The sequence below is a fragment of the Scyliorhinus torazame genome, chromosome 6, assembly GCF_047496885.1.
Source record: "Scyliorhinus torazame isolate Kashiwa2021f chromosome 6, sScyTor2.1, whole genome shotgun sequence".
NCBI lineage: Eukaryota > Metazoa > Chordata > Chondrichthyes > Carcharhiniformes > Scyliorhinidae > Scyliorhinus > Scyliorhinus torazame.
This window is the reverse complement of record NC_092712.1, coordinates 177,696,898-177,841,076: the sequence shown is the minus strand read 5'-3', so window position 1 is coordinate 177,841,076 and position 144,179 is coordinate 177,696,898. Positions and strand designations below refer to the sequence as shown.

General features: G+C 48.7%; 1 protein-coding gene and 1 long non-coding RNA gene across 5 annotated transcripts; one reads left to right on the top strand and one right to left on the bottom strand.

Moving 5' to 3' along the window:
* Positions 1-51,016: 51,016 nt before the first annotated feature.
* Positions 51,017-116,231, bottom strand: c6h7orf78 (chromosome 6 C7orf78 homolog). 4 transcript variants are annotated; one of them, XM_072509132.1, is made up of 7 exons: positions 115,853-115,966; positions 114,041-114,162; positions 78,590-79,101; positions 60,514-60,598; positions 58,857-58,999; positions 52,773-52,850; positions 51,017-51,311 (listed from the first exon to the last, which is right to left on the bottom strand). In XM_072509132.1, exons 3-7 carry the CDS (start codon positions 79,007-79,009, stop codon positions 51,243-51,245), a joined length of 795 nt encoding a protein of 264 aa, XP_072365233.1. In that variant the 5' UTR covers positions 79,010-79,101; positions 114,041-114,162; positions 115,853-115,966; the 3' UTR covers positions 51,017-51,242. The 4 variants fall into 4 exon arrangements, with proteins under 4 accessions (XP_072365233.1, XP_072365234.1, XP_072365235.1 ...); XM_072509133.1 differs by lacking the exons at positions 114,041-114,162; positions 115,853-115,966 and adding an exon at positions 116,145-116,231; XM_072509134.1 differs by lacking the exon at positions 78,590-79,101.
* LOC140425162 (uncharacterized) lies at positions 116,167-141,383 on the top strand. Its single transcript, XR_011947773.1, has 2 exons — positions 116,167-116,377; positions 141,172-141,383. It is a non-coding gene; the product is annotated as an uncharacterized lncRNA (long non-coding RNA).
* Positions 141,384-144,179: the final 2,796 nt, after the last annotated feature.

Sequence of the window (144,179 nt, the reverse complement as noted above, 5' to 3'; positions counted from 1 at the left end):
CATGATCCAAATTGCGCCAGGCGCAGCGAGTCGAGTGTCTCATGACCGGCCTGACACCTGGCCAAAACCCGATTTAGGGCTCTCCTGGGAATTACCCATCGCGCCCGGCTCCGCGTTAGGCTCAAGACAGTGGCTGTAGCGCACCCCTTATCAACATATTGTTGTCTTTCTTTCTCCCTCCTGGGGTTATCTAGCTTCCCCTTAAACAGAAAAACAGAAAATGCCAGAAAAACACAGCTGGCCTGGCAGCATTTGCGGAGTGAGAAACAGAAATGGATGGAATTTTAACATTTTTTCAAAGTCTCAGGTTCCAGACTGAAAATCAGTGAGTAGCTCTCCAGCTGCACAGACCAGTTTTCACTCCAGATCCCGGCCTCACTGAAAAAAAAAACAGTGGGTGTAATTTACACTTTCACACTGGCAGGATGTGGCCTGCTGGAGCGAGCACCCAGTGTAGCCACGTAAAATGGCTGCGTTCCGATTAATCTGGCCAAAACCCAGTTTAAAATGGCTAACCCGAAAGACTGCTGGGAAAAGCAGCTAAGAAGACACAAGCAGACAGCTGCAGACAGTATTGCATATTCGGCTCTGGGAAGTTAGCCCAGATCGATACTCAGGGCTATCAACAGCCCATCAACCCAGGTATTTGCAGTTGCATTCAGGACTGTTTGCAGCCCATCTATTCAGACATCCACAGTTAAATTGGCTATCCCCGGGAACAATTGCAACATATTAGCAATTGAATACCGGGCCAGACCTGTCGGCGCCTGCAGTGGCCGAAACAAAGACAGGTGAGCGACCACCCCCCGATCGAGGAATCGCCTCACCATTGGACACATCGACCCCAGAGATTGGGGACAGATCCAATCACTTGGGACTCAGGGTCAAGGGCCGCCCCGGGAGGCGGGAAGCTCCTGGGCCCTATAAAAGTGAGGGTCCAAGTTCAGATCTCTCTCTCTCTCCTCTTCGCCTGCTCGAAACCTTCGCAAGAACAGCAACCGGCAACTGTAAGTTTGAATCCAGCGATCGCTATCCGGTAGAGACCCCTAGCCACCGACCTGTAGCAGCCTTTTGAATCCCGCGGGCCAGATCTGATTGGACAAGCCATTTGTTTCCCTGACCTGGTGGGCTCTTCCTAAGTTAAGTATTGACCAGTAGTGATAGGTTTATTATATAGAAAGTAGTATTAGGGTATTAATATTGCTTGTTGTATATAATAAATGACCGTTGTTTTAATCCTTACTAAGCGATGTGCTGTATTATCAATCATAACCTGAACTTGAACCACGTGGCGGTATCATAAAGATACCTGGCGACTCATGAGCAAAGGTGACGTAATCAGAGCCAATAGACTAAGGCTAAAAAGAGCAACACCAGCTCCACAGAGATTGGGCGCCATCTTAAAAGAGCACCCAATCATCACTGAAATGGAACTCTCTCCCCCCCATCGAGAAAGTATCAGGATGCTCTGATGGGGTGAATCATCATGGTCTCGCCCTCACTCTGCCTCCCACCACTGGAAGTACCACCAGCGTTCTGCCCCTCAGTGCCCGCTCTCCCCCATGACTGCAAGTTCCCCCCTCTGTGCCTGCGCCACCCCATCACACATAATGGAATCTCCCCCATAGGGCTCCCACGAGGGTCTGTTGTTGACACTGCCCTTTGGCGCAGGTTGGCACTGACAGGTTGGCAGTGTCAACCTGACAGTGTCATTTTGGCAGTGCTGACCTGTGTCAGATGGAAGTGCCGGGACACTGCCCAGTCATGTCTCTCTCCCCTGGGAGCTATATGTTGCATCCCCCGAGGGTCCCCTTGACTGAATCTCGTCTTTTCAAACCTGTTGTAAACCTCACCAACGTGACATTCCGCCGGACCCTGTTTTATTTTTCACATATCCACTCATTCATTCACTCGTTCACTCAGCTGGGTGATGAAAAATCATGCAGCTCTCCACTTTATTGGGCCTCCGACCCAACATTTCAATACGATAATGTATTATCTATGTTAACGTCTATGTTAGGATATATGACAACACCAGTTATTCAAGCTGCGCCTTACATTTGCCAGTTTAATGTTGCCTTGGAGCAGACTCGATGGGCCAAATTGTCTAATTCTTCTCCTTTCTCTTATGAATTTCACACTCATATATCGTTCCCTTAATTAACGCTCATTCATTAGCTCATTCATTCACATTTTTGTACTTACTCAATCACTTGCTCACTCATTTACTCATTCATTCAGCCATACACTCACTCACAATATAGGTGTCAGCATGGCCATGCTCTTACATTGCAATATTTTTGCATTTGCTAATTAAATTGTTACATCAAATAAATTTGTTCCACATGATAGGATTTGGGATTGAGCACACAGCTCACAACTGCCACCATGTGGACTCAATTTCCATTTTTCAGTGACTTTGGTTGCAGTCATACTGCATGCATTCGGAGACAGGTCAACATTGCTGAAGAAGATGAAGCAGATTCAACAATGGGGTGATGAAAAATCATGCAGCTATCCATTTTATTGGGCCTCCGACTAGGCATTTTAATATGATAATGTATTGTAATAACATCTACGTTAGGATGTATGACACCACCAGTTAGTTATTCAAGCAGCACCTTAAATTTGCCAGTTTAATGTTGCCTTGGAGCAGCCAATTTTGGCCTGACAGGAACACAATATTTGCAGCGGAACCCAGTAGGAATTTTACCATATTTAGTCAAAGTGTCAGGCCCAGATTCTTCGGCACCGGAGATGGGCCGAAGTCCCACTGCTGAAATGCCGGTCCCGCTGGCGTGAATTAAACCACCTCCCTTACATGCGGGACCAGGCGACGCGAGCGGGCTCCGGGGTCCTGGGGGGATGCGCTGGGCGAGCTGGCCCCGGGGGGTGCCCCCACAGTGGCCTGGCCCGCGATCGGGGCCCACCGATCCACGGGCGGGCCTGTGCGGTGGGGGCACTCTTTCCGCTCCGCGTCGGCCATAGCCTAAACTGGCGCCAAAGGCCTTTCACGCCAGCCGGAGGGACGGCAACCACTCCAGCGTGGGCCTAGCCCCTAAAGGTGAGGGCTTGGCCCCTAAAGGTGCGGTCTCCGCATCATTGGAGCGGCCCAACGCCGGAGTGGTTCCCGCCACTCCATCCCGCCAGGACCCCCGCCCCGCTGGGTAGGGGAGAATCCCGCCCCAGATATCGAGCTGCTTTAAAGAAATAAAATGAGTGGGCTTGGTTTACGCTATCAAACTGGTGGGCGGGGACTGATAGAGCCGGCACCCGCTCGACAGAGATCAGTATGCTGTCTTTAAAGGGTGTCCTGATCAAAACTGAATGGCCCCTGATCCCCAGCACTCCCCCCCCCCACCCCCCCACCACCAATACCACCAACACCGTGGAAGTATCACTGGCATTCTCCCCCCTCAGTGCCTGCTCAGGGGCATGTCCCTCTTCCCCAGGGGCTATACCTACCTTTGTGTCCCCAGAGGGATCCCTCAGCTGAATCTCAGTTTGCCAAACCTGTTGTCCTCGCTGACGTGATTATTCAGTGAGGGGGTGGGGGGGGGGGGGGGGGGGGGGGTGGGATCATGTGGTGGGGGGGGGAATCATGTGGCGGGGGGACATTAATAATATTCAATTCAAAGGCATTACAAAGAGGTTCTCGCCCTTTGGGGGCCGGAAGCTCGTTACGTCATCAGCAAGTCATAGATTATCATAGATTATCATAGAGTGGAAAATCAGGAAAGGTGCTTGTTATAACCTGCCTACTGACGATTGGCTGGGGACTAATGACTATCCCACAATCCTATGGGAGTATGAACTTCCCCAATGAGGGGGGCGGAGAAACTCCTACTATAAATAAGCTGGCCAGTCCAGGAACCAGGAGGAAGGAGAAGGTAGCAAGGGAAGTTACTGCTACTGTTATGTATATATTGTTATAGTAAATAAACGTTATTATTTTGTATCCTTAAAACTCGTGCTGGATTCTTCGGGGCCCTTACAAAAGTGCTCTAGCCGGCGAGAATCTTGTTTACCGATTCGTTCAGGATTTTGAGCCTGCATCGTTGTTTTTGCTGCCGGTGAACACAGGCTGAAAATTATCCCCGAATGGCCGATGACACAATTCACTAAAGTTCCCAACATTCAAAACTGGTTCTACAGCTTTTGTTCCAAAGGACATGCATTTATCTCTGGCAACTTGCCTTATTATTACTTTGCTTATGCCTGGGGGTAGGCGTCCACCTTCTCCACCTGCGACCAGTTTCTCTCCCTCCCAGTTGCCACTTATCCTTACCACTAATTTTTGATTGTCTCCAATTTCCAGGGACGATATTCAACCATCCCCTAACATTCGCTGCCATCATGTCAATTTGGCCAGCTACTGGGTGGGAAATGAAGTAATAAATTGGTAAGGAGGCCATGCAATTTCCTTCCGTGCAAAGTTCAGTCTTCTGCTCCTCCCCCACCTCCCCATAAATTTCAGGCTCTACACATTCACTGACCTCCAGTTCTACCATACCACCACATCCTTGGCCCCACCATACCACCACATCCTTGGCCCTTCTGCTGCCAATTCTGGGTTCTCTCTGTTCATGGTCTCAAGCTGAGTCATTTCATCTTGAGCTTCAGCATTCAAACTTCCTGCTGCTCCCTCATTTCCACAATTGTCGTGTTCAGCCAAGTATGACTCTGGCTGATGGTGGGCTGAATACCCAACAGGGGCCCAAACATTTGCATGGCTAACATACTTTTAAAAATTCTTTCATGAGATTAAATCATCACTGACTAGGTCAACATTTGTTGCTCATCCCTAATTGCCCTTCCAGAATTTTGACCCAGCGACAGTAAAGGTACAGCAATATAATTCCAACTCAGGCTGTTTTTCAGCTAGCCTGCACTTCCTAAAAGCTGCTTGGAGACAAGAGTTATCCCTTCTACAAATGGCTCAGGTGCCTCCCACCCCTGCCACAGAACTACGCAAGGACAGCAGTCACACAATGAAAGGCATGCTGCCACCAAGAATAGCGGGGTAGGGAATGGCGTAGTGGTATTATCGCTGGACATGTAATCCACAGGCGGAGGGACTCCAGGGACCCGGGTTCAAATTCCACCATGGGATGGTGAAATTAGAATTCAATAAAAATCTGGAATTAAAATCCAATGATGACCATGAAACCATTGGAAGGAAATCTGTTGTCCTACCTGGTCTGGTCCATATGTGACTCCAGATCCACAGCAATGTGGTTGACTCTTAAATGCCCTCAGGGATGGGCAATAAATGCTGGCCCAGCCAGCAATGCCCACATCCCATGAATGGATTTTTAAAAATTGTGGAGTAGAGGATTGGCATTCTCGAGCACTGACTGGATCGCTCAGGTGAGGCCAAAACGTCTTATTTGTTTTTTTTCAATTTAGAGTATCCAACTATTTTTTTTTCAATTAAGGGGCAATTTAGTGTGGCCAGTCCACCTAACCAGCACATCTTTCGGTTGTGGGGGTGAAACCCACGCAGACACGGAGAATGTGCACACTCCACACAGCCAGTGACCCGGGGCCGGGATCAAACCTGGGTCCTCAGCGCAACACTGTGGGCGTGATTCTCCTAAATGCAGACTAAGTGTTTGCGCCGTCGTGAACGCCGTCGCGTTTCACGACGGCGCAAAACAGGCGCGGGGGCAACCAATTCCGGTTGCCCCCGGCACTGGAGTGGTTCACGCCGCTCCAGCCTCCCTTCCTGGCGCCAAATGGGCACCACCACAACCCGCACATGCGCAGTTGGGTCGCGCCAACCTGCGCATGTGCGGGGGACTTCTTCAGCATGCCGGCCCCAACGCTACATGGCGTGGGGGTTTAGGGGCCGGCTGCGCAACAAAGTAGGCAGCGGGTAGAGAGAAGCCGGCCCGCCGATCAGTGGGCCCCGATCGTGGGCCAGACCCCATCGGAGGCCACCCCCCAGGACAGAGCCACCCTCTCCCCCCCTCCCCACTGCGCCCCCCCCCCCCACCCCGACGCTTCGTGCAGAGTTCCTGCCGGCAGCGCCAAGGGGTGAACGGCCACGGCGGGACTCTGCTGTTTCCGGGCGGCCGCTCGGCCCATCCAGGCCGGAGAATCAGTGGCCCGGCTGCAGACAACGGCCCGCAACGGGCGCCGCGCCAAACGCGCTGGCGCAAATGGTGCCGATTCTCCGCACCTCGGAGAATCGCGCACCGGCGTCGGGGTGGCGTGGCGCAGTTGCGGTGAATCTCCGGCCCGGCGCGGGGCTCTGAGAATCGCGCCCTCCATATTTGAATGTGTAGCCATCTGGGATGGCCACGTCCCGATTACAAAATGGACACCCGCAAAGAATGCAGGGAAAATTGGACAATGCTAAGAAACAAGCAGGTGCAAGCTCTGTCTGTTGATTAGAACCTTAAACTCTCAGACAGGACAGAAACTACCAAACGATTTACATACTAATGAGCCATCTCCGGGGACAAAAGGGACACAATTAGGACAGACTCCCCGGTGCCAGAAGAAGCTAAGACAAAGCTGACTGACAGTCACCAGGACACGCCCAGCGATCAGGGAACCACCCCTCTATTGGAGGAAAATCGATACCGATGATTGGGAAAGACCCAATTAGTTGAGGCCAAGTTCAAGGCCCGCCCAAAAGAGTGCAAAGCCCTTTGCAGTATAAGAGGTATCCTCCAAGGGAGAATCTTCCTCCTTTGGCTTTGGCTCTCAGCGAAGAGAGAGACCAGCCTAGCAGCTACAGCAGACCAAGTAAGTTCCAAGCCAATGCATGCTACGAGATAGACGCTGCTAGTTGCTACCCTGCAAACAGCTCAACCCAGCAGCATCAGAACCGGTCAACGGCCACTGTTCCTCTGACTGAGTGGGTGCCCGAAGCTAAGTATAGGCTTTAGTAATAGTGGTAGTTTAGTTCGTAGAGTTTATGCATGAGTAGATTTGACTGTGAGTAAATAAATGTGCATTGCTTTTGAACTTACTAACTGGTGTATCGAGTCATTGATCAGTATTGGGTTTTGAACCTTGTGGCGGTGTCGAAAGATACCTGGCGACTCTTGAGCAAACGTGATTAAATAGAGCCAAATTAAGAACCAACCAAAAGTTAGCAAGAAATGTATGTCAGAATGTGTGGTAATCTGCTGCATTTTCCACAATTTTGTTATGCTGAGGGCAGAACAATTGCAAGCAGACATACATACTAAAGTAAACACCAAATCGTATTTTTCTGATAGGCGTCAATATTAGTTAACTTATTGAATAATAATAATTCATGCTTTTTGCTTGTTTCTGGAAAATGCGTTTTGTATCCCAATACATAATTCTTTGCAAATTTGAAAGTCCAACACAGAGTGTAGCATTGAATTTAGCCAAAACATAGCTTCACATGTCGTTTTACCAGAAATCGTTTTAAATATTAATTAGCTGGAGCATAATAAATCACATTGTTTGCAAAAGCCAATTGGTGCATTAGTATAAAACACATTATGATATGTCAATTATTCTTTGATCAGTTATTTTAATTTTTTTCTTATGGGAAAGCATAAAGTGGGGTAGTAATGATTTGACTTGGAATGACACACTGGTGCGTCACTCCAGGCAGATTCTAATTCTGTGTAAGTGAATAAGGTTTCAATGTTTTTTTTAATTTAGAGTACTTCATTCTTTTTTTCCAATTAAGGGGAAATTAGCATGGCCAATTTACCTACCCTGCACTTCTTTGGATTTGTGGGGTGAGACTCATGCAGACTCCACACGGACTTTGACCCGTGGACGGGATCGAACCCACGTCCTCAGCGCCATAAGGCAGCAGTACTAACCGCTGGCCACCATACCCCCAGGTTTTGAATGTATTAAAGTCAGGTCCAGCTGATCAACTCTGCACCCTGCTTAATTTATGGATTTTAGGCAAAGGATCATTGCAATATTCATGTCTTGTCAGCTGAATCACAAAAGACAAATAGTAGGCAGTGACTCGGTCACAGTTGGATACTTGTTATTGTCGGCTGACTAATTGTTATAGTACATTATAACAACAAGGCATTTGAATATGGTTTACCTCAATGTGCAACAGAAAATAAACTACAAAGGCTGGAATGTGGAATAAAAACAGAAGCTGTTGCAATCCACCAGCATCTGGAATGAGTAAAAACAGGTTGAGCAAAATAAGGGAATGATGGAAAACGAAAGAAGAAGCAAATGCTGGGGGTGCTTAGCAGGTCAGATAAATGTTGGCACAGTTTTGCAGGTGGCCCTTCTTTGTCTATTTTATTACAGAGTGCAAAATACTCACACTCCTTAGGACACAGCTATGTGATTACAAGTTTCAGCAGCTTTAATTTTTGCTTACAGATGACAAAAGAATTCTATCGACAATGAGAAAAGTGTTCGGTCCAACCGTGTTTGATAAAATTTGAATGCTTTAGTCAAAATAATTATTCCCAACAGCAATCAAGATTTCAAAATTAGCACAGCAAAGCTTCAAGGCTAAAGTGTTCATAATCTGATTTGCGACCCAATTACTTTCTTCCAGAGTGTTAGGCATTGTTAACCTTAGCTGGCGTTAGCAATCTGTAAATAAAACTGATCTTGCATTCAACCCAAACAATGGTTGTCCTGGCAGGATAAAAAGGTAGATCAGATGTCTTGACGATTCCTCACAAAACATTCAGCAAAAATATTGGAAAACAATGCTTCTTGGTGGTGCCACTGCTAATAGCAACCGAGTGCCAACATTGGTTTGATTTTCAGGTGCTGCTGTTATAAAGCTGGGGCGGCGATGTTTGCTTTAGCTCACTTTTAATATTCAGTGTTCGTTGTACAACCTGCGCAGGTTAAAACTCTCATCTGACTGGCAAGAGTTTGAAGTGACATTGTGAAGAACGGCTGTGCATGCCTTTGACATGAAGGGTTCTCCTTTGATGCTGATGGTGCCCAGGGGAGCAGTACTTTTGACAAGACGTATCTTTAAACTTGTCATGGAGTTGCTCTCTTGAGTGTCATCTATTGCAGATCTCTTTATTCCTCAAGGAGACCGACGGGTAATTCTCCAGTGTAAATATGGATTAATGTTGCTGACAACATTGCATTTTTTTTTTGCGACGAATCATTTTCCTGGCAAGAAGAGTCTCTTTGATTTATGCATTCAACGCTGAAAATCATATTCTGAAGGTTTAATATTTATTTACAATTAAAAAGATTACCAAATTGGTGTTAAAATGTTTACTAAAGTGTTAAAGATTTCAAATGAACTACAAAGCTATTAATTTGCTGCAACTAATTAACAGTTGCAATAGTGGAATGTCTGAAGAATCTGTGACCAATAATGCAGAGATTTATTGGAATACTTCTAGACACATAATTTTGAGTTTAATTTCTGTGTATTTGTTATGGCTAAGCTGAAAGTTAATCATATATGATCACTTTTTTCTGTAAATAGTCATTTCCCGTATGTAGTCAATGTGATGTAAGGTTTGATTTTATTCTCTTGTTTTTCTGTTATATTAACCATTACATTCAATTTTAAATCAGTAGCTGTTGATTAATGGTTTCAGGGAGGAATGACCTTAGAGAATGCCAGTAAAGTATCCGCTCCTTCTAACTTTTTAAAGACTTTATCAGGCTACTCTTCTGTCCCAAGCATAATAATCCAAATGTAAATTCTTGTTTTCAGCAAATGAAAAGCAGACAGCATTTTTCACGCAAACGCTCGAGTACTTTACTTTTTTCAGAGTTTCAACTCAAGAGTTGTAAAGAGAGATTTCAGTCTCCCTGTCTAAATGCTTGAATTCTCTTTGCCGCCACAGCTGGAATTTTGTCGCGATGTTAGGGCACAATGCAGGAGGGCAGCATGACCAAAGCGGCAATCCACCCAGTGGTAGACAATTAAGAGGCTGCTGGACGATCGGCTGCCTATCTGAGATGCCGGACCAATGAGAGAGTCAGCAGCTCTTGTGCTTCAGCAGTGCCACCGATTGACATCGCTGTCGCTGAGGCTGTAACAGGGTTAGGAAAGATAGGATGCTTCCATATTGAGATACCATCACAGAGAAATTGAAAGATGCATTTCTGCAGGCAGGTCCTAGCAATCAGTTAGCTAACCTTTCCAGAGACAACGTCAGGGTGAAGGGAGAGGCCCTTGTGCTGGGGACCTTCGGTGCATAGAGTTTCTGGAAATGAAGGCCTCTCCATGGAGGAAACTGGGACGCTGCCTTCAAGGAGCTGGTGGCTTCCCCATGTTTTGGAAGGGAGTGGGGGTGCTATGTTGTCACTGTGAAGCCAAACCGCTGTCATCCTGCCGTTGGGAGCCCTTCTGATAATCCACACCACTTTCCCACTCCTTCAGGCCAAAATCCCAAACCATTTTCCTCGTTGAAATGCTCCAACATTTCAACACTCAGAAACAGGAGAGGTGAAAAGGGCATTGATTTTATTTGTACCTCTTGCTGCCACAAAGTGCACTTTGGTACTGACACAATGATGTTGTTCCAAATTTTGGTCTGCCATGAAAACATTCAAGGGTTGGATTGTATCAGTCGCTTTTATAAGTTAGTTATGTACTTTTGTTGGAGTTGATTCATGAAGCTTATTACTTACCTTTATGAGAGGGTAACTGAGAATCCTAATAATCGTATCCCTTTACGATCTGACCTGGATACTTATGTCTTTCATATCTGCTTCAACTTATTTGATCATAGCTAGGTGGAGCAAACCAGTGAGCCAACACTGATTTGAATCGATAAGCTGTTTTAGTACTGTACAACTTAATTCATGGGATGATACAAAATAATTAACATACCATGCTCCCACACAAGGGTGGGTGGTCTTGACTTGAACAACAAGAGTCATGGAGTGCAATTTTCACTTTGGACTCGAGCACAAAACCAATAGTTACAAATTGGCTGTCTTTTGAATACTATTCAACTGACCAACCCATTGTAAATTGGTTATTATATACTGTAAACTGGGAGGTTCATCTGCCTGCACCCATGCTGAAAGTGAAAATTACCCTTTTAACTCACATGCAAAAATTGTATTCTAACTATTTACGCAAAATAGTGTTCCCCAAGAGAAAGCAGAATGAGGAAGTTGAAGGCAGATGGGAAGGCAAAGAAAACTGAATTAATTATTGTATTTATTATTATTCTCTGTACGGTTGAAAACATAATCTCCTGTTGTAGCCCATAATTACTGTCACAGGATCATAGAACTTCACAACACGTAAGAAGGTAATTTAAGTTAGCCCACTGTGTTCATGCCAGCTCTTTGGAAGATCTACACACTGAGTTCCACTTTACTCTCTTTTTCCCTTATTAGTACTGAAGACTTGTGTTCCAGAACTTGTCATGTCCCTCCCAAGCTGTTCCAGTAGAGCTAAAACACTGGCATTTACACGGCAATGTGAAAAATTGTCCACATATACCCTGTACACAAAAAGCAGGACAAATCCAACCTGGCCAATTACTGCTCCATCAGTCTACTCTCAATCATCAGTAAAATGATGGAAGGGGTCATTAACAGTACTATCAAGCAGCACTTGCTCAACAATAACCGTGGGCAGCACGGTAGCATTGTGGATAGCACAATTGCTTCACAGCTCCAGGGTCCCAGGTTCGATTCCAGCTTGGGTCACTGTCTGTGCGGAGTCTGCACATCCTCCCCGTGTGTGTGTGTGGGTTTCCTCTGGGTGCTCCGGTTTCCTCCCACAGTCCAAAGATGTGCAGGTTAGGTGGATTGGCCATGATAAATTGCCCTTAGTGTCCAAAATTGCCCTTAGTGTTGGGTGGGGTTACTGGGTTATGGGGATAGGGTGGAGGTGTTGACCTTGGGTAGGGTGTTCTTTCCAAGAGCCAGTGCAGACTCGATGGGCCGAATGGCCTCCTTCTGCACTGTCAATTCTGTGATACTCTATGATAACCTGCTCACTGATGCTTAGTTTGTGTTCTACCAGGGTCACTCAGCTCCTAACCTCATTACAGCCTTGGTTCAAACAAGGACAAAAGTAGTAAGAGTGACTGCACAAAGGAAGATAGTTGTGGTTGTTGGAGGTCAATCATCTCAGTTACAGAGCATCATTGCAGGAGATCCTCAGGGGAGAGTCCTAGGCCCAAACATCTTCAACGACTTCATCAATGACCTTCCTTTCAATATAAGATCAGAAGTGGGAATGTTCGCTCATGATTGCATAATATTCAGCACTGTTCACCACTCCTCAGATCCTGAAGCAGTCCACGTCAAAATGCAGCAAGACCTGGACAATATCCAGGCCTGGGCTGGCAAATCACAAGTAACATTTGCACCACGTAAGTGCCAGGCTATGACCATCCCCAAACAGAGGGAATCTAACCATCACCCCTTGACGTGCAAAGATATTACCATCACTGAACCCTCCACTATCAACAGTCTAGGGGGTTAGCATTGACTGGAAACTGAACTGGACTAGACATATAAGTACTGCAGCTACAAGTGCAGGTCAGAGACTTGGAATCCTTCAGTGGATAAGGCAAGGTAAAGTCACCATGATCCCAGATAACCATAGGTTGCTTTCCCTTTGAGGGAATAACTCACCCTCTGACTCCTCAAATCCTGTCCACCATCTGCAAAGCACACATCAGGAGTTTGATAGAGTATTCTCTACTTTCATGGAAGAGTTCAACTCCATCAGCATTCCAGAAGTTGACACTATCCAGGACAAAGCAGCTTGCAGTATTAGTATATCATCCATGAACATTCATTCCATCCACACCGAAGCACAGTGGCAGCCGTGTGTACCATCTACAAGTTGCACTGTAGGAATTCAGCAAAGCTCCATTGATAGCACCTTACAGACCCACAACTGCTACCATATAGAAGCACAATGGCAGAAACCACATGGGAACACCACCATCTGGAGGTTTCCCTCCAAGCCACTCATCACCCTGACTTGGAAATATGTCGCTGTTCCTTCACTGTCACTGGAATGTACCTACACCACAGAGACTGCAGAGATCCAAGAAGGCAGCTCACCTCCACCCTCCCAAGGACAATTACGAATACACAATAAATACTGGCCTAGCCAGTGATGCCCACATCCCACAAACAAATAAAAAAATTAAAATATTTCTTCTTCAAATATTTATCTACTTCCCTTTTAAATGCTCGATGTATTCTGTAGTGGTGCCACCGTTGTTTCTGGTGGGATATTCCACATCCTAACAAGCCTTTGCACAAGACTATTCTCCTAACCTCCCCCTGTAAGTTATGTCCTCTAATTACCTCCTCACCAACCAAGAAAAATAACTTTGAGGACTATCTTATCAAACATTTCATAATTTTGCATGTGCCAACAGCAGCTTGGGGCCCCGGGTCCAATTTCCCATCAGCTTAGGGTCGTCTTCGTTTTTTGGTCCCAGCAGTAGGACCTCTTTTATCCATGCCAATATGTTACCCAGTTCCACCATATACTTATTTTCCACAATAGTCTTTGATATGGCACCTTATCAAATGCCTTCTGGAAATCTAAGTACAGCAGATCCATCGATTCCCCTTTATCCATAACACATGTTACTTCTTCAGACTCCAACAAATTGGTTGAACATGATTTCCCAGGGCAACAGGGTGGTGCAGTGGTTAGCACTGCGGCCTCACGGCGCCGAGATCCAGGTTCGATCCCGGCTCTGGGTTACTGTCCATGTGGAAAACACAAAAGATGTGCAGGGTAGGTCGATTGGCCACGCTAAATTGCCCCTTAATTGGAAAAAATAAATTGTGTATTCTAAATTTATTTTATAAAAAGAACATGATTTCCCTCTTGGTAGTGCGTGGGCTAGTGCGTGGGCTAGTGCGTGGTCAATTGACCAGAGTCCCAACACATGTGAATTAACCAATAACCCGCATGAAGTTTCTGAGATCTTTGACCCTTGACTGCTCCCATAACTTACAGACACCAGATTTCTCAGTAAAACACATCAACTGGGCTTATGTAGGGTGCTCTTTCCAAGGGCCGGTGCAGACTCGATGGGCCAAATGGCCTCCTTCTGCACTGTAAGTTCTATGATCTGTGAACTGTTTATTTATAAGAAAAATAGAAATAAGCCATGCAATAATTATACAATTATACTAGAATAACGGCCAGCTAATCTACTTCCTCACCCCCCCACTTTTACTGTTCCACTCTCTACCTAAACACATAGAAGACATACACATGCGGGGTGGGGGGGGGGGTGAATAAAGGACGATTCAGGTGCCCTGGCTTCAGACCTTGAAGTTGTTTTTTCAGCTGGCTGTCCTTTCAGGATTCAGAGTGTTTGAGAGCCTCCAGTTGGATGGATAACAAGGATCTTATGGCTGGAACATTCAATTCAAATCCACAGACTGTGGGATTCCCTCTGGGGAGTCACTTCCACTTTTATTAACCTGGGCCTTCACTCAGGAGGTCCACCTGATGCGTGCATAATTTTTATTTGTTTCTAACTCCACAAAACTGTCCCCTAGCGTTACTGAGAAAAAAACAGAGATCCCCTTATGAGATTTTAAAGAGCGTTCTTTAAACAATTGCCTCTGCCTGCATCTGCTGCTGGACGGAGATGCCTTGCAGTTTAATCTGACTCTAGAGAGAGAAAGGGCTTTACTTTGAACCTGTATTCGGAGCCCATCAGGTAAGAGAGAGATCAGGGCTTGGACCCTCCAGCTTCTTGTACAAACCAAAACACTCAGAAGCTGGATAAAGAGGAAACGCTGGCTGCCCCGTTTACCTGGTGTGAGCCCCAGCTGAGGTGTTTGAAAGAGTTCCAGCCTGTTTAGGGAGAGAGAAAACTCCAAAGAGCTTCAAACTCTGAGTTGAAAGTAAAACTAACTTGAAAAACAGTCTCAGAGAAAAAGAACATTCCAGAACAGTCACGACCAATCAGCATAGATGATCAGCTGAGAGCAGGGCAAAGTAAGCAGCTCATTGACTGACATCCATGTACATCACGATGAGTTATCACTGAAGTCAGCACATCTGGCTGGATTCCTTTTATTTAAAATGAAAGGTGAAGTTCATCTTAAAGGCGTATGTGTATTTTTGTCCAGGTACATAAATTATAAAAGCCAAAATAACGGAAAATAAAGGGACTACATGGGAAAACAAGGTTTAAACAGGAGGATCCTCACACTCTCACAAAAACCTTATTGACACTGCTTGATTTCTTTGAATTTATCTAAGTGCCCTGCAATAACATCTTTAATATTTTCCCGATGATAGGTATTAAGCTAACAGACTTGTAGTTTTCTGTACTGTAAATTCTGTTCTATGATAAATTCCTGATTTCTGTCTCCTGCCTTTTTAAATAAAGTAGTTGCATTGGCTATTTTTCAACCTAATGGAATCTTTCCCAAATCTCGGGAATTTTGGAAAATTACAGCCAACACATCAACTATCTCATGTGCCTTTAAGTTTGAGGCCTGTGAATGAAATCCATCAAGACACGAGGACTTGTCAACCTGCAGCTCCAACGATTTGCTCAGTATCACTTCATGGCGATTGTACTTTCTTTTGAGGTTCTTCCTCCTTTTCTTTTCCTAGTTTACAACTATTTATTTTTATTTATTCATGCGCCCACATCCGCAGGCTGGGCCAGCATTTCTTGCTCATCCCTAATGCCCTTGAGGGAGCAGTTATGAGTCAACCACATTGCTGTGTGTCTGGAGTAACATGTAGGCCAGACCAAGTAAGTACAGTAGATTTCCTTCCCCTAAAGGACATTAGTGAACCAGATGGGCTTTTGCGACAATGATTTCATGGTCATTAGACTTTTAATTCCAGATTTTTTATTGAATTCAAATTTCAACATCTGCAGTGGAGGAATTTGAACTTGGGTTCCCAGAGCATTACTCTGGGTCCCTGGTTTACTAGTCCAGTGACAATATCACTATGCCACTACCTCCCAAATATTACTTGTATTCTCCAGAGTAATATATCTGTTCAATTCGTATGGCATCTCCTTATTTTCCATTATTAATTCCCCAGACGCACTTTCAATTGGACCAACACTCAGTTTGTCAGCTCTTCTTTTTAAATATCTATCAAAACCCTCACTATCTATTTATATATTCCTAGCTAGCTTTCTCTTGTATTCTAATTTTTCCCTCCTTATTCATCCTTTTTTGCTATTTTTTATATTCTGTCCAATCTTTTGACCTGCCACTCATTGTGTGCAATTATATATTCTTCTGTACATTTGATACTATCTTTAAGGATTTTAGTTAACTACAGATGGTAACTCCACCTTTTGAAATTTTTCTTTCTCATTAGAACATAGAACATAGAATATAGAATAACAGCAAAAGGGATTATTATTTAAATGATAAAATATTAAAACATGCTGCTGTGCAGAGAGACCTGGGTGTGCTAGTGCATGAGTCGCAAAAAGTTGGTTTTCAGGTGCAACAGGTGATTAAGAAGGCAAATGGAATTTTGTCCTTCATTGCTAGAGGGATGGAGTTTAAGACTAGGGAGGTTCTGCTGCAATTGTATAAGGTGTTAGTGAGGCCACACCTGGAGTATTGTGTTCAGTTTTGGTCTCCTTACTTGAGAAAGGACGTACTGGCACTGGAGGGTGTGCAGAGGAGATTCACTAGGTTAATCCCAGAGCTGAAGGGGCTGGATTACGAGGAGAGGTTGAGTAGACTGGGACTGTACTCGTTGTAATTTAGAAGGATGAGGGGGGATCTTATAGAAACATATAAGATTATGAATGGAATAGATAGGATAGATGCGAGCAGGTTGTTTCCACTGGCGGGTGAAAGTAGAACTAGGGGGCATAGCCTCAAAATAAGGGGAAGTAGATTTAGGACTGAGTTTAGGAGGAACTTCTTCACCAAAAGGGTTGTGAATCTATGGAATTCCTTGCCCAGTGAAGCAGTAGAGGCTCCTTCATTAAATGTTTTTAAGATAAAGATAGATAGTTTTTTGAAGAATAAAGGGATTAAGGGTTATGGTGTTCGGGCCGGAAAGTGGAGCTGAGTCCACAAAAGATCAGCCATGATCTCATTGAATGGTGGAGCAGGCTCAAGGGGCCAGATGACCTACTCCTGTTCCTAGTTCTTATGTTCTTATTACAGCGCAGTACAGGCCCTTCGGCCCTCGATGTTGCGCTGACCTGTGAAACCACTCTGAAGCCCATTTACACTATTCCCTTATCGTCCATATGTCTATCCAATGACCATTTGAATACCCTTCGTGTTGACGAGTCCACTACTGTTGCAGACAGGGCATTCCACACCCTTAGTACTCTCTGAGTAAAGAACCTACCTCTGACGTCTGTCTTATATCTATCTCCCCTCAATTTAAAGCTATGTTCCCTCGTGTTAGACATCACCATCCGAGGAAAAAGGCTCTCACTGTCCACCCTATCCAATCCTCTGATCAGCTTGTATGCCTCAATTAACTTCTTGCGACTATCCATTGGAATGTATCTATTCTGTGCACTCTGAAATATCCCTTCAACTGTCTGCCAGTGCATTTCTATTGAACTATCCCTTAAACTAATTTGCCAATTGGCTTTAGCTGGCACTGCTTTCATGCCTTCATAATTGCCCTTACTTAAATTTAAAATACAAGCCTTGGATCCACTCTTCTCTCCCTCAAACTGAAGGTATAATTCAATCATATGATGATCACTGCTACTTAGAGGCACCTTCATTATGAGGTAATTAATTTATCCTAATTACACAATACTAGGCCAAGCAGAACCTGCTCTTTGACTGGCTCAAGAATGTGCTTTTCTGGAAACTATCCTGTGCAAACTTTCTATGAACTCCTTATCTGGGCTATATTTTCCCATCTGATTTTTCCAATCTATATGTAGGTTAAAACCTCCCCTGATTATTTCCATACCTTTCTGACAACTCCCATTATATCTTCCTTTTTACTGTACTCCGTCCTACCATGAGGGTACCATTAGGAGACCTGAACACGACTGCCTGAAGTAACTTCTTGCGACTATAATTTCTCGTTTCTACCCAAACTGCTTCTACATTCTGATTTTCTAACTCAGGTCATCTCTTTCCAAACCTTCCACGTGAAGTTCCTTACCCACAAGTATCTAAACTCACTTCCCCTCGGGTGCTCTGCCCTCTCCTTTAGTTCCTCTATACTGGCAAACATCTCTTCCAGGTACAGATCCCTTACCTTGACCAGCCCCACTTCTATCCACTTCCTATACATGCAGTCTGTCCCTCTTCTCAAATCCATGGTTTTCGCACAGCGGTGTCAATACCGACATTCCCTCTATCCTGAAGTGCCTCCTCAGCTGTTTCCAGACCTTCACTGTGGACTGTACCACTGTGCTCTCCGTGTATTCCCTTGGCGCAATGACAATGCCACTATCACATAGCCCTCAGGCTGGATCCCCTACAGGATTCTTCCTCCATCCTAATCCATTCTGCCTCCTCTCCTTCCCTCCACCGCCTCACCTTCTCCATGTTGCCGCCCAATAATAAAGCAGCAGATTCGATAACGCCAACCCCCCTTCTGCCTCTGTCTCTGTAACAGGATCCTCTTAACCTTTGGTACCTTCCCTGCCCACACAAAATCGGAGATAATTGTATCCAGGTTACGGTAAAAGGCATTTGGTGCAAAAATTGGAAGCGTCTGGTATACGAATAGAAACCTCGGCAAAACTTTCAACTTCACAACTTGGACTCTCCCTGCCAGAGTCAGATGCAAAGTGTCCCCCTCTTCGGATTCTCCCTGACCTCCTCCTCCAGCTTTGTTAGATTCCACTTATGCAGCATCGCCCACTCTCTCGCTACCTGAATCCTCAGATATTTAACCTGTCTCTGGCTACCTTGAATGGTTAAACCCCCCTAGGTTTGCTCGCTGACCCAACTCATTCACTGGAACACTTTACTTTTCCCTACGTTTAATTTATATCCCGAGAACACCCCAAATTTCCCTAACAGGCCCATGATCCTCCCCATGCTCTCCAGCGGGTCCGACACGTAACAGGTTGTCCGCATATAACGACACCTGATACTCCCTACTCCCCCTCGTAATTCCTTGCCACTCTGCTGACCCCCTAAGGGCCATTGCCAGATGCTCTATAGCTAGCGCAAACAGCAGCAGCGACAGCGGAAAATCCTGCCTTGTTCCCCAGTGTAGCTCAAAGTTTCATGAACTCATATCGCTGGTCCGTACATGCGCCACCGGTGCCACATATAACAGGCATGCCAACTGCCATGTCACATCTCCCTGCCTCCCCCACCCACTCCACCACTCCCCCCACCACCCCTTCCCCCGTCAGCCATCTCTCACAGCCAGCTCCCCACCTCACATCCGGTCACCAGCATTACCTGCCAGCGTAGCAACTCCTGGACGAAGGCTCCACCTGACGGAACTCTTCCCTAATGAAGGCCATGAACTGTTTCATCTGGGGCCTTCCAACTTGCCATCCCCCTCCTCCATCTTTCCAACAGCCGCTGCACCACAGGTCTCTTCCCACTCCTTGGCTAGGTCTTTCATCTTCTTCTGCTGGGTTTGATAACCAGCAGACATGCCACACCAAAATGAGCTCTTTTCTATGCCTTCAAGCAGGAACTGCCCTATGTGCGACCACTCACTCCATGGCTGCCACCGGAAGGCGTCTTTGACTGACATTCTAATAAATGTCATCTCACCACCTTACAATCAATTTCTGTTGACATTTCATGTTCCCTCAAGCCAATGATATGATCAAGATCGACATAATGCGTGTGCTTATCTGACTCCTTACCCTATCTCAAATGTAATCTGCCATCTTGGACTTGAAAGGAGCAGTGTGATTGGCCCCACACTATTGTGCATTTCATGCAAAAGAATGGACAATAAATGGAGATAAAATATGAAACAGAAATTGAAGACAATTTTCATCCCTCTGATCCCCCAACTGCACTCACATCTCCCACGGCAACACAACCAAGTTGTTGGGTGGAAACAGAATGGTAGAGTGATGAAGATGATACCACAACAATTAACAACCTATTCCCATGGATATCCAGGGTCAGAGTGTGCTTAATGTTTCCTCACAAGCAGTCTGGTAGCTGAAGAGGGGCACTTTAAGAGAACGATTGCGTGGCTGAGGCTAGTTGCCAAAATCAAGGAGAATACGGGAATGTGTTTGTCTTGCACAAAAGTGCGAAACCTGTCACCATTAGCCCGTTGCCCCTGTGGGAATGGCCAGAAGAGGCCTGACAATGGGCATATGTTGATTACTCATACCATTTGAAGGGGGCATGTTTCTCATTCTAGTTGCTGCTCAGTTAAAATGACCTGAAGTTGCCACCATGAAGTCAATGTTTTTGGAATAAACAATTGAGACATTGGGTGAAATCTTCAGCAGATTCGGTTACCCTGAACAACTGGTGAATGATAATGAACTGCAGTTCATATCTCAAGAATTCATAAACTACTTGAAGGAGAACGGTATTCAACACATCCAGTCCCCTCCTCATCTCCCTGGCAGAAATGGACTGGCAGAACGTGTTGTACAAACAATGAAACATTTATCAAAGGTAACCAGACAACAAAGTTTATTGTCTAAATGAAGAAGTCATGAGGATTAACTTTCGGAGACAAGAACCAATCCGCCAGAGGCAGAACCAACAAAGAGTCTAAATCCAGTTCTGCCGAGAGATGGCCTGGACCTTTCTGATTACCTGTGGAAAACAGGACCTCAATCGATAATCAAACACCGCATCAACCTCAGAACACTACATCGACTCCAGTTAAGATAGCCACTGACAACATTCACTCCAAGCCAAAGACCGCAGAGGTTGCAGCAAGTAATAAAAAGAAGACAGCTGAAGTTCACCAACAACCACACAAATAATGATGACCTCGGAACGTCTGATGTAGACTTGTTGATTGATTCTTAATGTTGCTAATTGATTGTTAATGTTATGCTGTTTATCATGTCAGGGACCTTTGATTTAAAAGGAGGATTTGTTACATATTCATCGTGTTTTAATGTTTTCTCACAAGCAGCCTTGTAGCTGGTAGCGTGATGTCTGACGTCTGACATCACTAGCTGTTTGGGCGGGAAAACGGGCAGTCGAACATCGTAGCCTGTAATGCTTACATCTTCTAAATAAAGCTCTACATTTTGGTTGAACCTCCAAAGCCTCCAGACTCAAATTTTGAATCCACTACAATCACCATTCTGTCATGATATTCAAACACACATCACAACACACACATCATGATAGACAGACCAATTAGCACACATAACACGACAGCCAATCACAGACAAGAGCAGACACAGTATGAGACAAGAAACACAACACCTGCTGGCCAGTCCATCTGGAGACAGGACAAGGCCAGGACCTCATTAACAAGGCACTCATACAGTCACCACGTGCTGAGTACCAAGTCAGATGTGTAAATAACTAGTTGGAATAAAACTGCGTTGTACCAATCGCAACCGTGTTGGTTCGTCTGTACCTCAGAGCACCCAACACCACATGGTACCAGTGAGTGAATCGATACTTACCGGCAAATCTGCCATCCTGAGCCATGGTCACCCACAACAAACCGCAGCCGTTGCAAGTCGCTGGGAACCTGGGCACCAATTGGAAGCTCTTCAAGCAGCGATTCGAACTGTTCATGCGAGCCAACGAAAAACAGGGCGCCTCGGACGAAACAAAGATTGCCATGCTCCTCTCTACCGCAGGTCAGCACGCCATCGAAGTATACAACTCCTTGGTGTTCGCGGAAGGCGAAAACAAATCTAAATATGACACGGTCCTCCTCAAGCTCGACCAGCACTTCAACGTTGAGGTCAATGAAAGCTTTGAGAGGTATATCTTTCAGCAGCGCCTACAAGGTAAGGATGAGCTCTTTCAGTCCTGCCTGAAGCACCTCCGCATACTCGCGCAGACCTGCGGTTACGGCACCACCTCAGAGTCCATGATCCGGGACCAGATCGTTTTTGGCGTTGCCTCCAGTGGCCTACGCCAGCAGCTTCTGAAAATTAAATGCCTGACCTTAGCATCTGCAGTTGAAGCCTGTGTCCTGCATGAAAATGCGACCAGCCACTATGCCCAATTTCAGGTGACCGAATTGGCACGGAGGGGGTCCTAAGCGATCGAATCGGCAAGCCAGGCCGCCCACGAGGCCGAACGCATCCAGGCAATCGAGTTTCTCCCAGCCCGCGGCCCGGACGAGGGTGGCCGTTTCGCGCGCTTTTTGAGGCCTCCAACGTTTGTGCGCGCCAAAACCTACGGCAACACTGAGGGACGTGCTGCGCAGGCGCACCCGACGCAAGACCGAACTGCGCATGCGCAGTGGCGTAACGAACGCCATGACGTCATGACGTGCGGCAACTGTGGAGCTGCACATTTAAAAGGGCAATATCCTGCAAAAACCCGACAATGCCTACGCTGTGGCAAGATGGGCCACTACGCTGCCTACTGTCGAGCGGCTCAACCTGTGGATCTTCCACATCTCCGACAACCTCGCAGCCACGTGTGGACCATCCAGCCTCCACATCACGACATCCAAACCGACGACACAGATGACCAAGACGCCTTCCGGGTTGCGGTCATTGATGTGAACCGGGTCAACACCATCAAACCGGCAGATGAATGGAGTGCTACCCTGACGGTCAAGCGATCGCCGATCACTTTCCGCCTGGACATTGGCGCCTCTGCCAACCTCATAGCGTGGTCAGCATTCTATGCCATGAAGGTCAGACCACCAATCCAGCCATCCCGGTGCAAGATGGTCAACTACAACGGGAACGTTATCCCGGCCATGGGATCCTGCCAGCTCCAGGTGACACACAAAACACACACGGCCACACTCTCGTTCGAGATAGTTGGCTCATCGAAGGACTCTCTGCTGGGCGCACAGGTATGTAAGGCTCTCTACCTTGTGCAACGAATTCTCTCTCTCTCTCCAGACGGCACGTCTGACTTCCCGGATGCAGAGTTCAACGCACAGCTCCACTCGCTCCTCGCCCACAACCAGGAGGCATTCGAAGGCATGGGAACACTGCCATACACCTACCAAATTCGCCTCAAACCGGACGCCATCCCGGTCGTTCACGCACCTCGCAGGGTTCCTGCGCCACTTAAAGACCGCCTCAAGCTGCAGCTGCAGGATCTCTAGGACCAAGGGGTCCTATCCAGGGTCACGGAGCCCACGCCATGGGTCAGCTCCATGGTGTGTGTCAAGAAGCCCTCTGGCGAGCTCCGCATCTGTATAGACCCCAAAGACCTCAATAATAACATTATGCGGGAACATTATCCCATACTCAAACGGGAGGAAATCACCAGTGAAATGGCCCAAGCAAAGATATTCACGAAACTGGATGCTTCTAAAGGATTTTGGCACATCCAACTGGACCCGTCCAGCCGAAAGCTATGTACCTTCAACACCCCTTTCGGCAGATTCTGCTACAACCGGATGCCATTTGGCATCATCTCGGCATCCGAGGTCTTCCACAGAATCATGGAGCAGATGATGGAAGGCATCAAAGGGGTGCGCGTATATGTGGACGATGTCATCATCTGGTCCACCACACCGCAGGAGCACATACATCGTCTCCAACGCGTTTTTGCCCGCATACGGGAAAACGTCCTGCGCCTCAACCGAGCCAAGTGCGCCTTTGGCAAGACCGAATTGAAGTTCCTGGGGGACCATATCTCCCGGTCAGGGGTCCGTCCTGATGCAGACAAGGTGAGCGCCATCACAGACATGCCGCAGCCGGCCGACAAGAAGGCTGTCCTACGCTTCCTTGGCATGGTCAACTTCCGAGGGAAATTCATTCCCAACCTTGTCTCCCACACGACGACTCTGCGCCACCTCGTCAAAAAATCTACAGAGTTCCAGTGGCAACACACACACCAGCTGGAATGGGAGGAGCTCAAACGCAAACTCACCACGGCACCAGTGTTGGCGTTCTTCGACACGTCTCGTCCCACCAAAATCTCAACTGATGCCAGCCTATCCGGCATTGGAGCAGTGCTCCTGCAGAGGGATGAAACATCGTCATGGGCCCCGGTTGCCTATGCATCGCGGGCCATGACCCCCACAGAGGAGCGCTACGCGCAAATCGAAAAAGAATGCCTGGGCTTGCTAACCGGTTTAGACAAGTTCCACGATTACGTCTATGGTCTTCCATGGTTCACGGTTGAAACTGCCCACCGCCCCCTGGTCAGCATAATAAACAAGGACCTGAACGAGATGACCCCTCGCCTCCAGCGTATCCTACTTAAACTCAGGAGGTATGACTTCCAACTGGTCTACACTCCAGGGAAGGACATCATCGTGGCGGATGCCCTATCCAGAGCAGTGAGCACGCCGCCAGATGCGGAGGGGTTCATATGTCAGGTCGAGGCACAGGTGGCCTTGACAGTGGCAAATCTGCCGGCTGACGACTCCAGTCTGGCCCGCATCCGCCGAGAGACAGCGGCCGACCCCCTTTTACAGCGAATGATGCGCCACATGACGGGAGGATGGCTCAAAGGGCAGTGCCCGCAGTTCTATAATGTACGAGACGACCTAGCCATCATTGATGGGATCCTTCTGAAGCTGGACCGGATTGTGATTCCACACAGTATGCGCCAGCTGGTTCTCGATCAAATACACGAAGGCCACATGGGGGTCGAGAAGTGCAGACGGAGGGCCCGAGAGGCGGTATACTGGCCGGGCATCAGTGACGATATTGCCAACATGGTGATCAACTGTACAACCTGCCAAAGGTTTCAGCCGGCGCAACCTCCTGAGACGCTTCTGCCCCATGAGCTGGTGATGTACCCCTGGGCGAAGGTGGGTGTCGACCTATTTCACGCGCTGGGCATGGACTATGTTATCATAGTGGACTACTTCTCCAATTACCCAGAAGTCATACACCTGCACGATCTAACATCGTCTGCTGTCATCAGGGCCTGCAAAGACACCTTTGCTCGCCACGGCATTCCGATGACTGTCATTTCCGACAATGGGCCCTGTTTTGCCAGCCATGAATGGTCGTCCTTTGCGGCCTCGTATGGCTTCACACACGTGACGTCCAGCCCTCTGTATCCCCAGTCCAATGGAAAGGCGGAGAAGAGCGTTCACATTGCCAAGCGGCTCCTCTGCAAGGCTGCTGCTGCCGGATCGGACTTCTACCTCGCCCTGCTGGCCTATCGCTCGGCTCCACTAGCCACGGGTCTCTCGCCAGCACAGCTGCTGATGGGTCGTGCCCTCAGAACCACTGTGCCTTCCATCCTGGCACCAACAATAGACCATGCTCCGGTACTGCATAGGATGCAACTGCAGCGCGATCGCCAGAAGAGATCGTACGACACAAGGGCAACTGATCTTCCCTCCCTGGCCCCTGGAGACAACATCCGCATTCACCTACCAGACGGTGGCTGGTCAGCACCTGCCAAAGTTCTCCGACGCGTGGCTCCCTGCTCATTCCTGGTACGCATGCCAGATGGATCCGTGCGTAGGCGCAATCGCAGAGCCCTTCGCCTACTTCCACGCTCGCAACAGTACCATACACAGACGCTGTGTCCTCCACTGGTTCCTGATAGCGACTTCGTGGAGCTGCCATATACCATTCCCCTTCTGTCGTCGCCTGTGGCCAGGCTCGCACCTCAGCCGGTGGTTCTCGACCCACCCTTGAGGCGGTCAACCCAAATTCGTCGCCCACCTACGAGACTGGACTTATGAGACTGTTCACACATCAAATTTTAGCAACTACTGTATTGTAACATGTCACTGTTTTATCGTTCCAGGCCTCGTTTGATCGGTCCAAATTTCAACGTTCTTCTTCTTTTGTTGTGGTGCAACCTCGTTAGCATGTCACACCTGACATCGCCCCTTGTATATAGTTACGCCACATGTACATGCTGTAAATATCACGCACACACATCTTTAGCTGCACTCAGGACACATTTATATTTATAACCACGTAGGCACATAATCTTGTGAAAAAGGGGGGATGTCATGATATTCAAACACACATCACAACACACACATCATGATAGACAGACCAACAGACCAATTAGCACACATAACACGACAGCCAATCACAGACAAGAGCAGACACAGTATAAGACAAGAAACACGACACCTGCTGGCCAGTCCATCTGGAGACAGGACAAGGCCAGGATCTCATTAACAAGACACTCACATGGTCACCACGTGCTGAGTACCAAGTCAGATGTGTAAATAACTAGTTGGAATAAAACTGCGTTGTACCAATCACAACCATGTTGGTTCGTCTGTACCTCAGAGCACCCAACACCACACATTCCAGAAGCGACTTTGAAATTGGCAGTCCAGCATTTTGTCGAAACAGGTGAGAAACTTGTGCAAACAGTGATCCTATGGCATCAGTAGGAATCCAATCCAATGTATTAATGTACCTCTGATATACCATCCGTTGGTCCTTGTCGTGGAGCTGCCAACCCAGAAGAGCTTAAAGAGCCTGCTGCAGGCTTCAAAATTTAAAGTAGTAAAAATTCTTTCAATGCTTTTTATGAGGCCTGACGTTTCAGTCTCCTCCGCTGATTAGCAATGATCCCAAGTGAAAGGTAGCTGTCAGACACATACAAATTAAATCCAACCATAAAAATGGCTCAGCCTTGCCCTTCTTCTAATGGGTGCAATGTCGAAGCAGTAGAAGAAATTACTCTGAAATGGATCCTGTTATGTCGCGATAATGTTGGTTATTCTCCTTTGTGACCCTATCTGAAATTGGATGGGATTGCATGACGAACGTTGGAAAATTGGCAAGATGAAATACCTCAGGTTGCAGACTGACAGCTTTTTCTCCTCTCACTGATGTCAGGACTATCCTGAAAATGACAGTGTCTGTGCAAAGTCAGAGTCCCCTTTTTACCTAGTGACTGGATTTTTTATGAAGAACTGGTAAATGGCCAGTATGTTGTTACCTCTTTAAGGTATCTTGTTACCTTGTCCAGTAATGCAGTAGTGTCCTTGCTATGGCACCAGAGGGAATACCTGGCTTTGCACTGACAAGCTTACTTTGACAACAGGAATCTCCCTGAAGGCCATTTGCACAAGAAATGACCTATGAAAATGTGTCAGACTGGGGGAAACAGGCAGCGACATGAAGAAGTTCAATCCCTTGGAACTCTACCTAGAAACAGATTGTCTTCCCTAGATGCTCTGTACTTAAAGTAAGATCTCAATGTACTTATGCCAAATGATCAATTTAACAGAAAACAGAATCCATGGCCATTAGTTAACTTTAGTGATGTATTTCCAAAATCTTCCAATATGACAAGAATGTTGAAAAATAATCTTTCTGGTAATTTATGAAATATATGTTGGTTAATGATTGCCTTGTTTTGATTTAATTTCCACCACAATGCATTGTTACAAAACATACTCAATTACGCTACCACAGCTAAATGGGAGCAACTGAACATCTGGAACATTTAAACTCAAGACGCAGGCTCCAGGGATAAAACCACAAAAACGTTCGCAACAACACACAGCGCATACTGCAGCCAACAAAGCACTGACAGAATCAGTGGGCCTGTTACATTCAGTTTACTACATGACTGATTGGATATATAAGTTAAACACTTCCACTTGTGTACTGCAATATGGCAGAGTCCTAGAGGGGCCTGATGTGGAGGAACATAGGCGCCCCCCCAGAATGGGCCCGCCCACCGATCGGTTGCCCAGGATCGCGGGCCTGGCCACCATGGAGACCCCCCCAGAGTCAGCTCCCCCCCGCCCCCCCCACGAGGAAGGCCCCCACAGCCAGAATGGCGAGGCCCCGCCGGGTAGGACCATACACAAACGACAGCGGCGGGAATCGGCGGGCACTTGGCTCGTCGAGCGCGGAGAATCGCCTGGGGGGGGGGTACTTTCAACAGCCCCTGACTGGCACCACGGCGACCGCGCCGGCGTGATTGCTGCCGATTCTCTGATCGCCAGAGAATCGGCTGCCCGGCGTCGGAGCGGCGTGGCGGGATTCGCGCGTCCCCCTGGCGATTCTCCGACCCGGCGCGGGATCGGAAAATCACGGCCATGATCTTTCATAGTAAATATGGCCACATCAATTGTGATATATGTCATAATATACACCAGTATATCATGGTGCAGACACACACTGATGGACACACAGTGGGACCAATCAACACACACAACACCGCAGCCAATCACCAGTGAGAGCACACGCACTATAAAGACAGGGGGCATCAGAGTTCCCGCTCATTCGAGTAGCAGCTAGCTTGGAACACAGAGCTCACAGCCTGCAACACAGACATTCACCATGTGCTGAGTGCATCGACTGGTCAGGGCAAGGTAAAGGTCTTTAATTAAAGCTAGTATCGTATTAACCAACAGTCTAAATATGTTTAAACAGTTAATGGTTCAATAAAATAATGTTGCACTATTTCAAGTGTTGGTGAGCTGTATGTGATCCAGAACACCCAACACATGAATATAAATAATCATTTATAATCAATAAATATTTGACAGTTAAATGTATAATTAGAATTTTTAAATCAAACTGTTGCACTCACCCAACTGGTAGAATGAGAGCTTGCTCTGTTTTCACGTTGTAAGAGCCAATTTACATCAATCCAGGCTCATGCGTCCGCAACACAAAATTATCTCTAATTCATTGATAAATGGGACTAAACTGGTAGTCTTAATCAGAGATAGGGGGCGTCGTGATTCTCCGTTTTGCCGGCGCCCGGGGGTTTCCCGACGGCCTGGGGCTGCCCCACAATGGGAAACCCCATTGACTGGCCGCGTAACGGAGAATCCCGCTGGCGGGTCGAGGCTAAAAAGTGGCGTGGCGGGGCAAAGAATCCAGCTCAGGATGGTTGGTGCAGGAAATGGAGCAATGTCACATTGATGGAGTCGATTCAAAGTATCGCACATTGGTAAGCACAATAAGGGGAGCTTAATAACACACCTTCAATTACTAAACTTTGGCCGTGATTTATTGGAAAAACGAGAGTCCTGTTTTGGGTGCATTTAGAGGGTCTGTTTCCCGGTCCTTGCAGTACCGAGAATGACCCCGCTATTAAACTCTGCTTCTTTTTGAGCCTCGACGAGGAACAACCCACTGAGACCGCACTTAGACTCATTTCCTGTACTAACGAACTCAAATCGCCAGTGCAGGCAAAGGTCGGGGCACCATTTTTCTTGGCCCTCCCCCATGGCCCCACCCCCAATGCTCTAACTTACGAGTCTTCTAGTCCCCCACCTCATAAGGGCAGGGCATCCCTGGGCCTGATCCCTGGCATGGGCAAAAAGCCACCTGGGCACCAGGGGACTGTCAGCCTGGCATCCTGGCTTTGCGCATGCCAGCCTGGAAGTGCCACTTGGGCAACCTGTCTTTCCAGAGTGGCACCCAGGATGTGACTGCCAGGCTGGCAGGCTGGCAATGCCATGGAGCCAAGGTCAAATCGGGAGTGCCAGAGCCCAACCATTCTTGCCCAGAGCCCAACCATTCGGGGGCTCCCGATCGCCTCGGAGATCTCTCCCAAGTGCCATTACGTCTGATCCACATTTGTCGCGTCCCGTGCTAAATTGTGCCACGACAGGGTGTCCGAGGCGAGGCCGTTTGATCCTGGGCCTTGGGTAACACCGATGTAGAAATAGTCAAGTGAGACAAACTACTCAGTTTGTCTGCCTCAGGAAGGCAGACAGCATTGTCAAAGACCATTCAAACCCTTCCATCAGGCAGAAGATACAGCAGTCTGAAGACCCGCACATCCAGACATAGGAATAGCTTCTTCCCCACAGCTAGTAGACTCCTCAACGACTCTCCCTCGGACTGATCTGTTACCTGTAAGAACACTATTCATGACGCCCTATGCTGCTCTTGCTCATGCATTGCTTATTTGGCCCTTGTACTGCACTGTAACAGATCACTATTTGTTGATGTACCATTTGTCAATGTACTCTGTCGATTATTCATTTGTCTACTATGTACGTTCCCTCGACTGCAGAAAAATACTTTTCACTGTACTTTGGTACATGTGACAATAAATATCAATCAATCAATCAATCAATCTGTCATTCTACCGGATATAATCACATCAAACACCAATTTCTCTCTCCACAGAAAAGAGTCTCCTCAGAAACTTTCTTTCCAAGTATGCTTTTGCATATCCGTCCCAATTCTTGTATTATTGCTCAGCATCCAATTCTTCTCTTTTAGGAACCTTTGAATACTCATTACATTGAAGCCTTAACCTAGATACATGTCGCTGTCAAACAACACACAAATATTCAACTTTACACTATTGAAAGCTGATTTTGCATGTATGTAAAAGGAAAGAAAAAGATGGATGTGTATTTATTAAACACCTCTGAAGCTCATGACAGCCAATGAAGTGTAGTTGCAGTTATAATGTAGGAAACTCAGCAGCCAAAATGGACACATCTGGGCTCCACAAACTGCAAAGTGATAATGCGCAGATGATTTATTTTAATGATGTAGCCTGAGGGATAAATATTAGTCATGATATCAAGGAGAACCCCTCTGCATTTCTTCAAAAACACTACGGGATCTTTTATGTCCACCTAACGGGCAGGCAGAACTCTGGCATTCCCAATCACTCTCGTATTCCTCAGTACTACACTGAAATGTTAACTGAGATTACAGGCTCATGTTTCTGCCCGAGAATGTGAACGCACAACTTCTGATTTAGGGTCAAGGGTGCTACCACCAATTGATGGCTGACACTTTCAAAGAAAGTCTGGGTTCTCAAATTGCAATCATTGTGTGGAACATATATTCCATTTGATAATCTCACCTTGGCAATGAGCACAAGCTCAATTATTGGGCGAGATTCTCCCAATGGTGGTCTAAGTGCAGATGCCGGAGTAAAAACCGGAGTGTTTTACTCCGGCGTCGGCGCCCATTCCCAGACCCCTATTCTCCCACCTCCGTGGGGCTAGCAGGGGTGTCGCGCGATTTACGTAAAAGACGCGGCACCTTGGGTCCCGCGCTTGCGCAGTTGGGCCGGCGCCAATTAGCGCATGCACGGTGGCCGTCCTACCCCAGGCCGCCCTGCACAAACATGGCGGATGGATCCAGGCTCGCCGGCAGAAGAAAGGAGGCCCGCCGACAGAGAGGCCGGCCCGCCGATCGGTTGGTCCTGATCGCGTACCAGGCCACTCCGGAGGCCCCACCCCGGGAACGACGCCCCCCTCCCTCCCCCACAGGCTGCCCCCCAGCCTTCACGATGAGTATCCGCCGACAGCGACCAGGTGTGGACGGCGGCGGCTGGACTAGGCCGTTTACACGCGCCCGCTCGGTCCATCCGGGCCGGAGAATCGCCGCTCGCCGTATGCGCGGCGCCGGTTTCAGGGGGTGGGAGAATTGCATGCGGGGGTCGGGGCAGCGTGGCGCGATTCGCGCGGCGCCCCGGTGATTTTCCCACCCGGCGGGGGGGGGGGAATACCACCCATTGTTTTTTTAAAACCTTTCTTTCTTTTTATAAATTTAAAATATCCAATTCTTTTTTTCCAATTAAGGGGCAATTTTAGCTTGGCCAATCCACCTACCCTGCACATTTTTGGGTTGTAGGGATGAGACCCACGCAGACACGGGGCGAATGTGCAAACTCCACACGGACAGTGACCCGGGGCTGGGATCGAACCTGGGACATCGGCGCGGGGAAGCTCAATTAGTGTTAATTGTAAATTTCACTCCTGAAAGATGCATGATGTGAGCTATGAAGTACCAAAATGTTTGTTAATGTTTTCACTTCGGACATAATTATCTTCAGACAACTGTGATCAGCCTAAATATTTTCTGGCACACAAAACTTATCACGAGAGATGCTCATAAAAAAGTATCAATCACCAACCTTCACTGCCATCTGGTGGTTTATCTTTGAATTTTCTCAATTGTTGACAGGACCTGGTGCCATCAGCTTGTTTTGCTGTTCGGCTAATCAAACAAAGATTTTTGCTAACTATAGCAAAGGAAATTGACTTATAGTATAAATAAATTGCTAATAATTTTCTATAATTTAAATAATTGTTCAGCAGCTGTACCTGTCGATAATTGAGGAATGTGAGTACGCCGTTCAGTAATATTTTGTGACAGGGATTCCATTGTTACAATGAATTGCTCAATATCAATTATTCTATCAATCCAATTATAACTGATCCACCTAAATGTCTGAAGAAGGTGTAGCCTAGTGCACTGTTTCCATCGCAATAACTCCACTAAATAATTTGAGAAGTTTGCGGGGTGTGGTTGCTAAGCTGTGCTATTTGTTTTTCTTTGTCACCATAGATATGAGCAGAGCTGAGGAGGCTATCGACAACATTTCTGAAAGTAGCTTGCACAGTTTCACCTCTGCAACTGGTTCAAAGGTGATAGTGTGCTTTTATTAAAGGAACATTATCTTCATTGGTTTGCAAACATACAACACAATAATGCAAAATGCTTGAAAATATATGACTGTGGCTTGTACCTGATGTGGTGAAATATTCACTTCTCTGACTTGCACATCGGATTGTAATTAAAATTGGTGCTTTGGGTCTGACAAAATATTTGGTTATTACAGACCTGTGGCAGGGGGCGTCGTTTGCACAGAGGGGTCAAAGGTTATTTGTGCTGTGTGATGTGTTGGGTGCTCTGGATCCGTGGATCACATACAGGTCCAACACTTAAAATAGTACAACACTATTTTATTCAGTTAGAAACTGTTGAACATACTTTCACTGTGGGTTAACACGATGTTAGATTAAACTAAAGACCTATGCCTGTCCTAAACAGTCTATGCACTCAGCACATGGTGAAGATCTGTGCTGTAAGCTGTAAGCTCTGTCCTTCTGAGAGGCTGCATCCCGAATGAGCGGGAACTCCGATACCCTCTTTGTATATCGTGAGTGTGCTCTAACTGGTGATTGGCTGCGGTGTTGTGTGTGTTGATTGGTCTTGCTGTGTGTCCATCAGTGTGTGTGTATCTGCACCATGATATACTGGTGTATATTATGACATCCCCCCTTTTATAAAAAAATGTATGTGTGTGGCAATAAAGAATGCGTGGTGAGAATGTTCCTAACTACGTGTGGGGTGCGAAGACATATTTACAGGACTACGTACATGAGAACTAAGCTATTTACATGGAAAGGTGCCTGGTGCAGAGAAGCAGTATGCAACAAGAATAACGAGATCAATACTATATACAAACCAGGGAAACAATCAAACAAAGCAACAAAACAATTCAGAGAGTCCATAAATTCGAAAAGTTCATAAATTTAGTCTCTGAGGTGGGCGACGAATTCTGGTTGACCGCCTCAAGGGTGGGTCGAAAACCGCCGGTTCAGGAGCGGGCTGGACTGCATCAAAGTCAGTGGGACGCAGAGTGACAGGGAGCTCTGAATAGACCATGGCAGGGTCAGCAGGAGACCGAGGCGACACCGGAGGATCACGTGGCAAGCGTGGAACAAGACGATGGGCGTGTCGAATGCGGCGCAGAATAGAGCCATCCGTTAGACGAACCAGGAACGAGCGGGGGGCCACCTGCCGAAGGACAACAGAGGTTGCAGACCAGCCACCGTCCGGAAGATGGACGCGGACATTGTCATCTGGAGCCAGAGCAGGGAGATCAGCTGCACGGGAGTCATGAGCCGCCTTGTGCTGTGCACGAGACAGCTGCATCCGGCGAAGTACCGGAACGTGGTCGAGGTCTGGGACATGGATGGACGGCACCTTCGTCCTCAGGGTGCGACTCATGAGTAACTGGGCTGGCGACAGGCCAGTGGACAGTGGGGTGGAGCGATAGGCCAACAAGGCAAGGTGGAAATCAGACCCAGCATCGGCAGCCTTGCATAGGAGCCGTTTGACGATATGTACTCCCTTCTCTGCTTTGCCGTTGGATTGGGGGTACAGGGGACTGGACGCCACATGGGCAAAATTGTACCGCCTGGAAAAGTTGGACCATTCTTGGCTGGCGAAGCAAGGGCCATTGTCCGACATAACCGTGAGTGGGATGCCGTGTTGAGCAAAGGTTTCTTTACATGCACGAATGACTGCAGACGAGGTGAGGTCATGCAACCGTATCACCTCCGGGTAATTCGAAAAGTAGTCCACGATCAGGACATAGTCTCTACCCAGCGCGTGGAACAGGTCGATGCCCACCTTGGTCAATGGTGACGTGACCAACTCATGGGGCTGCGGGGTCTCACGTGGTTGGGCCAGCTGGAAGCGCTGACAAGCAGGGCAGTTGAGCACTGTGTTGGATATGTCCTCATTAATGCCGGGCCAGTAAACTGCCTCTCGGGCCCGTCGGCGGCACTTTTCCACGCCAAGGTGGCCCTCGTGTAGTTGTTCCAGGACAAGCTGGCGCATGCTATGCGGGATGACAATGCGGTCCAGTTTTAGAAGAACCCCGTCTACTACCACCAGATCATCTCTGACATTACAGAATTGAGGGCATTGGCCCTTGAGCCACCCATACGTTAGGTGGCGCATGACACGCTGTAGCAACGGGTCAGCCGCCACCTCATGGCGAATCTGGTCGAGGCGTTCATCCGAGGCAGGTAGATTGGAGGCCGCGAATGCCACATGGGCGTTAACCTGGCAGACCCTGCTGGGTCACAATGAGTGTTGACTGCCCTGGAGAGAGCGTGAGCAATGATGAGGTCCTTGCCTGGGGTGTATACTAGCTGGAAGTTGTATCGCCAGAGCTTGAGAAGAAGACGCTGGAGGCGAGGCGTCATGTAGTTCAAGTCTTTCTGTATTATATTGACCAGTGGGTGATGGTCGGTCTCGACGATGAATTGAGGAAGTCCGTAGATACAATCGTGAAACTTAACAACACCGGTCAGAAGGCCCAGGCACTCCTTTTCTATCTGCGCGCAGCACTGCTCCGTGGGGGTCATCACACGTGACGCATATGCAACGGGGGCCCATGATGAGGCCTCATCACGTTGAAGGAGCACTGCCCCAATGCCGGATTGACTGGCATCGGTCGAAATTTTGGTCTCCTTTGCTGGATCAAAGAAAGCTAAGACCGGGGCCATGGTCACTTTTGCTTTGAGTTCTCTCCATTCGCGCTCGTGGGCAGGGAGCCATTGGAAGGCAGTCGTCTTCCTGACCAGGTTCCTGAGAGCCATGGTATGAGAGGCGAGGTTAGGGATGAATTTCCCTAAAAAATTGACCATGCCCAGAAATCGGAGGACTGCCTTCTTGTCCTCTGGTGCTTTCAAAACTGTAATAGCAGCTACATTGTCCGCATCCAACTGCACCCAATTGGGAGATGTGGTCCCCGAGGAACTTAAGTTCTGTCTGACCAAAATTGCATTTGGCCCTGTTGAGGCGGAGGCCATGCTCATGTATACGTCTGAATACGCACTGGAGGCGACTAACATGCTCCTGTGGGGTGGTGGACCAAATGATTATGTCATCGACATAGATGCGAACACCTTCAATGCCTTCCATCATTTGTTCCATAACCCTATGGAACACTTCTGATGCAGAGATGATCCCAAACGGCATTCTGTTGTAACAATATCTTCCAAAGTGGGTGTTAAATGTGCAGAGTTTCCTGCTGGATTTATCGAGCTGGATTTGCCAGAATCCTTTTGAGGCGTCGAGTTTGGTACAGAGCTTGGCGCGAGCCATCTCACATGTGAGCACTTCCCGCTTGGGAATTGGATAGTGCTTTCTCATAATATTGCGATTTAGATCCTTGGGATCAATGCAAATTCTCAATTCACTGGAAGGCTTTTTTTACACATACCATGGAACTGACCCAGTCGGTCGGTTCCGTCACTTTGGAAATCACTCCTTGGTTCTGGAGGTCCTGCAGCTGCTGCTTGAGGCGGTCCTTAAGGGGTGCTGGGACCCTGCGAGGTGCGTGCACCACAGACGTGGCATTTCTTTTTTTTTAAATCTTGTAGGTGTACGGGAGCGTGCCCATGCCCTCGAAGACGTCGTGGTACTGGTTGATAATGGCGTCGAGCTGCGCCCTGAAGTCAGTGTCCTGAAAGGCAGACACGTCAGCAGGAGAGAGAGAGTGAATTCTCTGAACTAGGTTCAACAGCTTGCATGCCTGCGCGCCAAGCAGGGAGGCTTTTGAGGTGCCCACGATTTCAAAGGGAAGGATGGCTTTACGTGACCTGTGCGTCACTTCAAGTTGGCATGAGCCGCTGGCAGCAATGGCATTGCATTATAATCTATGATGGCTGGTTTGACACGAAGCCTTTCGAGATTAGCGGAGGCACCAGTGTCCAGGCAGAAGCGTATTTGGGACCGGTAGACCATCAGGGTGGCACATCACTCATCGTCCGGATCGATGCTGTATACCGGTAGAGGCTGGATTCTTTGCTTCGGGACACCCTGTTTTTTGTAACGATACCGACTCGAAAAGGCGCCTTCGGGTCCTCGGTGTCAATATCGGGTAGCAGGTCCGAATCGGGCTCGGTGACCTTGGGTTGAATGGCCCGGACATTCCTGCGGGGCTGGCTGGAGCGACGAGAGTTGGCAGGCTGAGCTGATCTGCATGAAGCAGCATAGTGGCCAAGTTTGCCACATCGCAGGCATCATCGGGATTTGGCAGGACATTGCCGCTTTAAGTGGGCGGAGCCACAGTTGCCGCACGTTGTAGCATCAGTACGTTCGCTGCGCCACCACGCATGCGCGGTACGGTCATACGTGGTGCGCGCCTGCGCAGTACGTTCGTTGACATCGCCGTCCCCTCGTTCGGTGCGCACAAGCGCAGGAGTCCGCGAAAAGCGCGCGAAATGGCCGCCCTCATCCAGGCTGAGGCCCTGGAGTTGCTCGATTGCTTGGACCCGTTCTGCCTCGTTGGGACTTTGCCGTTTCAGCCGCTTGGATGTGGGAATACCGACTCGTGGCGTTTTCGTGTAAGACACAGGTCTCAATGGCGGTCACAAGGGTGAGCAGCTTTACTTTGAGGAGCTGCTGGCATAGGGGGTCTGACTGAACACCGAAAACGATCTGGTCGCATATCATGGAGTCGGAGGTGGGCCCATAATTAAAGGCTGCGCAAGGATGCCGAGGTGGGTGAGAAAGGACTGGAAAGGTTCATCCTTACCCTGCAAACGCTTTGGAATACATAGCGCTCAAAACTTTCATTCACCTCGATGCCACAGTGACTGTCAAACTTGAGGAGGACCATCTTGAATTTTGATTTATCATCATCATCAGCAAAGGTGAGAGAATTGAAAATGTGGATGGCATGTTCCCCGGCCGTGGATAGGAAGAGGGCAATGTTCCTGGTGTCTGAGGCAGCTTCCCGGTCTGTAGGTTCAAGGTAGAGCTGGAAGCGTTGTTTGAATATCTTTCAGTTAGCCCCTAGGTTACCGGTGATGCGGAGCGGCGGCGGCGGGCAGACGCTGTCCATTTTGCAGGATGGCTGTATGCTGGTGGAAGGCAGAACACTTGCAGGTAGGTCTAAGAAGTTCTAACATCCCTCAACTACTGGTACCATGATGTGTTGGGTGCTCTGGATCCGTGGAACACATACAGGCCACCAACACTTAAAATAGTACAACACTATTTTATTAAGTTAGAAACTGTTGAACATACTTTCACTGTGGGTTAACACGATGTTAGATTAAACTAAAGACCTATTATTTTCACTGTGGGTTAACACGATATTAGATTAAACTAAAGACCTATTACTTTCACTGTGGGTTAACACGATGTTAGATTAAACTAAAGACCTATGCCTGTCCTAACCAGTTTATGCACTCAGCACATGGTGAAGATCTGTGCTGTAAGCTGTAAGCGCTGTCCTTCTGGGAGGCTGCATCCCGAATGAGCGGGAACTCTGATGTCCTCTGTCTATATAGTGAGTGTTCTCTTACTGGTGATTGGCTGCGCTGTTGTGTGTGTTGATTGGTCCCACTGTGCGTCCATCAGTGTGTGTCTGCACCATAATATACTGGTGTACATTATGACACTGTGCATCTAGGAACGTCCTGAAAAATAGAGAGAGGTGAGAAATCATACATGTTGGGAGATTGAAGAGGTAGCATGGGGGGATATAAATGTTCTCTTTTTCAGCAGTCCCTCAAAGTGAGGAGGATGCTTGCCGTAGTGCATGTGGACTCTTTTAATTTTGTTTGCTGTTCGCTGTAGCTACCATATACTTCTGGTTGGTCAGGCAATTCTCCCACTCTTACTCCCTGCTATAGGAATATCAGACGATTTACAGGTTGACCAGCCACCCTGCTTCACCATGCTGTGAACACAGCTTCCATGACCATCAAATCCTAGGGTGGCACTTGAACCGGAGCTTCTAGCTCAGGGCTAGTGATGCAGCGGCACCCACACAAGGCATCTGATGGAATATAAATTAATGTTCTGGTGACGGTGAGAAGTGTAAGAGCTTCACAAATGGAGTAAAAGTAATATGAGGTTGTCATAAGGAGCCCAGCTGGAGTGCATCAAAGAACGGCTAAGGTATCAAAATGACTGCTGGTAACACCAATCGACATTAATGCAAATTATAGTTAGTTATGACAATCAGAAGCATGTAGGTAATTTGTGTAACAATCACATTTGAGCAATGACATTCTGCAGAATCAAGACCTGGGGCGCGATTCTCCGACCCCCCCCCACCAGGTCGGAGAATCGCCGGGGGCCGGCGTGAATCCCGCCCCCGCCGTGTCGCAAATTCTCCGCCACCGGATATTCGGCGGGGGCGGGAATCGCGCTGTGCCAGTCGGCGGGCCCCTCCCGGCGATTCTCCGGTCCGTGATGGGCCGAAGACCCGCCGCTGTCAACCCACGCCAGCCGGCGTGGATTGAACCACCTTTGGGACAGCGGGACACTGCGGCGCGGGCGAACTCTGGGGTCCTGGGGGGTGTGCAGGGCGATCTGGCCCTGGGGGGTGCCCCCACGGTGGCCTGGCCCGCGATCGGGGCCCATGATCCGCGGGCGGGCCTGTGCCGTGGGGGCACACTTTTCCTTCCGCCTTCGCCATGGTCTCCACTATGGCGGAGGCGGAAGAGACCCCCTCCACTGCGCATGCGCGGGGATGCCGTGAGCGGCCGCTGATGTTGAATCCCAAATTTCTTTCTCCGTCAGTCTGGCCTCAATAAAAGTCGAGATGGATTTGCACGTAAAAAGAAGTTATTTTATTCAGCTTGCAAGCTACCTAGTCCACAGTGATACAGACAACATGTTGCTGTCTGCAGTCCCGGGAACTAAGTGAAGGTCCCAGACAAAGAGATCAGTACTCATACATTCAAATGGCATCAAGTTTCACATACTCGACACCCATAGGTCATCCTATGTCCCTCCTGACTTGTTTGATCTATTCTGATTGGCTCACTTCCAATCCCTTTCTCCGGCCCCTATCAATGCAGTATCACTCTCATAGACACACCTCTTCCTGCTTTTTCCATGCGGTCTCAAATCCCTTGTCTCTACCTGCCAGAATCAAAGTGGCTTATTTCTACATTACATTAACTAATATCTCTAAAGTAACTATTTTATATCACATTCGTCATTCCCTCCTTTTATTATTCCATGATAACCGAACTATCCAATCCATAGCTACGGTTCCTCATCTAAAAAGATCCGTCGCTGCATTTCCAATTCCTGTCTTAGCCCCCCTTCATCTGCCTCACCCTCATGGATTTTAACAGTTAAATTTTTGGGGGCGGTGATTGGGGCGGTGATCTGATCCAGTGCACCCCGCATTCTACCCATCACACATTTAAGGATGGCCAGGCCCACAAAGATGCAGCCGATAGCTACCACTAGATACATGGCCATATTTATCAACCAGTCCTTCCATCCTCCAAATCCCCAGTTACCCCAAGAGCCAGGATCCTGCATCCCGTCCAAGTGATCCCGTATGCGATCCATAAATTTAGTGATGTTAGCGGTCAAGTCCTGAACTCCCATGATACACTTGCCCTGTACTATGGCGCATACCCCACCCTCACGGGCCAGAAGATAGTCAAGAGCATACCGGTTCTGCATTGCAAACAACCGTAGCTGAGACAACTTCTTGGTTATTGCCCCGAGGGCTCCCAAGGTTTCATTTCCCAAGATGGTAAGGCCGCAAATAAAATAATTCCGATCACTGACAGCCAAGGAACCCCCCACACCTCCCAGTGTCAATACGCTCAGAATGCCCCACCCGGCTGAGTGGCCCCGGTTGGGTGCAAGAACCTGAGGTTTTTTCCAGTTCTCGCAAAATTCAGCAGAGACTGCCCGGCGTGCTAACTGATTATGCAGGTTCCACGCCGAAGGGCAGGGGACTGTGGTAGGGACTAGAGTCCCTATAGCAATTCGGCAGGGAAATGGGGGTGACAAAACGTTGGTCGCTGTACCATTGAATAAAAAGTAGTATCCTTGTTCCGTGTGCAGGCTAGCATCACAATCAGTATATCGGTTGCGTAAGGACCCCCCAGTAGCCCAGTTTATCCAACTTTGAAATGCCCATTCGGGCCGCCCAGCATTGCGGAAAGCCCTAGTCCCAACAGTGATATGAGAGACATTCGCCCAGTCACAGAGGAGCTGGAGGCCGGCGTTCAATGGAACGCAAGTGGTGTTGTAACAAACGCATTTGCCAGACGCCTGGGTGATATGGCACCTCCTGTCCGTACAGGTGGGAAACAGACATGTTATATTTGTGTCCACCTCTACCAGCAAACAGCCATATCCTTCACTGCTGAAGCAATTCTCGTACGACCGGGAATCCCTATTGGGAGTGAAGTGGCTAGGTATGTACGCCCTCCACCGTCGCAGCCTATCGTACTGTGAATGGGAATTATCCCGAGGAAGGGGAAGGCAAATAGCCGGTGGTGCTAAATCCGGATCGTAAGGAAGAGTGACCTGATCGGGCAGTGATTCGGAATGCTGACAATGAACCACCGATTACTGATACTTTGGGCCAATCCCTGCATTTTAGGGTGCCACCAAGTGTCCAGCAACAAATCACTAGTCCCTCGAGCCCCACAATGAGTTGCAAAGTGTACACATTCAATGACCCATAAAGCCAGCACATCAGACATACAAGTCTGATGTGCAGGCGTGGTCCATAAAGAGGAAACAGAATCATATGTACAACCTAACCGTTTCCACATTTGTTTATCACTCTCAGGAGCGTCCTCCTGTAACCTTATGACGTCTTGGATGGTTGGCATTGACTTGTCAGAAGCAGACATATTTATAGTAGATCGTTTTGTCTGACTTAACATCTTAGGCACCATCACTTGCTGAATTTGCGCGGCTGTTCGCGCTGCACGATCTGCTCGTTCATTACTAACGTCAACTGGGGTTGTACCATTCGTGTGGGCAGCGCATTTAATAACGGAAATCTGCGCTGGCATAAGGAGGGCCTGCAGTAGGTCATTAACTAAACTCCGGTTGGATATTTCTGTGCCTGCCGAGGTAAGGAATCCTCTATTCTTCCAGAGTTGTCCGAAGTCATGAACTACCCCGAAAGCATATCGGGAGTCAGTGTAGATATTTACCCGGCGATCTCCCCCAAGTATACATGCACGGGTGAGGGCAAAAAGTTTGGCTTGTTGTGCTGAGTAAGGGGTCTGGAAAGCTGCCGCTTCTAAAATCAGACCATCCTGATCTATGATTGCATAACCGGACAGTCTCCGGCCAGTGGGGCTTACTAATGCACTGCCATCAACATACATAATCATGTCAGGTTGTTCTAACGGAATATCACTCAGATCGTCCCTTATTGTTGTAGTTTCCTGAATCAAGGCTAAACAGTCGTGACCAGGCGCGTCCTCATGGACAGGGGGACCGCTAAGAAAACAGGCTGGATTGATAGTGGTACAGTATTTAAATGTCAGACGTGGATTGTTCAAAAGGTGTATCTCATACCTATTCTGACGAGCTGCGGTAAGATGCTGAGTCTGCAGTTGCCCCAATAGTGCGATTACCGAGTGGGAGCTATACACCGTAATATCCTGTTGGAGAGTGATGTTGGCAGCAGCCTGCAAACTATTGTATATCGCTGCCAAGATCTGGGTGCAAACAGGGTGGCCCAACGCCACTGGGTCGAATTTGGAAGAGTAATATGCTACGGGCCGGTGCTTGTCCCCATGTTGCTGGGTGAGTACCGCTGTTGAACATCCTTCCAGAACAGTACAGTATATCTGGAATGGTCGGTCGTATAGGGGCCTACCGAGGGCTGGTGCTTGTAGCAAGGCCTGCTTCAGGCAACGGAAGGCCTCGAGTGCCTCGGTGGTGAGAATAAAGTTTCCCTCTTTACTCGTGTAAGGCGTCAGCAGCTTTGTATAGACAGCGATGTTTGGTATTCACTGCCGACAATAATTCACCATACCCAGCCAATGATGAACCTCCTTGGCTATTGTAGGGGCGGGGAATTGGCATATTGGTTCAATCCTACTGGGTTCAAGACTTCTTTCTGTGGCTGTAAGTAAAACTCCCAAGAACTTAACTTTTCTCTGAGCCACCAAGACCTTTGCTTGTGAAACAACATAACCCAACGAGGATAGGTGGTTCAATAATTGGATCACATCATCCCTATTACTGGGCTCGTCAGGACTTGCCACCAATATGTCATCTACATACTGCACCAGAGTGGAACCATGCTCCAATGTCAAGGCCTGGAATTGGGTCTGCAGACATCTGGAGAAGAGTGTAGGTGAATTGACGAACCCCTGTGGCAGTCGGGTCCAGGTATACTGCTGTCCATTGTAAGTGAAGGCAAACAAATATTGACTTTCAGTCGCAAGTGGGAGGGCAAAGAAGACGTGCTGAAGGTCAGTTACGGCGAAGACCCGAGCTTGAGCTGGAATTTGAGCCAGTATGTGGGCAGGGTTAGGGACGAGAGCATGTAACGGCTGTGCGATGGCATTAATTGAACGTAAATCCTGTACTAATCGGTACTGGTCTGGTTTGGCTGGTTTAGGCACAGCAAGTATGGGGGTGTTACATTCTGATTGGCAAGGGACCAAAATACCCTGTTTCAACAGTTCTTGAATTAATTTATCTATTGATGGAGCAGCTTGAGATTTCAGGGGGTATTGCCGAATGGAAGGTAGCCTTACATGATCCTTAATCATCACCTTGATAGGTGTAACATTTGTCTTTCCCACTTGTGATGGGTATTCCGCCCAGACCTGTGGATTGACATATTCCAACACATCATGTCCCCTGTGATGCTGCAGTCGAGTGTTAATCGTTTCAGGGACCTCAAAATATGTTATGGTAGTGCCGTCCGGCATGACTTGAAGTACGTAGTTGGATCTGAATGATCCACTGCCCTCCTGACCATTCGCCCCATATCCCTGGCATGGTACTGGTCATGGACCTGACGTGTAATATGAGGGCTTACCGAAGCTGACTGTGGCCATAAATGTGGTGATATTGTAACAAAATCGGCTGTACCTTCTTTTCCCGTGACTGTGGCTGCAACCTTGACTGGCCATTCGGTCTCAAGTAATGGCCGGTATTTGGCCTCCAACTCCCTGTTTCGTTCAGTTCTGTCATAGGCCAGGGTAACGTGATGCAGTGACTGTTCAACGTCTAACATCCACCACTGGGGGGGTGATAGAAATATAGCACTGTTGTCTCATCCTCCATGATGTAACCATTACCCCCTCATCTCCGCATTCTAGCTGTAGCTGGAAGATACACAGTAAATCTCGGGCCAACAAGTTACAGTCCAATCCAGTAGTCACTACAAACTGATGCTCTGCAGACTTATTCTCGTAAGTGACTGTCACAGGTTCAGAAATAGGATACTCACACACCTGTCCTTGGAACCCTGACAATTGCTGCGTGTGGTCGGATAATGGTAATTTAAGTGCTGATTGCACAGAAGACATAGCTGCCCCGGTGTCGATTACAAATGAGTGATGTTGATCTCCTATCTGCAGAGAGATAATAGGTTCCCTGTCCGATTGGAGAGTCCTTATGGCTAAATTAGCTAGTCAATCCTGTGTTGGGAAAGGGTTTTCCTGGGAGAAGTCAGTGTATCTCATCTGTCCTCCCCTTGGTGGGTACCCTCTCCTTTGGGTCGGATAATCTCCTTCTACTGCCTGTCTTTTAAAGGGGCATTCCTGTTGCCAGTGATCTACACGGCCGCAATTAAAACATGCATTGCTCCCTCTATTTCTGCCCCGTCCTCTTCTTCCAGCAGACCAATGGCCCCTCAGAGGGGTTGTAGAGCTGTTGATTCGTTCGGTGGGCCATAAAAATGGGGTGAGGGTCCCTTTGGGTGGGTTTGGTATCCTCCTCTTCGCTGATCCACCCACCCAAAGTCGCTATATTGGGGCTCCTGCTGGTAAACTACCATTTCTGCCGCTTGTTGGGGTCGCAGATCATCCTTTTTCATTACATACTCAGTCGTAACCTTTGTAACTGAGCCTCCTTCTTGGCCTACACCCTCCTTCCAGTAAAATCTGACTGTCCTTGCCATCTGGGAAGGATCGTTCTCTGTCCAATTCATGTTATTACATTTCACAGCAGTAACCACAGAAGGTGGTAGGCAATGCATTAACATAGCACAGTATTGAGGGGAATTCTGACCATTTTGATACAGCAAATCGCCTGACTTCCCCCGGTAGATTTCATTAAAACGCTCCAGAAATTCCTCTGGCTCTTCAGTCTTCTTAGGTTTTAGGTCTAAGATAACAGAAAGATTTATGGGCCTTTGAAATGTGCTATTCAACGCATTCAAGATCTGTGTCCTTCTATCGTCGTCTAACGCATAGGCCTGCTGGAGTGCGGCATGACTAGCATAATTCAGGTGGTTAAGATAATTGCGGTACTCTGCTGGGGTTAAAATCTGCTGGACTAGGGCCCAGAGGTCCCTTGAATCAGCTTGATAAATTGAGATGGTAGTTCTCAAGGAATCCACGAAGGCAGCAGGAGATTTTTTTCTATCTGGGATTGTAGCCATAATAGCCATCATCTCACTGGGTGTCCATGGGAAGTAAACGTCTATCGTGGGGTTCACTTCCGCAGTCACTGGGTCGGGGTTTCGCATCTTCCTAATCGGTAACTGTCTCCGAATGTCACCAGGGGGCACTCTAGCTATTTCCCCTGGTTGTTCCAAGACTTCAACGTCTCTCCCTGTCACTAGGGGGAGTTCTTTCTCTTCAAAAGAAGTTGTTTCAGCTTCCTTTGTTCCCGAATCTTGAGGTTTCTCCTTAGTTTGGGGAGACTTAGGTGATATGCTTAATTGTTTCTGATGAGCGTCAAGCCCCTCTCTCGCTGTCCGAGATCTTGTCCTAGAGCTAACTGGGCTTGTGGGACAGAGTTCCTTTTGCTCTTCCGGTTGTGAAGTTGGTAAATCAGGACCCACACTATCACCCAAAAGGGCTTGAGTTTCTGGCATATTTGAAATCTGGGGAGCAATGGCTGGGTATATATTATTGTACTCTGGTGGTTCTGGAATGAGCGCAGACCATGCTATGGGTGCAGACGGAACTTTTACTGACTTTTCCAAATTATTGAATTTTTCTTCTTCTGTCAATTCAAAGCCAGCCATTGAACTACGTAGCTCGTCTCTTGTGTGACCCGGGTCCTTCCTGTCTCTATTTGCTCTTTTTTTAAATGCACATTCCTTTTTCAAGATCTGTAATGTTTTTAGGTTACCCTGTTCACTAATTGGAATCCCCATTTTAAGGGCATTATCCTGCCAGCTGGACAACATAATCTTATCTTTTTCCTCTTGACAATATTGCCTCCATAATCCAATTAATTCTTTAGCTTTCATACCTTGATTTTTTTCTCCAAATTTGTCCCTGGATTTTCTTAACCATTTCTAGGTATTTGGTTCCCCCTAGTGGCCATTCGTCTCCCATTTTAGTTCTTAACTGTGCTGACAATTTTCTAAAATCCTTCGCTTTCTCCGGATACTTATCACATAATATTTGCAGTAGCATGCCTGGATCATTTGTGCTATCCAAGGAATTCCCCATAATCTCAACTAGTCCTCGGAACTGCGTTTTTTCGCCACTACAGTCCAAAGAGAAAATTTTAGCTTAATCAACTATATTTTTAACACACACACACATATAGAGGTGAACCATTTTCAATTTCAAATGTTACATCGACCTCTCATAACGTAACCAACCGAATTAACTCACAAATAAAGTTGAACCATTTATATTTTAAATGTCACATCAACAATACAGCCTACCCCAGCCGAATTAACTCACAAATGAAGTTGAACCATTTATATTTTAAATCTCACATCAACAATACAGCCTACCCCAGCCGAATTAACTCTATGAAATCCCATCAATTAAAATGCTAATCCCCAGACTGACCTGTGATTTCGTCGAGGCGGTCTTTCTGTGCCAACCGGGAGTGACCAGACTAATCAGACGATAAGAAGAGGGGAACAATCAATGCGCGGTCGTTTTCCAGTTCTACATTGAGGGCCCTTTGTTCCCCATCCTCCTGTTCATAATCAGTCTAATTCTGATTTCGCAGTTGGATCAGGATCGCCCTGAGAAATCCCGGCTTTCGGCACCAAATGTTGAATCCCAAATTTCTTTCTCCGTCAGTCTGGCCTCAATAAAAGTCGAGATGGATTTGCACGTAAAAAGAAGTTATTTTATTCAGCTTGCAAGCTACCGAGTCCACAGTGATACAGACAACATGTTGCTGTCTGCAGTCCCTGGAACTAAGTGAAGGTCCCAGACAACGAGATCAGTACTCATACATTCAAATGGCATCAAGTTTCACATACTCGACACCCATAGGTCATTCTATGTCCCTCCTGACTTGTTTGATCTATTCTGATTGGCTCACTTCCAATCCCTTTCTCCGGCCCCTATCAATGCAGCATCACTCTCATAGACACACCTCTTCCTGCTTTTTCCATGCGGTCTCAAATCCCTTTGTCTCTACCTGCCAGAATCAAAGTGGCTTATTTCTACATTACATTAACTAATATCTCTAAAGTAACTATTTTATATCACATTCGTCACTGATGCTCCCGCGCATGCGCCGCCCGGCAAAGTAATTTCCGCGCCAGCTGGCGGGGCACCAAAGCCCTTTCCCGCCAGCTGGCGGGGTGGAAATTAGTCCGGCGTGGGCCTAGCCCCTCAAGGTAAGGGCTCGGCCCCTCAAGATGTGGAGAATTCCGCACCTTTGGGGCGGCGCGATGCCGGACTGATTCGTGCCGTTTTTGGCGCCGTTCGGCGGACATCGCGCCGATTATGGAGAATCCCGCCCTTTGTTGCATTAATTTTCTTACACTATTATTCTACTTTTATTTTAAAGGAATGGTATTTTTGTTGCAAAACACTGAAGAGGATACTTTATTATATTTAGGTTAAAAACAATGAATCCTTCATTGTATCATCACTGATATCAGATACAGTCAATTTATGAATTTATGATTGTGCCCTGAATTTTCACTCCCTGGTCAGGAGAATCCCTGTTCCATGAACCAAACTCCTGGAAACTTGCCTCAGAAGACCTGGATTTTGTTCCGGGGGATAGGTGGGGGGTGGGGGGGGGAAGGTGGAATGGGAGTCCGGCCCGCCACCCCTGTAAACAATCTGGATGCAGCACAGGGACTGCCAGCTGCAGAGGCAGCTGGGCAAAAGGCCATGCTCAGTGATCCAGCACGTTATCCCAGCTGCAAACAAACCCAATAAAACCCAAATTAGCCCTTACACCACCCCCTCCCCCTTCATACACACTCCCCATGCCCCATCCATGGCAACCAATGCTACAGCATGTAAATCTACCCACCCCATGACCCCTTATGCCCTCCAGGCCCTTCTACCTATCCAGAAGTCCATGAGACCATAAGACATAGGAGCAGAATTAGGCCACTCGGCCCATCGAGCCTGCTCCGCCATTCAATCATGGCTGATATTTTCCTCATCCCCATTCTCCTGCCTTCTCCCCATAACTCCTGATCCCCTTATTGATCAAGAACCTATCTATCCCTGTCTTAAAGACACTCTGTGATTTGGCCTCCACAGCCTTCTGTGGCAAAGAGTTCCACAGATTCACCACTCTCTGGCTGAAGAAATTCCTCCTCATCTCTGTTTTAAAGGATTGTCCCTTTAGTCTGAGATTGTGTCCTCTGCTTCTAGTTTTTCCTACAAGTGGAAACATCCTCTTCACGTCCACTCTATCCAGGCCTCGCAGTATCCTGTAAGTTTCAATAACTCCCCCCTCATCTTTCTGAACTCCAACAAATACAGACCCAGAGTCCTCAACCGTTCCTCATACAAGAAGCTCTTCATTCCAGGGATCATTCCTGTGAACCTTCTCTGGACCCTTTCCAAGCCCAGCGCATCCTTCTTTGGATGTGGGGTCCAAAACTGCTCACAATACTCCAAATGGGGTCTGACCAGTGCCTTGTACAGCCTCAGAAGTATATCCCTGGTCTTGTATTCAAGCCCTCTCGACATGAAAGCTAACATTGCATTTGCCTTCCTAACTGCCGACTGAACCTGCACATTAACCTTAAGAGAATCGTGAACAAAGACTCCAAAGTCCCTTTGTGCTTCTGATTTCCTAAACATTTCCCCATTTCAAAAATAGTCGATGCCTCCATTCCTCCTTCCAAAGTGCATAACCTCACATTTTTATGGCCTTTAATAGCCCCATGCCAATTTAATACCAACTCAAGCCAACCACAGAGTATCCACCATAAACAAACTTCAGGATCCAGACTGTGGTATGATTTGAACGGAGTCCCCAGAACATTACTCTGGATCTTTGGATTACTATTCCACAACAAAGCCATTGCTTCCCCAAAGTCTTATTAGCATAGCATCCATTTACTGCCTGCTTTCACCTAATGCCAAAATGATTCTACCCCCCACCCCCCTGGGGCATGGTGGCACAGTGTTTCGCACTGCTGCCTAAAAGCACCAGGGACGTAGGTTCAATTAAGACCTTGGGTGTCTGTCTGTGTGGAGTTTGCACGTTCTCTCTGTGTCTGTGTTGGTTTCCTCTCGGTGCTCTGGTTTCTAAGATGTGCACGTTAGATGGACTGGCCATGATAAATTGCCTCTTACTGTCCAAAAAGGTTAGGTGGAGTAACGGGAATATGGTGGTGACGTGGGCCTGGGTAGGGTGCTCTTATGGAGGATCGGTGCAGACTTGATGGGCTGAATGACATCCTTCTGCACTGAACATGGAACATAGAACATACACTGCAGAAGGAGGCCATTCGGCCCATCAAGTCTGCACCAACCCACTTAAGCCCTCACTTCCACCCTATCCCCGTAACCCAATAACCCCTCCTAACCTTTTTGGTTACAAAGGGCAATTTTATCATGGCCAATCCACCTAACCTGCATGGCTTTGGACTGTGGGAGGAAACCGGAGCACTCGGAGGAAACCCACGCACACACGGGGAGAACGTGCAGACTCCGCACAGACAGTGACCCAATGGGGAATCGAACCTGGGACCCTGGCGCTGTGAAGCCACAGTGCTCTCCACTTGTGCTACCATGCTGCCCATTGTAGGATTTTTATGATTCCCACACACCCTGCCTCTCAAGAGCATGCATACTAACAGAGTTAATTTTCTTGTTTCACCATGATTAAAGTTGGAGGGAAATATTGGGGGTTAGCTACAACCCTAGTTCGCCGTCAGAGAAAATGGCGATGTGGGCAGAAAATCCAGAGAGAATTAGAAAACATGATTCTCTCCAGAGAGATCGCGTTTCCCGATTTTCCACGCCCCTCATCCTTGGCGTCATGAGGTTCAGGCCCACAAAGAGTGAGAACATCATTTTAATGGATTTAAATAAATTTGAATATGATAAGCCAGCCTCTGCTACATGATCCCCCTCTCACTGCGCATTCAAATCTCACACACATGATGCCATGTCAATAAGGTTTACAACAGCTTTATAAAAATAAGATTCAGTTGAGAAGATTCTTCCGCGGTCACAAAGGTAAGTATAGTCCCTGTGGAGAAGAACATGCCCAGGCAGTGCCATGGCATTATCCCGGCACAGATTGTCACTGCCAGTTTGGCACTGTGCCAACATTGCAGTGCTTACCTGTGCCGGGGATAATGCCAGGGGCAGGCCCTCTGGGGAGCCATTCGGAGGAATTTCACGTCATGTGTGATTGGGAGTGGGGAGGTGAAGAGTGCTGAGGCCATTGAGGAAGGAACCTACAGGCACTGAGAAGGGGGTGGGAGCAGGTAATGAATCAGTAATGGAATACTTCCGCGGTAGGGAAAGGGAGGCAGACGAGAGGTGGAGATAGAGTCCGATGATTGTGGGGATGGTGCGAGAGATCCCCATGATTGTTGCGGGGGTGGGGGAGGGGGCAGCACGGTGGCGCAGTGGGTTAGCCCTGCTGCCTCACGGCACCGAGGTCCCAGGTTCGATGTCGGTTCTGGGTCACTGTCCGTGTGGAGTTTGCACATTCTCCCCGTGTCTGCGTGGGTTTCGCCCCCACAACCCAAAGATGTGCAGGCTAGGTGGATTGGCTACACTAAACTGCCCCCTTAATTGGAAAAAATGAATTGGGAACTCTAAATTTATTTTTTAAAACGATTGTTGCGGGGTTGGAGGAGGAAGTTGATGTTTAGTTCCGATCGGGGCATCCTTTAAAGATGACACCCTGATCTCTCTGGAGCGGCTCTATCAGGACCCGCCAACTCATTCTTTTTCTTCATAGAGGCTCAAGAGTTGGAGTGAAAACTGATGGTGCAGCTGCAGAACTACATGCCAGTTTTCAGTCTGAGCCTGACAATTATAAATACACAGGTTCTGCCCGTGTAAACTGTTCAAGGAACATTTTATTGCATGCTTGTAAATGCGTAATGCTGTAACTTCATCCAGAAATTTGCATCTTATCTACTCAAGACACCTATTTAACAACAACTTGCATTTTCAAATCTCAACATCTGTGTTAGCATTGAAGTATATTTGGAGGTATTTCTCTTAAAAAAGTGCCAGGAAAACATTTGCTTGCCTCGCGAGGAAAACACGTTGAAGACACCTCTATTTTTGTAACAGAGGTCAATTGGTGAAATGATATGATCAGCATTGCTCCGTGAAGAGACTCCGCTTTTCACAACACAATCAGGTTTATTTTATCTATGTGTGGTGGTGTAAAATGGGTGGCAGTGAATCGGAAACTTCTCTTACTTATTCCAATTTTTATTTCCACATAGTTGAAGAAAAAAAGCTAGGCAGACAAGAAAAATCTTTGACTGTGTAATTAGCCGAATAAGGAACATACCCACGTGACACATTATTAAGGTTAACACAAAAGTACTGTCCTAATATATATTTAGATTGGTGTGATTTATTTTACAATTTCCATAATACATTGCTTAGCATTAACACAGATTGTGTCGCAGTGCTACTGTGCTATTTTAATTCTTGCTGAATCATTGGTATCCATTGGTTGTCTATGATGCAGCTGTTGCTCCTGAAAAAGATGAGAATAGGTTAACTTGTACAATAGGCCTGTGAGAACTGCAGTATAGCAACACATAAAATCAGGGGTGTCCTTGGCTTTAGAGACTTGCGATCTACTTTTTGGACAGTCATCCTTGCACAATCTACCAGCACGGTTTCTCACTCACCCCCACAGGCACATTCAAACATGTTGCACAATATAGGTCTTATACTGCCTTTCTGTGGCTAAAAAGAAGAAAAATGCACCAAGAATACTCCTGCACTTTATACTGCAAAGATTTCCTCCCTTACAGGCAGTTGGGTTTGTACTTTTGTGGTCATCGGTTCCAACCTTCTTTTCTCCAACATCAACAAGGAAAACCACAGCCAATTTGCACATCGCAAGCTCCCACAAAGAGATTTTGTGATAATAACCAGATAATCTTTTTTTGCTTTTTGAGGGGTAAACAAATGACCAGAAAATTAGAGATACCTCCTCCCCTGCTCTTCTTTGAATGGTAACATGGGATTTTTTCTGTTCACTGGACATGGCAGATGGCCTGGGTTTAACATCTCACCCGAGTCCTCTCCCAGAACTGCACTGTAGTGTCAGCCTAGATTTTTGTGTTCAATTCTTGAACCAGGAATGGAGCCCACAACCTTCGGACAAATTAACTGCTGAATTTCCGACAGTAAATTACATCCGTGACCACACTTCAGAAATACATAGGGGCTCATTGGACAGATTATCAATTGGGCGAAGAAGCACAAAGAAATTATGGGATTGATTGGGGGTAAATAACTCCAGATTTGGTTTATGCCCCATGTAACCAGGAAAAGAAGATAATACCCCAATTCAACCAGACAGATAAATGTAAGGCCACTGTTCCTTATGCTGCCTCTGTAGCCACAGTTCATGGCATTACTCAGCACTTTGGGGTACAATATCTGGTTTCCTGCGTAATTTTTGTGGAAAACGGGCAGGAGCATGGAGCATAAGCGGTTTCTGTGGAACTCTCACCTGTCCTTGCCTCCCATCACTTGGATGGAATGGTCTGTACAAAATGACATGGGCTTAATTGTACCTTTGTGTGATAGGATAAAATGTGCAATAGCAAATCGGCAGCCATTTTACATCTCTTCAATTTTTTATTACACTGAAGTCAATCGAAATAAAACTGAGAGATATATAAAACCGCCTACTAACTCACCATTACCTGGTACATAAAGAAACAATCAACCCCCAATGCATAAATTGCAAAATGTGCAATGGAATAAGTAATAAATGTTCACACTCCGAGGCCTTCAAAATTAATTCTTCAACAGAAGATCAAATGTCAAACCACTTTAAATATTGTCTGAGAATGCCTATGTTGTGGAAGTAAATCTGTTATGCTTGAAAATGTTGTGGCTTTGAATAATTATCCTAAAATAATGCACTGTGAAAGAATACAGCATGAATATATGTTGAGTACTCCAGCTGTTCACCTACATTTTGCCAAAGCTCTGTAACTTTTTCTTCCACTCGGTCCATGAAGGCGCTGTGTGCACCTCGATTTCTTCTGTGTCTCTGGAAAGGAATTAAGGTGATACAGTCATGCTTCATGCCAAACAGATACAACTGCAAAATTGTGCTCAGACTACATTTGAAAGAGAGGTGAAAAGTTTTCACACTGTGGTAGTACCAGGTATTGCGGTACCTGAGAGGCTGATGACCATTGGTTAGACCGAGGAGTCTACCATTGGCTGTATTACGTAGCTCTGCGCTGAAGGCGGAGTATAAGAGATGGTGCCATCCCAGCAGCCTTCACTTTCTGTATCGAAGCTGATGGGGAACAGGTTCTAGTAGATTAAAGCCTTTAGTTATGAAATCACTTCGTCTTGAGTGTAATTGATTGCGCATCAATTTAATCTACTCGACTTAAGCTGGAAGGATGGATCTCCAAATCAAACCGGAGTGCCTTCATCTCAGCCCCCACTCGGAGAACTCGGCTGCAATATTTAAACACTGGCTGGTGTGCTTTAAAGGCTACCTCGAGACGGCCGGAGGCACCCCCACAGAAGGACAGAAAATGCATCTCCTGCGCTCAAGGGTCAGCCCTGGGATCTACCCCCTTATCGAGGAGGCGGAGAACTATGATGCCGCGATCGAACTGCTAGAAGGACATTATATCCACCCTGTAAATCAGGTCTACGCTCGTCACCTGCTTGCGACTAGACGGCAAAGCCCCGGGGGATCATTGGAGGATTTCTACCGGGCGCTACTGGTGCTGGGCCAAAACTGTGGCTGCTCGCAAGTTTCGGGGAGCGAGCACACGGAACATTTAATCAGGGATGCCTTCGTAGCAGGTATGAGCTCCCCAGATATCCGCCGAAGACTCCTAGAAAGGGACACTTTTGGACTTAGAGAGGCACGGGCCCTGGCAAGGTCCATGGACGTTGCCTACAGAAACGCGCAGTCCTATGCGCCCGACCATGTGGCGGCCCCCTGGGCTGCGTGGGACCCCACAGCGGCAGCCCCACAGACCTTCCACCGACCCTGCAAGCCTGCGCTGCGAGACGGCCCGCTAACGCCACCGGGCCCTGCTGTTTCTTCTGCGGGCAGGCGAATCATCCCCGCCCGCGCTGCCACACCCGCACCGCCACCTGCAAAGGGTGCGGCAAGAAGGGCCACTTTGTGGGGGTCAGCCAGGCCCGCGCCGTGGCCGCGGTCTCCAGCGACTATGGACCGCCGCGGCAACCCCCCCTTCAGGCCCCGACCGGCCAGCGCTCACCGCCACCCCCTTATCCTAGGGCCACGTGCGACCCATGGGCGCAGCCATCTTGCCCCCTGGACACCACGCTGGACAGGTGGGCGCCGCCATTTTGTCCATCGCCGACGCTATCTTGTTCATCCCCGGACACCATGTGCGACCCATGGGTGACGCCATCTTGGATGGGGCCCCAGGCCCCCAGCACGGCCGACTACATGCTGCCCGATCACAACTCGCAATTGCTTCATCTGGCCTCGGTGACACTGGACCAAAGTCGACCCCGGACACTCGCAACAGCTACAACGACGGTCTTCATCAACGGCCACGAGACGTCTTGCCTCAATGACTCTGGGAGCACGGAAAGCTTTGTTCACCCTGACACGGTAAGGCGCTGTTCACTTGTAACCCACCCTGTAAATCAAAGGATCTCCCTGGCCTCCGGGTCACAGGCGGTGGAGATAAAGGGGTTCTGCCTAGCGAACCTCACTGTCCAAGGCAGGAAATTCGACAATTTCTGCCTGTATGTCCTGCCGCACCTCTGTGCGGCTACCCTCCTGGGGCTGGACTTCCAATGTCATTTAGGGGTTGGTTTAGCACACTGGGCTAAATCGCTGGCTTTTAAAGCAGACCAAGCAGGCCAGCAGCACGGTTCAATTCCCGTACCAGTCTCCCCGAACAGACGCCGGAATGTGGCGACTTGGGTCTTTTCACAGTAACTTCATTGACGCCTACTTGTGACAATAAGCGATTTTCATTTCATTTTTCATTTCAAAGCCTGACCTTTAAATTCGGCGGCCATATACCTCCCCTTACTGTCTGCGGCCTCGAGACCCTTAAGGTCGACCCGCCTCCCTGTTTGCGAACCTCACCCCGGATTGCAAATCCGTCGCCACCAGGACCAGGCGGTACAGTGCCCAGGACCGGACCTTCATCAGGTCAGAGGTCCAAAGGCTGCTGAGGGAAGGGGTCATCGAAGCGAGCAACAGTCCCTGGAGAGCACAAGTAGTGGTGGTAAAGACCGGGGAGAAACATAGGATGGTCATTGACTATAGTCAGACCATCAAGAGGTTTACGCAGCTGGATGCGTACCCTCTCCCCCGTATAGCCGACCTGGTAAACAGGATCGCGCAATACAAGGTCTTCTCCACGGTGGATCTCAAGTCCGCCTACCACCAGCTACCCCTCCGTAATAGTGACCGCAAGTACACTGCCTTCGAAGCAGATGGGCGGCTCCATCAATTTTTAAGAGTTCCCTTTGATGTCACTAATGGGGTCTCGGTCTTCCAGCGAGAGATGGACCGAATGGTTGACCGGTACGGCTTACGTTCAACATATCTGTATCTGGATAACGTCACCATCTGCGGCCATGACCAGCAGGACCGCGACACCAACCTCCACAAATTTCTCCAGACCGTGAAAATCCTTAATCTGACATACAATAAGGATAGCACTGACTGTCTAGCCATTCTAGGCTACGTAGTGCGAAGTGGAGTTATAGGCCCCGACCCTGAGCGCATGCGCCCCCTTATGGAGTTCCCCCTCCCTCACTGCCCCAAGGCCCTGAAACGCTGCCTCGGGTTCTTCAGATATTATGCACAGTGGGTCCCCAACTACGCAGACAAAGTCCGACCCCTAATCCAATCCACAACCTTCCCCATGTCGACGGAGGCCCGCGAGGCCTTCAGCCGCATCAAAGCAGACATTGCAAAGGCCACGATGCGCGCCATCGACGAGTCCCTCCCCTTCCAGGTCGAGAGCGATGCGTCCGACGTAGCTCTGGTGGCCACCCTCAACCAAGCGGGCAGGCCCGTGGCTTTCTTCTCCCATACCCTCCATGCTTCCGAAATTCGCCATTCCTCGGTCGAAAAAGAGGCACAAGCCATAGTGGAAGCTGTTAGATATTGGAGGCATTACCTGGCCTGCAGGAGATTCACTCTCCTCATGGACCAACGGTCGGTTGCCTTCATGTTCGATAATGCACAGCGGGGCAAGATTAAAAACGACAAGATCTTGCGGTGGAGGATAGAACTCTCCACCTTCAATTACGAGATCTTGTACCGTCCGGGGAAGCTAAACGAGCCTCCTGATGCCCTGTCCCATGGCACTTGTGCCACTGCACAAGTGGACCGCCTCCGATCCCTCCACGAGGACCTCTGCCACCCGGGGGTCACTCGCTTTTTCCATTTTGTCAAGTCCCGCAACCTGCCCTACTCCATCGAGGAGGTCAGGTCAGTCACCAGGGACTGCCAAATCTGCGCGGAGTGCAAACCGCACTTCTATCGGCCAGAGAGGGCGCACCTGATAAAGGCTTCCCTTCCTTTTGAACGCCACAGCATGGATTTGAAAGGCCCCTCCCCTCCACCGACTGCAACACCTATTTCCTGAACGTGATTGATGAGTACTCTCTTTCACCATCCCCTCCCCAGACATGACCACTACCACCGTCATCAAGGCCCTCCTGGGTATCTTTACACTGTTCGGTTTCCCCGCGTACATACACAGTGATAGGGGGTCCTCCTTTATGAGCGACGAACTGCGTCAATTCCTGCTCAGCAAGGGCATCGCCTCGAGCAGGATGACCAGTTACAACCCCCGGGGAAACGGGCAGGTAGAGAGGGAGAACGGAACGGTCTGGAAGACCATCCTACTGGCCCTACGGTCCAGGGACCTCCCAGTCTCCCGCTGGTAAGAAGTCCTCCCGATGGCCCTCCACTCCATCCGGTCACTGCTCTGTACAACCAGAAATCAGACACCTCATGAACGTCTCCTTGTCTTTCCCAGGAAATCCTCCTCCGGGACCTCGCTCCCAACCTGGCTAGCGACACCCGGACCCATCCTACTTTGGAAGCACGTGTGGGCGCACAAGTCGGACCCGTTGGTCGAGAAGGTCCACCTGCTGCACGCTAACCCCCAGTACGCCTACGTGGCCGGCAAGATACAGTCTCCCTTCGGGACCTGGCGCCCGCCGGAACCCCACGCGCTCCCGAACCATTGCCCCCCCCCCCCACAGCACCTCACTGGAGTGTCAGTACTCCCACCGCTCCTGCCTAGGCCCGCCCACCCACCGATGTCCCCTACAGGCACCCCCACCCCCCGTCAACCTTTTGTCCCAACAGCGCCGCCTAGGGGTGACGAAGCTACCAGGGAGGACGAAACCACGCTCCCAGAGTCGCAACCACATGGACCCCCACCAGAATCACCACTGAAGCCCAGACACTCCAGAAGGACGACCAAGCCACCCGATCGACTGATTGCTTCGCTGTGACTCTAACTGTGAACTTTGTAAATATCCTCGACAGCACGGTACCTCCATACCTGGTCATACCATGTTAAAGGCGACTGTTACCACTGACCACCACCCCCGCCGGACTCTTTTTTAACAGGGGGTGAATGTGGTAGTACCAGGTATTGCGGTACCTGAGAGGGTGATGACCATTGGTTAGACCCAGGAGTCTACCATTGGCTGTATTACGTAGCTCCGCCCTGAAGGCGGAGTATAAGAGATGGTGCCGTCCCAGCAGCCTTCACTTTCTGTATTGAAGCTGATGGGGAACAGGTTCTAGTAGATTAAAGCCGTCAGTTATGAAATCACTTCGTCTTGAGTGTAAGTGATTGCGCATCACACACATACTCCAAGGATTGAGGCTCCTTCTTTAAACGTTTTTAAGAAAAAGATAGATACCTTTCTAAAGAATAAAGGGATTCGGGGATATGGTGTACGGGCCAGAGAGTGGAGCTGAGTTCACAAAGATCAGCCATGATCTCATTAAATGGCGGAGCAGGCTCGAGGGGCCAGATGGCCTACTCCTGTTCCTAGTTCTTATGTTCTTATGATTGAATTTTTAAATAGCCACAGAGGTGGGAGTGTAGGAAGATGGGCCCTCAATTTCCTAATACTGGCTGTGTGCTGGTCTGCTGCCATATTCCCACCTCTGGGAACAGATAAATGGGCATCATTAAGGGTCTATTGAACCCACTCTAATGATACTGACTTGAATTTACCAGTTTAACATACGGGCCCTTCACTAAGCCTGAAACACAGCCCAGAGATGGACTGCAGGAGTCACTGTTGCATCCACTGTTTTTGAGGTGGCCTGTGAAGTGGTTCCCTGTCCACCATAGTAATTTGGTAGCTGTTTTAATTTCACCTTTCCAAAGAAATCCATTCATCCTCCATCTTGGGACACCTTCCTTTCCTAAATCTTCATCTGATGGTGGGGCCGTCGAGCTCGCAGGACTGGACAGCCTCCTTTTGGTCCTGCAACCTCAGTGTATGTTATTCTCTAAGTCTGAATGAAGGCTGAAGACTTACAGTAAACACAAGCTCTTTATTCAAAGGGTCCGTTCTGCTTCCAGAGCTCAACTAGACGTAAAACAGTCAAGAGGTATGACCAGTGAAACTAAGGTAAACTGCCGATGCTGAGCTCTCTGTGTGTGCTGCTGCTCCCTAGCTCTGTGCTTCTCAAAGAGGCGGTTCCTACCTTGGGCTCGACCCTTTATACCCATCTCTGATGCTGCTCTCTAGTGGTGCTGTGACTGTTACATCTGTGCTGCAGTCCCTGGTGTATGTGCAGATGTATGTACAGATGAATAGGTTACTACGCAGTGGTCCTCCCGTCATCCTTAACTGGACAGTAAGCATGCTGCTCCCTGGACGCTAATTGACCAGCTCGTCATAAATCTCCTCGAGTGTCAGGCACCAATGTGATGCAGGGCTGTGAATCAACAACATGCCCACCTTCAGGGTCAGGACTTCAGAACTAAAATTCAGCCCCAAATGTCAGAAATGTGTTGAATGACTGCTTGAAAAATGAAATGCTGACCGTATAGGAAGCTGATTTTTGTGGCCATGTTTCTTTCCTCAGGCTAAGTTGAGAGTCCCATTTCAGTTCCTCAGCTTTGTGAGTCTCAAAACTTTGAGAATGTGCACCCTTTAGCTGCTTGGCATCTGGGAGAAGCTCATGAGCTAGTAAAAGAAATAAAACATCATTTAGTTCATGTATGATTCATCAGTAGTCAGTCCAATAGATTTTCCACAGCATTGCTCAGGTGTGTTATTGGCGCCGTCTTTCAAATGAGATTTAAACCAAGGCCCGGACTGCCCTTACAGGTAGATCTAAAAACCCAGCAGCCCTATTTCAATATATCATAAACATGCCATGTTTACTGGCAGCCAGTCAGGCTGGGCCGGCAGCAGCACCTTTGTAGTGGCTCGAGACATATACTGGAGGCTTCCAGTGGTAAACAGAAAGGGTTATTGATAAAAGGCATTGGCAGATAGATAACAGGCACAGAACTCTATACAGATCTTTACTCTTCAGCTCCCTTGTCGACACTGCCCCGGGGCCGTGCTCCTAGGGCCCGTGCAATCTCTGAATTGCCTGGGGTTCGCGCACTCCCACACATTTGGTCCTGAGCCCATCGCATGGTCAGTGAACTTGCTCCCTTAAAGGGCCCACCTTACCTCATCCCTTCCCCCTTAAGTCCCTTAATTACACTTCCCCATAACTATGTACAAAAGTCACAATTGTTAACAGGGCCAGCCGGGGAAAGAGTGTCCATCAAAAAGCCATTTGGTCCGGTGCCCTACAGGTCCTCCTGGACCTCTGAAGTCCAGCTATAGACTCGGCATTCCTATGGGCTGTCATAATATGCACCAGTATATCATGGTGCAGACACACACACTGATGGAAACACAGCAAGACCAATCAACACATACAACACCGCAGCCAATCACCAGTTACAGCACACTGACTATAAAGACAGAGGGCATCAGTTTTCCCGCTCATTCGGGATGCAGCCTCTCAGAAGGACAGAGCTTACAGCTTACAGCACAGATCTTCACCATGTGCTGAGTGCATAGACTGGTTAGGATAGGCATAGGTCTTTAGTTTGATCTAACATCGTGTTAACCCACAGTGAAAGTATGTTCAACAGTTTCTAGCTCAATAAAATAGTGTTGTTTTATTTTAAGTGTTGGTGGCCTGTATGTGTTCCACAGATCCAGAGCACCCAACACATCATGGGCGATTGGGAAGGAGGGGCCCCCTAGCCTGAGGCAGAATGACCATCCATGATCCCAGAGAAACATGCTGCCTTCCCATGTCAACTCGCTTTAGCGAGTGAATTATGGCCTCAGCAGTTCAGACTTCCCGTATAGCCAGCCAGATTGTGCTCCGGTTTCCTCCCACAGTCCAAAGATGCGCAGGTTAGGTGAATTGGCCATGCTAAATTGCCCCTTAGTGTCCAGGGATGTGTAGGTTAGGTGGGGTTATTGGGATAGAGTGGGGGAGAGGTCTTAGGGAGGGTGCTCTTTCAGTGGGTCAGTGCAGACACAATGGGCTGAATGGCCTCCTTCTACACTGTAGGAATTGAAGGTAATTTCTCAACTATAAGCACAGGCACAATTAAAAATGTTTACTCCAATCAATTGTTACATTGGGTTCATGTTGATTTCCCAATGTATTGTTATTTGTATACCTCTGTTTAAATTCTTTGATTTGAGCTTCAGATTGAATGGGTCCCTGTCAAAACTGGTCACAAAGCCTGGGATATTGGTGTCATACTAACAATAGAAGGAAAAGACAGGTATTATAATCATTGCATGTAGTTTGAAGAAATAAACATACTTTATAATCATGGCAACCTTTGTACATGACCACAATGCGAAACATAAGATAGGCATAAAAATTTGTGCCAAAGAATACAGCGAAATGGCAGGATTCCGGTACTGCAATTTACCACATGTTTAAAGGTATGGTTTTACAGCTGGATTACACCCCCCCCCCGCCCCCCATGGTGAGATCCTGAAACAGAAAAGGATAAAGTATTATTGGGAGAGAACAGGGCATTGAGTATAGTTTTAGACAGCAAAGAGCTTGCATAGCCAAATGTGATGGGCTATGGTGTGTTCTGTGCTGTAAGTTTCTAGAAGCAGCATTTCCCCTTTGTTCCACACATTTCTTGAATGGAAATCTAAGGTTGGAGAGGTGAATTCCGGGTCACGAGTTCTTACGTCCGAACTGACCTGGAAACACCATGACAGTCAGAAAAGCAGCATCAGTGACTCCAGGGTGCCCACTTGAAACAGCTGATAGTCACCTTCAAAATGCAAATCAAGGCCCCAGTGTCAATTTTAGTACTCTAATACAACATTGCTAATCATGTGCTGAGCGTGTGCCGAGTTTACTCAGTGCTGAACATATTTGTGGTGAATGTATTACTGCTACCATTCACCATTGTATTACATTACATTACATTGTATTATGTTGGTGCCCTTGTGGGCTCCGCCTCTGGCTCTGCCCCCTCGGGGGAGGTGATCGACAGCCTGTAGGCGGCACTCAGTACAGAGCAGTCGCAGGCAGGCACAGTTCTAGCTGATTAAAACCACTGTTCACTTCAACTCTCCGTCTCATGTGAATTGATGGTCGCATCAATTTAATCAGCTACAATATCGCTATGGAAGCAGCCCTCAAACCTGATCGACTGGAACTCGACCCTCAGGCAGCAGAAGCCAAAGGAATTATTCGCACTGGCTCCATCCTCGCCGGCTCCATCCTCGCCGCCTCCTCCTCGCCCACCATCACCAAGGAACAGAAACTGACTCTCCTCCACTCCCCGGTGGGCCACAGAATCTCCGTGCAAATCGAGGAAGCGACCACGTACGCAGACGCGGTCGCGATCCTGAAAAGGCAGTACGTGAGGCCGGTGAACGATGTGTTCGCGCGGCATCTCCTCACCACTCGTCGTCAATGCCCCGGGGAATCGCTGGAGGTATACCTACGCGACCTGAAGGTACTCGCTCGAAACTGCAATTATAATGGCGTCACGGCGTCGCAGCATATTGAACTCGCCATCCGGGACGCCTATGTGGCTGGAGTCTGGTCCAACTACGTCAGACAGCGCTTGCTCAAAAAAGGCACCCTCGACCTAAAAGAGACGGTAAAACTATCCACCTCCTTAGGAGTAGTGTTTCGGAGCCTCAATGCGTTCCCCTCTGACCACGTGATCTCCTCGTAGACACCCGACCAGAGGGTGCCCCAGGCCTGTGCCTCGCGGCTGCCCGCCCAACCCGGGGGGCTGCCCTGCTATTTCTGTGGCCAGAACCAGCACCTCAGGCAGCATTGCCCGGCTCGGAACGTGACCTGTAGCGACTGCGGAAAGAAAGGACACTTTGCCAAAGTCTGCCTGGCCAGATCCAAATCTTCTAAATCACAGGCCCGGCTTTCAGACTCACAGGCCCGCAGACCCCGCAGCGTGGCTGCGTGCCTGCCGGTACCTCCCCCTTCGGACGCGTCATCAGCCTCGTGCTGTCCGTGGGGCAGCCATTTTTAACGCTACCCAACACGTGCGACTCATGGGGGCCGCCATCTTCAACGCCGCCCGACACGTGCGAACGACGGGGGCCGCCATCTTGGGACCACCCCACCACCTCCGACCACGCCGGCTACCCACAACTCGACACTGTCACCCTCGACCAGTCACGGCTCAAGCACCTCAGGAACTCGATGATGACCGTCTGGGTCAATGGGCACGAAACGCCCTGCCTGTTTGACTCTGGGACCACGGAGAGCTTTGTACATCCAGACACGGTAAGGCGCTGTTCTCTCCAAATTTCTCCCGCATTCCAAACAATCTCCCTCGCTTCCGTATCACATTCGGTGCCGATCCAGGGGTACTGTGTCGCGAACCTCGCGATACAGCGCGCCGAGTACGCCAATTTCAAACTATATGTCCTCCCCGACCTCTGCGCTCCTCTCCGGTTGGGACTGGACTTCCAGGGCAACCTCAGGAACCTGACCCTGAAGTTCGGCAGGCCCCTATCCGCACTCACCGTATGTAGCCTCGCGATTCTTAAGGTCGCTCCTCCCCCGCTCTTCGCGAACCTCACCGCCGACTATAAACCCATCGTCACCAGGAGCAGGCGGTACAGTGCCCAGGACAGGCCTTTTATCAAGTCAGAGGTCCAGCGGCGCTTGAGGGAGGGGGTCATCAAGGCCAGTAGTAGCCCCTGGAGAGCTCAAGTGGTGGTCGTCAGTGTGAAGTAATGGGTTAAGAGACATTGCAATTAGTTGTCTCATTTATGTTAAGTATCCATTAATTGACACTGGTATGTAGAGGGGCTTCAGGTGGCCTCTGACAGGTGATGTATAGTGAGAGCTTTGTGCAAAGGCTGTTGGAAATAAATAAATGTGTGTTTGTGAAAAAGGAACAGAACTTTAGACTCTTCATATCACAGCAACTAAAATGTCTAACAATGGTAGCAGAGGATGATTGCTGTGTAAATGTGAAGGGTTGAAAGATACAACTTTCCAAACTAAGGAGTGAGCGAGAAAAGAAAAAAAAAAGGGATATATGGCTGAACCGAGGATAGAGATGGCTGGATATGACTATCCTCCCTTATTTTCTGAAAGAGAATCGTACGACCAATGGAGAAGTGTAGTAGTTATGTGGACTAAGGTAACTGCTTTGGGAAAGAGAAAACAAGGTATGGCATTGGCCCTTTCTCTACCATATGGCAGTAAAATCCGAAACAAAATGCTTTCTGAGCTGGAATTGGAAGAGTTAGACTCAGAAGAAGGTGTGGAGACTTTATTACATTATATGGATAAGATTTATAAGAAAGATGACTTGTTAAGTGCGTATGAAGCATGGTCGGATTTTGATAAGTTCCGGAAAATGGAGGATATCTCCATGGAAGACTATATAATGGAATTTGGCAGACTATATAAAAGGCTGCAGAAACACAACCTGGAATTTCCAAAGTCTGTGTTGGCCTTTAAATTACTTGACTGTGCTAGAGTGAGCAACATGGATAGGCTTCTGGTTTTGACAGGAGTTCAGTTTACTGATAAGGATACCTTATTCGAACAGATGACAAAAGCTTTACAAAAGTTTCTGGGGAAACATTCGATTCCGATGGCTCTGATGACCCAAATAGGTCAGCCTGCAATAAGGCAGAATATGGAAGAGACACTACCATCAGGATGGCGAAATCGTATGGCTACGAACAGGGCTCAAGACTATAGAAGGAGACCGAGACAAGGAAATTATGAAGACAGAACCCCAGTTAGAACCTACAATAGGAAGATGAACCCCAGAAATGCACAGGGCATGATAAATCGATGTTTTCGATGTGACTCTCAATACCATTATGCTTTCAACTGTCCAACTCGTTATGATAGAGTGTTTGAAGCGACACATGACACGGAAGAGTCAGAAGGAAAAAGATAGTGACCAGAAAGAAGGCATTGGCCTATTGACAAGCAGTTTTACGCCGGTAATTAGGGTGTTGGTTGCAGAATCCTTCAACTGTGCTGTATTGGACAGTGGCTGCACATCTACTGTGTGTGGAATTGACTGGTTAAAATGTTACCTGGACTCTTTGAATGCTGAAAATTGTAACAAGGTTAAGGAATTTGAAAGTTCCACAAGTTTCAGGTTTGGGGATGATAATACTCTGAAGTCGCTGAAAAGAGTGGTGATCCCTTACAATATTGTCGGAGCGAATAATTTCATTAGCACGGATGTTGTATCAAGTGAGATACCTTTGCTTCTGCGCAGACCGTCGATGAAGAAAGCACACATGAAACTGGATATGGAACAGGATAAGGCAACAGTTTTTGGAAAGACGGTGGACTTATAATTTACACAGTCGGGACACTATTGTATTCCATTACTGACAAATAATATTTTAAGTAGAGTGGCTAAGGATGTGTTAATGGCAGTTGAAAATGGGACTTCAGCTGATAAAAAGCTTGTGGTATTAAAACTGCATAGGCAATTTGCACACCCGTCTCCTCGGAGGCTGAAAAATTTATTAAAGGATGCAGGAGTAAGGGATAACGACTATACTAAACTGATAGAACAGGTTAGTGACCGCTGTGAAGTTTGTAGGAAGTACAGAAGGACACCAGCACGACCGATAGTAACCCTACCTTTGGCCAGGGATTTTAACCACATTGTGGCCATGGACCTTCAGATCTGGGATAAAGTAAATAATATATTTATTTTGCATTTTGTAGATTTAGCGACCAGGTTTAGTCAATCAACGATTGTACGAAGTAAAGAAAAGAGAGTAATTCTGGATCAAATCGTGGAAAAATGGATTGGGACAGGAATGGGTACACCGGCAAAATTCCGTACGGACAATGGGGGAGAATTTGCTAATGATGAGTTTCGGGATATGTGTGAAAACATGAATATCAGAGTAATGAATATGGCTGCAGAAAGCCCATTTAGTAATGGTGTCTGTGAAAGAAATCATGCTGTCATCGATGACATGCTTCGGAAATTTTTGGCAGATCGACCAAATTGCAGGCTAAATTCAGCTTTAGCATGGGCAGTACATGCAAAGAATTCATTGCAGATGGTTGGGGGCTATAGTCCTTATCAATTAGTGTTTGGTAGAAATCCTAAAATTCCGTCATTTTTGGATGACCAGCCTCCAGCTTGGGAGGGGATTACAATTAGCTCTGGTTTTGCTGAACATTTAAATGCATTACATCGCAGTAGAAAAGCTTTTTTGGAAGCAGAAGTCTCTGAAAGTATTCGCAGAGCTTTAAGACATAACGTACGGCCATCAGATGCTGTTTTTCAGCAAGGAGGCATGGTATACTGTGAGAGAGACAATTCTAATGAATGGAAAGGCCCAGGGAAGATCATAGGCATAGCTGGCAAACAATTATTTTGCAACATGGTAATCAAACTGTTCGGGTACATTCATCAAGGATAATGGGTACAGATTACAAATTTTCAAACTTAGACAGAGCAGACAGACATGACGAGGAACCAGAGTCATCTGGTACGAATGTGTTACAGAACTATGAGGACCAATTTACTGATATAGACAGGGTTTCTGTAGAGGAACACAACATTTCTGATGAATTAGAACAGGCCATTTTTCCGAAAGGGCAACTGCCAAAAGTTGGTACAAAAGTGACTTACTTGCCTGAAGGGTCTAGTCAATGGAAGGATGCAACTGTTAATAGTAGAGAAGGATGAGCCACTGGAAAGAATAAATATTGGTTGAATGATCAGCATTCAGGGGAAGGAGTCAAGACAATGGATTGGGAAAACGAAGTTCAAAAATGGAGGGCACAGAAACGCAGTGCCAGTTCAGATAGTACATCGGATAGTGAACAGGTCTGCAGGAAAAGGTCGAGAACTATTGAAAGGACATCCTACAGCAGAAGGGAAAGATCAAGCAGTAGCAGTACAGAACGAGATACTAGGTGGGAGAGGGGACGTAGTTTATTAAGATCTCTGAACATGAGTAAGACTACGAATACTAATAGGAGTAGAAGCCCACATGCACATGAGATTTTGGTGGCTTCAAATAAATTAGATGAAAAAGTTATCAAAGAAGCTAAACAGCAAGAATTGCATAGTTGGAGTGAATTTGGGGTATACACTGAAGTACCGGATAGGGGACAAAGAGCTCTATCCCACAGATGGATTTGCATGGAAAAGGTTCTTCCGGATGGAACTTATAAGGCAAAGGCCAGGCTTGTGGCAAGGGGATTTGAAGGAAACTTAGAAGATCAGGATTTAAGGGTAGATTCACCTATAGCAAGAAAGGTTATTTTAAAGATCTTCTTGGCTCTATTAGCCACAAAGGCATGGGAATGCAAATCTATAGATATAAAAGCTGCCTTCTTGCAGGGGCATCAGCTCCAGAGAGACATTTTTCTCCGTCCTCCTAAAGAAGCAGCTAACACAGAAGGGGTACTCTGGGCGTTGAACAAATGTGTATGTGGATTAAATGATGCATCTAGAGCCTGGTATTTTTCGATAAGGTCAGTTTTGTTAAAGTTAGGCTGTTGCCAGTTGAAAGCAGATCCTGCAATGTTTTACTGGCACTAAAAAGGAAATCTTTCTGGCATTTTTATGATGCATGTCGATGATTTTTTGTGCGGTGGGACTAGTGATTTTGAAGCTATTGTAGTCTCTGGTTTGAGGAAAGAATTCAGGGTTGGAAGTCAGGCTTCCAGTGCATTTAAATATATTGGACTGGAAATTGGACAGACTAAGTTAGGGGCAACATTACGTCAGCAATCTTATTTGGAAAGCATCAGCCCAATAGCAATTAGTCGTGGCCGAGTTTCACAAAAAGACACAATGGTTTCAAAGATAGAAAATGTGCAACTGCGAAGTTTAATTGGGCAACTGAACTGGTTAGGTAGACAGACTAGACCGGACGTGAGTTTTGATGTCTTAGCGTTGAGTACAAAAATGAATGATCCCAAAGTGGAAGACATAATAAGAGCAAATAAAGCGTTGGCCAAACTAAAAATGCAGGAGTGTGTTTTGAAGTTCCCGGTTTTAGGTGACCTGAGGCACTTGAAACTCATAGTTTATAGTGATGCGTCCTATGCACATTTATGTGATGGGGTTTCAAGCGCAGGAGGTTTTATAATTTTCCTTTTGGAGAACAATGGTAAATGTTGCCCACTTGTGTGGGAAACAAAGAAAATAAGGAGAGTGGTAAAAAGCACTTTGGCTGCTGAGACGTTAAGCCTTGTAGAGGCGGTGGATATGGCCTTTTATATAAGTATGATATTGACAGAAATTTTGGGATTAGGGGATTTGGGTAATACACCTATTGACTGTCACATTGACAATAAATCCCTGTGGGAAAATGTGCACTCTACAAAATGTGTCAATGAAAAGAGGTTACGGATAGACATCGCAAGTTTGAAGCAGATGTTGGACGAGGGGAAATAACAAAAATTAAATGGGTCGACAGGAGCTATCAACTGTCAGACTGTTTTACGAAGAGGGGCGAGTTTACAGAAACTTTTGGATATTGTTAATGAAGGGCGCTTGTTTCTGTGACTGTTTTCTTTTTTCTTTCTCGTCCAAAACAAAGGGGGGAAATCATGTTTGTGTCTTTGAGTTTCTTGAAATTTGGTTTTCACCTAATTTCTTTTTTCTCCAAGGAAGGGGAGACTGCTAAGTAATAATAAGAGACATTACAATTAGTTGTCTCATTTATGTTAAGTATCCATTAATTGACACTGATATGTAAAGGGGCTTCAGGTGGCCTCTGTCAGGTGATGTATAGTGAGAGTTTTGTGCAAAGGCTGTTGGAAATAAATAAATGTGTGCTTGTGAAAAAGGAACAGAACTTTAGACTCTTCATATCACAGCAACTAAAACATCTAACAGTCAGGACCGGGGAAAAGAACCGGATGGTTGTAGACTACAGCCAAACCGTAAACCGGTACATGCAACTCGATGTGTACCCCCTTCCCCGGATAGCGGACATGGTGGATCAGATTGCATACTACCGGGTGTTCGCCATGGTAGATCTAAAGTCCACATACCAATCCGCCCAAATGATCGCCACTACACGCCTTTGAGGTAGACGGCCGCCTCTTCCACTTCCTCCGGGTCCCCTTCGGCGTCACCAACGGAGTCTCGGTCTTCCAAAGAACGATGGACCGAATGGTGGACCACTACGGGCTGCGGGCCACATTTTCGTACTTGGACAATGTCACCATCTGCGGCCATGATCAGCAAGACCACGACGCCAACCTTCAGAAGTTTCTCCAAACCGCCCAAGCCCTCAACCTCATCTGTAACAAGGAGAAATGCGTTTCCCGCACAACCCGACTGGCCATCCTCGGCTATGTCGTGGAAAACGGAGTCCTAGGGCCCGACCACGACCGCATGCCTCCCCTCCTGTAACTTCCCCTCCCTCACTGCCCCAAAGGCCCTGAAAAGATGCCTCGGGTTCTTTTCGTATTATGCCCAGTGGGTCCCCAACTATGCGGACAAAGCCCGCTCACTGATCAAAGCCACCATCTTCCCCCTGACGGCTGAGGCCCGCCAGGCCTTCAGCCGCATCAAGGCAGATATTACCAAAGCTGTGATGTGCATGGTGGATGAGTCCATCCCCTTCCAGGTGGAGAGTGACGCGTCAGAGGTTGCCCTCGCCGCTACCCTTAACCAGGCAGGCATGTAGCCTTTTTTTCCCGTACCCTCAACACCTCCGAGAATCAACACTCCTTAGTCGAAAAAGAAGCTCAAACCATTGTAGAAGCTGTGTGGCATTGGAGGCACTACCTCCCTGGTAGGCGGGTCACCCTCGTCACCGACCAACGGTCGGTAGCCTTCATGTTCAACAACACACAGCGGGGCAAGATCAAGAATGATAAAATCTTGAGGTGGAGGATCGAACTCTCCACCTATAACTGTGATATTGTATATCGTCCAGGGAAGCTCAACAAGCCCCCAGATGCCCTGTCCTGCGGCACATGCGCCAGCGTGCAAGATGACTGACTCTGGGCCATCCACAAGGACCTCTGTCACCCGGGGGTCACCCTGCTTCTCCACTTCATCAAGGCCCGCAACCTGCCCTACTCCACCGAGGAGGTCAGGGCCATGACCAGGGACTTCCAAATCTGCGCGGAGTGTAAGCCACACTTCTATCGACCAGATAAGGCCCACCTGGTGAAGGCATCCCGGCCCTTTGAGCGCCTCAGCATCTATTTCAAAGGGCCCCTCCTATCCACTGACTGCAACGCGTATTTTCTTAACGTCATTGACGAGTACTCCCGTTTCCCCTTTGCAATCCCTTGCCCCAACATGACCGGGCCACTGTCATTAAGGCCCTGCATAGTATCTTCACCCTGTACGATTTCCCCACTTGCGTCCACAGTGACCGGGCCTCCTCGTTTATGAGCAATGAACTGCGTCAGTACCTGCTCGGTAAGGGCATCGCCTCGAGCAGGGCTACCAGTTACAACCCCTGGGGAAACGGACAGGTGGAGAGGGAGAACGTGACGGTATGGAAGGCCGTCCTTCTGGCCCTACGGTCAAGGAGTCTCCCAGTTTCCCACTGGCAGGAGGTCCTCCCCGACGCGCTCCACTCCATTAGGTCCCTCCTTTGCAATGCTACGAACGAGACCCCTCATGACAGCCTATTTGTTTTCCCCCGGAAATCCACCTCCTGGCTGATGACACCAGGGCCTGTCCTCCTCCGAAAGCACGTGAGGACCCATAAGTCCGACTCCCTGGCGAGAGGGTCCAGCTCCTTCACGCCAACACCCAGTATGCCTACGTGACTCACCACGGCGGCCGACAAGATACGGTCTCCCTCCGGGACCTGGCACCCGCTGTTCCCCTGCAACCATCACCTACCCCCCCCCAACTTACACCGAACACCACCCCTGCCCCTACATGGCCTATACCGCACCTCTACCCATTGCCGACCTACAGGGATGAAGCTTCCAGAAGACACGCTCCTGGAGTCAACACCCGTGCCCGCAGCGACGAGTTCAACACCCGTGCCCGCAGCGAAACCAGAGCTCAGGCGATTGCAGCGAACGATGAAGGCGCCAGACAGACTCAATCTGTGAGCCAACTTCACCCCCACTGGACTTTAATTTTTAACAGGGGGTGAATGTGGTGAATGTATTACTGCTACCATTCACCATTGTATTACATTACATTACATTGTATTATGTTGATGCCCTTGTGGGCTCCGCCTATGGCCCACCATTCTATTACATTACATTGTATTATGTTGGTGCCCTCGTGGGCTCCGCCCCCTCGGGGGAGGTATATAGATCTGCAGCCTGTAGGTGGCACTCAGTACAGAGCAGTCACAGGCAGGCATAGTTCTAGCTGATTAAAACCACTGTTCACTTCAACTCCCCATCTTGTGTGAATTCATGGTCGCATCAATACTACACGCAGTTGTTTGGGGTTTTCAGCTGTCTACCAAGAAACTGGACCATTGGATGACACTCACTGAAATGTAAGAGGCCATTTTAGTTTCAATGGAACCAGGTTCTTCCCAGTTCGGTCACAATCTGCTTCAGCTGCTAACACATAGGTTATCTACGACTGACTTAATTTGAAGATGACTGAAAGTCCTGCTCAGTGAGCAGCAAATTGGCATCAGCAACTCACCAGTTCCACTCAGATGAGACATGAGAATTCTGAATGGACTTTGGGCAGCCATTTTTAGTTGCCCGTATCATGCCGGACTCGAGGTGAGCTGAATTTTTCCCCACTCTTGTTTGAACATAGAAAAATGCCTCATAGGTGTATAACAGACACAAGCAGTCTGCCGGTGCTGGATGGAACTAAAGCTGCTGATGAAATGTGATTTGTTATGTTCTAGGTGTAACATAAGCGGCTTCCTTGTGGTGCACTTGACAAAGGAAGGTTCAGATGTGGAGATAACTTCAACACGTTTATTAAACTATTTACACTTCTATTACTCGGGTTCGACACTACTGCTAATCCTACTATAGCTACCCAGACTGACTAACCAGTTGCTGCAATCTACGTGGTGGAGTGATATTGAATCAACCCTGTGTCTCTACTCACTGACTGTCTCCACTGGAAAGAGGCAGATCATGTGTGTGGTGTCCTTTATATATGGGTTGGTGTAATGCCCTCCTGTGGTTGTGTCACCTCTGTGTGTATCTTGAATGTCTATTGGTTGTGTCCTATCTAACTGATCTATTGGTTGAGTGTGTGTGTGTGATATCTCTGGTGCTCCCTCTAGTGTCTAGCTAGCCTGCATGTATTTACACTGATGCACATCACCACATCCCCCCTTTTTTTATATGTTACATATTTTCTGTACAGTTTAAGAAAATTGAACAAAGAACAGGTAGATAAGGTAAGGTATATACAAGTCATGGGAACAGTGATTAAACAATAAGTCCAAATCATTCGGGTGAGTCCAAAAACCATCAATCATCATGGTCAAATGTCTCTCTTGGTTATGAACACCATCAACGTCCCTGTGCCACAGGAACCAAGAAGTGGTCAAATCACTTCGCTGTCTGATTTGGAGTCCCTTTCTTTTTCAATGTTTGTGATGGTGCTGTCGGATGGCATCTTGTAGCTGATAATGTGTTGACGTTGAAGAGGTACCATCAACAGTATCATTCGAGGTCATGGATGTGCCATTTGTTGAAGTTGGATAAGACTGTACATACTGGTTCTGGCCACATGCTGTGCTGGAAGGGTGATCCTGCTGAGAACTGTTGAAGCTTGCCGAGTTGGAAACAGAATTGCTGCTCGCATAAATACCTGGTGATGGTGTGAAACTAGAACCTTGCATCTGATAGGAATATGCCGTCTGGCCAGGCTGGGGTGCAGCAAATCCTGGGCTGTAACTAAGGCATCCAGTCTGTAGTGCAGATTGCGCTTGCGGTAGTCCTCCTTCGGTCTTGATTCCATTAGTGGGCAATCCATAGTGCTGGCCTGTTTGAGAATATGCTGCATAGACTGCTGGCTGCTGCATCCCTGAATACTGGGTTTGTCCAGCATGAGCTGTCATGGATATGTGTGGATATAGCTGTGGTGAATATGAGCTGAAATGTGTGGATATAGCTGTGGTGAATATTGGTGTATTCCTCTTGGACTGTAACCGCTGCTTGTTATTACTGACCCAGTGTAATTGTTAAGTGAACCATCTCCTGTCGTTGTGGCATCTGCTGTCACCCTGAATGTGCCATCACTGAGGTTGCGGCCCTCCCTGTCTGGAGTAAAGTCAGGCTTACCTGAATCAGAGTCAGCGTTTGGTTGCTCCCCATCTGGAGTCTGGTCTGTTTTAGCTGAGTCGGTGTTGGTTTGCTCCCCGTCCGGAGTCTTGGCAGGTTCACTGGAGTCAGCTGAGATTTCTTGAAGCTGCACATCTGGAGTCGGAACATGCAGGAATGCATTGACTTGTGGAGAGGTTCGAGCGAATGAGGGTGGGAGTATCGGGGTGTCACCGGAGTCACCAGTGGTCTCACAGTGATCATCGAGTGCCTCTGTACACACTAGCTGAGGTATGTCACTTTGCACATCTTGCATGGGAAGTGTGATGCTGTCGTCACTCATCTCACATACCGTGGGTATATCCTCAGTAGCTGCTTATTGTTCACTTGGGTTGGGTAAATTGTCAGAGTCCTCATCTGGTGGCGCAAGCAATGTGGGTGGACTGTCATTGTCTTGCTGTTGTCCTTCATTTGGGCTTGGACTGTCATCGTCACTTTGTTCTTCACTGTAGCATGATAGACTGTCATGGTCGTCCTGCTGTGCACTGGAGTGTGGTAGACTGTCATAGTCTTCTTGCTGTTTACTTGAGCATGACAGATTTGCATCGTCTGCCGTTAGTTGGTCAGAGGAGGTAGCTAGACCCTCATGGTCTTGTTCCTGCAAGGACTGCGCGTCGGAGTCTTGCGTTGCTTCTATCGTGGAGGCTGTCCACGAGCTCGCTGTGGAGGCTTGTGACACTGGAGTCACTTCTTGTTTGTGCAAGGACTGTGCTCTGGAGTCTTGCATTTCTGCAATTGCGGAGTCTGTCCACGAGCTCGATGTGGAGACTTGTGAAACTGGAGTCACTTCTTGTTCATGCAAGGACTGCGGTGTTGAGTTTTGCGTGTCTTCGTTCGTAGAGTCGGGAACCCTGAGCGGTGCGTGGACCACGCTCTGTGTGGCAGCAGGCCGCTTTCTTTGGGCTTGTACCACTCTCTGTCTCTTGGTGTCAGGCCGCAGCATAATCCTGCACTCACAAGTCGGGATGTCATATCTGCTGGGCTGAAGATCCTCAAATCCGAAGAACGAATCCGCGTCTGCGTCGGATTCAACACAGGGGTCGCCAATGTGGAACACGTCTAGTTGCGGTTCGGATTTGGTCCTGGGGTAGCCTCCCAAGGTGAAAGGTTTGTCCGAGTCGTAGCCTTCTAGGACCATATCATCACTGTTTGCGTCGAAGCTGGCATTGGGCTCGCGAGGTCCAGAGAAAATGTAAAGGTCGGTTTCGAAGTATTCCAGGTCGGAATCATCGGTTTGGGCATAGGTAACTGCTTGTTGCAGGGTTCTTCGGAGGTTAATTTCATTTCCTGGTTCAATTTGAGGCAGTGTGCTGTCATTCCAGGTGAAAGAAGGTTGTTTTACGGCTTTAAAAGATTTTTTCTTTGATTTGGGATGTTTCCCCTTTAAATGGGCGTGGTCCGGGGCCTCTGACGCCATGACACATGTGACATCATACGCAGAAAGTGTTTGCACATGCGCAAATCGCTGTTCCTGTACCAGGGGCCGTTTTCAGGATTGCGCATGTGCGGCGTCTCGCGCATGCGCAAACGGACGTTCCTGTTCTGTGCGTTTCTCGCGCAACTGCGCAAGTGCAGTTTAGAAAGATGGCTGCCGATCAAAATTGTTCTCTGCTCCGGGAACTCGGACTCGTGGTGAGTACTGGCGCTTCTCTTACCTTTTCTTGCTGGTTGGAGTGTGTTTTCCTCACAGTATTTGCCGAATTTGTCCAGGACTGCCTGGAAGTCGCTCCTGTTTTGTCCTTTGGAGAACTTGAATTATTTAAAGATTTCTTCTGCTCTGGCAGCGGCGATGGTGAGCAGAAGCTCTGTCTTTTCAGCATCGGTCACGTCTTGTAGGTCGGCTGCTATCAGGAATATTTCAAACATTTGCCGGAATACCCGTCAGTTTTCGCGGAGATCGCCGTGGCACTGGAACTGCTGCGGAACCCGGATCTCGAACATCTTGCCTGGGTATCGTTGCTGGTTGTCACTGTATGCTGAGGTATGGCTACATGGATTGAAACAGTTCACTGCTGGTACCATGATTTGTTATGTTCCTTGTGGTGCACTTGACCAAGGAAGGTTCAGACGTGGCGATAACTTCAACACGTTTATTAAACTATTTACACTTCTATTACTCGGGTTCGACACTACTGCTAATCCTACTATAGCTACACAGGCTGACTAACCAGTTGCTGCAATCCACATGGTGGGAGTGATATTGAATCAACCCAGTGTCTGTACTCACTGACTGTCTCCACTGGAAAGAGGCAGATCATGTGTGTGGTGTCCTTTATAAATGGGTTGGTTTAATGCCCTCCTGTGGTTGTGTCACCATTGTGTGTATCGTGAATGTCCATTTGTCGTGTCCTATCTAACTGGTCTACTGGTTGTGCATGTAAGTGATGTCTCTGGTGCTCCCTCTAGTGTATAGCTAGCCTGCATGTATTTATATTGATGCACATCACCACAAAATGTACTGAAATAAAAGCAAAATACTGCAGATGCCAGAAATCTTGTGCGGGATTCTCCGACCCCCCGGTGGGTCGGAGAATCGCCGCGGGGCGGCATAAACCCCGCCTGGCCGCCCCACAATATTCTCCGGCCCCCCAAAAATCCCGTCGACGGGAATCGCGCCGCGCGCCTTCGGAGAATATCGTGGACCGTCGCGACGCAATTGGCCCCGGGGCCGCCCCAATTCTCCAGGCCGGATGGGCTGAAGTTCCGCTGAGGTGACCATGGGTCACGCCGGCGTAAATCAAACCACCCATTTAACGGCATCAAATAGTCGTGCTGGTTGACGCCGGCCAGCGCGGAGGTAGGGGTCGGCGTGGAGCGGCCGCCGGAGAAGTGACGGCATGGCCGCAGGTGGAGGGAGGTAGCAGGAGCCGTTGGAGTGTGCGTGCCGGGGGGGGGGCTGGGGGTAGGGGGGAGGGGCTGTGGGGGTGAGGCTTGGGAGGAGAGGGGAAGGTTGGGGATGGTGCGTGATGGAGAGGGTGTGTGTGGGGGAGAAGGGGGGGGCGGGGAGGGCGAGTGATGGAGCGGGTGCGTGCCGGGGAGGAGTGAGGCGGTTTGGGGAGGAGAGGTGGAGGGTTTGTGGAGGGTGCGTGCCGGGGAGGAGGGGGGGTGGGGGTGGGTACCGGGGAGGGCTAGTGATGGAGAGGGTGCGTGACGGGGAGGAGGGGGTAGGGGGGAGGAGGGTGCATGCCGGGGAGGAGAGGGGGGGGGAGTTGGGGAGGGTGCGTGCCGGTGAGTAGAGGGGGGGATGGGGAGGGTGCATGCCGGGGAGGAGGGGGTAGGGGGTGGGGAGGGTGCATGCCGGGGAGGAGAGGGGGGGAGGGGAGGGTGCGTGCTGGGGAGGAGAGGGGGGGAGGGGAGGGTGCGTGCAGGGGAGGAGGGGGTAGGGGGTGGGGAGGGTGCATGCCTGGGAGGAGAGGTGGGGGGTTGGGGAGGGTGCGTGCCGGGGAGGAGGGGGTAGGGAGTGGGGAGGGAGCATGCCGGGGAGGAGAGGGGGGGGAAGTTGGGGAGGGTGCGTGCCGGGGAGGAGAGGGGGGGGATGGGGAGGGTGCGTGCCGGGGAGGAGGGGGTAGGGTTTGGGAAGGGTGAATGCCGGGGAGGAGAGGGGATGAAGGGGAGGGTGCGTGCCGGGGAGGAGAGGGGGGAATGGGGAGGGTGCGTGCCGGAGAGGAGGGGGGGGGAGTTGGGGAAGGTGCGTGCCGGGGAGGAGGGGGAGGGGAGTTGGGGAGGGGAGTTGGGGAGGGTGCGTGCCGGGGAGGAGAGGTGGGGGGGTTGGGGAGGTTGCATGCCGGGGAGGAGGGGGTAGGGGGTGGGGAGGGTGCATGCCGGGGAGGAGAGGGGGGGGGGGAGTTGGGGAGGGTGCGTGCCGGGGTGGAGAGGGGGGGGTGGGGAGGGTGCGTGCCGGGGAGTAAGGGGTAGGGGGTGGGGAGAGTGCATGCCGGGGAGGAGGGGGGGGGGGGGGAGTTGGGGAGGGTGCGTGCCGGGGAGGAGAGGGGGATGGGTTTGGGGAGGGTGCGTGCCAGGGAGGAGGGGGTAGGGGGTGGAGAGGGTGCATGCCGGGGAGGAGAGGGGGGTGGGGTGGGGAGGGTGCGTGCCGGGGAGGAGGGGGTAGGTGGTGGGGAGGGTGCGGGCCGGGGAGGAGGGGGGGGGAGTTGGGGGGGTGCGTGCCGGGAAGGAGAGGGTAGGGGGTGGGGAGGGTGCGTGCCGGGGAGGAGAGGGGGGGTGGGAGGGTGCGTGCCGGGGAGGAGAGGGGGGGGAGTTGGGGTGGGTGCGTGCCGGGGAGGAGAGGGGGGGGGGGGAGGGTGCGTGCCGGGAAGGAGGGGTGGGGGTGGGGAGGGTGCACGCCGGGGAGGAGAGGGGGTGGTGGGGAGGGTGCGTGCCGGGAAGGAGAGGGGGGGGGGGGAGGGTGCGTGCCGGGGAGGAGGGGGGCGCAAGCCGGCTGTCACCCCCTTCTGTCCCTGGCTCGTGGCCGCCCTGGAACGTCCTGGGGGCGTCGTATGCCTGATGGACCGGGTCTGTCCCCCCTTCCCCCATATCACCCTTCCCACATATCCCCCTTCCCCCATATCCCCCTTCTCCCATTCCCCCTTACCCCATATCCCCCATATGAGGGAAGGGGTACACGGGGAAGAGGGATATAGGGGAAGAGGGGATATGGGAGGACATAGGGGAAGGGGGGATATGGGGGAAGGGGGTATATGGGGGAAGGGGGATATGGGGGAACGGGGATATGGGGGAACGGGGATATGGGGAAGGGGGGATATGGGGGCCGGGGGGGATATGGGGAAGGGGATATGGGGGAAGGGGGACGGGGTCTATGGGGAAGGGGGGATATAGGGGAAGGGGGATATGGGGGAAGGGGGATATGGGAGAAGTGGGGATGAGGGAAGGGGGAAAGGGGGGCAGGCAGTGGGGGGTCTCACTTGGTCTCCGGGGCGTCTCTTGTGCAGTGACGCCACGCGGCATCAATGATGCGTGCGCGTCCTTGACGGGTGCTGCCGTTGCGAATGGCGTCACGCCGCTCCTAGCCGATTCCCGGCCGGAGAATTCATGACGTTTCGGGGAGCACGACGCCGGAGTGATTCGCGCCGAGTTCGGGCCATCGCGCCGATTCACGGAGAATCCCGCCCCTGAACTTAAAAACAGAAAATGCTGGAAAAATTCAACATTTGAGGAGGGAGAAACGCAATTAACATTTCAGGTCTAAATATGTCTCTGTAGGGGCTCTGAAATGGAGTCATACAGACTTGAAACATTGGATGGAATTTCCCGAGTATTGGAAAAGGCCCGTAGTGGGCAGGAAAAGCAGCAGTGAAGAGGCCTAATAATTAATGCTAATGTATGGAAATTATGTTCCCGAAACTGAAGGTTAGTAATCCTGTTATGTCAATGGTGGGGGGAGGGGACAATTGCAACATGTTTTGGATGAGAATCCAGCCGAGGGAGACAAAGTTTCAGTATAGGGATGAAGTGCTGTTGGAAATGGGTAATACTCTTGGTGTTGGTAATAAGTAATTATGGGAATAGATTATATGCGAGGATTGAAGTTCAGCTCATGTCAAACTGGAGACAAAGAGCAGTGCATTATTAGATTGAGCTTGATTGCTATCCAAGGTTTCGGTAAATCAGGGTGTGGCGTAGCATGTTTCTTGCAAAGGGTGTACAGCATCACTTCAGTCTTAGCAATGTTGAGTGACAAAAATGCTGCCTCACCGACAACTTGGTGAACAGAAAGGCATTTGACAGGAGATGAGGGTGTAATGAAGGTGTCTTGGAGATGAGGGTATAATGAGGAGGTGAATGGAAGACCTCAGACAACCTCTGGACACCAAAGATGACAACACTTTCAGGAGTGGATACTTAAGCTGGATTTCGGCATATTCTCATGCTTTTAAGTCCCATGTGCATATTTACAACTGTAATACATCTCTCCGATTGGAGGGTGGCGGTCTCCCTATTTCACAATTAGAATAATACTAAGTGGTAAATACCTGTCTGAAATCATGTGGTTTTAAATCTTTAAAAGCACCAGCCGTATACTTTCCATTCTTCACAAACATAATCTTAGCTTCAAATGGATCCAGGATTTTAAACCTGCAGACAAAGTTTGAAGTATGTTTCTTCAGAACGACTTCTGGAAATAAAACCTTTCCACTTGTTTCAACCTTCTTAAAATCTTTTGACGTGTTTCCTTTTTTCCGAGTCATTTTCTCATTGAATATTGCTGAGGACGTGTAGAATTGTGGACTGAAGTCTGGAGGTTTCCTGTTCCAGATATCGTGCAGTGGTTCTGGTTTTGGATGAACATAGCTTTTGCTTCTGGTCACAGCCAGGCTCTGCCTTGCAGTAAATTTGATTTTTTGCAAAAATCCAAAGGAGGGTTCACTAAACAAAGCGATCTTTGGATCCATTTCTCTCTTTGTTTGGCACTCATTTCATTGACATCCCACAGATAAACATTGGCTTTGGGGTATCGAGTTGCTCGAGTAATAATGAAATTCTTCTGCAAGAGGAGAAGAAAATGTTAGGAATATTTTATGAGATCTGGCACCTATCGGGTTAATGGGGGACTGAGTACAGTGGCGCCTGCACAGTGATGTAAGAGAGCACATGACTGCACCCAGAGTCATTTGATTATTGGACAGAGCCCTGTGTCCCAGCCAGTACGGAAACTGCTCTCAACCTGTGCCTTTCACTGTATATTTGTAAATAGCTCTAAGAGTCAATAAAGACATGCAGTTAATCTACATGTGACTGTGATGAAGACTTCTTCAGACCTACCAAATTGTATCAAACCCTACAACATGATGGCAGCTTGTGGGAAAAAACAAAACCTCAAGAAAATACAGAGAAAAAGTTAAATGCTGGAAGACCGAGGGAAAAAAAATCAGCAAAGCAGCCTGTCTCGAAAAGAAGCTCCAGAAGTAGTGGCGTAGAGGTCAAATCACCAGGACAAAGTTCCAAAGAAAGGCATGGAAGCTGAAGGAAGAGATTTATAATTCCTTTCTGCAGTATAAGACTCCACAGAATTTCTTGGAAATTCAGCTTCAATTCCCGTACCAGCGGCCCCGAACAGGTGCTGGAATGTGGCGACTAGGGGCTTTTCACTGTAACTTCATTTGAAGCCTACTTGTGACAATAAGCGATTTTCATTCATCTCATTTCAGCAGACCTAGCAGAATTGAGCGAAAGCTTTTAAATTCCAGGATAAATCAAGTCCTGAGAAATGTTTATATAGTTCAGTGGCCAGGAATTGCCGCTTTAAAATGCTGCCAGAAAAGCCAGATCTCTGAGTTGTTGCCGGAACATGTGGCATGTTCCAAAAAGAGATGAAAGGTTCCGACAGAAGTACTACTTCTAAACTCAGCGCGAGCAACCAAAAGCCAGGATTTGTCGAATTTGTGGCTTTAAAATAAAATGCTAAGCAAGATAAATTTCTGCGCAGCCAATCCAGGCAGTCATTGCTGAAAATATTTTTTCAAGCTGAGTGCAATTGCCATAGAACTAGTATCCCAGAAACCCAAGGTTATTCTCTGGGGGCCTGGGTTCGACTCCCACCACAGAAGACGGTGAAATTTGAATTCAATAAGAAAAATCTGGATTTAAAAGTCTGACCATAAAACCACAGTCGATTGACTTTTAAACTCATCTGGTTCATCGATGTCTTGAGGGAAGGAAAGCTGCCTTCTTTTCTTGGTCTGGCCTATATGTGACTCCAGACCCACAGCAATGTGGTTAACTCTTAAATTCCCTCTAAACAAGGTGAATTAGGGCGGGGGGAGGGGAGTAGAATGAGTGCAGGCCTAGCCAGCAATGCTCACGCAATGCTTTACATTGGTAAACTGTACAAGTCAAAAGCTTTGAAATGTAGAGAAGGCCCAAAGATTATCCTTGAGGTGGAGACTGCACAGGCATGCTTCTTGGATGAGGTCAAAGATCTTGGTTTCTTATTTTGGAATGTATATATTTCAGTCAAAGGCAATTTAGCAAATTTTAAATTAAACACAGGAGCCAGCATAATAATCCTGTTGGACAAAGAACTGTGGTTAAAATATCACGGGCTTCAAACAACAGACATACCACTTTATGGGCCCAGAGGCATCTGACTTCCAATCAGAGAATGCTGGAACCACTAAGTATGGCGACAAACAAACCTTCGAGCTGATGTTTGTCATCCACAAGCAGCCTTTCGCTGTTGTTATGAAATCCATTTCCGATTCTCTGTGTGTGAAGTTAGCAGATTATGGAGATTGTAACACTTAAGATCCAGGATGGTTCACTGTTTATTACATTTGAACTTGCCTAGTAACCTGGGAGAGGCCCTTGTGAAGTGTTGTGATAGGTCACCAGATCTGTTCAAGGGTCAGTTCTTAGGGATTCATTTTTTAATCAGTCAGTCAGTTTTAATCCAGGAGAGATCTCAAAAGGAAATCCCAGGTACCGGACAAAAATAGGGGACTGTGAATTTGAGAAAACAGGCCACTGTGAATTTGAGAAAACAGAAATGAGCAGATAAATAGGCTCAAAGTTAAAGAAAGGATTAGAGGGACATACCTTAAGTGAAGTGGACTTAGGAGAAGCCCTGATAATCAAACAGAGCTCAGAAGAAGTCCTAAAGATCTCTGGCCCCAAGTTATCCCATTGACTGGTGGTGTTCTGCTTGGTATAATAATCTTTATTGGTGTCACAAGTCACCTTACATTACAATGCAATGAAGTTACTGTGAAAATCCCCTAGTCGCCATACTCCGGCGCCTGTTCCGGTACACTGAGGGAGAATTCACAATGTCCAAATCACCTAACAAGCATGTCTTTCGGGACTTGTGGGAGGAAACTGGAGCACTCGGAGAAACCCACGCAGACACGGGGGGAATGTGCAGACTCCGCACAGACAGTACCCCAAGCCAGGATTCAAACCCGGGTCCCTGGCACTGTGAAGCAACAGTGTTAACCTCTGTGCTACCGTGCCGCTATCATGTGACCAAAGATCTGAAATTGTGCTTGAAAGTTGATGCTTGAGAGTATTGAGAAATCCAGGGGAACAGAATCTCTGTGTCCAAGATTGAAACTCTTCCAAGTTGGAGTGACTTTTGGAGAGAATTCCAAGGCAAGACCTTTAAATATGATGATTAGAAACCCTTGCAAGAAAGACAAAGTTTCAGTGAAATTAGTTGGCTTACAATTCGGGCAGCATGGTAGCATTGTGGATAGCACAATTGCTTCACAGCTCCAGTGTCCCAGGTTCGATTCCGGCTTGGGTCACTGTCTGTGCGGAGTCTGCACATCCTCCCCGTGTGTGCGTGGGTTTCCTCCGGGTGCTCCGGTTTCCTCCCACAGTCCAAAGATGTGCAGGTTAGGTGGATTGGCTATGATAAATTGCCCTTAGTGTCCAAAATTGCCCTTAGTGTTGGGTGGGGTTACTGGGTTATGGGGATAGGGTTGAGGTGTTAACCTTGGGTAGCGCGCTCTTTCCAAGAGCCGGTGCAGACTCGATGGGCCAAATGGCCTCCTTCTGCAATGTAAATTCTATGATAAAATTCTATGATGATGACAATGTAACTGACATCGGGGTGGATAGTGGACAGTCTCTTGAGCAGAGATGCTTTTGTAGTCCGGGACCTCCACAAAGTGGCAGAAAATGTCAAGCCAACCACAGAACTGAAAGTTCCCGAATGCTCAAACAAAAAAGGGATATCCTTACTGGGACTTCAGTTATGTGCTTTCTTCCCTCTTCATGGAGCAGGTTTGTCCCTTTTCCTTGAAGGAGACGGAAAACCTTAAATGGTCAGACCAGCCAACTACCCAAGAGGTCATCATGACACCATTAGTGGAGAAGAGTGACCAGCAGTCCGACGAGCCTCAACTACCAGCTTCAACGATGGTACAACACTGCGACCACTGAACATATGCTGCAACTGCCAGCCAGCATCTCAAAACCACAGAAGATGTTGGAACCTGATAGCAGCTGTCCATTGCTGACAGCGAAATGCAGAGGTGAGCTTGCCACTAAATCTCAATCTAATCACAGGAATGCTCATCCTCCATCACGGAGGGCATCACCATGATTCATAGCATGATGATGGAAGAAGTGACAGAAATGCCAAGGAGATGAACACAATGTTTGTCCACCCTGGAAGAAATGAGTTAGGGTAACACGTACCAACCAGCACAACAGCCAAACTGACCAAGTGCAGTTCCAAGAATGGAACAAAAGGATGAAATCATACTCAGATGCCAGAACAACCTCCAAACCTTCAGAGAGACCCACCAATGACAGCCTATCACTCCTCCGACTGGTGGGGTGGTTAGTGGAAATGTAGTAACGAGAAATATCTGATAGTTATAATGATGTAAGGCACAAGGTAAATTTAACTCACTTAAAATACACTGGATAAATACGTGTAGTATAAGGGTCTGGTGCATACAGGATTAATGCGGGACTGAGCACAATACCACCCGCATAGTGATATACAAGAGCACATGACCCACACATGAGGTCAGCCGAGTGTTGGACAGAGCCATGCGTACCTGCAAGCATGGACACAGTTCCTAGCTTATACCCTTTATTCTATATTTGTAAATAGCTCAAAGAATCAATGAAGACTGACAGTTAACCACCACATGACCGTGAAAACTTCTTCAGGCCAATCAAACTATAACCCACAGCCTACAACATGGAGCAAATAAGAAAACACAAAAGATTGTTGGTGTCCTATGCGATTCTACCAATTATTTGCTGCAACTTTGGTTTCTGTAGATGTTCAAGGAGAACGCTCTCTAGAAATACACGCCTAACATCCTTGCTAATTCAGCAGTATCGTTTGAGAACTAGCCCCATGATGCGGCTATGAGGACAAACTGTAGTGTTATATGATTAACACTTGTGGATACTATGGCCAGGGAGAGAGCACATGGCTTTCTACAGGTTGAGTTTCTGAGGCCATGACCTGGTTGAGACAGAGCTTGAAGCGAGCTCTTGGAAAGTACTCATGGATCTATAGATGATGTTGATCCTGGATGGGTAGTGCTGGAGTGGTTTGTCTCTCCCCTGGTGCTGCCTGGTTAATCTGGATCCTTGTACTCCTGCTGCTGATCATCCAGTCTATTTAAAGGGGAATTCCCAATGGGAAGGCCACTGTGCATCGCTGCAATCCTGGATCTTTTGATATGAAATGCTTTCCACAGGCAGCGGAGAAAGTAAAGGGACATTTCTTGATTTTAAACAGTGTTGCAATGCAGGAATTGAGTCCCAAGACATGACCAACATTAAAACATACATAGAACATAGAAAATACAGCACAGAACAGGCCCTTCGGCCCACGATGTTGTGCCGAACCTTTGTCCTAGATTAATCATAGATTATCATTGAATTTACAGTGCAGAAGGAGGCCATTCGGCCCTTTGAGTCTGCACCGGCTCTTGGAAAGAGCACCATACCCAAACTCAACACCTCCACCCAACACCAAGGGCAATTTGGACATTAAGGGCAATTTATCATTGGCCAATTCACCTAACCCGCACATCTTTGGACTGTGGGAGGAAACCGGAGCACCCGGAGGAAACCCACACAGACACGGGGAGGACGTGCAGACTCCGCACAGACAATGACCCAAGCCGGAATCGAACCTGGGACCATGGAGCTGTGAAGCAATTGCGCTATCCACAATGCTACCGTGCTGCCCTTAAGAACAAATAAATCTACACTATATCATTTTACCGTCATCCATGTACCTATCCAATAGCTGCTTGGATATTGGATAGGTACATCCAATATCCATTCTGCACAATTTCAGCTGAGCAGTGGCACTTTACAATGTCCCCTTTTCTGATGAATGCCGCTTGGTAAACAATGCCACACACAGACTGTAATACATATTGTTAAGAACCTGTGGTGAGTCAGAAGACTGCATTTATAAGGTGAAGACAGCCTGTTCTTACTCTCTGTTTTGGACATGTCACCAGAGTGAGTGGAAGCACTTTTCCAACCACCCCGAGTCAGAACTTTTGCCAGAGCGCTTCATCAGTTGAACCCTGGAGAAAGTGGCACCAATAGAAATTCCTGGCCCTGCAAATTCCGTAGTTTACACTCTCCTCCCCAATAACTGCCTCCCCCAATGGCACCAATCAACTAATTTCAGTATCAGTACTTCACTGTTCTTTCTATGGCAGCTAATCATGCAGTAGAAGGCTTCTGCCAGCAGAGGGGGACATTTAACAATGTACAATAATTACACAGTGTACAATAGCACCACCTGCTGTGATCCTACTATTCCTCTGCTCTGAAGGGGAAGTAAGAATGTTCAAGCTCCTACAGATTCTACAAATAAATAAAAAGAAAAGAAGCAGCAGTTGATATTTTTCTTATCTCTCAATTGGAAATGGACAAGCAGGGGGTGATTAAAAAGAATTTAAAGGTTGCAAGCAGGTCAGAAAAAATTGGCTGTCATGAAAAAATTCATGCCCAGAAAATCATTATGATGTGAACATTCCTCCTGTTAACCCAGGACAGTTTTCTTTGTTGTGGAGCCCAGCTTTCTTTCTTAACTTTAATGATAGCGTGGAGTATATCCTCCAATTGGCAACTTTCAGGTACAAGAACTAAGCTGACTTGATAAATAAACCTACACTCAATAACTAGAAAGAAATAAAGCTTGAAAATAAATGGATAATATGGGGGAAATATGTTCCAGTCAACCTGTTGTCGCAAGGGAATAACAATTAGTTTGCGGATGTGGCTAGTATGTCTGGATGAAGGAAATAAAAAGGTTCTAAGGTGCTTTCTTGCACCTACCCTGTCGAGCCCTGTAAGAATTTTATATCTTGTAATGAAGTCGCCTCTCATTCTTCTAAACTCTAGCAAATACAGGCCCAGTCTCCTCAATCTCTTCTCATAGGACATTCTTGCCATCCCAGAGGGCAGAATGGTGGGAAAGTGGTTAACACTGTTGCCTCATGGCGCCGAGGTCCCAGGTTCAATCCCAGCCCTGGGTCACTGTCCAGGTGGAGTTTGCACATTCTCCCCGTGTTTGCGAGAGTTTCGCCCCCGCAACCCAAAAGATGTGCAGGGTTGATGGATTGGTCACGCTAAATTGCCCTTAATTGGAAAAAATGTACTGGGCACTCTAAATTTACAAAAAAATATTTAAAAATAAAAAAAATTGTGCCATCCCAGGAATCAGCCTTGTGAACCTTCGCTGCCCTCCCTCAATGACAAATGTAACCTTCCTGAGATAAGGATGCTAAAGGTGTCATTTCACAAAGGCTCTATTCAATTGTAGCAAGACATCTTGACCCCTGCACTCAAATCTTCTTGTAATAAGGGCCAACGTACCATTTTACTTCCCAACTGTTTGCCGCGCTTGCATGTTAATTTTCAGTAGCTCATAAACAATGACATCCAGGTCCATTTGGACATCAACACTTCCCAACCTTTCAGCATTTAAGAAACACACTTGCATTTCTGTGTTTCCTTCCAAAGTGGATAACTTCATATTTTTCCACACTAGAACCCATCTGCCAAGTTCTTTTACCTACTCACCAAGCCTGTCTAAATCCTTTAAAAGCCTCCTTGTATCCATCTCACAACTCACATTCCCACTAGTTTTCTTTCATCAACAAACTTGGAAATATTACAATTGATCCACACATCCAGATCATTGATATAGATTGTGACTAGCTGGGGCCCAAGCATTGATCCTTGTAGTACCGTACTAATTACATCCTGCCAATCGGAGAATGGCAAGTTTATGCCTACTCTGTTTTCTGTTCATTAACCAATTTTCAATTTATGCCAGTATATTATCCCCTATCCTATGTGCCCTACATTTGTTTACTATCTTCCTGTGTGGAACCTTATCAAAAACCTTCTGAAAATCCAAATACACCACATCCACTGGTTCCCCGTTATCTAATGCAAAGAAACCCCAGTGGTAGAAAGTCCAGTTACCTGCTCCTCCCAAGTATTCTACACTTACCACATGTCATGTTTCAAGTTACTCATGTACATAGACAGGTTTAATGTTAAACATTGATGTAAAACTGTAACCAGAAATTGTGACAACAGGTAGAAAGTCTGTGGATAGGAAATGCATGGATGCAGAAGGTTTTTATAAATTCTTACTTTCAAATCCCTAGTGGCCTCACCCCTCCCTATCCCAGTAATCTCCCCAGACCCTGTAAATCTTTGAGATCACGGCACTGGGCTCTCACCAACCCAAATTTAATTGCTAGACAATGCTGAGGTCTTAAACTCCTGAATTACTGCACCCACATACTCCACAACCACCAAACCTCTGTCTTCCTATTTTTCACTCCTCCCTAAGATACTACCTAGAACCCACCATTTTTCATAGGTATTTGTCTTAATATTTCTTTGCGTAATTTGTGTTAAATTTTGTTTGCCAACGCTCCTGTGAAGTGCCTTGGAATATTAACTACTTTCAAGATGCGATGTAATTACAAGTTGTTGTTGTAACACCTAGAAATATTTAGTCCCGATAGTGTGATGATCAATGTAAAGTTTTAAATTGTGTTTTTGTATACATGTATTTTTGTGTAAGAAGGGGTTAGAAGTAATGATATTGGGGAAAAAACACAGATGAGAAAAAAACTGGACTGTTGCCCAGCAACAGTAGTCAAGTGACACAGAGACACAGAAAAAGTCAGGGAAGAGTTCAGTGTGTGTCTGAGAGTGAAGACAAGAGGTTTTCAGCTCTCTGGGAAGAGAAATATACAAGGCTAGTTGGACGGTTTACTAAATAGTCAAATATGGGATTTAGTAACGTGATCAGTTTAGAAGAGTTGCCATTGAAATAGAGGCCTAAATTTTCCAGACCTGCCCATCGTGGGAGTTGTTACGGGCAGGATGGAAAATTTGATGGACCAACCAAAGGTCTGTTGTATTTTCACAGGCATTTCCAGTCTCAAGTGAGTTTAAAGTGCTGTCATTTTTGGGTATCTTGGGAAGAGATACGAGTTGGGTGAGAAGCATCAAGAGAATGCTCTGGAATTCACTGAAATAAAATTGTTGGCCTGTGTGGCAATCCCAAGCAAGGAGCCTTTGTACTAAGCTAGTGGGGACTCTTCACTGGTTTAAGTGTCTGTAAAGATATTGCTGGGTAAAGGAATATTGGGAAATTGAATCATCTTCTTGCGTTTATATTAAGATCTTTCCATCCTTTTTGTCTGGTTTAATATGGTTCATTTTATTCATGTTTTAATAAGTATTTAAGTTTTTGTGTTAAAAGTTCATCAGCAAACCCCTGTGAACTTGTTCAGTCAACTTCTTCCACAGTTTATATAAAAAAGTATTAGGATCTATCAAGCCAGGTTTTACACTGGGATATGATCTGTCCAGTAATAACATCAGCTGGGATTGTAACAATAGACTATTCATTTCTTTGGCAGCGTGAGGGACTACTGCCAGAAAACATTTTGAAATAATTCAAAGCGGCAAGTGGTAACTTTGAGAATACATTTAAAAGCAAATGGAACTAATGGAATAAATACGGAACCACTGATGGATTGGGAGTATGCATGCTCCTGTCCAAGAATTTCATTCAATTATTCATCAAGTGATTGCTCTCACAGTTTGAGTGGCCGACAAGCTGCAGAGCTCCATGGCTAATTCACTGAGATTCCATAAAATCACACAGGGTGAAGAAAAAATGGGTAGAAACTCATTTTCAACGTGCATTACTGTCTCTTTGCACAATTTTCAAGAAGCTCCAGTTTCTATTCTAAAAAGCCTTGGGTGTGAAATTAATCTTTGGTGGTAGCACAGCACAAGAGATAGTCATTTTACATCCGTGTGAGTTTCTGTTCCATAAAGTTAATGGAATTGAAAGTCAGGCAGATTTGTTTTGTGCTGTGTAACATTTTCCTATTTTAAGAATAAAGCTAGAATTATGGTCCATACAAACAACTTGTATTTATATAGCACCTTTAATGTACAGTAGGACGAATGTCCTTGACAGTAGCAATGTCAAACACACTCGAACATCGATAAAGGATCACGGGGCTGAATTTAATTCCCATGGCAGAGGTCTTGCGGACAAACCCAGAAGTGGAAAGTGCAACCGATTGACAAGGTTTAGTACAGCTGCCTCCCAGCGTCAGGGACCTGGGTTCGATTCCAGCCTTGGGTGACTGTTTGTGTGGAGTTTGCACATTCTCCTTGTGTCTGCGTAGGTTCCCTCCAGGTGCTCCTGTTTCCTCCCACAGTCCAGAGATATACCGATTAGGTGGATTGGCCATGATCAATCAGTTACAGGGATAGGGTGGGGGAGCGAGCCGAGGTAGGGTCAGTGCAGACTCGATGGTCCGAATGGCCTCCTTCTGCACTGTAGGGATTTCATGGCTTTCGGGATCAGCCACAGAAATGCAATCACACAGAGGCTAAGCAATTAGCATTGGGCCTTGTCAACCATGCAGCAGAGATGGTGCTTATGGACATTTTTTGAGAGCTGCCCTCGCTCTTGGATCTTCTGCAATTTTCCTGTCCATTGCCATTTGTTTCTTCTTATGGTTGCCGCTTTAAGACTAAAATTTTAAAAAACCATCAGCAACAGCTGGTTCTGTGTTTTGTTACGACACCCTGGTCTAGCGCGCGGTCAAATCCAGCCCCACGTGCCCCGGAGTCACAACATGAGTGAATTGATCAACAACTCTTATAGGAATACTAGCACATAGTATTCTCCGTTCCTGAGTTTAAGTGTTGACGCCAGGGAAGGATTCATGGACTTCCACAAAAGCAAAACTGGCGCGGTACTTGGACCGATTGAGCAAATGTTGAGGAGTTAGCACCGGCGCCTCGTGGAACACGATCGATTCCAATGGAAAACGATCACTGTAGTTTCAGGAATAAAACATCCGCAGGCTTTCTGGCCAGGGGGTAGCCAGGGGGTGGGCTGTGGGGTCACAAATGGCGGGTAGGGTCCGCGCACGGCAGGCGCCATGTTGTACGGCACAACCGCTGCAGATTGTCAGCCGTGCACATATGAGGCCCGAGACCCGGACATTCTCCGACTGTTTTTGGCGCGGGAGTCGGGAGTTTCACCTAGCGCCGTTGCTAACCCCTCACCGGTCCCGGAATCAGTGAGGGTTTTACGCCAATTTTTTTGCTCTGCTGGCGCCGGCACATAGCCGCTGAAACGGAGAATCCCGTCCCATATCATTATTTTCTTAATGTCCAGTTATCACATCCTGTATAGTAGATTCTAACATTTTCCCTACTGCTGACATCAAACTAACTGATCTGTACTGCTCCATTTTCTCTCTCCCTATCTTCTCAATCAGTGAGGTTAGATTTGCTACTTTCAAATCTGCAAGAACTATTCCAAAATCTGTAGAATTTTGAAAGATCACCACCAATGCATCTATTACCTCGACAGTCATTTCCTTCAATCCCATCTGGGATGTAGATCATTACATCCAGGGGATTTATAAAACTTTCATCTAATTACTTTTTTAAATGCGACCACTTTATTGATACTAATTATTTCCAGTTCCTCACTTTCACAAGCCCCTTGATTCCCTATTAATTCTGAGAGATTTTCTGTGGGAGCAATTTAACTGACACGTTCTGCCTGGTGCGGGTCTGTGCGTATCGGTTAAATCACGGGAGAGGCAAAAATCAGAATCTGCGCCAGTGCAAATCGGTTCACCCCTGGGCGGAGGTGGGGGGGGTGGGGGTTGCGGGAGAAGGGTGGGGGGCTCAGTGCCTGCGTGTCCTAAAGGCCATCCTCCAACATTGTGTATACAATATTGGGGCAAATACAACAGCTGCCTGTCTGACCCACAAATACTTCCAGATCAGAGCCCTGTTCGTGGTTATATACTGAAGGCCACATTAACTCCCTCTGACCATGAGAAACACCTGGCTGCACAGCTGAAGGTATTGTTAGCTATGTGAGCACTTCACAGCTACAGGTTGTGTTTGCTGTTTGCTCCTGCCGGTGTACGCAGATGCCTGGAGGTTGTTGTTGCGGTTTCCTTCCTTTTCGGTACTCAGAAAGAAGGACATATTTTTCTAAGGTACCTGATGACTGGAACCCTGGGCTCAGGGGGGACATATGAGTCCAGAAGGCAATCTGGTTTGAAGCAAGAAGACGCTGCGGGATATTGTTCCAAAATTGGCCACCAACTAACGGCGTTGAAGAAATGCTTTCACAGATTTCTGATGCTTTAGTTGCTGGTGTGGTGAGTGCTGCATGTAGCTGGCACGCCACCGTGGGTTAAACACTGTGGAAGTCAAGGATGTTCCACTGCACCTTGAGCACCAGTGGAATATGTCGATGCCAGGATTTGGTTCCGGTGAGATTGGGCCGTGTGGGAGGGCCTGTACAGCTGTGGCTCCTGGACGGAGAATGGCACTGATACATGGAACAAATCACACATTGATGGACGGATCATTTATATGATGAAGTTCTGAACATGATAACACATTCTCAGGCTTATCCTCCTTTTCTGTTGAGGAACCTGCGAGGGGTGATACCGGGTGTTTTTGTTTGTGAAAATGAACATGCAATAGATTTGTATTGGTATCAATATGGAATGGTGACGTTTCCTTGTTGTTTAATAGTTAGTGTGAAATGTGGAATGTTGCATAGTTGATTTTCAAATCTTTGTGACCGTTGACTATTTAAGAAACAAAATATTCTCAAGTGCATTCCCATGGGTACAAGTGTCATGTCTTGATTGGAATACATAGCATTCCAATCAAACTGTGAGGCCTGGACACTCTGCCTGAAGCCTGGGGGCATCAATACCACAGAGGCAGCAGCCAACAATCAAACACCCAAGTGCTGGGCTTCAGATCTGGGGACATTCCTGCAACTAGAGGAAGTGTGTAAGGACCGGGAGAGCATACCTGATCACGGTCTCCAGAGTGTTCCTGCAGGGGTCTGGGGTCGAAGGCCTCCTGATGTGGCTGGGGGTGAGTGTGCAGAGCGGAGTTTTCCAACACAACCAGTTTGGTGTATGGCACTCTGAGAGAAGACAGGACACGTAAGGGTAGGGGAAGCTCGGGGATTTGAGGGTCCTGGGGTGCAAGCCCTAATTGGTTGTCAGTCTCTTTCCTTCTCCAATTCCATATGCAACCAAGATGGATGGTGCTGTTGACCCCGCAGCGGCAGCCCTCATGGTGCTGGTAGCAGCCCAGGCAGCCAGACGCCAGAGAAAGCAGCATTGATGAAGGCTCGAGGCAGCACCCATTTGCAGGATGCCGCTGCACATTCTGCATACGCAGTCGCTCATCAGGCAGGGGAGGGACCCAGATGGAGACACCGGCGATGGCCCAAGGTGTATAGGAGTCCGTGGTTGTTTGAGGAGGTGCTTCCGTGAGGACACCGATGCTCTGTATGCCCGGGCAGCTGACTATAGAACCTTTGACCTGGACCAAGCCCATCAAGATGCCTGGGCAGCAAGATTCTCTGCCATCGCTGGGATGCCCCAGGTCTAGGGAGTAATTGATGGCATGCATGTTGTCTTGCGCGCACCAAGGCATCAAGGAGTGCTCTTCATGAACAGGAAGGAGTTCTACTCACTGAATGTTGTTGCTCGTTTTAGCCTTAGTTTACTTGCTCTTGTTCTGTCACCTTTGCTCTTGAGTCGCCAGGTATCTTTCTGATAGCGCCACGTGATTCAAGTCCGAGTAATGATCAATAATCCAACATGCCGCTTAGTCAGAGTTAAATCAAGGCACATTTATTATATACAGTAATCAATACTACTTCCTACAACTAACAGGCCAATACATACTTTTGGAAATGGCCCACCAGGTCAGGGAAATGAATGGCCTTTCGTATGGGTTCTGAGACTGCGAGATTCAAAGCGGGTACAGGTCGATAGTCAGGAGTGCCTATCTTGTAGCGAGCGTTGGAGTAAGACTTACGGTTCTCGCGGCTGTTGTAGGTCAGCAGAAGGGTCTCGAAGGGTGCGGAGAGGAGAAGAAGGGTCAATTTGAACTTGGAGTCTATACTTATAGTCCCCAGGGAGGCCTTTCGGGGCGGACCCTGTACCTGGTTCCAAGTGATTGGACTTCGTCCCAATCACTTGGTTCGATATTCTCCAATGCTGGAGCGATTCCTTGATCGATGGGCGGTTTCGGGGTGGTCGTTCACCTCTCTTTTGTGTAAGCTCCTGCTGGCGCCGAAAAGTCTGGGTTGGCTTTGCGTGTCTAATTTGTTGCACATTGTTCCCGGGGATTGCTAATTTATATTCAGATGGCTGGTGTGTTGTTATGTTGATGGCTGCAGGTATCGATTCTGTCTGGCCTCCCCAGAGGCGAATACACAGTTTTGCCTGCAGTTGCCTGTTTGAGTCCTGTTGGCTGATTTTCCCATCAGCCTCTTCCGTTCGCCATTTTAAATCGGGGTCTGGCCATTCTAATCGGGAGTTAGCCATTTCAACTGGCTACATTCCCTCCTTGTGATCCTAACGCGAAGCGTGAAGGATCACATCATTATGTTACTTTCCATTCCCTGACCCGGGGGGGGGGACACCTCCTACATGGCCTCTGAACTGACCATAGCTATGCACAAACATTTTTAACAACAATTCTAAGGGCGCTATGTCAGACAGGGACATGCATTACAAAACAATAAACTTGGAACCTCTAACTTATCCTTAATATACTACACTCGCTAAACATTCCATTATCCTACCTTCCTCAATCATACAACAAAATCATAGCATTTCATACAGTCTTTCCTGGCTTGGCAGTCAAGCTCAGGATCATACAATTTATTTTGCTCATGAAAAAGTTATTTTTTTAAACTTCTCTTTATGTACAACAACGATAAATGCAAGTGAATGCACTTTATTATTTTATTATAGATCGTGGGGGTCGGGGGTCTGGTCGTAACCGAACATAGGGGATCTGATCCTATATACCGGGGTTCGAGCGCGGTAGGTTCTCCTTCTCCATTTTCGTAGACGCATAGTCTGCACTACACAGCAGAGTATCGCCAACGCTAATAGTGTTTTGATCACATAGGACAGGGAGTACCAGGTTATGAACCTGGCACACCAAGATGATGTAGTGTCGCTGGTGACTGGGCTCTGGGTACTGCGGGGCAGTGAAACATTAACGGCTGGGGGTTTGAAGTCATGGGGTTCGCGGTCACGCGCAACCAAATGTCCATATACAGTATGTTGATCAATATGCAGGGAGTCCTCATGGCTGTTCTCTTTCCTTCTCTTTCTTTATTTTCTCCGGTCCTGGAGCTGCTGAAGTTCTGTAGAAACAAGCTTAGTATCTGTAACTATCTTTGTTTAATATCTGGTATGCTAGTGTGTCTGTCCTTTGGTGCCAATTATTCCCTTTATAATTTGTCACTATGTGTGACTCCCTCATTTTCTTTTTCAAAAAGCAAATTTTAGGACACGGCACACTTCCCAACAATGAACCAGTGCTGATTTACCATCCAAATGTTCCAGGATGTAAATAGCAGATGGCCGGCAACCTAAGGGTTACCTAAACAAACAAAACTTTTTGAAATGAAAAATGCCAAAATGAGGTGCGTATGGGCCGCGACGGGTAAGAGTTGGATGGAGTCCCCGGGTAGGACGGCTACCAATGCCGTATCTCTCCTACCCGAGCGTAATTGACCAGAGGGGGGTTCCCAGGCAGGGCGGGTCTCAAGCCGTTTCTCCACTGCCTGAGCAACCGACAAGAACGGGCAAAAATGTAGTCATCGTGGTGGGGCTGCCGTAGTGGTTCTATCCTTCGAACCAGAAGGGCAGTTACGAGCGGGCGTCTGATACCCGAACAAGTATCAGCTGAAAAGCTAGTTCCTCTGAACAAGCGTCTGGCAACGGTGGGTCTCTGTGGGCAAGTGCTCAGAGGTTTCATGTGAATTGGCGTCTGGCCATGGTTAGTCTCTGAAGGCAGGTCCTCAGAGGTATCTGCCGAATAGGTGTGAGGCAGTGAGAAAATTATTCTCCTGTCGGACATACAACATTTAACAAATGTACAAACAACATAAAACATTCTGCCGGTTCCAACAGAAAGGACAACACTTTTCCCAAGCGGTTCCTTTAAAACATCATCTGGACACCTCAGTTCTCGATAGCGAACAGGGTCGCAAAGGGGTTGGCGGTTTGGGAGTCAGACCCAAGGTCATCCTCTTAGCCCGGGTGCCAAACTCTGGAGTGGATTAGGGCTGAAAGGGCTGCATGGTGTGAGTTGTGGTTGCTCTCGTCGTTGCGGACGAGTCTGTATGAGTTGTCACGGTGCCAATAATTGGTGTCTAGTTGTGTGGGGACAAAATCGGGGTCGTCAGTGTGGTTCGGTGGTCGGTGTTGGGGTTTGTTCAGGAAAATGATCAGGAAGGGATCATTTGGATCGAAGTCGGAGTCGCTAGGTGTGGGTCCGGTTGCATGGGGATAGTAGGGAGGCGTGCTGTGGCTATCGTCCGAGTCACAGTCGCTGTCTCTGCTGCTGCAGTCTGTGGGCGTTCTGGGGCGGAGTGTATATTTTGGGGATGGAGTCGAGGTAGAGTCCGTGGCTGGGCTGGATGTGGTAGGGGTTGGTAGGGTTACGTTGGCTGTGAGCGGGGTGTGGTGTGCTGCGTCAAGCATGACATGGTGTGCGTGGTTCGACTGTGTTCCATAAACCTTCAGCTGGTTTATATGAAACCACGCAGTCTTACCATTGGGGTACTTTATTTTGTAAACGGAAGGGCTTACTTTATCCGCAATGGAATACGGACCCGAGTATTTAGGTGACAGGAATGTGCTGGGGTTATATACAGAAAGCATCACTTCCTGTCCGATATCGTACTCAGTCGCATGCACTGTCTTGTCGAAACAAGCCTTGCTCTGTTTCTTTCTGGTGCCCAATTTTACTGCGGCTGCTAACTGAGCCGTTTTAACATTTGCAACTAATTGCTCCACGGCTTTCTCGTGTGTGAGGGCCGTTACTTCGGGGCTGGTCAGGTCTAAACCTAACAAGTATTCTGTGCCTTTCATGGGGCGTCCGGTCATGAGAGTGTGTGGGGTATAACTTGTGGTTGTAGAAATAGTGTTACGCAAAAACATCAGCGCAAACGGGAGGACTGAGTCCCAAGTGGTGTTGTTCTGCTGGACCATTTTTCTGAGGGTGGTTTTTAGGGTCTGATTCATGCGCTCCACGATACCACACGACTGTGGGTGGTATGCTATGTGGAATCTTTGGGTGATGCCAAATATCGTGAGGACGTTCTGCATGACACATCCTGTAAAATGGGAGCTTTGGTCAGATTCAATGCTGCGGGGGAGTCCCCACCTTGTAAAGATGTGGTGGGTTAGAATCTTGGCTGTGGTTTTTGCAGTGTTTGTGCGGTCTGGAAATGCTTCCACTCATTTTGTAAATGTGTCTATGACCACAAGTACATATTTATAGCCATTCCTGCAAGGGGGCAATGGACCTATAAAATCAATCTGGAGGTTAGTCCAGGGGCCATTAACGGGTCGGGTGTGGCTGAGTTGGGCCTTTTTGGCATATCTGTCGGGGTTATTACGCACAGATAAGATAATTTTCTATGTAATGGCTTACATCTTCCTTTAAATTTGGCCACCAACAAAGCTGTTTGAGATGGGCTGTAGTGGGATCGATTCCCTGATGTCCATGACCTTCATGGAACATACAAATCAGTTGATTCCTGTCCTGTTCAGGAACCACATAAAGGGTGTCCTTTAACACCACACCGTCATGTGAGGTCAGTGTATTTCTAAACCTCTCGTAGGAGGCGGGATACTTCCCTTTTACAATCTCCTTGAGATTGGTGTCCTGCTTCTGAGCCTCCACTAGATCTTCAATCTTTGTCTGTGTGACCTGAACTGCACTCACTGGCGCGCTTTCGGGGAGTTTCCAAAAATACCCGTGTCTGGAACCTGCCTTAGCCAGTGCGTCGGCTTTTACATTTCCGGGGGGGAGGAACGATGGTGGCTGCGGAATTTGATGATGCCAAAAGTCCTGTTCTGGGCCTTTTCTAAAATATGGCGGAGCAATGGGGCTGAGGGAGGTGGGGGGGGGGGGGGGGGTTCCGTCTGCGGAAACAATTCCTCTTGCTTCCCACAGGGGCAGAAATTCCGTAAGGCTGTTATAGACATAGAGGCTGTCCGAGTGTATGTCTGCTGAGCTGGGGACGGAATCTGGGTGTTCCACTATGTATGCGATGGCTGCAAGCTCTGCTGCCTGCGCGCCTAAGTGTCCGGGTAGTTTCAACGATATTTCCTCGAGGGCGCGTCCCTGCGCGTCCTCGACATAGATCCCGCAACCTGTTATGCACTTCCCATCCAAGACTGTGGAAGATCCATCCACATAAATCTTTATGGGCTCACACGTGTCCGTGTGCGGGGGGCTATGAGTTGAATTACCTATCTTTCGGGGGGGGGGGGTTTAGCGATAAAGGGGCCTGTGTTGCGGTGTGGACAGATAATCTCACATTCATGGGGGTTCCGGGGTACTGTAAATTGTCCGCTAAGTATGTGTGTGTCTTTGTCCTTTTCACAGTGATGTCCCGTCCCTGCAAGAGAAGGGTCCATCTGGCTGCTCTTATTTGGCTTACTGTACCGTCCTTGAGTCGTCCGTCCAGTAAAGGTTGGGTGGGGGTGTGTTCGGTCAGAATTGTGATGGGGTTCAGTCCGGTAATATACAAAAAGTACTGGACTGCACAGAAAACTGCGAGCAGGTGCCTCTCACAGGCTGAAAATCCCTGCTCCACAGCATCTAAAAGTCGGGAGGCGTAAGCTACGAGTCTTAACAGGTCGTGCCGTTCCTGCAGGAGCACGGCTGAAAGGGTGCGGTCTGTGGTCGCTACCTCTGGCGTAAGGGGAAAGCAGGTCTGGAACTTGTAGTGCGGGGGCTGCTATGAGTGCCTGTTTTAAAGAGTCCACAGCATCTGTATGCTGCGGAAGTCATTCCCAGGGGGCTCCTTTCTTAAGGAGGTCTGAGAGGGGCGCTGCCTTGCTGGCAAAACCGTCAATGTGGTTTCGGCAGTAGCCAACCAGTCCTAAAAACAACCGGAGGGCTGAAACGTTCTGGGGAAGGGGCAATTTAGCAATCGAGTCAATCCTTTTATGCTCGATCTCGCGTTTACCGTGCGTGATAATTGTTCCCAAATATATCAATTTTTCTTCCAAAATCTGGGCCTTTTTGGGGTTGACTTTACAACCAATTGAATGTAATAGTTCCAGGAGTTCGGACAGAAGCTCTATGTGCTCTTCCTTGGTGTCTGTCTGCAGTAGTAGGTCATCTACATACTGTACCAGACATTCGGGGCGAGAGAATTTTGCTAATCCATTTGCCAGCTGTCGGTGGAAAATGGAGGGGGAGTTGTGGAATCCTTGTGGCAGGCATGTCCACGTGTACTGCTGTGCTTTAAAGGTGAAGGCAAATTTGTACTGGCACGCCTTTGCCAATGGAATGGACCAGAATCCATTACTGATGTCCAAAACCGTGAAGTAGCGGGAATTGAGTCCCTGCTTGAGCATGGTCTCGGGACTTGTTGTTACGGTGGGGGCTGCTGCGAGGTGACTTTGTTGAGTTCCCGATAATCAATGGTCAGTGGCCATGATCCATCGGGCTTTCTCACTGGCCAAATCGGGGCATTATTAGTGGAGGCTACTGATCGAAGTACGCCCTGCTCTAATAAGCTCTCTATTACTTTTAAGATTTCTCCCTCTGCCTCTAGGGGAAATCCGTACTGTTTCTGGGGTCTAGGGTCAGGTCCTGTTACTTGTACGGAGCCAGTCATCCGTCCACAGTCGTGCTTGTGGGTCGCGAATGCTGCCCTGTTCTTTTGCAGAACTGCCCTAACCTGCTTGTTCGTACTAAGCGTGGTCGGGTTGAACCAAAATTCGCCTACGCCGCTAATTTTGTTCATAGATTCGCCTATGTTGAGCGTTGCGAGGGCTCTTGCGGATTTCGCCATCTTCCAGACACACTGGTTGACTGCATCGAATGAAAGGTGGTGGGAATTCATGAAATCAATTCCCAGAATGTGTTCTGCTGTGTGGGGCAGGTCTACTAAAACCACGGGGTGTTTGGTGGTGATGGTTCCGATTTGAATGGGTACAGGGGCTGTGATGTGTCCCTGCTGTGAGTGGCCTGTAAAGCCGCTGAGGGTGATAGTGGTTGTAGTGGGCCACGTGTCTTTTTGGAACATGGTGGAGGAATTTATGGTGGTGCGGGACCCTCCTGTGTCCCAAAGAAATTCGATAGGCTGTCCCCGAATTTTCGCTGCAACTACGGGTCGTCCTGACCTATCCCAAAGGGTGTCGCAGACCCAACTGGGGGAGCCCGTACACCGTCAGGCCGTTCCGGTCAAGTCCGTCTGATCCGAACGGGCGCTAACACGATGGATGGGCTCTGTCTTTTTCTTACTCAGAGTGCCCGTCTGCTGGGCTCTCTGTGGCTTTTTAGGAGCATTGCACTCTTTTGCGAAATGTCCCAACTGTCCGCAGTTGTAACACTTTTGTGACTTGGGTGGGGGGCTGTTCTTTCCCTCATTCACCCATGCGGGGTTTTGGTGTGTTGTTTTTACTGCCTGCATATCTGCGCCGGCCTGCTTTTCCTCGCTATTTTTAACAGTGGGTTTGCTCTGAACAGATTGCTCCCAAATGCGGGACAATATTTTCACTCCCCACTTCTCGTTATGGGCCTCCTCTGAGGGATCATAACTCGTACAGGCTTTCTGTCCTGCATCTGTGGCATGGGAGATAAGGGTGCAGGTCCATTTGGCCATGTTGTCTGGGGTCAAATAGGCACGGTCTACGACTCCGAAGACTGCTGCGAAGTGAATCCACAGGCGTCCAGCGAACGCTGTGGGGTGCTCAGATTTCTTCTGCCTACATTTGTTGAGGCCATCTACGGGGTCACCCCGGTTATACCCGATCGCATCCAGGATCGCGGTATGCATTTCTGCAAGGGTGCCTCCTCCTACATTCTGTGGGTCGGGAAGGGCTGCTGCTACTGACAGATCTAAACTTAAAACCATGAGCTTTACATGCTCTCTCTCATCCAGGCCGTACATGTTCGCCTGATGTCTAACTGTGGCAAAGAAATGGTGGGGGTCTGAGGCGGGGAGGAACGGTGTGATCTTCTCGCATGCGTCCCGTAATTGGGTCACTGTTAAGGGGGTGGAATATAGAAATTCCGCATCGTCCGATGTGGCTGTGCGGTGGGTGGTTACAGGGTTCATTGGAGCCTGAACTATCTGCTGTGTGTAGGGTTGGGGTGCATTTCTCTTTTGGGGCTTTCCGTGCGCACATGTTCCCTGAACATATCTCTGCGCTGTTTCATGTAACTCTTCCCAATCAGGGCCGTCTTCCTGGTCTAACTTTTCCCGAAAGGTTTCCTGAAAACATTTCTGAACAGAAAGCAGTGATTGCAGCTCTGCAATCTGCTTCCGGCACTTTGCGTGATCTAAGGTGCTTTGTCTTTGATCTGTGGTGGCAGCATGGAGTGCTCTTAATGCTGCCTTGAGATTACTACACTGTTTTTGTAATGTCTCTACCTGTTTTTCTGTCTCTTCTCTTACCAGGACTGCACGTTGCGTGTCCTGATAGGCCTTTTCACATTGCGACTGGAAACTGCTTAAATGCGCCAGACAAGACTGGTGAGCCCGTTTGGCGTCAGCCACCTCTCCATCTTTTGCTGCCAATTTCCTCCTTAATTCTAAATTCTCTTTTTCAACTTCGCTTACATCGACTTTACTCATCCGATGAATGCCCTCAACTTCTTTGCGGAGCGTCTTGACGACCTCCTCTGTGCCTCGCAATTGTGCCAAACAGGGCACGATTGCCATCGGCTTGCGAGCTTTTCCCAAGCTCTTTTTGTGTATCTCGCTCAGGTTCTCCCACCAAGTATGCCCTATACTTCCGGGACCTGATTCCTCATTATCGCAGAAATTATTCCACAGGGGCCATCCTTTCCCTTTGAGATATTTCTGGATTTCCTCCTCCCAAATGGGACACTGTCCCACTCTACTGCTGCTGGTCGCTGCCCCCGCAAATTCCTCAGGGTTCATGAGGCGCTGCATTGCCTGCATGGCTATCTTTCCTATCCGACTGCTTCTTCTAAATTTGGAACAGGGGGCTAAGGCGGTGTTGTAGATACGGGTACGGCTTTCGCTACTTTCCGAAAATACAGACTTCCGACAGTTTTGACGCAACAAAATCTATCCGTTTTACCTTATAGCGCTATTAGTTACGCATGCATACACACACTTCCGAATTATGAGGATTGATCAGAAATGCTTGAACACTTGTGGTTTTCTGTTTCCAATTGGGTTTTTAATTCAAATTTCTTGGGTTCTCCCGGAGTGGTTTTCCACTTCTAGGTCGGGTCCCGGCAGAGTCGCCAAAATGTTGCTCGTTTTAGCCGTAGTTTACGTGCTCTTGTTCTATCATCTTTGCTCTTGAGTCGCCAGGTATCTTTCTGATACCGCCACGTGGTTCAAGTCCGGGAAATGATCAATAATCCAACACACCGCTTAGTAAGAGTTAAATCAACGCACATTTATTATATACAGTAATTAATACTTATACATTAATTCTACTTCTAAGCTACTTCCTACAACTAACAGGCCAATACTTACCTTTGGAAATGGCCCACCAGGTCAGGGAAACGAATGGCCTTTCGTATGGGTTCTGAGACTGCGGGATTCAAAGCAGGTACAGGTCGATAGTCAGGAGTGCCTATCTCATAGCGAGCGTTGGAGTAAGACTTACAATTCTCGTGGCTGTTGTAGAAGGTCAGCAGAAGGGTCTCGAAGGGTGCGGAGAGGAGAAGAAGGGTCGATTTGAACTTGGACTCTGTACTTATAGTCCCCAGGGGCTTCCCGCCTTTCGGGGCGGACCCTGTACCTGGTTCCAAGTGATTGGACTTCGTCCCAATCACTTGGTTCGATATTCTCCAATGCTGCAGCGATTCCTTGATCGATGGGCGGTTTTGGGGTGGTCGTTCACCTCTCTTTTGTGTAAGCTCCTGCTGGCGCCGAAAAGTCTGGGTTGGCTTTGTGTGTCTAATTTGTTGCACATTGTTCCCGGCGATTGCTAATTTATATTCAGGTGGCTGGTGTGTTGTTATGTTGATGGCTGCAGGTATCGATTCTGTCTGGCCTCCCCCGAGGCGAATACACAGTTTTGCCTGCAGCTGCCTGTTTGAGTCCTGTTGGCTGATTTTCCAATCGCCTCTTCCGTTCACCATTTTAAATCGGGGTTTGGCCTTTCTAATCGGGAGTTAGCTATTTTAACTGGCTACAATGTTCAGCTTATGTGTGACCACCACCTCCGGATTATGCACATGTCGGTACATTTCCCAGGAATGTGCATGACAGCTACATCCTGGGACACTCAGAGATGCCCAGCATCTTCAAGGACCACCCCAAGATGACAGGTTGACTCTTGGGGGATAAGGCGTACCCACCGAGGTCCCGGCTGATGATGCCAGTGCGGAGGTCAGAGGCCAAGACGGAGACCCAATATAACGAGGCCCAAGTTGTCGCCCGTGCTTTCATTCAGCGGTGCATTGGACTGCTCCAAATGTGGTTCTGATGCCTGGACCGCTCTTGTGGTGCCCTGCAGTACACCCCAGAAGGTCTCCCACTTTGTGGTGGTCTGCTGTGCCCTCCATTACCTGGCACAGCAGTGGGGTGACATGCCGGAGGAGGAGGAGGAGGGACATGCGGTCTCATCTGAAGAAGATGAGGAGTGGCCAGACCAAGAGGGACTGGAGGACTCGCACGAGCAGCCGGAGGAAGGAATAGAGGCAGCGGCGAGAGTCCGGCATGCCTGAAAGGTCAGAGAGGCCCTCATTCTCGCCCCCTTCTCATAGGAGGAAGTCTTGTCCATCAATTCACCCCTTCTCCACCCCTCCAATCCCTTCTTCCTCCCAATCCCACCTTCCCCAAATCTCTCCTTCCCCCTATCCCCTGCCCCCACTTCCTCCTTCCCCACTGCCTCCAACACCCCCAATCACCCCCTACCCCATTGATCACCTCACCCCATCCCCCTCCCTCCACCACCCCATTTTTCCCGACCCACCCACACAGACCCCTCCCCCACTATCGTGTTCCACCCTCCCAGGGTCTGTGTACCATCACCCCAGGATGATGGGCCCACGTCGGCACTGTCAGCGGGTCAATATACAAGGCAGGAGAGTGATGATAACCCGCTGTGAGGAAAGCTCTAGGGCTCCTCAGTCTATGCCAAAGCCTTGCTTCTGTCTTTCTGCTGACAGCGCGCTCACATCCACAACCTGCATGGGGTCTGCATTGGGGGCTCTTGCTGTAGGGCCACTGTGCCCGGAGGGCAGGTAGTGTCGGGTGCGGAGGGCAACAGGGGGTGGGAGCTGGCACACTTTGAAGAATAACATGACAAAGGTTTCACATGTATTAGGTGTAAAGTGTTTTAATAGTAAACATTTGAAACTCCCATTGCCACTAGCTCAGATGCTGCCCATCCCACCTCCCCAGTGCCTGCTCAGTGATCCTCAATCTTCTTAATCTTCCATGGAGTTTCCATAACGCCCTGTTATGCCTGCGGGGGGGGTGGGGGGGGGGTGCATTGGTTGAGGTGGAGACTGCCATCACCTCCCTGATGGAAGGCACCAGGTCGGCACCCAGTGCTCCCTCCTCCTGGATGGTGCCTTGAGAGTCCTGGGGGACTCCATGGGATGGAGAGGCAGCTGCAGTGAGTTCTAGAAGCCTCCACGTCATCCGGCTCCGCCTGTCCTGGCGTGCCCCCAGTTGTCTGCACCTTGGTGTTAATACCCTCGGTGATGCTCCTCAGTGGTTGCAACGTGCCCCGGAGAGCCTCGGCATGCTCCTCAGTGGTTGCAACGTGCCCCGGAGAGCCTCGGCAATGTCCATTTGCATCTGAGCCATGCTCTGCAGAGCCTCAGCAATGTCCACCTACATCTGGGACATGATGCCCAGTGTCTGGAACATGCTGTCCAGGTCCTCAGCTATGGTTGTCACTGGCTGAGCCAAGGCCTTGGTCACCACCACTCAAGATGCAGATGTTATGCTGCAGGCCTTCTATTGCGGTCGCCGCCCTAGCAGTGTTGGCCTCAGTGCATCATCTCCTGCGCCATAGCCTTTGGGACTCCTCCAATAGGCTACAAACTCGCTGGAATATGGGTGGCACGGTGGCACAGTAGTTAGCACTGCTGCCTCACAGCGCCAGGCACTCGGGTTCAATTCCAGCTTTGGATGACTGTCTGTGTCGAGATTGCACTTTCTACCTGCAGTCTGTGTTGGTTTCCTCTGGCTGCTCTCATTTTCGCCCACAACGTTCAAAGATGTGCAGATTAGGTGGATTGGCCGTGCTAAATTGTCCATTAGTGTCCAAAGATTAGGTGGGGTTATGGGGTTACAGGGATAAGGTAGGGAGTGGGCCTAGTTAGGGTGCTCTTTCAGAGGGTTGGTGTAGACTCAATGTGGTGAATGGCCTCCATCTGCTCTGTAGGGATTCTAGGATTATATGAATGTTGCTGATATCCCCTCCTCAATCTCACAGCCATGTCAAAGCATCTGGATTAGTTCTGGGAGAACCTTGTCCAAAGCCTCAGTATCTGACTGGGACTCAACAGAGTCCGGGATCCAGTAAACCTCTGACTGCTGAATCCCTTGGGTGTTCCTGCCATCACCTAATATGCGGTGCAACTGTGTGGTGCTCACCATATTGTGGACCAGAGACCTGTCCACTAATGTCCCCCAGCGAAGTGGGTGTCTCAGTGCTGGTGGAAGGTGGGGATGGCAGCTGTGATACATTGATGATGATCTCCTCAGAGCTGTCCTCCAAGGTGTTCTCCTGGGAGGCAGAGGGGAGGGCAACCCTGGATGAGCCAGCACCATCGGATGGAGATCCTGCAGGAGAATGGGCATGTGGTCGGTGAGAGGGAAGGACCATTGTGTCTGGCATGAACAATTCACATGTGACAGGGCATGACCATCTGGGTGGGGCCGTTGGATACTTACCTCTGCGGGACATGCCAAGTTCAACGTTAGTAACCGATCTGTCTCGGCCAGCCCCGCAATTTGCAGGGCCTGATCCTCGTAGGGAGTGGGGACTCTGATAACCGGCACCCGTCTGGGCCCTTTCCCATCTGTTATTTCCCAACTTCTCCTGCGGTGACATGGAGAGGGCATCATGAGCTGCACGCTTCATACATCGTGGTGCGGAGGGGCATGGCGGGGGACAGGCGTGCGCACCGCTGCTGGTGATGACCCAGGTGTCGTGTTAGGCACACTGAGATGACACGGGCTGCAACTGGATGCAGCTATGACTGATATAGACTCCAGACCTTGAAGTTAGTTCAATTTGATTTATTGAACCTGTCACACAGTCAGCTCAGTTCTCTGTGAGTTTGACTCTCTGCTAACCTAAGTGTGATCTCTCTGTCTGACTGAACCAGACTAGCTTTTAGCCACATGCTGTATGAGTTACGTGATATATACACCGGACTCACTCTGTCCCTAGTGGGAAGATGCGGAGTGTGAGTGCCCCGTGCCTTTTTTATAAGGGGAAACCACCCCCAAGTGTTCTGCCTGTTGATTGGTTATGTCCTGTTCTCTGTGTTCATCAGCTGTCTGTCTGTATCTCATTATGTGTATGTCTGCATATCATGACACCAGATGGCCCGGCCCCATCATGTGGAGATCCTGCGTTTCATCAGTGAGTGGGCAGTACGGTAGCACAGTGGTTAGCACAGTTGCTTCACCGCTCCAGGGACCAGCTTCAATTTCCAGCTTGGGTCACTGTCTGTGTGGAGTTTGCACTTTCTCCCCGTATCTGAGTGGGTTTCCTCCAGGTACTCCGGTTTCCTCCCACAGTCCAAAGATGTGCAGGTTAGGTGGATTGGCCATGCTGAATTGCCCTTTGTGTCCAAAAAGGTGTGATGGGGTTACGGGGATAGGGTGGAGGTGTGGGCTAAAGTGGGGTGCTCTTTTCAAGGGCCGGTCCAGACTCGATGGACTGAATTGCCTCCTTCTGCACTGTAAATTCTAAGATCTACAATCTATGATCATTTTGTCTGGCGTGAACAACTCACATGAGGCAGGTTATCTGGGTGAAGGGGCAGTGGATCCTCACCACTGTGGCACAGGCCAACCTCGCTGCCGGTGACTGCTCTCTCCTCGACCAACCCCGCGATCTCCAGGGCCCTTTTCTCATAGTGGGTGAGGACACTGATGTCCATCCATTGTGGCCCTTTACTGCCTATGATGGGCTAACTTCTCCTGCTGGGATAGAGCGAGGGCATTGTGAACTGCACATTTGATGAATCAGAGGGGTGGTCAATGGCAGGTGGTATTTGAGGGCACCACACCTGGGCATGGAGGGGCTGTACTCCTGGGTGCCAGGGTGTGCTGGGCTACAGGCACGGTAATATGCTTTGGCGGGGGGAGGGGGGCAGTGGTCAGGGGGGCGACAGACAGGACTGATGCCAGGCGGCCGTGTTAACTCACCCTTGATGCCAGATGGGGTTTGCTGGTCCTCTTCCTGTACTGGACAGCGGTCCTCCTGCTCATACTATCAAACTGACGACTGCTGTCAGGCGGCATTGGCGAACCTGTTGCTGTTCCTCCGACCTCCTTGGGGGAGAGAGTGCTCCGTTGTGCATTCATGCTGCCCAGCAACCTGACCAGGTCAGCCTCCCTGAAGCGTGGAGCAGGTGTGGGTGGTGCCATGGCCGTGTGCTGCCTGGGAGCTGGTTCAGAGGGAGCGGTTTATGAGCAGCTCCCCCTTGTTAGTGGGGACTGTCGGGCACGGTCCAGCCGTTTGGACAGCCAGTTCTGCCGTCAAGCTCCTGGGGGATCATTTCTGCCACTAAGTGCCGTTAAATACAGGCCACCGACTCGCCGACTCAGTCGTCGGGAAGCACCCGGGAAGTTGTGCGCGATACGGCACATTCTCATGAAATCACACCTTCTACCTTTCTCCATTTAGATGGAGGAAATTTGGCCTTGGCTCCACTCTGACAGCTATAATATGCATTGGCCCCTGTGCTCTGCCATCTGTACTTTAGGCAAGTCAGCAAAACTCTGGGTCACATGTGGATTTGGCATGGTGCAGGATCATGTTGCCAGTCCAGTTGATAACTGTAGCGCACAAAGACTCCCGAGAGACGAATAGAGGTGAAGTCGATGAGGCTTTATTAAGCGTGACTGGTTCCCCGCAGTTCAGCAACAGACTGGAGCTGCGGGGAGAATTCCTGGTTCTTATACTCCGCCTTCAGGGCGGAGCTAGAGATCAACAGCCAACCAGGACCCGGGATCTGTCAGCCAATGACATCACGGCTTCACAGTCCCACATGACCCCTAATGCATACTACCACATTCACCCCTTGTTAAAAATGAACCCGGCGGGGTGGTGCTTCGCATGGTGGTAGGGGTTTACAAGGCTGGTCCTGGGAGGAAAAAAACTTTTGCATGTCATTTCAGTGCCCTACACTGGGCTATGTACAGGGTTTTTTGTTTTGAACTATTTACAGTATTCATAAGGGGGAAAAGGAAAAAAATCATTCTCGTTAAAGTCCACAACATTCTAGTGTTACACCGATGCCACGAGTCGGGCGGGCGGTCTGGTCGTCCTTGTCGATCGCCTCAGCCCCGGTGGTGGTGGTGCTTGTTCCAGTGTTGTCGCCTCCGGGAGCTTTACGGTTTCTGCTTCAGCTTCACTTCTGGTTGGACCTGGGAGGAGGACCGATCCTCCCGGGAAGGGGGCTGTCGCGGGGTGCGCCGATGGCAGGGAGGGGGTGATTGGTGTCGAGGGGGTGTGTGTGTTGCCGGCGGGCGCCAGATCTCTCAGGGAGGCCGTGTCCTGTCGGCCGTCGGGGTTCTCCACATAGGCGTACTGCGGGTTCGCGTGGAGGAGATGAACCCTCTCGACCAACGGGTCCGACTTGTGCGCCCGCACATGTTTCCGGAGCAAGATGGGTCCTGGGGCCGCCAGCCAGGTCGGCAGCGACGTTCCAGAGGAGGACTTCCTGGGGAAGACAAGGAAGCGCTCATGAGGCGTTTGGTTAGTAGTGGTACACAGTAGCGACCGGATGGAGTGGAGGGCGTCCGGGAGGACCTCCTGCCACCGTGAAACTGGGAGATCCCTGGACCGTAGGGCCAGTAGGACGGTCTTCCAGACTGTGCCGTTCTCCCTCTCTACTTGCCCGTTCCCCCGGGGGTTGTAGCTGGTCGTCCGGCTCGAGGCTATACCCTTGCTGAGCAGGAACTGGCGCAGCTCGTCACTCATGAAGGAGGACCCCCTGTCGCTATGGACGTATGCGGGGCAACCGAACAGTGTGAATATGGTGCTAAGGGCTTTAATGACTGTGGCCGCTGTCATGTCAGGGCAGGGGATGGCGAAGGGGAAACGGGAGTACTCGTCCACCACGTTCAGGAAGTATGTGTTGCGGTCGGTGGAGGGGAGGGGCCCTTTGAAATCCAGACTGAGGCGTTGAAAGGGACGGGAAGCCTTGATCAGGTGCGCACTATCCGGCCTGAAAAAATGCGGTTTGCACTCTGCGCAGGTGTGGCAGTTCCTTGTGACTGTACGGACCTCCTCCACAGAGTAGGGGAGGTTGCGGGACTTTATAAAATGGTAGAACCGAGTGACCCCCGGGTGGCAGAGGTCCTCGTGGAGGGTTTCGAGATGGTTAATTTGTGCGTTGGCACATGTGCCGCGCGATAGGGGATCGGACGGCTCGTTCAGCTTTCCGGGACGGTACAAGATCTCACAGTTGAAGGTGGAGAGCTCGATCCTCCACCTTAAGATCTTGTCATTTTTCATTTTGCCCCGCTGTGCATTATCGAACATGAAAGCTACCGACCGTTGGTCAGTGAGGAGAGTGAATCTCCTGCCGGCCAGGTAATGCCTCCAATGTCGCACAGCTTCCACTATGGCTTGGGCTTCCTTTTCCACTGAGGAGTGGCGGATTTCTGAGGCGTGGAGGGTTCGGGAGAAAAAGGCCACGGGTCTGCCCGCTTGGTTAAGGGTGGCCGCTAGAGCTACATTGGAGGCGTCGCTCTCGACCTGGAAGGGGAGGGACTCGTCGATGGCGCGCATCGTGGCCTTTGCGATATCTGCTTTGATGCGGCTGAAGGCCTGGCAAGCCTCTGTCGACAGAGGGAAGGTCGTGGTCTGTATTAGGGGGCGGGCCTTGTCTGCGTACTGGGGGACCCACTGGGGGTAATATGAAAAGAACCCCAGGCAGCGTTTTAGGGCTTTTGAGCAGTGAGGGAGGGGAAATTCCATGAGGGGGCGCATACGTTCGGGGTCGGGGCCTATTATCCCATTGCGCACTACATATCCCAAGATGGCTAGCCGGTTTGTGCTAAACACGCACTTGTCCTCGTTGTATGTGAGGTTCAAGGCTTTAGCAGTCTGGAGGAATTTTTGGAGATTGGCGTCGTGGTCCTGCTGATCGTGGCCGCAGATGGTTACGTTGTCGAGATACGGGAACGTGGCCTGCAACCCGTGTTGATCAACCATTCGGTCCATCTCCCGTTGGAAGACCGAGACCCCGTTTGTGACGCCAAATGGGACCCTTAGGAAGTGGTACAATCGCCCGTCTGCCTCGAAGGCTGTGTACTTGCGGTCACTTGGGTGGATGGGGAGCTGATGGTAGGCGGACTTGAGGTCCACGGTGGAGAAGACCTTATATTGGGCAATCCGATTGACCATGTCGGATATGCGGGGGAGAGGGTACGCATCTAGCTGTGTGTACCTGTTGATGGTCTGGCTATAGTCTATGACCATCCTTTGCTTCTCCCCTGTCTTTACTACTACCACCTGTGCTCTCCAGGGACTATTGCTGGCCTGGATTATGCCTTCCTTCAGTAGCCGCTGGACTTCGGACCGAATAAATGTCCGGTCCTGGGCGCTGTACCGTCTGCTCCTAGTGGCGATGGGTTTGCAATCCGGGGTGAGGTTTGCAAACAAGGATGGGGGCTCAACCTTGAGGGTTGCGAGGCCGCAGATAGTGAGTGGGGGTATTGGGCCGCCGAATTGGAAAGTTAGGCTCTGCAGATTGCACTGGATGTCTAATCCCAGTAATGTGGGTGCGCAGAGTTGGGGAAGGACGTAGAGCCTGTAGTTTTTAAACTCCCTCCATTGCACCGTTAGGGTCACTATGCAGAAGACTTTGATCTGTACGGAGTGGGATCCTGCAGCTAGGGAAATCTTTTGCGCACTGGGACGGATGGTCAAAAAACAGCGTCTTACCGTGTCGGGGTGGATGAAGCTTTCTGTGCTCCCGGAGTCGACCAGGCATGGTGTCTCGTGTCCGTTGATCAGCACCGTTGTTGTCGTCGTCTGGAGCGTCCGGGGCCGTGCTTGGTCCAGCGTCATTGAGGCCAGACGTGGTCGTAGTGCTTCAGCGTCTTCCTCGAACCCCGTGGAGCCGTCGATGCTGGGGTCCATTGTTGCCGTCCAAGATGGCGGCGGGGGTGAACAAAATGGCCACCCCCATGCGTCGCGCAGGGCTGGGGGGTCCCAAGATGGCGGCGCCCCTCCTCCCCTCGTGGTGGCCGGGACCCAAAATGGCGGCGCCTGCGGGTCGCTCATGGGGCGCTGGGGGGGTTGGGGAGCGTTTGGAACGCGCAGGACTCCTTCTTCTCCGGGGACAGTGGCGACTCCCCGGGACCAGCACACAGCCGCGAAATGGCCCTTTTTCCCGCAGCTCTTGCAAATCGCTGCGCGGGCCGGGCAGCGCTGCCGGGGGTGTTTCCCCTGGTGCAGAAATAGCAGCGGGCTCCCCCGCGACGACTTGGCGTCTGAACCGCGCAAGCCTGTGGGGGGGGTGTTTGTTGCGACGGGGGTCCACGGAGCCCAAGGGGCTGCCGCGCGGTCGGGGCCGTAGGCGCGGGTGTTTCGCGCGGCCACATCTAGAGAGGCCGCAAGGGCCCGTGCCTCTGAGAGTCCTAGCGACTCTTTTTCTAAAAGTCTTTGGCGGATTTGGGGAGAGTTCATACCAGCCACAAACACATCGCGAATTAACATGTCCGTGTGTTCAATCGCGTTTACCGGCGGGCAGCTGCAGGCCCGTCCCAAAATTAGCAGGGCGGCGTAGAATTCGTCTAGCGATTCTCCGGGACTTTGCCGTCTCGTTGCGAGTTGGTAGCGTGCGTAGATCTGGTTCACTGGGCGAACATAGATGCTCTTTAGTGCTGCGAACGCCGTCTGGAAATCCTCTGCGTCTTCTATGAGAGGGTAAATTTCCGGGCTTACCCTCGAGTGCAGGACCTGTAGTTTCTGGTCTTCTGTGACCTGGCCGGGGGCCGTTCGGAGGTAGGCTTCGAAATAAGTCTGCCAGTGTTTAAAAACTGCTGCTGAGTTCACTGCCTGGGGGCTGATCCTCAGGCATTCCGGGACGATCCTGAGCTCCATAGTCCTTTAAGCACGCTTAATAAATTGTAGCGCACAAACACTCCCGAGAGACGAATAGAGGTGAAGTCGATGAGGCTTTATTAAGCGTGACTCGTTCCCCGCAGTTCAGTAACAGACTGGAGCTGCGGGGAGAATTCCTGGTTCTTATACTCCGCCTTCAGGGCGGAGCTAGAGATCAACAGCCAACCAGGACCCGGGATCTGTCAGCCAATGACATCACGGCTTCACAGTCCCACATGACCCCTAATGCATACTACCACAATATCCATCTACAGTTTGCCCTGGCATCCTGGGACTGAGTCCTTGCTGCTTCTGCACTGCTGCCTCTGGTGAATGGTCCTCCCTCTGTGCCACTCCACCTTTGCATGAAGCCCATAGGAGGATTGGATGGATGAGTCCCATTCCTGCTGCTATCCCCCTGATTTCCGTGCTCAGTATCGTGCTATTCACCCTGGGTAACATGGACTGCAACACGATGCAGTTAAACGATAAAGCATACACCAAACGTAGACGTTGGTGCAATAAGATTTATTGAACTTCAGTAATGAAGCACATAGCTGACTGTGGGTTGACTCTCTACTACTCTAAGTAAACTAACTCTAACTATCTATGATGTGGAGATGCCAGCGTTGGACTGGGGTGAGCACAGTACGAAGTCTTACAACACCAGGTTAAAGTCCAACAGGTTTGTTTCGATGTTACTAGCTTTCGGAGCGCTGCGGATTCACCTGAGGAAGGATCAGCGCTCCGAAAGCGAGTGACATCGAAACAAACCTGTCTAACTATCTAGACCAGGCTAGCTCTGATCCACGTGTAGAATGTGTTGAATGAGTTGTACACCCTGACTGTCACTACAGTTGTCACCAGTGAAAAGAGGCAGAGTGCTCATGCCTTGTGTGTTTTATAGTTGGGAGCCCCCCTCTGGTGTTCTGTCTGGTGATTGGTCGTGTCCTGTTCTGTATGTTGATTGGCTCACCTGGGTATCTGTCACTGCCTGCTTTTGCATCATGATGTGCATGGGTGCATATTATGACACCCCCCCATTAAAAAAATTTTTGCGGCTGCTAAGAGCATATCCGACATATTTACAAAAGTAACTATATACAGCAATTGGTGAGTGAATGCATATGTACATGTAAGGTGTCTAGCGCGCAGAAACATAACAGTATATATACAAATAAACTATTTATAAGTCCAGTCGTTGGGGCTGTCGTCGGATTCTTGTGGACTGCCTGAGAGGTGGAGGCGGGGATGATGGTGTCTTGACAGGTTGGCATGCAGCCAGACTGGTGGCCTCATGGAGCGAGGTGTCCGGATAAGGCATAATGACATCTGGGAACGTGAGATCCGGTGGTGGGCAGGCAAGTTTGCGTAGTGCCCTTCTGTTGCACCTTACAATGGATCCAACAGCCATGTGAACCACAAACGACCTGGGAGCAGCCTGTCGATGAAACAACAGCTGGAGCTGACCAGCCTCCACCAGGCAACTTGATGTGAACAGCGTCCTTCGGAGAGAGCACGGGCAGATCAGTAGCATGAGCATCATATGTCAGCTTTTGCCGGGTTCTGATTTGCTGCATCTTTTGCAGCACTGGAAGGTGATCCAGGTCAGGTACATGAATGGCCAGAACAGTCATCCTCTGGATCCGTGACGGGATCAGGTTCCAAATCCAGCAGCCCTTGCTGCACACTTCGAACGCGTCTGCGTTGAACTGGGATCGCTGGCCCTCTATTGGAGGTGCGGACCTGCATAAAGCCGCATAATGGCCAAGCTTCTTGCAGTTGAGACATCACCTGCCTCTTGCAGGGCATTGCCGCTTTAAATGGGCAGTGCCGCAGTTGGGGCACGTCATCACGTCGACGTCGTGATGCTCGGTGCGTCGTCGCACATGCGCGGTTAACCGCAGTGCGGTTAGCTGCCGCTCGCACCTGCACAGTGTAGTCTTCGGCCATTTTGTTCTCCCAACCGTGGTGCACATGCATGAGACCCCTGGAAAAGCACGCGAAACGGCTGCCTTCATCGATGCTCAGGCGCCACATTCGGGCGATGGCCTGTACACTCTCACCCTCGTGGGAGGCAAGTTGGCTCTGCCGACTTAAGGCAGGAATAGTGACCTTTTTGCCTGTTCGTGGACTTTGCACGTCTCGATAGCTACTGGCAGGGTCATATTTTTTATTTTTAGGAGCTGCTCCCGCAGGGCGTCGGAGTGGACGCCAAACACGATCTGATCCCTGATGAGGGAGTCAGCGGTGTCACCGTAGTTGCAGGATTGCGCCTGAATGCGAAGATGAGTGAGAAAAGATTGGAAAGGCTCATCCTTACCCTGAAGGCGCTGCTGGAAGACATAACGCGCAAAGCCTTCATTCGTTTCAACCTCACAGTGACTGTCAAATTTGGCTAAGACGGTCTGGAACTTGGTCTTGTCCTCACCGTCGGCAAAAGTGAGCGAATTGAAGATTTGGATGGCCTGGTCCCCCGCAGTCGACAGTAGCAGCACGATCTTTCGGGCATTGGACGCACTTTCGAGGCCCGTGGCCTCAATGTATAGATTGAATTTCTGCTTGAAGACCCGCCAGTTGGCGCCAAGGTTCCCAGAGATCCGGAGCTGTGGGGAGGTGCCAGGATCTTTTCCATGCCGCTGGAAGGCAGTTGCTGGTCATCAGTGAATTTTCTAAGGTAAATTACTTAGAAGCAGTAGCCACTTCTGGTATCATGTCATGTTATTCACCCTGGGGTAACACGGACTCCAACACGATGCAGTTAAACGACAAAGCATACATCAAACATCGGTGCTGGTTCAATAAGATTTATTGAACTTCAGTAACGAAGCACACAGCTGCCTGTGGGTTGACTCTCTACTACTCTAAGTAAACTAACTCTAACTATCTAGACCAGGCTAGCTCTGATTCACGTGTAGAATGTGTTGAATGATTTGTACACTCTGACTGTCACTACAGTTGTCACCAGTGGAAAGAGGCAGAGTGCTGATGCCTTGTGTGTTTTATAGTTGGAAGCCCCCCTCTGGTGTTCTGTCTGGTGATTGGTCGTGTTCTGTATGTTGATTGGCTCACCTGGGTGTTTGTCACTGCCTGCTTTTGCCTCATGATGCGCATGGGTGCATATTATGACACTCGGGTCCTGGAGGGAAGCTTGAATCCAGAGCTTTGTGACTCAGCGGTGAGAGTGTTACCAACTGAGTGAGTGAAAAAAATTGCAAATCATTGCAATTAATGAAAGGTACAAAATAAATTGCATTAAATCAAATCAAATGCCAGATGCAGGATTTTTATCTCACACGCACACTGCTATCCCCCTTTATTGTGCGCTGCCCCTGCAGAAACGTTGCTGGTTTTCTCAGTCCCCTTGGACTCTATGAGACTGCACCTATTCTTGCTCCGCCGAGAGGCAATGGCAACAACCTGAAACACGTCAAGCTACTCAAAGCCGGGCACCTGCACTCAGATCCTCAGAGGCCTTTCACTTAACTGAGACAATATCCTCCTCTCCCCTTTCCTCAAAAGTTACAACTCACAATGGATTAGTAATCCAGAGACTCTGAGGACCCAGGTTCAAATCCCACAATGTTGAAATTTGAATTCAATAAAAATCTGGAATTAAAAGTCTAATGATGGCCATGAAACCACTGTTGTAAAAACCCACCTTGTTCATTAATGTCCGTTAGGGAAGGAAATCTGCCGTCCTTACCTGGCCTGGCCTACATGTGACTCCAGACCACAGCAATAAATTTTGGCCCAGCCAGCGACGCCTACATCCCATGAATGAATATAAATTTGAAAAAGAAATGGTTGGCGCTGCCAACTTTCACAGTTGGGAATCTGGGGCGTCATTCTCCGACCCCCCGCCGGGTCGGAGAATGGCCATTGGCCGCCGTGAATCCCGCCCCCGCCGAAGTCTCCGGTACCGGAGATTGGGCGGGGGCGGGAATCGGGCCACGCCTGTTGGCGGGACCCCCCGCTCAATTCTCCGGCCCGAATGGGCCGAAGTCCCGCCCAGAAATTGCCTGTGGCCTGGCCCGCGATCGGGGCCCACCGATCCGCGGGCGGGCCTGTGCCGTGGGGGCACTCTTTCCCTTCCGCCTCCGCCACGGTCTCCACCATGGCGGAGGCGGAAGAGACTCTCCCCACTGCGCATGCGCGGGAAACTGTCGGCGGCCGCTGACGCTCCCGCGCATGCACCGCATTTCCGTCAGCTGGCGGGGCAACAGACGCCATTTCCGCCAGCTGGCAGGGCGGAAATCCCTCCGGCGCCGGCCTAGCCCCTCAATGTTGGGGCTCGGCCCCCAAAGATGCGGAGCATTCCGCACCTTTGGGCCGGCGCGATCCCCTTCTGATTGGCGCCGTTTTTGGCGCCAGTCGGCGGACATCACGCCGTTGGGGGAGAATTTTGCCCCTGATGACTCAATTCGAAAGGTAATATAAAATCACCAGTTTATATTACCTTGGACACACCAAAGGGGCATATGGGCACAAAGGTGAGAATCCTTTGAAAGGTGAACTCACTATCCTGGGGCAGGTAACAGTTGAACCATAGGAGGGCCACAGTGAAGAGGCAATGGAGGAGACTGAAGACTCGAGGAGAATAATGAGGGAAGCGCAACACACTTAGTCATACAACAAATAGCTAATGTCACAGCAAATATTTCAATCCAAATGGAGCTGGAATGTAAATGCAACAGTATGAGGAACTGCAGATTTAATTATAATTCATTTCTTTATTTCTGCTAACTTAATTAAAACTAAATGAAATTTCCCAAATGGTAGGCATGACACAAACACTGAAATGTGAGAAAATAGATTGTAAAATCACAATGTAACATAGGGAAAGTGTAACACGAAAATAAGAATATCAAAAATAAATGTTACCTTCAGCAAAGCTAGTTCATTTGAAGAAAGTGCATTAAACCTCAAAATCAACTGTGAGAAATAGCTATGTTCATTTTAATTCCCTTCCACAGAGTCTCTTCAGTACTGTGTTGCTAATGAACTGCTATGAACACATGGGTTTCTCCCTGAAAGGTCACAAATAAATAACAGCCCTAGCAACAAGCAAGGTAACATGCAGATTCAGAAACCAGCCCCAAAACCTTCATGCCTCTGCCCCTGCATATATAAAATACAATGCTAAAGGAAATAATTCACTATAATTAGTACTGACCAGCCAAAATACGATATCAACAAATGTTTGGACTGGGAACACCAAGGTTAACTTGCAAAAGTAAACAGTAAAGTTGAGAAGCTAAAGCATACTCTTTTGCTGTGTTGCTAAGGAACAGACCTCCTGCAGTTCCCTTACTGAATGAAACAGACATGCAAAAGTTGCACTCGGCCTGCAAGAGGAAGTGATATTTTCCGGCTAACAAGACACACAGAGGATAATTTAAGTCACAGGTACTTTGAGTTCCAGAAAAATCTATGCCATAGTTTCCAGTTATATAAACAGACCGAAAAGGCTGGTGTTACCACTAATGTGTGAAAATGTGACTTCTGCCTCTGTCTGAGTCAAAGTTGTAATTATAAAATTAGTTAGCAGCCACAACAGCAATTGGCACCAGTTTACTGGATTTCTATACTTAACCTGGTGTTCAAATCTTAGCCTTAACAATTGAGCTTCTTGAAGAGATTGACCTTTACTTCTCCTGTTTGGATTGTTTGGAAGACAGTGGTGTTTATGCAAGAGATGGACCCTGGCAAATGACAATAATGTGGGTGTAATAGAATTTACTAGGTTATGGAATCCAGGGGGACAAATTTGCTCCCTTTACATTTGTATAAATTATGATTTACAAATAATATACAACTTCATGTATATGTGCATGTGAGATAAGAATCCTGCAACTTGCATTTGATTTCATTTAATTTAATTTATACCTTTCATTAATTGTATGGTACCTTTCATTAATTATAATAATTTCCTATTTTTTTCGCTCACTCAGTTGGTAACACTCACCGCTGAGCCACAAAGCTCTGGGTTCAAACCTCCCTCCACGACCTGAGCATGGAAATTAGGGGGACAGCAGCAGTTCAGCACTGGGCGAGTTGCTGCACTGTCAGATGTGCAATCTTTCGGATGAGACTTTTTATAGATTCATAGATTCATAGAATTTACAGTGCAGAAGGAGGCCATTCGGCCCATCGAGTCTGCACCGGCTCTTGGAGAAGAGCACCCTACCCAAGGTCAACACTTCCACACCCTATCCCCATAACCCAGCAACCCCACCCAACACTAAGGGCAATTTTGGACATTAAGGGCAATTTATCATGGCCAATCCACCTAACCTGCACATCTTTGGACTGTGGGAAGAAACCGGAGCACCCGGAGGAAACCCACGCACACACGGGGAGGACACGCAGACTCCGCACAGACAGTGGCCCAAGCCGGAATCGAACCTGGGACCCTGGAGCTGTGAAGCAATTGTGCTATCCACTATGCTACCGTGCTGCCCAAAACGGCGCCAATCAGACGGGCATCGCGCCGGCCCAAAGGTGCGGAATGCTCCGCATCTTTGGGGGCCGAGCCCCAACATTGAGGGGCTAGGTCGGCGCCGGAGGGATTTCCGCCCTGCCAGCTGGCGGAAATGGCGTTTGTTGCCCCGCCAGCTGACGGAAATGCGGTGCATGCGCGGGAGCGTCAGCGGCCGCCGACAGTTTCCCGCGCATGCGCAGTGGGGAGAGTCTCTTCCGCCTCCGCCATGGTGGAGACCGTGGCGGAGGCGGAAGGGAAAGAGTGCCCCCACGGCACAGGCCCGCCCGCGGATCGGTGGGCCCCGATCGCGGGCCAGGCCACAGGCAATTTCTGGGCGGGACTTCGGCCCATTCGGGCCGGAGAATTGAGCGGGGGGTCCCGCCAACAGGCGTGGCCCGATTCCCGCCCCCGCCCAATCTCCGGTACCGGAGACTTAGGCGGGGGCGGGATTCACGGCGGCCAACGGCCATTCTCCGACCCGGCGGGGGGTCGGAGAATGACGCCCCAGATTCCCAACTGTTAAAGTTGGCAGTGCCAACCATTTCTTTTTCAAATTTATATTCATTCATGGGATGTAGGCGTCGCTGGCTGGGCCAAAATTTATTTTTTACCTGATCCCTGTTTAAAAGACCGCAGTATTTTGAATAAGAGCTTTCCTGATGGCTTGGCCAATCTTTATCCTTCAATCAACAACAGATTATCTGTTTATTGCAGTTTGTGACAGCTTGCTTGTCTTCCTACATTACAATAGTGACTGCACTTCAATATTTCAATGTTCTTTCAACATTTAAGAGGCATCTGGATGGATACATGAAGAGGGAGGAAATAGAGGGATACGGACCGAGTAAGGGCAGAAGGTTTTTTAGTTAGGGCATCATGATCAGCACAGGCTTGGTGAGCCGAAGGGCCTCTTCCTGAGCTCTACTTTTCTTTGATGTGGAGATGCCGGCGTTGGACTGGGGTGAGCACAGTAAGAAACCCTCTTACTGTACTTTTCTTTGTTCTTTCAACTCTTTGTTCATTGTTCAAATGTACTCTACTGGCTATAAAGTGCTTTGAGACATCCAGTGATTGTGAAAAATGCAATATAAAATCAGACTCTTTCTTTCATTTACATTTTAGAGGCTGAAACTAACACTGAAATGGTGAGATATTCCAAAAAGAAACAGTAATGGAAAAGATTGGCTACTTGTCAGCATCCTACTGGTTATTTTTGCATGTACTGTGCTTCCCAGTCTATTCAACACTATTAGTCAGCCATTTTAATCCACTTTAGCTGAAACTGCACGTAATACCAAACCTGTCCAGTAGGTAGCAGCAAGTCACTACAACTCCATTTTCATTCATGAATTTGCCTGGGTAAAGTTGATATGGAGCTACATTAGAATCAAAATAATACATTGGATGCTGGTTGGTGTAGCAAATGGATGCCACAATGGCACAGTAGCAGTTGTTGCTGAGATTGATTGTTAACAGCAACAACCTGCATTTATATTGCACCTTTAAATTCCCAAGGTACTTCCCAGGAGGGTTATCAAGCACTTATCCACAGTCTGGCACTTATCCACGCAAGGAGATATTAGGAGATGCAGCCAGAATTTTGGTCAAAGACATCAGTTGTCAGGAAAATTGTGAAGGAGGAGAGAGACGTAGAAAGGTGGAGAGGATTAGGGAGGGAATTTCAGAATCTCGGCTCCGAGGGAGCTGAAGGCACGGTGAAGAAAAGAAAGTTGGGGATGGCAAAAAGCCAAAATTGGAGGACTGCAGACAACTCAGAGGGTTGCAGGGAGGAGGTTACTATGATAGGCAGTATCCTTAACCGTGATAAAAGTATTGCATTTTGCATGGTCCTTAATGTGTGTTCCTGACAACCGGGTTGCCACAAACTACTGATGGGTGAAATTAAATGTTAAAGGCCATTTTCCCAGGTGCAATCGATGCAGAAATTGAGTAATTAAAATCAAAGCAGTTTGAACGCTTCAGCTGGAAAAGTAAGTCTGTTCCATTGGTCGTAAAATAGGAAGAAGTCCACTTCTCCTGCACTACTACATCACTCAGCAAAAGCAAAAAAGAATATTCAAATAAAGTCACAATATTTATATGACTAGTCCAGTTCAGTTTCTAGTCAATGGCAACCTCCAGAATGTTGATTGGGGGGAATTCAGCGATAGCAATGCCATTGAATGTTCAGGGGCGATGGTTGGATCCTTCCTTATAGGAGATGATCATTGCCTGGCACTTGTGTGGCACCTGTTAGCCCAAGCCTGGATACTTTCCAGGTCATGCTGCATTTGGACATGGACTGCTTCAGTATCTGAGGAGTCATGAATGGTGCTAAACATTGTGTAGTCATCAGCGAGCATCCCCACTTCTGATCTTATGATGGAAGGAAGGTCATTGATGAAGCAGCTGAAGCTGGTTGGGCCTAGGACACTACCCTGAGGAACTCTTGACGTGGCCTGGAGCTGAGATGATTGACCTCCAACCACCACAGTAATTTTCCTTTGTACCAGGTATGACTCCAACCAGTGGACAGATTTCCCCCTGATTCCCATTAAATCAATTTTGCTCAGGCTCCTTGACAACACACTCGGTTAAATGCTGCCTTGTTATTCCCACTTCTCTTCTGGAATTCAGCTGTTTTGTCCATATTTGAACCAAAGCTGTATTGAGATCAGGAGTAAGTATCAGTGAGCAGGTTATTGCCAAGTAAGTGCTGCTTGATGGCACTGTTGATGACTCCTTCCATCACTTTACTGATGATTGAGAGTAGACTGATGGGGCAGTATTGACTGGGTTGGATTTGACTTGCCTTTTGCGTACAGGACATTCCTGGGCAATTTTCCAAATTGCCAGGTAGATGCCAGTGTTGTCACTGTACTGGAACAGCTTGGCAAGGGGCACAGAAAGCTCTGGAGCACAAGTCCTCAGTACTACTGCCGAATATTGTCAGCGGCCATAGCCTTTGCGGTATCCAGTGTTTCAGCTGTTTCTTTTTTAGAAATTATTTTTGTTTATTTTTAATTAAAGGACAATTTAGCGTTGCCAATCCACCTATCCTGCATATCTTTGGGTTGTGGGGGAGAGACCCATGTACACACAGGGTGAATGTGCAAACGCCATACGGACAGTGACCCAGAACCGGGATAGAACCTGAGTCCTCAGCACCGTGAGGCAGCAGTGCTAACCACTACGCCACCACGCCACCCTCATTCACCTGTTTCTGCATATCATGTGGAGTGAATCGAATTGGCTGAAGACTGACATCTGTGATGCTGGAGACCGAGGAGGCCGAGATGGATCATTCACTTGACACTTCTGGCTGAAGATTGTCCTGAATTCTTCAGCCTTATCTATTGTACAAATGTGCTGGGATCCCCCATCATTAAAGGTGGGGATATATTTGTGGAGCCTCCTCCTCCAGTGAGTTATTTAATTGGCCACCACCATTCATGGATGGATGTGGCAGCACTGATCTGATGCGTTTGTTGTGGAATCACTTTGCTCTGTATTACTTGCTGCTTATACTGTTTGGCACACAAGTAGCCTTGTGTTGTAGCTCCATTAGGTTGGCACCTCATTGTTAGGGAGACCAGAGGATTTGGTTACTTTTACACACTAGAATTGTAAGAGGTTTTGGGGGCTGTAGCTACAGTACCTCAGGAGTCTGCAACAGGTCAGAAAAATGGGACAGACGTTGCAGAGTGAAGAAGCTCTGTGCAGAGAGGGGAACAGACAGCTCTCCACAGGTTACACCATCCATGGGTTTTCAGGTAGAACTTCCCTTCGCTCCACCTCACGCAGGAACAGTTGCTGAGTCGTAACAGATTCAACAAGGAGATGGTGGGGGTGATGGGTGGGAGGGGGCGGCGGGGGGAGGGGGGAACGGGGTGATTAGCAGATTAGGATGGCTGGTTAAGAGACAAAAGCAAGGCACTGATGGAATGGCAGTGCTGGGAGCACATCCTGAGAGAGGACACCAGGTTTGTATTTAACAATGCTTCTGCCACTCCTGTAGGATAGCATCTCACCAATGCATGAAATAGCATGGAATCATAGAATCCCTACAGTGCAGAAGGAGGCCTACACTGACCCTTGGAATGAGCACCCTAACCATGCCTAGTATCCCCTATACCCATAACCTAACCTGCACATCTCTCGGCACAATGGGGCAATTTAACATGGCCAATCCACCTAACCTGCACATCTTTGGACTGTGGGAGGAAACCGGAGCACCCAGAGGAAACCCATGCAGACATGGGGAGAAAGTGCAAACTCCACACAGACAGTCACCCAAGGCCGGAATAGAACCCGGGTCCCTGACGCTATGAGGAGCAGTGTTAACCATTGTGCCACTGTGATGCCCAAATACTTGTCATACCTGACCAATTCTTGTCATTAGTAGGATGACAGGTTGTTGGGCTGCTACAAGAGCCTGGTTACCACTTTGAAAACAGCCGTCATGGCAGCAGTCTGAGCTTGCATGGCAACAAGCATGGATCCCATGATGGTCTGCCTGAAAGTTTGAATTTCTACTGCAGCACTGAGATGTTGGATCAGTTCTATCTGCACTGTAGTGGAGGCTGAGGCAATGGCCATCGCATACTCCATCATGGCCAGGTCCATAGGTGTCCTTCATGGATGGGCTACTACTTCAATGTTGCAAAGGATGGGCTCCAAGCTTTGTATGTTTGTAGGAACTTTGAACACTGGCAACAAATTCAATCACACTTCACACGCCTACAAATTATTTCAGAGTTTGATGACATTCTGTGAAAAGTAAAGCTTCTTGACAGCCTACCTAATTCCAAGTTTTGTTTGTAACATCTGATTGGAAGTACACTTTTTTATTGCAAGTCCAAGCCCAATTACAGAGAGCTGGGTTTACTTTTAACAATGCATTGCAAGAAAAACAAACGCATTTTTGAAGCAAATGAGTTAAATTTGACAGCACTGAATAAAAAGCAAGGAGAGATTATTTGCAGGAAAGATCTGCTTCCTGTTCAAAAGAGAGTCAGATGGGTACCCAGCAATGGTTCAACTGCAGCTTAATGCAATAGTTTAATAATGACTGCCTACTGCATGCCAAAGTATACCCTGTCCAGGAACAGAGTGACATGACCAGGCTATCATTTTTTAACAAAATTATATGGTTGAACTAGCATAATAATAGTTTGGAACATTTAAGATACAGGAACAATGGCTTGAATCTGCCAGTGTGGGAGTGATGAATGACTCAACTTAAATTGCTGTTTCCTTGATCATCAGTGTTATAAATAATTCCCAATGTGTTGTTTTAATTGTGAGAAAACAACATATTTCTTACATTAAGATATCTATTATCTATAATTGAATAATTTCAGCAACTTAGGTTACGTAGGTATAGCTAGCCCAAGACTAAAGGTCAAGAAAGTTCTATTCAAGATAATTAAACAGAAATGTCTCTAACATGCCAGACTAGAAGCAGAAATCTGGTACACATGCGGCTTTCGTTAACAGTGACATTTAGAGAAATGTTTGAGTAACTGAGGCCATGCAATAGTCCAATGACCGGTGTTAAAGGTCATGTGAATTTGATCACTTCAACAGCAGTAGTTCCTGACCTCAGGGGAAACCTATCTGTAGAATGTGCTGAAGAACACATTTGCCTACTGACAAAGGTGATCATAAAGAGCACACAAGTTTCTGAACTCAAAGGGATAGTTATGTTTCAAAGGGTAAAGGCTCTGTGTAAAGTCCCTTGAGATTTGTATAACCTGATGGACTATTCCAGGTTTAATATTCATCCGACATGCAAATTTTAAAAGATCTATTTGACAACGTAAAGCTCATTTTGTTCATACTGACCCAGGGTTGCTCTGCCTATGACTGGTTGCAGGAGGGAAATACTCCAATGTCTCACATTCAACACAACTTGTTTGCAATGTGCCTTTTGTTTTAGTAAGAATTAGTCTGTTTGTTACAAGTCAACATTGAACATCTAATTGGATGTTTAATGAAGTTTGACACATATTGTAATCATGATGAATTTGAGCATAATTTTCATAACCAGATAAATTTAAAACTGACCAAATTATCAGAGTAATACATGCTTAATAAGATTTATTTGCTCCTCGGTGGGGTTTTAGCACCCAAGAATGGCTGAGTTGGGAACAGGAGGTAAGTAAACATAGGAGAAGATTAAAGCACAAACTCAATCTGACTCCAAAATATCAACTACCAGATTTAACGCATTTGGCAATGATAAATAATCTACTTGTTAGAATTGGCACAAACATTAGCTCACACAGATCATCATTTTGCATCATAATTACATGGAAATGAGTGGATTTTCAATTTATTTTATTCCTCCTTTGAATTCAGTGCCGAACAGACGCTGGAATGTGGCGACTAGGGGCTTTTCACAGTAACTTCATTGAAGCCTACTTGTGACAATAAGTGATTTTCATTTTCATTTCATTTAACGCTTCCCACATGGGTTCAGAGAAACTCACCAATGAAAAGGCAACAGAACTTCCTAAGGGTCTTTTGAGTTCTGATTGCCCAGGGCACCTGCTTTCTCAGTTTCCTTTGGCCAATGACTTGATAAGAGTTCTTATCAGCATCGAGGTTTCTGAGAAATTTGGAGTCTTTCGAACAGACTCAACAGGGTGGGAGGTGCCTTGACTGTTTGCAGCGCATTCAATGCTGAAGGCAATCATGATCCACATCACCATTGATATGCAGTGGCAGTGGCAGGAGCAGATATAGTATAGGAGACAGGTCCAGAGTTGCGGAGAGGAGACTAACCAAGGAGCTGAGGACACAGGACGTCCTACCCACGTGAGAGGTTGTATAGATGGAGGCACAGCTTCCTTGACCTTTCTGAAGCTGTCCTTTCACAGTCTCAGATTGATACAACAGGTGGTCACAGACATCTGTGGTATTATTGTAACTGTAAGAACTGCAAGGGTTAATGAAGTGTCTGGAGAGCCACTAGAGGGAACTACAGTTACAACTATATAAGGCAGTGATGCTAAGCCTTGTGGGAGTGTGTGTGCAGGAGTTGGCTAGTGAGAGTCAGAAGTATAGATAGTGTAAGTGAGAGCAGATCATAGTTAATATCAGTATTAAGATGAGCTGTAGATGAGTTTAATTTAAATGTTATTAATCAACTGTGTATTCTTTCGGAGTGAGTGTCAAATCCAAATTAGTAGTGTTAATACATTTGTAGCTTTATTTAAGTTCAAGCTATTTTGTGGACTTGGTGAAGACTACGCCAACCATCCTGAAATAAGCAACACAAAAATACCAAAACATCCACAGACTCCTGCAAGAAGAACTGCGGGCATACATTGTCCATTGCTGTCAAAGTTACCAATGCCCTCAATTTCTTTCCCTCTATGTTATTCCAGTGTGCTATTAGAGATATCTCAAGGGGCTCTCAGTCTGCAAACAAATATAGACAACACATCATGGGTGGGTTGTTTGTCAGGGTGTTGACATGTCAACTTCTCCTACAAGGACCATAGTCAGAATGAGGAGGCATTTACATGCATCTCTCTGGCTTTCCAGGATACAAGAATACGTTGCTGCATCTTCAGTGGATTCAAAATGCAACCAAGTTCCTAGGACCCAGATCAGGAAGTCTGCCAGACAAAGCCACCTGAAAGAACCTTCATTGGATATTGACTTACTGGACTCCGGACTCAAGTAAAACCATAACCCTATTATTTTGTATTGAGGTTTTTCTCCAGAACTCCTTTCTTTCCCACACCACACTTTTATTAAATTAATGCAAAAAGCATCGAACTTTGCAAAACTTCTTGCATTTTAAGTGTGTGTAAAATAAACCAACCCTCTTATTTTACTTTATCTTGAGTTTTCTGTGGCATTATTGATAGAGGATTGGATCACTCCAAAACTGAAAGGTTGGGGAAAGTACTTATAAAGGGGGAGAAATCAGGGCTTTTTAAATTAACTCCCTTCCTGTCCGCAACACAATGCTTTTATACTGTGAGAGCCCAACATCCCAAACTATTTCATTGCAGGAACCAGACTTCAGGGCTGACACATCGGGATATAAGAGATACATCCTTCAAATTTGGCAGATTATCCCTTACCAACGAGGCACAGGTGTGCTGGAACAAGATCCACTTGACAACCAGGCGTGTCATCAAGCAAGCGTTCAGCATGTTGAAGATTGAATTCAGATAACGAGATAGACCTGGATTTCTCCTCAACTGTGAGGTGCTACAACCTCTGAGGGCCCTTCAGGTGTGCAGGGCAGATTCAGCTATTGGGGGATGAGGCACCACGGGGTGGAATGGGCGGAAATGGGTGAGAAGTGAGTGCATTTTGAGGGAAGCTCTTTTTCATCAACATGCCTCTCCTGGGCCAGCACCACATCACTTCCATCTCTCTGCTGCACACAAATTGATGAAGGTCAATGAACTGATGTAAGGATATGGATACGGTAACGGCCATCTTGGCTAGGAAGGCAGACATGTTGGCATCAAAAGTTTGCAAGACCATGGTCATATCCTGCATGAACTAATTTGAAAGCCATACTTGAAGCTCCATGGAGGTAACCATTTTCTCCATGGCAGACAGTCCCACGATTGTCTATATCACCAATGATCACTGGTATTGGAGTTGGAGTCCTCGGTCCTCTCTGTCAGGGCACATCTGTCAGGATTTGGCTAAGATGTTGATGCGCCTTTAGCATTCTCTTTCTTAATGAAAGCCCCTGGGGTTCAGTTTCAGTGCCCAGTGGAGCTGAGCTTGGACAGGTTTGCACCTGTTGATGCAAACGCCCCACAGTTGTCTCTGCCACGAGTATCCACCAGCGTCCACTCTTACTCATGCATTAATAGCAAAATACTGCATAGGCTGGAAATCTGAAATTTAAAAAAAGAAAATGCTGGAAAAACCCAGCAAGCCTGGGAGAGAGAAACAGCGATAATGCTTCAAGTCTGTATGACATTTCTTCAGTCCTGCTGCTACCAGACCTGAATTTTTCCAACATTTTCTTTTTTCAGTCCACTCAGACAGATTTGTAAATTGCATGAACCCAAATAATTCCCCAACTTGACTCACTAAATTGCAAATATTTCCACTGGTCTGTGACTGTATATGCTGTGATTGTGTGTCCTCAGGGTGAATAAGGGCCTCTGAAGAATTATACTGAAAGACACCATTCTGACACTTTTACGTGTGAAAGTTCTGGAAGACAAAATAAAGGGATATAAATTAGTCATTGCAAAGTCATGATCTTGACAATCACCATACTTTAACATCTCATGTTTCAGTCATTGATAGTCAGCAGGTGTGTTTGAGACATTTGTAATTCTGTCACCATCTACCTATGACTTCCTAGTCTCGCTATCTCCAGTCGAGGGAATGCAGATGTCACTTAACTACACATCCTGCGTCTGGAGGGGGTCTTGTGGCTCAGTGGATCTTGCACCACCTTTGCATTAGAAGCTCTGGGTTTATGGAAAATGCCTTCATAAAAAATGTGACCAAACATGTTGATTATCAACCAGTAAATCCTTCCAGTTTATTTATGGCAGGTGACAAGAACGGGAGAATGTTCTGATGCCAGAATTGATGCAAAGAGGAGCTCCTCAAAATATAGATCTATGACAGGAAAATCTAACCACAAAAACTGGCATAAGCATATGCTTTGCCTGCCTCAGGTGTTACTAGATATGGGATGTTGCTAAGTCTAAGGCCTAAATCTTCTGGCCTTAGGAATCGTCACGGGCAGGTCAGAGAATGTGATGGACAAGCAAAAGGTCCATTGACTTAGGGCAGGAATTTGCAGTCCTGAAGTGGGCAGGACTAGAAAATCTTGCTTGAAGTCTCTTCTTCTGCATTCATGAGCTGCCCAATTTGCAGTGCGTCCCTTCCAATCTCTGTCTCTCCATCACCTTCATTACTCCTACAAAGAGGGAACAAAAAGACCCATGGTGAGTGAAAATCACCTGTTCACATGATGGATGCAAAGCATTTGGTGAGGTCTAACTATTGATCCCTCTGCAAAAGGATTTAGGTAAAAGGTATTAGTTGAAGGACACATTGGGACGTCAGCACAGTGAGGCTCAAACCAGATTGAACATTGTCCATTGAGACTTTATATCTGAAGATTATTCCACTGATGGTAAATTCTTTGTCAAAATTACCAAATGAGTAGACCATGAGTCTTGAGGAGCATTTGAAGTAATGGGTGCGATTTTAGTCGCATAGCGCTTGAGCGAGAGCGTGACACGTTAGATTGCAGGAGAAGACAAAATCGAGAATTTTAAATAGGGAATTGGTAATCATAGCTAAGTGAGCACTTCACAGCTCCCAAGTGGATTCCTCTGGGTAGGCTTGCCATGTAGAATGTGAAAGTTATTGCCGGACATGCCAGTCAGACAGTGAAGCCTGGGCACTGTGCCTGAAGACTGCAGGAACCAGGGGCATGGCAGCCAACATCCGAACACCCAGAGGCTGGGCCCCAGCACCGGGGACATTTCTGCGAACAGATGGTGGGTGTGTGCATCGGAGACGGGACTAGCGTCCGGTCCAGGTAACAGTACATGCAGGTTTTGGGGTACAGGGTCTGGTGACCAACGGTCCCCACTTACCTGGGGGGTTGTGAGCAGGGCGTGATGGATGGCAGGGAGAGTGGCAGGGGGAAAGGGGAGGGATGGATCAATGAGTGAATGGAGGGTCCTGGGGTGATAGACACACTGGTTGTCAGTCTCTCACCCTCCCCATTTCCTGACACGTATTATACGAGATGGATGATATCTTGTCTGCTGCAGAGGCTGTCCTCACTGTGCCACTGGCAGACCAGACGGTCAGACGCCAGAGAAGATGGCAGCAACACCGACAGAGAATTGAGGCAGAGGCCTATGTGCAGGGCCCCACCCCACACCCTGAGGAGCCAGCTGCCCATCAGGCCAGTGAAGGACCCAGAGGGGGAGGCTGGGAAGGACCAAAGGTGTACAGGAGTTGCGGGTCTTTCAAACGGATGACGGGCTGTGTGTGCTGCAGGAGCTGCAGGAGACTCTGCCTCAACAAGGGGAAAGTGCAGCACCTGTGTCATGTCCTTGCATTCTTGGCACCACGTGGAAGAGGAGGATACCCGCTCACGGTAAACGCCAAGGTCACAGCAGCCCTTAGGTTCTACGCCTCAGAGTCATTCCAGAGCTCGAGCGGGGACTTGTGCGGCATTTCACAAGCCACAGCCCACAAGTGCATCAGTGAGGTCACGGATGCCCTGTTTGCCTGAGCAGAAAACAATATAAGCTTTGACATGGACCAGGCCCAGCAAGATGCCCAGGCAGCAGGATTCTCTACCATTGATGGGATTCCCCAGGTTCAGGGGGTAATAGATGGCACACATATCGCCGTGAGTCCACCGGGCCATCAGGGAGTGCCCTATGTTAACATGAAGGGGTTTCACTCCCTGCACGTTCAGCTTGTGTGCGACCACACATCAAGATCATGCACATGTGTGCACGCTTCCCCGGGAGTGTGCACGACAGCTATATCCTGGGGATATAGGGTGCCCGATGAGGACCTGGCTAATGATAGCAGTATGGAGGCTGGTGACTGATTAAGAGACCCAATACAATGAGGCATATGTGGCTTCCCGGGCTATCATTGAGCAGTGCATCGGACTGCTCAAAGTGAGGTTCCAATACCTCAACCGCTCTGGTGCAGTACAACCTCAGTCGCCCGCATTGTGGTGGTCTGCTGTACCCTTCACAAGCTGGCACAGCAGCGGGGCGATGTGCTGGAGGTGGAGAAACATGTGGCCACCTCCGAAGCGGAGGACTTGGAGGCGCCAGACCAGGAGGGGCTGGAGGACGAGCTCAGGGAGACCTCGCAGGACCAGCTGGAGGATGGAGGACAGGCGGCATCAGTGAAGACCCAACATGCCTGGAGGGTCAGGAAGGCCCTCATCTTTGACCGCTTCACATAGGACGTGGCCTTGTCTGACTTCTCCCCCCCTTCCTCCCACCCTATGCCCCCCACTTCTACCCCAGAAGCGTCATATTTCTCTGTTTTTTTAATGCTGTACATCTGTGTTCCAACTGCCCCTAGCCCCCGATGGTACCTCCCTACTGCCTGCACCCTTCCCAAGCTCTCTCCTCATCCCTTTCCCCACTCATGCCCTCTTCTCCCCCCTTCCCCCCTCACCTACCCAATCCCCTTCCTCTCCAGTGCCATCTCAGGGATGCTCGACTTCCGTGCTCTCCCGTCATGTCTAGGTGTGTCCCCAGGATGCACACCTGAGGTGGAGGCAGGCTGCTGCTTACCACATCCCAAGCCATCAATGCCCCTGGCTTCTGGGGACGCCGTGGCCGGATGGCCCCAGCCCTCTTGTTGGCGGCACATGCCCCACCATGCCACCCTGTTCCGGGTGCTGACACTGATATGTGCCGCTGTCAGGGAGGTGGAACTCGGGGGAGCTCGTGGCCACAGACACCACTCCATATGGTGGCTCCAGGTTTCCGCCCAGTGCCTCCTCCTCCTGGTCGGTGCCCTTGGGACAGATTGAGCCTCGGCTGCCCCTGCGTCATCTGGCTCTGCCAGCACTGGCAGCTCCCCAATGTCTGAAGCATGGTGTTGCGACCCTCGACAATGCTCCTCAGTGACTGGGACATGCTTTGGAGCACCCCAGCAATGTATACCTGAGACTGGGGCATGCTCTGCAGCACTTCATGCAGGTCCACCTGGGACTGAGACAAGTCCCCAGCAAGTCGGACATGCAGCCGAGGCCCTCCACCATGGCCGTCACTGACTGAGCCTCGCCTTGGACAGCTCCACTCATGCTGCTGTCACCACCCTAGCATTATTGACCTCAGTGCAATGCATTGCCAGCACATTCTCCTCTGCCCGTAGCCACTGGAATCCCTCCAATCAGCTATGGAGCTGCTGGAGTGTCTCTGACATCCCCCTCTGAATATCGCAGCCGCACCTCATCGAATGCGTTAGCTCCGGGTAAACCTAGCCCAGAGGCTCAGCATCTGACTGGGACCCAGCTGGGTCCTGGGATCCAGCAGACCCCTGACTGCTGTCTCCCCTGGGCGTTCCTGCTCCACCTAATGTATATCAGCAACTGTGTGGTGCTCATCAGAATGTGCCTCAGATGCCTGACCACTACTGTCGCCCACCGAGGTCTGTGTCTCTGCGCTGGTGGAGGGTGAGGATAGCAGCTGTGCCACGAATACGGTGGTCTCCTAGGAGCTCCCCTCGGAGGTGTTCTCATGGGAGGCACAATCAGATGGAAATCCTGCGGGATAATGGACATATGGTCAGTGGGAGCCATGGGTGATTAGGTATGGCATTAACAACTCACATGTGGCAGGCCATCTGTGTGGAGGCCAGTGGATCCTAAATTCTGCGCCATGGGCCAACCTCTACGTCAGTGGCTGACCTGTCCTTCGTCACCCCACGACCTCCAGGATCTGTTCCTCGTAAAGGGGTGAGGGCTTTGATGTCCGGTACCCCGCCGCCTGCGGGCCCTCTTCCGTCTGTTGTGGGCCAACTTCTCCTACGGGTGCACAGAGGGGCATTGTGAGCTGCACGCTTCGTTCATCATGGAGGGAGAGGTGGAGCCCAAGGGGGCGGATGCAGGGGGAAGGGGAGTATGTTGGAGGGATGAGGGTTATGGGGGGGAGTGGGAGAATGGGGGGGATGGAGAGCATGGGGGCGTGTGGGGATGGGGGCAGCGTGAGGGGCACTGCTAGTCATGGGTGGGTTGGGGCACAGTATGGGCAGAAGGGTTGCTAGGTGCATGGTCGTGGGGGGGGTGGCAGGCAGGGACAGTGCCAACTTACCTGTGCGCCCTGGTGGAGGTTGTTGATTTTCTTATGGTGTGGGTTCTGGTTCTCCTGGTCATGCTTCCCAAACTGACTGCCACTGCCACTTCCTCCCAGATGGCACTGGCTGACCTGTGGCTGACTGTCCAACCCCCTCGGGGGAACAGGGCATCCCATCTGCACTTGACCACGTCCAACAATCTGACCAGGTCGGCATCCCTGAATCGTGGGCATGGTCTCCATGATGGCATGGCTGTGAGCTGTGTGGGGTTTGCTCTGCAGGATTGTTTTAAGTACTGCTCCCTATTATTGGCAGGGAGCTTGTGAGTGCGGTCCCAGTGAATCAGCCAGCAGGATCATCATTAGCGGCGTGAAAACTATTGGGCCTCGTTAAGTGGACAAATTAATGTTGATACTGGTGACGATCTCACTGGTTGTGCATTGGGAAGCTCATGGCAGTTTCCACTCGCTACCGCACTTACAAACTTTTGATGTTAGATTTCTGAAAATCTATTTAAAATTCCAGAATGGCTCATTATAAACTTTTATTAATTTTTTGCATGCATGTTACATATAGGCGGCAGTTTCCATTTGAAAACTAACCGTGGAACATAGGAACATAGAACATACAGTGCAGAAGGAGGCCATTCGGCCCATCGAGTCTGCACCGACCCACTTAAGCCCTCACTTCCACCCTATCCCCGTAACCCAATAACCCCTCCTAACCTTTTTGGACACTAAGGGCAATTTAGCATGGCCAATCCACCTAACCTGCACGTCTTTGGACGGTGGGAGGAAACCGGAGCACCCGGAGAAAACCCACGCAGACACAGGGAGAACGTGCAGACTCCACACAGACAGTGACCCAGTGGGGAATAGAAGTTATCAATTGGAAGAAACAGCAAAATGTAAGGACCATGTTTACTCTGTAGGTGACCATTACCTATCAACCCTCCCTTTTACAATGTTGCCCTTATTATACATATTCAAGGGGCTTGGAACATTGGCATTGTGGAGAGGAGGTTCGATCAAGGATAAGTTTTAAAGTACAAAATATTTGTAGTTTCTTGTTAGCAATAGATTGTGCAGTCAGGTACAGAATGTACAAAGTTCTGGCAGTAACTGCATTTTGTAACACTGCCAAAAAGGAAATATGCCTCATTAAAGGTTCACAGAACGCCAAATTTGCGCCAGCTGGATTTGAACGTGAAAATTTACCAAGCCTTGTTGCTCCATTTGTCATAAATTCAATGAGAGACAGACTGTGGTTACTTTTCATTCCTTGGATTGAGAATTTAAGGCAGCCAAGAAAAAGCCTTTTCGAGTTTCGAACTGTCGTCAGTATGATCTGAAATGTTCCTTTTTTGACTGAATTTAAGTTTTTATCTTTGAACGTAAGTAAATTGTCAGCTATTGAATTCAAACATGTATGAAAACACAATGGTATTGAAATTGACAACTCCACAGAACCAGATAAATATCCAGGTTTTCTGATCAGATCTTCTGACACTTTGTCAGTTTTGCGCATTGTTCTTGAGGGGTGGGTCCTAAAATTGCCAGCAAGCTCGGCTCCACAGAGATCCGATCTCAAAGTTAAGGGACAGGCCTCCACATCTCTCACCATGGACATTGGGACTCACTCCCATCCACCCTCGAGGGAAATCTCCACCCCTCCCGTCATCGGCAATTTCCCCCTGTTCTTTGTTGAAATCATAAGAGGCAGCCTCTTAAAATAATTACGATTAGAAAACTAGCTGTTCCCCTGAGTTAATGGATCCCTGCAGGATTATATAAATAAACAATCTTCATCCCCTCTTTGAAACTACTGTGATCTGTCAATCAAAATATAAGAGGCTTTGGTACGTGAAATTGAGTGTAAACAATGCAGTTGAAAGCTTTTATCCTTCTAGGCACACAAACAGGATTTAAAATGTTTAAGGGCAGTGAAATTGACTGAGAAAACCACTTCAAAATTTTCCATCACATTAAAGGGATTACTTTTACCTTTGTCACACAGATCTTTGAACTGTGGCATACTGACCAATGTATGCCATTTGTTTAAAGGATTGTTTAAAGGATTTAGGGGTCCAGATGGGAACACTTTCACCTAATTATGAGAGAACTTTAATTTCTCGATCCTGATTGACTGCTTAAAGTGTTTAAAGGCTGCAGATTGGAAAAGCAGCCAAATGATCCCCATCCCAGGAAAGATCCCAGCCCTGAGCCCCTCCAGCCCTGTACAAGCCCACCCTGACACCCACCTCCCATGAAGGACTCCCTTTGCGCCTCAGGATTCAACCATCTTTCATGAATCCTGTGGCTAGTGGACAGCCCCGGAGAATCCCAGCCTAAGTCAAAGAAAGAGAGTTTGGGAAGTAAGAGGTGAGTTTTGAGGAGGCAATTGAAAGAGAATGGGGAGCTGGAGAGGAAGAGGGATTTCAGGAAAGAATCTCAGAGCAGTGCATTTAGGCAATTGAAGATACCACTACTAATGGGATGAAGAGGAGATACGAGGTTTGGAAGCTGCCAACAGCAAGAAAACTAATTTGTGCAGAGAGAGGGGGAAACATAGGTAGATTTTTGAATAATGAGGTATAAAATGGTTGTATTCAATTAGCAAAAGGGATAGAGAACCATTATTCCTGAAATCTTGTGTCACATTCTTCTGTTTTCACTATTCCTGAAAACTGAGGGATGCAAATTACAAAAGCTGCAATTATGTCATTGACACAGACTGAGGTCAAACATCCTCGAATCACTAGGTTTTTATAATTAGGACTGTGTCTGCTTTAACTAGCATCTAATTGAGGCTGCAGTGCAATAGACTGATTAATGTGCTTTGATTAATGTGTTACAGTCTGTGAATAGATGTGTTTAATGGCTTAAAAGAACCTTGAGAAACCCTGATATTAGAAGTGGTGTCTTCCTATTATGACTTAGGTGCTGGCAAATGAGAAGGCGATTACACCTAATTGGAGACCTGTCCTTCATTAAACTTTTAGTACTTGGCAATCATAGTCTTGAACACATAAAGGCTTGACATGATTTAATTGATCATCTTGGCTGATCACTAAGTGATCTCCAGTGAGAATTCCTTTGTGAAATTAAAGATATATTTTGCTATATTATGACCACTCAAATCAGAATATTTTCAGAGCTGAAAAATCATTTAGAAGGAGGATTATTTTAAGAAAAGGTCCTTGAATGATTCAAAAAGTTGTAAAGTGATTTGCTAATTTCTAATATTCTAATATTTACATACCCACACCATTGCATCCTTCATAGGCACTAGTCCTACCTCAGGCACAGCTCACAGTTCTGCAATTACTTGAGGTGTCACATACATACAAACACATGTTCTAATGCACTCGTCTGGGGAAAAATGCCAGCAGGACCTTACCTTAGAAAGGGAAGTATGGAGACACTTCCGGGTGCGGCTATGCTGAGCTAAGTCGCACATTCGGCAGCTCCCGCCAGAAACTGACTTTTGGGCTCTTTTGGGGGGCCCCAACGGCAATTGTTTGATGGTTCCCAGTGTGGGAAGGTGACAGTGCGGCTCCCCCGGCACTGTATGGATTGGACCAGGAGTGGAGCGGTCAAGAAAGTGATTTTAGTGCAGCGAAAAGTGCGAGGGAGGAGAAGCAAGATGGCGGCGGGTGGAGACCAAGCAGTGTGGGCGCTATGGTCGCAGGAGCAGCAGGAGTTCATCAAACGCTGCTTTGCGGAGCAGAAGGCAGAACAGCTAGAGCCAATGAAGGCGTCGATCGACAAGCTGGTGGAGACCCAGAAGGCCCAAGGGGCGGCGATCCGGGAGGTGAGGCAAAAAGCCTCACAGAACAAGGATGAGATCTTAGGCCTGGCGGTGAAGGTGGAGGCGCACGAGGCGCTGCACAAGAAGTGGCAAGAAAAATTTGAGGACATGGAGAATCGGACGAGGAGGAAGAATCTCCGGATTCTTGGTCTCCCGGAGGGAGTGGAGGGGTCTGATGCCGGGGCATATGTGGTCACGATGCTCGGGAGCTTTCCCGAGGCCCCTGGAGCTGGACGGGGCTCATCAAGTCCTGGCGAGGTGGCCCAAGGCCAACGAGCCGCCAAGGGCGGTAATGGTGCGGTTTCACCGCTTTGTGGACAGGGAGTGTGTCCTGAGATGGGCCAAAAAAGAATGGAGCAGCAGGTGGGAGAACACAGAGATCCGAATATACCAGGATTGGAGCACGGAGGTGGCCAAGAAGAGGGCCGGCTTCAACCGGGCTAAGGCGGTTCTACATCGGAAGGGGGTGAAGTTCAGGATGCTGCAGCCAGCGCGATTGTGGGTCACATTTCAGGATTGGCACCACTACTTTGAGATGCCGGAGGAGGCGTGGATCTTTATCCAAACTGAAAAGTTGGACTCGAACTGAGGATTTGATGGGAGGGGGTGCCTATGGAGGTTACTGTGTTTTGGGGGATGCTCTTTTCTGTTTTCTTTGGTGCTGGGTGGGGTTGGGCGAAATGGTTCGATGTGGGGGCTGTGAGATGTGGGCGTCGGTGTTGGAAGGACAGGGTCCTGTGCGGGGGGGGGGGGTGAAGGTGGAGGCCTGGGGATGGGGGGGGGGGAGTTGAGACAAGGCCGCAAAAAGGGAGCTGCGCCAGAGGGGGCGGGGCCGGCTTGGATGGAAAGCGCGGGCTTTTTCCCGCGCTAGGGAAGGAAGGGGCAGGGCCGGGGGAAGGGCGGTGCTGGAGAGGAGCACACGCTGATTGCCAGGGGGAGGTGGAGGGATTCTCACATGGCAGGGGTCGATGGAGAGGCCGGGGTCAGCAGGAGTCAGCTGACTTACGGGAGTGCCATGAGGGGAGCAAAACGGCTAGAGGAGGATCTAGCTGGAGGGAGGAGGGGGGGGAGAACTGGATTGCTGCTGCATTGGCCAAAGGGGAGCTGGAGCTAGGAGAGGGAGTCGGGGCGGGGGTCCGCCGCCTGGGGGAATGGAGGGTGTGGGAGGCGCGGGCACGTGGCTGGCCTAAAACGGGAGATGGAAGGGAAGCGGGTGTCGTTTGAGGCGCTGAACATTGTGGCAGATAATGGAGGTCGGTACGTGATGGTGAGTGGTAGGTTGTAGTGCGTGCGGGTGGTACTAGTTTATGTATATGCCCTGAATTGGGATGATGCCGGATTTATGAAGCTTATGTTGGGTCGGATTCTGGATTTGCAGGCGGGGAGCCTGATAATGGGGGGGGGGGACTGCAACACGGTGCTGGACCCAGCACTGGACCCCTCTATATCCAGGACGGGTAAGAGGCGTGCTGCGGCCAAGGTGCTTAGGGGGCTTATGGACCAGATGGGGGGAGTGGATCCATGGAGGTTTGCCAGGCCGGTGGCCAGGGAATTTTCCTTTTTGTCCCACGTCCATAAAGCCTACTCCTGGATAGATTTTTTCATCGTGAATAGGGCGCGAATCCCAAGGGTGGAGGGAACGGAATATTCGGCCATTGCCATTTCAGATCATGCCCCGCATTGGGTAGAGTTGGAGCTGGGGGAGGAGCGGGACCAGCGCCCCCTGTGGCGCCTCGATGTGGGACTGTTGGCGGATAAGGAGGTGAGCGGCCGGATTCGGGGGTGCATCGAAAGATACTTAGAGGCCAATGACAATGGGGAGGTGCAGGTGGAGGTAGTCTGGGAGGCGTTGAAGGTGGTGGTCAAGGGAGAGCTAATCTCCATTAGGGTCCATAGGGAGAAGAGAGAGAGGAGAGAGAGGGAGAGACTGGTGGGGGATATATTAAGGGTGGACGGGAGCAATGCAGAGGCCCCCGAGGAGGGGCTACTTAGGGAGTGACGGATCCTCCAGACAGAATTCGACTTGCTGACTACTGGGAAAGCAGAGGCGCAGTGGAGGAAAGCGCAGGGGGCGGCGTATGAGTATGGGGTGAAGGCGAGTCGGATGCTGGCACATCAGCTTCGGAAGAGGGAGGCAGCGAGGGAGATTGATGGAGTTAGGGATAAAGGGGGGAACATGGTGCGGAGTGCGGTGGGAATAAACGAGGCATTCAGGGACTTCTATGAGGAGCTGTACAGGTCGGAGCCCCCGATGGGGAGGGGGGATGCGCCAATTTCTAGATCGGCTGAGGTTCCCGAGGGTGGATGAGGAGCAGGTGGTTGGGCTGGGGGCACCGATTGGGCTGGAGGAGCTGGCTAAGGGGCTAGGGAGCATGCAGGCAGAGAAAGCCCCGGGGCCGGATGGGATCCCGGTAGACTTTTATAGGAAGTACGTGGACCTGCTGGGCCCGCTGCTAGTGAGGACTTTCAATGAGGCGAGGGAGGGGGGGACCTTGCCCCCGACAATGTCCAGGGCGCTGATCTCTTTGATCTTGAAGCAGGACAAGGACCCATTACAGTGTGGATCGTACAGTCCGACTTCGCTCCTCAATGTCGACGCGAAGTTGCTGGCGAAGGTTCTGGCCACGAGAATTGAGGACTGTGTCCCGGGGGTGATTCATGAGGACCAGACGGGATTTGTGAAGGGTAGGCAGCTGAACACCAATGTGCGGAGGCTCCTTAATGCAATTATGATGCCTTCGGTGGAGGGGGAAGCGGAGGTAGTGGTGGCTATGGACGCGGAGAAGGCCTTTGATAGGGTGGAGTGGGAGAATCTTTGGGAGGCGCTGCGGAGGTTTGGGTTCGGGGAGGGGTTCATCAGTTGGGTTAGGCTACTATATAAAGCTCCGGTGGCAAGTGTGGCTAGGAACCGGCGGAGGTCGGAGTACTTTCGGCTGTACCGGGGGACGAAGCAGGGGTGTCCCCTATCCCCCTTGTTGTTTGCACTGGCAATTGAGCCGCTGGCCATGGCATTGGGGGAGAGGAACACCGGGTGTCATTGTATGCCGATGACCTGTTATTGTATGTAGCGGACCCAGTGGAGGGGATGGCGGAGGTCATGTAGATCCTTAGGGAATTTGGGGACTTTTCGGGGTATAAACTTAACATGGGGAAGAGTGAGCTCTTTGTGGTGCACCCAGGAGACCAGGGAAGGGGGATAGACGAGCTTCCGCTGAAGAGGGCGGAAAGGAGCTTCCGGTACCTGGGGATCCAGGTAGCTAGGAGTTGGGGGGCCCGGCACAAGCTCAATTTGATACGGTTGTTGGAGCAGAGAGGAGGATTTTGAAAGATGGGATATGTTGCCACTCTCACTGGCCGGTAGGGTGCAGTCGGTTAAAATGACGGTCCTTCCAAGGTTTCTCTTTGTATTTCAGTGCCTTCCCATTCTGATCCCTAAGGCCTTTTTTAAACGGGTAAGCAGGAGCATCATGGGATTCGGGTGGGCGAATAAGACCCCGAGGGTAAAAAGGGTTTTCCTGGAGTGTAGCAGGGACAGAGGAGGGCTGGCGTTGCCGAAACTATGCGGCTACTACTGGGTAGCCAATGTGGCGATGATCCGTAAGTGGGTAATGGAAGGGGAGGGGGCAGTGTGGAAGAGGCTAGAGAAGGCGTCCTGTGTGGGCATAAGTCTGAGGGCGCTGGTGATGGCACCGTTGCCGCTCCCGCCGACAAGGTACACCATGAGTCCGGTGGTGGCGGCCACTCTGAAGATTTGGGGGCAGTGGAGGCGTCATAGGGGTGAGGTGGGGGCCTCGGTTTGGTCCCCGATTCGAGAGAACCATCGGTTCTTCCCGGGAAGGATGGATGGGGGGTTTCTGAGCTGGCATCGGGCAGGGATTAAAAGAATGGGGGACCTGTTCATTGATGGGATGTTTGCGAGCCTAGGGGCGCTGGAGGAGAGGTTTAGGCTACCCCCCCCGGAAACGCTTTCAGGTACATGCAAGTGAGGGCATTCGTGAGGCGGCAGGTGAGGGAATTCCCGCTGCTTACAGCATGCAGGATTCAGGACAGGGTGATCTCGGGGGTATGGGTTGGAGAAGGCAAGGTCTTGCCGATTTACCAGGAGCTGCAAGAAGAGGAGGAGACCTCGTTGGAGGAGCTAAAGGGCAAATGGGAGGAGGAGCTCGGGGAGGAGATAAATGAGGGGCTGTGGGCTGATGCCCTGAGTTGGGTTAATTCTTCCTCCTCTTGCGCCAGGCTCAGCCTGATACAGTTTAAAGTTGTTCACAGAGCGCATATGACAAGGGCGAGGTTGAGTAGGTTCTTTGGGGTGGAGGACGGATGTGTGAGGTGCTCGGGGAGCCCAGAAAATCACGCCGATATGTTCTGGACGTGCCCAGCGCTGGATGGGTTTTGGAGGGGTTTTGCGAGGACTATTTCCAAGGTGGTGAATGCCCGGGTCAAACCGAGCTGGGGGGTAGCATTATTTGGGGTATCAGACGAGCCGGGAGTGCAGGAGGTGAAAGAGGCCGGTATTCTGGCCTTTGCATCCCTGGTAGCCCGGCGGAGGATTTTGTTACTGTGAAAGGATGCGAAGCATCCTCGTGTGGAAGCTTGGATCAATGACATGGCAGGGTTCATCATGTTGGAGAGGATAAAGTTTGCCTTGCGAGGGTCTGTGCAAGGGTTCTTCAGGCAGTGGCAACCGTTCCTAGACTTTCTCGCGGAGTGTTAGGAGGAGGCCAACAGCAGCAGCAACCTAGGGGGGGGGAGGTTTTTTTCTTTTGGGGTGGCGTTTGATTTACGGTGGGGTGTTTCCCTATTTGTGTTTTTATTGTTATATGGGGGGGTTATGGTAGTTTGAGGAAATTTTATGTATAATTCGTGCGGGTTGTGTTCTTATGTTCTTATTTCTTTTTTCTGTAGGGGGGGGGGTTTTATTGAAAATCTGTTGAAAATTTGAATAAAGATTTTTTTTTTTAAAAGAAAGGGAAGTATGACTCTGTGGCATCAGTTCCCTTCATATGCAGTATTGCTAGTAATTGGGAAGCGAGTGCCAGGCATTACGACCAGAGGCAGATCTGGAGTCATCCCACCAAGAGGTACATGACTACTCTAATTTCCAGACGCATCGACGTCTAATCCTAATCTCTGATCCGAGCATGTATCCTCACCATCATCAAGACTCCCTGGGCTGGATTCTCCGGCTGCTGACGGCGAAATTGCATTCGGCAACTTTCCGGAGAATCCGAGTTCCTGACCAAATCGGGGCAGCGCCGCTTTCGTGATGCTCCGCCCCCTAAAAAGCTGTGCCACTTAGCGACGGCCTCAGGATGTTTCCTGAGGCCCGACCCCGTGCTCCGCCCCCGACCGGCCGAGATCCCGACGGCGTGGGACACGTGTGGTCTCACCCGTCGGAAACTCAGCGTGACGTCTGCGGACTCAGTCCAGTGCCACCACTGTCGGGGGAGGGCCGATCTGCGGACAGGGGGGGACATTATTCAGGGCTAGGTGCACTGTGGGGAGATGGTCCAGGGCATGCGAGCTGGCCGAAAGGGGGGACTCTTTCAGGGGCTGGGTCCGTGAGCGGCCGACGCCATGAAGTACGGCGTGACCGTTGCAGGTTGTCGTGTGCGCATGTGCAGTCACGGACCCGGCGATTCTCCAGGACGTATTGGCAGCTAGAGCCGGGAGCTCTACGCTACCGTCCTGCTAGCCCCCAGCAAAACGGGGAATTGAAAGCCGTTTTGCGCCATTTGTTCTGGCGTAAAATGCCACCGTTCCGAGGCCGGTGTGGAGACAAATCCCCAGAATTGGAGAATCCAGCTCTTTCAACACAGTAACATTCTCTGACCCTCTCGCTGCCTCAGATTATCTCCTGCTGAAACCCTTTATTCCTTAACTTGACTATTTCAATGCTTGGCCAGCCTTCTATGTTGTCCCTTCCATAAACATGAGGCCTTCCAGATCTCTGCTGCCCGTGTCCTAATTTACATCATGTGCCATTCATTCATCTTGCTGACCTACGTTGGCCCCCTGTTAATCAATGTGTTCCTTTTAAAGTTTTTTGTCTTTACTTTGAAATCTCCATGGCCTCACCCATCCATATCTCTGTAATCTCTTCCAGCTTTACAACACTCAGAAATATCTTCATCCCTCTAATTCTGGTTCTGGAGCATCCCTGATATTAATCGATCCACCATTGGTGGCCTTCAATCAAGCTTTCGGTCATCTGACGAATATCACCTCACTCAATGTCAATCTTAAATGTTTTGTGTAATAAGCTCCTGCGAAGCACCTTGGAGATGTTGTATCACATTAAAGATGCCATAAGTACAAGTCATTGTGTTGTTGTTATAATTCTTCAAACAAATCCTCACTCACAAGCTCCATGTAATGCCATCACACACATCCTCCTTTCATGGTCACATGCATTGCCTCTGAATAGTTCTAGCTCTGGATCCCAGGAACAAGGTCCACCTTCTTGTCCTGAAGCAAGCTCAAGATGTGAGCTCAAGATGTGCCACAGCCACCTCAACAACCACCCCCAGAGGTGAAGGCGGAGGAACTGTTGTGTTCCGTGATCTTGTCTTTGCAATGAATCTACAGAACTACTGGTCATTTAGCCAGAACTAGGATTTATTCATGAACACATGGTAGGTAACGATCAGATGCAGACCAAGTTATCATACAGTTACATCAGACTCTCCTGGAACTATCCTTATGTACGACTGTCCTCATGTACGCCTTACAATCTTTTGCTGGTAGCCGGATGTCACCTGACTGATATCTGATGCCACTTGCTGAGGTCACACTGCTAAGTACATGGCCACCTGCTGGTGGGAGGTCATACTGCTGAGTATATGGCCACCTGTTGGTGGGAGGTCATACTGCTGAGTACATGTAATATTATCTACAGGCAAATCACCTAATCCCCCTTCCTTGGGAGATATTGATGTTTGCATTCAAATATGATTACTATTTTTACTTTATACATTTGTGAGGCATAAACAATATAAACAGATTTAACTAGGGTGCCCATAGACATGATATGCCTGGTCAGTGTCTGTCCCTTTCGAACTGCTCATTCTGCCTCCCTCACGGGATCGCCCCTGTGATCACTTGGGCTGGTGCCTGCCTCTTCGAAGACTGGTTTGCATTTCGGTCTCTTGCTTCGTATTCTTTGAACACTGTATCTTTTGAGGGCATTTATCCTGAATGGCCACACGTGAGTCACCAGCTGCTTCTTTTTCCATTTCTTCCCACAATGCTGCTTGCTACTTTGTTGTATGTTCTCTGTCCCCTCTGTCTCTGGGTTGTCATTCACAACATCAACATCTTCTCTTTGTTTTTGTCAGTGGGATGTGCTGGCTCTCCCACTCTTCTCTTCTTCATCTTTTTTGTTTTAATTATCAACTGACGAAGCTGTTTCTTTTTATGATTGGGTTTGGCAACCCCTGTTTTAGTGCTGGTCTGCACCCTGTGCATAGAAGTGTGTTGTTCCTCAGTTGGGACCTGTGGCGCCGATGTGTCTCCAAGGGGTTGAGTGGCCACGCCCAATTCTGCACCCTCGTCTGGAGGTTAGGGAGCCTCGCTCTCTGGTGCCTGGGTGGAAGTCACATATATAACATCAGGTGCTGTCCCTTCTTGGCTTGTTGGAACAATGATTAATGGCTCCTCATCACTGGAAATGACGATACAAATATTCTCTGGCCCTGACGATCCAGGCGATGGATCATCTTGGTCTTGCTCTAGTATATATGTGTGTTCCGCTGAGCTGCATAGCGATATAGTCATCAGCTCCGCCATCTCATCTTCCGGTGGAGTAACCTCGAGCAGCAGGGAGTCGATTACCGGAACCATTTCAGAGGCCTGAGACGATTTACCATGTGTCTCTGGAGCCAATGTCTCCACCATTAGTTTTATGTCCAGTTCTATCACCTCATTACGTCTTCAAAACCATCTTACCAGCATTTTCTCATCGCCCTCCGCTGACTCACTCTCAGAGTCATCATTTTCATCATCATCGTACTCATCATAGATATCTGCGTGCTCATCATCAATATCCTCGTACTCATCATCGATATCTTCGTGCTCGTGGAAGTATGTGCTCATGCAGGAATTGACCTATGTTCAAATCAGCAGTGAGTCTTGCTGCAGAATTTCCATCTAATGCTCCATGTTTCGGAACCTCAGGGGGAGCGAAGAAATTGAAAAGAGTTATTTAGCCTAGTTTTCGTGACTGCTTTACACGTAGGCCGACACTCATGCGACTGGTTCAGTCTAATGGTTTGCCTTGTGACATTTTTTCACTCTTCCAGTGGATGTGGAGCCTGTGCAGCCCACGATTGTAAAGACGAAGAAGCTGCCTGACCAGGCAGCGACTCCATCCGGTGTGTTTTTACGAGCACTGAATTTGTGAAGTATACATTCGATTCAAACCTGAACTCCAGAGTGAAGCCCATTGGCTGACCGGGATATGAAAAGTTTATTGCAACGTCCTGTAGAAACTTTAAAATGGACTCATCATGCTTCTGTATCATGCCTCTGAGCATATGCTCATTCTTGAAGACGGATAACCAGAACTCTGCACTGTCTTTCAGATTCTCGCTTTCCGTCCCTGGCTGATCTTCCTCCACTTTCACTATCGCTCATCTCTCATCGGATAATTTCACCACTGTACCGAATTGCGAATCGCTGTAACTTTTGCCGGTTCATTGCCTGGGACATACAGCCACTCCACCAGGTGCAGGGGCTCACACGCATCCGCTCCTAGGATGGATTCATGTTGCATGTCCAGAATGGAGATGGGTACGATGTGTCTTCTATTGTGCACCCAAGCTTCAAGGGCACATTCCCCCAATGTCTCAAATTCATTTCCACTGTAATTGACCAACATTTTTGGCCGGTTACGACTTTCAGCGGCACTCCTAGGCCATGTAGATCATCCAAATTGAGGAGGTTTGCCTTCTCTCCCATGCATTCCATCAGTCTGTCATTTAACATCATTGGAATGGTCCATCTGCTTTCGGCGGCATCAGCTGGGTTGGAACTGTCATTCCAATTGATCATCAAAACTTCTCTCTCTTTTGATTTCAGCCTCATCCAGTCCTTGGTTGAGATGAGATCCATGAA

Coding starts and splice junctions, on each gene's coding strand:
- c6h7orf78 (XM_072509133.1), bottom strand. CDS start 79,009: ATGGATCCAAAGATCGCTTTGTTTAGTGAACCCTCCTTTGGATTTTTG. Junction 52,851..58,856: donor AAAAATCAGCTTCCTATACG/GTCAGCATTTCA, acceptor ATTCCTTTCCAG/AGACACAGAAGAAATCGAGG. Junction 51,312..52,772: donor TTACAGAGCTTTGGCAAAAT/GTAGGTGAACAG, acceptor CATCTTTTTCAG/GAGCAACAGCTGCATCATAG.